General features: G+C 40.8%; 5 protein-coding genes across 18 annotated transcripts in view; 2 read left to right on the forward strand and 3 right to left on the reverse strand.

Annotated features, from left to right (window-relative positions):
• The first annotated feature begins 2,536 nt into the window (after positions 1-2,536).
• gosr2 (golgi SNAP receptor complex member 2) lies at positions 2,537-14,422 on the forward strand. The gene is made up of 6 exons (XM_034189529.1): positions 2,537-2,706; positions 3,044-3,108; positions 10,625-10,733; positions 11,272-11,404; positions 13,055-13,195; positions 14,196-14,422. The coding sequence occupies exons 1-6, from the start codon at positions 2,678-2,680 to the stop codon at positions 14,355-14,357; spliced, it is 639 nt and encodes a 212-aa protein (XP_034045420.1). The 5' UTR covers positions 2,537-2,677; the 3' UTR covers positions 14,358-14,422.
• Positions 14,423-16,252: 1,830 nt separating this feature from the next.
• gpatch8 (G patch domain containing 8) lies at positions 16,253-67,325 on the reverse strand. Of its 10 annotated transcripts, XM_034189524.1 has the most exons (12): positions 67,281-67,308; positions 60,264-60,341; positions 58,344-58,379; positions 44,126-44,144; positions 41,101-41,173; positions 30,514-30,897; positions 29,208-29,249; positions 24,649-24,716; positions 23,148-23,234; positions 20,766-20,909; positions 20,512-20,642; positions 16,253-20,384 (listed from the first exon to the last, which is right to left on the reverse strand). In XM_034189524.1, exons 8-12 carry the CDS (start codon positions 24,673-24,675, stop codon positions 16,541-16,543), a joined length of 4,233 nt encoding a protein of 1,410 aa, XP_034045415.1. In that variant the 5' UTR covers positions 24,676-24,716; positions 29,208-29,249; positions 30,514-30,897; positions 41,101-41,173; positions 44,126-44,144; positions 58,344-58,379; positions 60,264-60,341; positions 67,281-67,308; the 3' UTR covers positions 16,253-16,540. The 10 variants fall into 10 exon arrangements, with proteins under 10 accessions (XP_034045415.1, XP_034045413.1, XP_034045411.1 ...); XM_034189522.1 differs by lacking the exon at positions 30,514-30,897; XM_034189520.1 differs by lacking the exons at positions 29,208-29,249; positions 30,514-30,897.
• Positions 67,326-89,280: 21,955 nt separating this feature from the next.
• map3k14a (mitogen-activated protein kinase kinase kinase 14a) lies at positions 89,281-133,365 on the forward strand. Of its 4 annotated transcripts, none has more exons than XM_034189868.1 (16): positions 89,281-89,326; positions 101,058-101,328; positions 101,413-101,494; positions 101,597-101,813; positions 103,133-103,519; positions 103,613-103,747; positions 103,838-103,967; positions 104,408-104,536; positions 107,841-107,945; positions 108,038-108,195; positions 108,273-108,423; positions 108,512-108,832; positions 108,916-109,025; positions 110,672-110,810; positions 110,931-111,031; positions 133,003-133,365. In XM_034189868.1, exons 2-16 carry the CDS (start codon positions 101,073-101,075, stop codon positions 133,162-133,164), a joined length of 2,583 nt encoding a protein of 860 aa, XP_034045759.1. In that variant the 5' UTR covers positions 89,281-89,326; positions 101,058-101,072; the 3' UTR covers positions 133,165-133,365. The 4 variants fall into 4 exon arrangements, with proteins under 4 accessions (XP_034045759.1, XP_034045760.1, XP_034045757.1 ...); XM_034189869.1 differs by having other exon boundaries at positions 89,315-89,335; XM_034189866.1 differs by lacking the exon at positions 89,281-89,326 and adding an exon at positions 98,446-98,641.
• LOC117527494 (apoptosis regulator BAX-like) lies at positions 115,258-122,737 on the reverse strand. 2 transcript variants are annotated; one of them, XM_034189870.1, is made up of 6 exons: positions 122,675-122,737; positions 121,966-122,014; positions 117,594-117,752; positions 117,383-117,518; positions 117,152-117,256; positions 115,258-117,072 (listed from the first exon to the last, which is right to left on the reverse strand). In XM_034189870.1, exons 1-6 carry the CDS (start codon positions 122,703-122,705, stop codon positions 116,974-116,976), a joined length of 579 nt encoding a protein of 192 aa, XP_034045761.1. In that variant the 5' UTR covers positions 122,706-122,737; the 3' UTR covers positions 115,258-116,973. The 2 variants fall into 2 exon arrangements, with proteins under 2 accessions (XP_034045761.1, XP_034045762.1); XM_034189871.1 differs by having other exon boundaries at positions 122,684-122,720.
• A 4,855-nt stretch (positions 133,366-138,220) lies between the features above and the next one.
• LOC117527968 (apoptosis regulator BAX-like) overlaps positions 138,221-144,179 on the reverse strand; it is a 7,812-nt gene continuing 1,853 nt past the window's right edge. Inside the window, 7 exon segments of the mRNA XM_034190485.1 lie at positions 138,221-138,899; positions 138,901-138,947; positions 139,025-139,129; positions 139,253-139,283; positions 139,285-139,386; positions 139,462-139,620; positions 143,834-143,881. Of these exon segments, the coding sequence (XP_034046376.1) occupies positions 138,851-138,899; positions 138,901-138,947; positions 139,025-139,129; positions 139,253-139,283; positions 139,285-139,386; positions 139,462-139,620; positions 143,834-143,881 (541 nt within the window). The 3' untranslated portion in view covers positions 138,221-138,850.

The following is a 144,179-nucleotide window of genomic DNA, read 5'->3' on the forward strand; positions in this document are numbered from 1 at the left end:
TAAATCACCAAAGAACTATTGTGAAATTTTTACAGCTTGTTCTGGGAAATCCAATCATGACTTTTTCACACATTGAACTCTGGTTGATGGGCGACTTCACAAACAAGCACTCTTTTTTCCTCAGACGTCAACGGTGATTGGCGACTTGTAGTCTCACCTCAGCGTGAAGAGTTTGATATCATTAGTTTTGGTGCCTCCGGCTGCAGCGAAGAAGGAAGCATCTGGATGAGCAGTTGGGAATATTCTGACACCTATCTGTGGAAAAAGAAGATGGTCTAATTAGACCGAGTCAGGACGAGCTGACAAAACCCAGCCCCGGGACATGTTTCCGAAAGACTTTCCTGTCACATGTCTACATGTCAACATACCGCTCTCAAAGCTTGCCTCAGTTGAAGAAAAGGATTTATTGTCTTACAATTGTCAGGGTGTTTTTAACTTAAAAAAACCCATTGGGTATTATAGTATAGTTACACAAATGCAGCCCAATAAAATGAAAATTTAAGTATTTGCGTTAAGGACATGATTTGGATCCAAGTTGTGTACCCAGGTTGCATCTTTCATTGATTCAGTGATTGCCAGTTTTCAGCAGTTAAGTTTTTGCATGATGATGGAACTTCATAAGTTCGCAGTCCCTTATTTATAATTCAACAACTTTGAAATAGCACACACCAACAGCGCTCGGTAAAATTTTAATTCTCCAGACTAAATAAAACTATCACGTACAAGTTTAGTGAAAGTCATCACTCTGTACACTCAGAAATAGATTTATACTATTAACTAGTCTGTTGTTCCTTGGGGATCCATGGGCTCCAGATTGGGTAGTGTTTATAAAAAAGGTAGCTGACATTTTTCAAGGGTGGTAATAAATTATGCAGAGTTTCTATAATGATTTGCAATGGCACAGAAGTGGGAGTAAGTCACCATCAAGTCACTCTCAAGTCATGAATCAGCAAGTCCCAAGTCAAGTCTCAAGTTAGCTGTCAAACACTTGGTGGTCATTATGACTTCAGACTTGAATTGGGACTTACAGATTGATGACTTGAGAATGACTTGACAGTGACTTACTCCCACCTCTGGAATGGCGTGAGTCCAGAATGTAATTATAAATGTCCATTGTTCAGTGCTGTTACATAATAGCCATAATTTCTCCAAAAATATTAGTCCTATCACCTTTCCGTTTTCGCGAACTTCATCGTGTTAGGGGACTTTTTACTAGTGAGACCTATGAAGCCATGCTTAAAACCCCTCCTGTGTTCCGCTGGTGGAGGTATGCATGCTCTGAGTGCACGTTCTCATAATTATTAATTATTATTAAAATGCTTGAGTGCACGTACTGTGTGCTATTGTTTCACTACTTTAAATTTACAGTGCTTGTTCAAAGACAAGTGTATGGAAGCTCATGTCTGCTGAGACTGTTACCCAATGAGCAGCAACAGTCAGCTATAAAACAGTGACAGGTCACCAGCCCTCTTAGAACACATGTACCCTCTGGCACGTGCACATGTGAGAGGGAAGAGAAGAAGGAAGTATTTCATTTTTACAGCCTGTGATATCTGTAAATTATTACCTATAGTGGGAATTCTACAACTCACTTTTTGACCCACCCTGCCTGAACCTGCAATTTTTTTCTGACCAAGATTACCTGTACCAACCTACCTTGGGGGTAAACCTGTGGAAAGCTGCAAATTACAGGTTAACTTGTGCATCACTATTTTCTGAATTATGCCAAACAAAGAAGCCAATCTCAGAAACCCAAAAAGAAACATTTGCTATGAGACATACAGTTATGAAATTATATAAAATCAAATTTTTACAGAATGTCAACATTATAAGAAAACCGACATAATTTTGATTTTCAATCACAGTAGTGTAAGCTACGAAGTCAAAATGACAACTTTCTAAGTCATAATAATGAGGTTTCTTGATTTATTTTGTTCTTTTTTATATTATACATCATAACTGTAAAACAGCCTGAAATTTCAACTTTCATACTTTATTGTAAATTATTAGGTCAAAATTTCAGTTTTCCAAATCAAAATTAGTTGAAAAAAAAATTAAAATTCAAGTCTGTAAGCCATGATTATTATTAATGAGTAGCATTCTGACATAAAAGTCCATTTGACTTTCATCATATTTAATCTTGCTGTCAAATTGTTTATATATTTATTTATAAAAGCAGCTTTTTTTTCAGGGTGGAAATAGTGTTCCACAAAATTCAGACAAAATTTAGAATTTTATCTCCATTATTATTATTATTCCAAATTTATTATTCCATTGATTTGTTTTGGTATGAACGAGCTTCCATATTGAAATAAGTACACATTCATGCAAAGTAAACACATATTTCCTGTGCATTCGTTAATATTTAAACGCAGAAAATGATAATAGCACAAGGTTGTCTTCTTTTCATAGCAAGTTTGTGTAATGTGAAAATCTCACACTCTAGCTGGATCACTTAGTCGTTTCCTTAAAACAGCGGCAGAGTGAGCGCTCTTCCCCTCTTTTCTCCACCCTCCGGTGACGTCGCAGAACTTCCTCTTCGCTGTTTCCGTACACAATGCCTCAGCTGATGACGTGTACCCACGACAGTTAGCTAGTTTAGCTATTTATCGAAATAATAGCGGCATAAATTAAATTAATATCACATTGTAGTTAAACTAACGGTAAAATACAGAAGATGGAGGTGATTTACCATCAGACAAACAAGTGAGTTGTTCTTTTTTGTTTGAAAACTACACACTCTTAGCCTGCTAGCTACTTACCTGTTAACCTTAGCTGTTAACAAACGTTTCGAGTCCCAAATATGTCCACGTGTATTTATTAACGTTTAACACAAAATGAGCAGTTGTGTTTTGGTGCCGTTTTTGTTTTTTTAATTTATTTTATCCTTAATTGTGAAAGCATGTGGAGGCATTTGCTTTTCTTGGAGCTTTTTTTTTTTTAAATAAGAGAGGATTAATTTCCATTATGATCATAATTACCTATTTGATTTGATCATTTATTGTTTTTCCACTCATTACACTGTCTTTTTTGGGGGGATTAGGCAAATCCAGGAGGTGCAGTCGTTTATGGGACATCTGGAGAAGACAGACCGCCAGTCAGTACACTGTGAGTCTAAATCACTTTTAGTTCATCTGGGCCATTTTTAATTCTGCGTCCTTTGTTGTGGCTGCTCAGCTCTGCTAATGACGTGAGAGGGGCTGGTGTCTCCCTGGTTGATTGTTGTCTGTCCCTCTTTTATTCTGGGCCGGCTGGTGCCAGAACAGGAAGCTGCTGGGAGGGCGTCTTCTCGATAATGGTGGGAGCCAGGCGGTAGACACCCCCTTTTCCTAAATGATGATGACATCAAGTTACATTTTACCGCAGGAAAGGGTGTAAAAGATACTTTAGAAAGATACTCCTGTGGCGACACAGCACTATAATGAATCAAAGAACAAACACCCACAGACTCAACAAGCTGAAAGTTTAATGCTGTCATAGAGTCTAACTTAAATCATGTCATGTTTCTTCCCATAACCTACAATTGGTGACTGTAAATTACTTCCAGGCGGTGTGTGATTGGTCACCAGTCTTCTTCTTCTTTGTCTTTCAGCTGTTCCCGTTAGGGGTCGCCACAGCAGATCAATCGTTTCCATCTCACCCTGTCCTCTGTATCTTCCTCTGTCACACCAACCACCTGCATGTCCTCTCTCAGCACATCCATGAACCTCCTCTTTGGTCTCCCTCTTCTACTCCTGCCTGGTGGCTCCATCCTCAGCATCCTTCTCCCTATATACCCTGGGTCCCTCCTCTGCACATGTCCAAACCATCTCAATCTCGCCTCTCTGACTTTGTCTCCAAACCGTCCCACCTGAGCTGTCCCTCTGATATGTTCATTCCTAATCTTGTCCATTCTTGTCACTCCCAAAGAGAATCTCAACATTTTCAGCTCTGCCACCTCCAGCTCTGCCTCCTGTCTTTTTGTTAGAGCCACTGTCTCTAAACCATACAACATAGCTGGTCTCACTACTGTTTTGTAAATTTTCTCCTTCACTCTTGCTGATATTCTTCGGTCACAAATCACTCCTGCCACCTTTCTCCACCCACTGCACCCTGCCTGCACTCTCTTCTTCACCTCTCTACCACACTCTCCATTACTTTGAACAGTTGACCCCAAATATTTAAACTCATCTACTTTCACCACTTCTACTCCTTGTAACTGCACTATTCCACTGGGCTCCCTCTCATTCACACACATGTACTCAGTCTTGCTTCTACTGACTTTCATTCCCCTTCTCTCCAAAGCATATCTCCACTTCTCCAGACTAGACTCAACTTGCTCTCTACTCTCACTACAGATCACAATGTCATCTGCAAACATCATAGTCCATGGGGACTCCTGTCTGATCTCATCTGTCAACCTGTCCATCACCACTGCAAACAAGAAAGGACTCAGAGCTGATCCTTGGTGTAATCCCACCTCCACCTTGAATGAGTCTGTCATTCCGACTGCGCATCTCACCGCTGTCACACTATTCTTGTACGTGTCCTGCACTACCCTAACATACTTCTCTGCCACTCCAGACTTCCTCAAAGTCCACAAACACACAATGTAACTCTTTCTGTCCTTCTCTGTACTTTTCCAACAGTATTCTCAGAGCAAACATTGCATCTGTAGTGCTCTTTCTCGGCATGAAGCCATATTGCTGCTCACAGGTCTTCACCTGTTTTCTAAGCCTAGCTTCTACTACTCTTTCCCATAACTTCATGCTGTGGCTGATCAGCTTTATGCCTCTGTAGTTACTGCAGCTCTGCACATCACCCTTGTTCTTGAAAATAGGAACCAGCACACTTCGTCTCCACTCCTCAGGCATCCTCTCACTTTCCAAGATTTTATTAAACAATCTGGTTAGAAACTCTACTGCCATCTCTCCTAGACATTTCCATGCCTCCATTGGAATGTCATCTGGACCAACTGCCTTTCCACTCTTCATCCTCTTCATAGCAGCCCTCACTTCTTCCTTGCTAATCTCTTTTACTTCCTGATTTACTCTCACCACATCATCCAGCCTTTTCTCTCGCTCATTTTCTTTATTCAACTCTTCAAAATATTCCCTCCACCTTCTCAGCACACACTCCTCACTTGTCAGCACATTACCATGTGCATTTTTTACCACCCTAACCTGCTGCACATCCTTTCCAGCTCTGTCCCTTTGTCTGGCCAATCGGTACAAGTCCTTTTCTCCTTCCTTACTATTCAACTTCTTGTACAGCTCGCAATATGCCTTTTCCTTTGCTTTTGCCACTTCTCTTCTCGCCTTACGCCGCATCTCCTTGTACTCCTGTCTACTTTCTTCATCTCTCCGACTATCCCAAAACTTTTTCGCCAACCTCTCTCCTTATGCTTTCCTGGACCTCTTCATTCCACCACCAAGTCTCCTTGTCTTCCTTCCACTGTCCAGATGTCATACCCAGTACTGCCCTAGCTGTCTCCCTCACCACATCTGCAGTACTTTTCCAGTTGTCTAAAATTACTTCCCCTCCAACTAGTGCTTCTCTCACCTGCTCGCTAAATTTCACACAACATTCTTCCTCCTTCAGCTTCCACCATCTGATCCTTTGTTGAGCTCTCACTCTCTTCTTCTTCTTTACCTCTAAAGTCATCCTACAAACAACCATCCTATGCTGTCTAGTGACACTCTCTCCTGCTACCACCTTACAGTCTGTGATTTCTTTTAGCTTGCATCTCCTATAAAGAATGTAGTCCACCTGTGTGCACCTTCCTCCACTCTTATATGTTACCCTGTGCTCCTCCCTTTTCTTAAAGTAGGTATTCACCACAGCCATTTCCATCCTTTTTGCAAAATCAACTACCATCTGTCCTTCCCCATTCCTATCCTTGATACCATATCTACCCATTACTTCCTCATCACCTCTGTTCCCTTCACCAACATGCCCATTGAAGTCTGCTCCTATCACCAGTCTTTCATGCTTGGGCACACTCTCCACCACCTCATCTAACACACTCCAGGAATCTTCTTTCTCCTTCATCTCACAACCTACCTGTGGGGCATATGCACTGATGATATTCATCATCACCCCTTCAATTTCCAACTTCACACTCATCACCCTGTCAGACACTCGCTTAACCTCCAACACACTTTTAACATACTCTTCCTTTAAAATGACCCCAACACCATTTCTCTTCCTGTCCTCACCATGGTACAACTTGTACCCACCGCCGATGATCCTGCTCTTGCTTCCCTTCCACTTGGTCTCTTGCACACACAATATGTCTACCTTTCTCCTCTCCATCATATCAGCCAGCTCTCTCCCTTTACCAGTCATACTACCAACATTCAAAGTCCCCACTCTCATTTCCACCCTTCTAGTTTTCTTCTTCTCCCGCTGTTCGTGGCAACGTTTTCCTCCTCTTCTTTGTCGTCTTCGCCCAGCAGTAGCCCAATTTCCACCGGCACCCTGTTGGGCAATAGCACCGGTGGCGGACGTTGTTAACCCGGGCCGCGACTGATCCGGTATGGGAATTCGATTCTGAGTCTGCATAGTTGGGTTGGCTTGTTTTACGCCGGATGCCCTTCCTGACGCAACCCTCCTCATTTATCTGGGCTTGGGACCGGCACTCAGAATGTACTGGCTGCACACCCCATATGGCTGAGTTTGGTCACCAGTCTGTATATGTTAATATTTCTGGCAGCCTGTCCACGGTGTGGCCTCTTACCCTGTTTGCCCCACCATCATATCAAAATCAGTAGGGGCCATTCCAGGCCAAATCAGTCAGAGACTCCCAGGTTGCGACTTTGAATTTGAAGAAAACTTAGCAGCGCCTTAAGGGATATCGAGATTTCAAAGTCATAACTCTATTAATTTGAGGAGCCATACTCCTTTTACATGGTTGCAAAGTTTGTTTGGTTCTGTGAAAGGTCAAAGCCTAATTTCTGAATGAGAATGCTGAAAATCGCTATTGAGGTCAATTGTTACCTGGAACTGAGTTCTGATGAAGCATTAAAAAGTTATAAGCATCTCAACATCACATTTTTATTTGGCAGAAAACTTGTCCTGACCTTTTGCTGTGATTTTCTGATCAACCCAAATGTGATATTGAGATTCTTGTAAATACTGAATGGTTGACCACAGCCTGGTTAATATGAGTACAAATTAGCCAGCATAGCAATTTTCAGGTTTCTATTTAATTTGTAAATTATGATCTTTCAGAATTTCTCAAACTGTTTCAGCAATTAGTGTGGAAAAGGGGTGTGACACCCAAAATTAAATTGGGTGTAATGCGAACCTCTTGGATTTTTCAGATTTTCCTTATGCCCGTGTGTGTGTGTGTGTGTGTGTGTGTGTGTGTGTGTGTGTGTGTGTGTATATATATATATATATATATATATATATATATACACACACACACACACACAGTGGTCCCTCATTTATCGTGGGAGTTACGTTCTTAAAAATAACCCGCGATAAGCAAAATCCGCGAAGTAGTCAGCGCTATTTTTTGCAATTATTATAGACGTTTTAAGGCTGTAAAATCCCTCACTACACACTTTATACACTTTTCTCAAACAGGCATTAACATTTTCTCACTTTTCTCTCCTGTGTAAACACTCTCTTTTTTCTTCTGGGTGAGAAGATTATAAACAGACACACGCATAACACAATGTGTGTGCTCTCCCTTCGCTTACTGCCTCCGGAGGTACGGATGCAGGACCTGCAAAGAATCCAAGTCCTCTCTCGGTGGCCACGGAGCTCTGAGGCTGCAGTCAACATCCGCATCAAAACAGCGAGCGTAGTCTCTGGACCTGTTGCCAGATTTGGCGCAGCTCCGCACAGCAGACAGGAGGGCGGTGTGAGTGGCCCACTTCTGCGTTTACCGAGCCCACATACTCCGTAAGCGCATCGGAGGCAGTGAGAGCAATCGCGGTGATGCCGACCGGTGCCGCGACCAGCCCACCTGATAAGGACGCAGAACACAATGCGCTGTTTAAAAAAAAAAAAAAAAGCATGCAAAATTGCACAAAAAAAAAAAATCCGCGAAACTGCAAGGCCGCGTAAGGTGAACCGCGTTATAGAGAGGGACCACATATATATATATATATATATATATATATATATATATATATATATAAAATTTCTAAAGGTACAAATCGTTAACCTTGTCCTTTGTTTTGTGTTTTTTTATTATTTATTATTGCATTTTAACCTGTGAAGCGCTTTGTGACCTATGTCTGTGAAAGGCGCTATATAAATAAAATTTACTTACTTACTTACTGACAAGAAATTTTTACCAGATGTTGGTAACAACCCAAGTAAAACTCACATGCGAAGAAAGCAAGAATAAGTACAGATATTAAGTTATGTGTAATAATGTGAAATAACACAGGGAAAAAGTATTGAACAGGCTTACTGATAATATATTTAAAGCTCTAGGGCCACCCAAATTTAACCAAACTGGCAAACTTTAGTTTCTACTGAAATCCAAGCATTGTAGTGTTGGTTTATTTTAGAAACGTCTTGTAAAGTACAGCTTGTTTTAATGAAGGGAACATTTTTCTGTGGGAATGCCAGAGCAAATATTTTCTTTTCTTTTTAACACCATCTTCAGGAGGACGTGCATCTGTGCACGCATGCATGAGCTTTTGACCAGACCAGAAATGACCTTTGACTGCAGGTGATGCGCGCACGCATATAGCGTGCACGCTGACGTCCCTTAGATGTCTTGAAAATCACTTCAGAGGTGTTACCTGCTTACAAGAACAGCATTTTTAGTTTTAGTAGTGTTTATTTCTCGCTAACTTTTACATAATATATGAGAAACATGTTCGATGTATACAGAAACGCCATGGTTTCAGAGCGTTTTCTGTCATGTGGGATTAGCAGCCAGAGAGAGATCAGCCAGTGATGTCACATTGCCCCTCTTCTCTGATTGGCTGTCACTGTGTCATTCCCATAATGCCTCGCGCAAGTCTGGTGAAGCCCCCACATGATCTATGATGTCGCTGTCATAGACTTTATGGGTCTCAACAGTTCAAGATCGTTTGTTCTTTTGATAATTTACTCATCAGGGGAACTTTTTATTAATTATTTTCTAGACAACATGAATATTTCTCATATGGGCAATGTCATATTATGAATCCCGTTTAAAGGCTCATAAATTAAATTGTAGTGGTACCAAACAAAACTTTATGCCTTAAATCTTAAAAAGCGTAGTGGCCCCTTATCTTTAATACTTCATACAAAAGCCTTTGTTGGTAATGAAGCTTCAAGTCACAGGCATTGCTAAAGTGTGATTTTGGCCCATTCTTCGACATAGTCTTCAAATCTTGAAGATTCTGTGGACCTCGTCTATGAACTCTGATCTTTTAGTTATTTCCACAGATTTTCTATTGGATTCAACTTAGGTGATTGGCTGGGCCATTCTGGCAGCTTCATTTTCATTCTCTGAAACCAATTGCGTTTCCTTGGCTGCGTGTTTGGGATCAATTCTTGCTGAAATGTCCAGCCTCATTTCATCTTCATTGTCCTGGTAGATGGCAGCACATTTTTATCAAGAATGTCTTGGTATATTTGTCCATTCATCCTTCCATCAATTATATGAAGTTTGCCAGTGCAGTATGCTGAAAAACAGCCCCACACCATCATGTTCCCACCTCCAAATGTCACTCTTGGTACAGTGTTTTTGGGGTGATGTGCAGTGCCATTTGACCTTTGAACATGGTGTGTATTGTGGCATCCAAAGAGTTTAATTTTGGTCTCATCTGACCAAACTGTACCTCGCAGTATTTCACAGGTTTGTCCAAATGTTGTGCATCAAACTTTAAACACGTTCCAAAATGCTTTTTCTTGTGTGGTGAGCGCGCATACAGGCCATGGTGATTGAGTGCATTCCTTATCCTTTTCTTTGAAACAATTGTACCTGCTAATTCCGGGTCTTTCTGAAGCACTTCACAAGTGGTCTTTGGCTCTTGGACAGCTCTTCTGATAATTCTTTTCTCTCTTCTGGCAGAAATTTTGCAAGGAGCACCTAGTCATGGTCAGTTTATGGTGAAATGTTTAAAGTTGCCAGGATCTTGAGAGAGCTCTGTACCTCTATCTGTCATGTTTCTTGTGTGACACCTTTTTTTTTAGGCCATCAGTTGGGACTAAACCAGCTGATATTAATTTGCACCGACAAGGGGCAGGGCTGCTTTCTCATTACTGACAAATTTGAGAAATTTCAGCTGGTGTCTTAGTTTTCCATGCCTTTTTGCACCTCCCTTTCTTCAGGTGTTCAATACCTCTGCCTGTCATTTCACATTATTAGACATAATGTAATTTCTGGATTATCTACAGTTTGATTTCTTTGTATGTATGGATTACTTGATTTGTTATAGACATGTGGTAAAACTTTTATGTCAATAGTATCATTATAAATAAGTTGTTTTTTGTTTGTTGTTTTTTTTTTTACTTTTTTTTTTTTTTTTTTTTTTACAAGTTTTAATCCAAAAATGAGGCTACCTGAGAACTTGTCTGGAAACTGGTTGATTTGTAATCAAATGACCCAAAAGGTTAAGATAATGGATTTATGCATGGATTGTCGTCTTTTTTTCCATTGTGCTCTGTTTTTGTTTCTTTATACAAGTGTTGGAGAACGAGCTGCAAGACAGAATCGACCGTATCTTCAATCACTTAGAACGTCTTGAAATCCTAGCTGGCAAAGAACCACCGAATCGCCGACAGAATGCCAAATTGTGAGTTTGCAGTGACTCAGTTGATGGTGACCCTGCAGTCCAGGTACTGTCAGAGTGAGCTGTATCTCATGAAGTCATAGTGTGTGTGTGTGTGGGGAAGATGAAACAGGCTGCCCTGTGGCAGCATGGTGATATGGAAACATTTCTTGAGATGTCCCGTCATCACCGACATTCCTGCTGCATTGGGCAAACAACTGTTTCTGAGCTGGGTAAACAGGCCCCAGGGGACACGTCGCACCACGTCATACAGCACATCTATGATCGTAATAGATCACGTGTAGGGCTGCAAGGTGCAGAGGAGCCTGGATGAAGCTGTAGAGATGACTACAAAAGTCTTGGCCATTTTGTTGTAACAGTTTAAAGAGAGAATGCACCCATTCATAGCTACACTGAGTTTGAGATGCTGTCCATCATGCAGTGTTATGAAGTGCATGAGAGCGGTGGGAGCATCAAACCAAACTTAAGCTGTTTTTGTAGGGAAAGAAATTTTGTCAGTGGCACAAAAAGGTAAAGACATGTATCCTCTGTCCACCCTCAGGCGAGTGGACCAGCTTAAATATGACGTTCAGCACCTCCAAACAGCGTTACGGAATTTTCAGCACCGGCGCCACACCAGAGAGGCCCAGGAGAGAGAGCGTGAGGAACTCATGAGCCATACCTTCACCACCAATGCAAGTCAACTTGATTAAAAACTACCAGTCATCTATGCGAAAATACACCTGCCACTTAACGTTAGGTTTTTAACACACAGTATCAAAGTATAACATTAAAACATGACAATTTATAAGGAATTGTGTATTGTACTATAGTCCTGGTAAAAATTATTGGCAGTCCTGATTTTCAGTCAAAGGTCTGGGTAATTTTCAGTTGTTTACATGACCTAAGTTAACTGATGAATTGTAGTTTTACTGCATGAATCACTAATTGTTGCCAGTTTCTTATTTAAAGAACTATGAGAGTATCAGAAATGGTTACAAATGAATATATTATTCCATAGACTACAAGGCAGTTCCCAAAGATCTGAATCTGTTTCAACAGCAATATTATCAAGAAGTTTCGACTTTTAAGACACTTGCAGGACTTGGTGGAAAGAAGAAAGTCAGTAATGGACATCTGTGTGGGTTGGTGAAGACTGTAGACAAACCATCTAAATAGTTTCAATGTGACCTGGACCAATCTGGTATGTTGGTTTCAGCCAGTACCATACACTGCATCCTGAATCAAATAGGGTTCCACCATGTGCAAAGGACGAAGACGCTACTACCGAAAGAGGCACAAAAAGATAAGAATGTTTACAGAAACTTGGATAAACTACGGTCTTGCTGGGATCATATCATATATGGACAGATAAAACCACAGCTCTTTAGGAATGCTGTCTAAGGGGGGTGTTTGTTTTTTTTGTAGAACAGAGGATAAGGAGCTGAAATGCCAATATGTAGACATGTTTGAATCCCACCCATGCTGTGTCCTTGGACAAGACAATCTGCATTGTCGACCAAACTGTAAATGAATACTGGGTACTTAGCTGGGGACGTAATCTGTCAAACTGGTGGGTTATCCAGGGGGAGTCAAATACTTTGATCTACTTTACACTATGAAATCTGGAGATAAGCACAAGCACTGCTGGGCCTTAAGCCCCTTTCACACCGGACCTGCGTAGAGTCGCAGTGTTTTGTATCGAGTACACAGGAATGGCTGCATACGCTGCACGCACGGGGGGGGGGGGGGGGGGGGGGGGGGTTACAATGACCTAAGCACATGTCCAACACCACCAAAAAAAAAATTGATAGTACAGGTGGCAAGTGTCCCAAATCCCAATGATAACCTCTGGAGAGACCCATAATCTGCCATTGCAGAAAGGACTTCTGCAAACTTGAAAGAGCTTGAAGGCAATGGAAATGTGCCAGAAACTACCAGCAGTCGGCTGCACGAAGCTTCTAGGATAGCTACGAAAACATTTAGAGGCAGCCATTGTTAACTGAAAGTTCTGCAACCAAATTATTGAAACATGGCAGTAATTTCTTTAAAATACTTCCATATTACAATATTTGTGCATTTTAAATTTATTTCTGAACAGATTCTGAAGGTTGACCAGGACTCTAGTTTCTCTTCGTTTCCTGACAGCTCAGAACTCAGCGGACGATACTTAACATAAATCAAAAAGGTGTTTCAGGCTTAAAATTAGCTTATAGCAGGACAGATTCTGCATGCAGATAAAGAATTATGGCACTTCAAAATTAACATGAAAAGCTGACTAGATTTAACCATAAAAAGTTGGACACATTTGCACTACCTTTTTAAAGAATGTTGTTTTTCAGCAGGATGCAGATACCTCAATCCCCATAGACGAGACCCTACAGCTCAACTCCAGCTTGCACAACGCACACAGAGGCATGGATGACCTCCTGGGCAGCGGCAGCAGCATCCTGAACGGCCTCAGAGATCAGAGGGCAACACTGAAGGTGAGCACATGACTAATCATGATCAAACAGAGAAACCCCACAGTTGCAGCAGAACACGGGACTCTTAGATCGAGCGTATAGGCTGTTCTGCTGTTTTTAAATGTTACATTACTTGCCCGATTAGTCAATACGATAATTAAGATTTGGGACATTTGCCAGTGGTGGTGTTGCAATATTTTTACAATAATTGCATAATAGTCACAAAATTATGTTAGTTATTTTAACTGTTGTGTCAGAAGGTTCAGTAAAACAACTCCCTGGATCTGATGAAATTTCCATAAGGAAATGTTTGCCTGTGAAGCATCACCAAAGATTTTTTTTTTTTTTACACGAGTAAAATACATCTTTGTCTTAATTCCTCAATATAATTTTCTTTTTTAAATTTCTGTGCTGTTTAATATGTTTATATGTTACCCAAAGTTAATGTGTCAGGTTTGTCGTCACATTTGGTTTATTGTCGCTTGACTTATCTTGATGCATATTTTGTTGGTAAGATATTAAGCGCATCACTCGAATATGTATGCATGGTGTAAAAGGAGCAGACAACCAACCCCCCTTTGTTTTTTTTGTTTTTGTTTTTTTAAAGACCTCAAGGTTAAAGGAGCTCCACCAGATGACGTCTGGCCTCAGGCTGTGTAATGTCCAGAAACATCTCTGTGCTTCCAGATTTTGTAGTGAAAACAAAACCTTCTTGCCGATGGTTACGTTTTTTTTTTTTTTTTTCTTCCCATTGACCAGACTGGTGATAATAGTCTTATTGTTAACATGTTCTTGCTCAGCTGGCGAGTGAGTCCTTGTTTCCAGGGTGGGGATGGTCTTGCATCAGGCTTCTTATCAGGGAGTCTGTTGATGAAGACTGTTAGCTTGGTTGTCTAGCCAAGAGAAACGACTGACTAAGCATGGCGTCATACAAATCAGGAGAATCAGCCTTGTGAATCCCCCCCACCCCACTTTTTTTTTTTTGAATTTAGCACGACTAACAGTGTCTGTCTGTGTACAGGGGACACATAAGAAGATATTGGATGTGGCCAATATGTTGGGGCTGTCCAATACAGTGATGAGATTTATTGAAAGGCGAGCCACTCAGGATAAATTCATCATGATTGGAGGGATGCTGCTGACCTGTCTCTTCATGTTCCTGGTTATCAGATACCTTGGCTGACCACGATCCATCTGCAAATATCAGTATTGAATGGTCCTGGAAATTCCTACATCTGACCCTTCAGACTAGAAATGTGAAAGTAGAAACATCTGACAGTTTATTTAATAAAATAACAAAAATGTGCTATTTGTTTTTGGGCACTTATCTAATTGTAAAGTTGATGAAATTTAAACAGTATTTTATTATGCTTGACGCTCCAACAGGGACAGAATTTTCCAATATGCTCAATTTACTGCCACAAATCTGTAATCTAGTCTTTCACCAAAAGCACTCTGAAACTGTAAACCAATGACGTGACACAGTGGTTGATGTCCTGGGGGGTGGGGGTTCCCTTATTCTGCCCGTAGTTATTCTGCCACGCTGTATGTTGTTGCCGTGCATTGTGCTTACTGTACTTAACAGCAACAAACTTTTAAAGAAAACAATAGAAACAATTATTCTCTAATTGTCATACTGTTTCTCTTTGAATGAATGCTTTGTCTCACTATGTGAGTTATTTCTCTGAATAAAACATGTTTTTGCTTTCTTGTTACATCCACGTGGTGACTGTCCCAGACTACTGACACGTTGCTCTTTCAACTGGATTCTAGGTAACTAGGGTGCCATCTAATGTTTCATGTTTAACATCAACCCTTTCTGACATGAGATTCATGGGGGAAAAAAAAAAATATATATATATATATATAATCCCACAGATGGTAGCTCTTCGCACCATTGGCTCCTCAGCCAACCACATATACCAAATGTCGGAATCTGCGATATACATATATACTCATATATATACATACACGCATACAGACACACGCATATACACACACACACACACATATACACACATATATACAAAATCTCCAGGGTGAACAACACTTTTTGGTTTCAAGTATTTATAATATCAAGTGTCACATGAATAATTTTTACAATTTTGATATCAGTAGCAGAAAAGTTTTTTTTCTTTTCTTTATATTCTTCAAAATTTTAAAGTTATTCATGTGACTTGAGATATCTATCTATATATATATAGATAGATATAGATAGATATAATGCTTGCTTCATAATTTCTCCAACTGGGAAACAACAGAAAAAACTTTAACTCTGGATTTATTTGCCTCAAGTTGTATTTTTAAAAAATACAGTTACCACTTGACAGGTCAGTCTCATTTTGAGCATGATAAACCTCCAAATAAACTTGATACATCATGTACATTTCCTACCCAATTTGTCATTCTGCTTTTCCAATAGCAGCATCAAGCCTATAGAGTGTTAATAGGTTAATCTACTGTAGTTCTATTTACAAAATTACACAAAAGTAAAATAACGTCTTTTCAAAGAGCTTTGTGGAAAATAACTTAAACAAAAAAAAAAAACAATTATTGCAGTACTCCACAATCTCATGAAGTGATGCAAAAGCACCAGCTTGTACAGATTTCAGTGCACTTTGAGTCAGGTGTAGCCTGACCACAGGGAATTTGAGCTTTGCTTAATGCAGTATTTTTCGTCGCTCAGGTTAAGAGGTTCTGCAACTGCCGCACTGATTTGAACGGTGGCGGTAATTCCATATGGTCATCAATGGTGGGATTCTTCATACGATACAATTACACTGTATGAAAAAGTTGCAGCATGAACATTATTTTTGACAGTCTAAAGACAAAGTAGTCATAGGAGCAAGTAGTCAAACAGAGCATCAGTAATTATTTGTAGGTTACATAAAGTTACGGTACTCTCTAAGGGGAAAAAAAATACTATCATATGATGTGGTAAAATACTATCATATGATGTGGTATAACATCAGGCACCACATTTCTCAGCTAGGAATGGGCAAAAAAAAAGTGGGGTGGGTCTGAAAAATTTATCTCATTTGTTCAAAACAAATGGTGCTGATGAGCTTTACAATTTTCCTACTGATAAAGTTTCAAAGTCTTGAAAGTTTGTAAATATTAACCACATATTAGAAAAAATAAGGGCAAATTGTAGGAAAGAAAACAATATCCAGAATAAAACTGTCATTTAAATTTAGTACAGGCAGTACCACTTTGTGGCTACAACTTGCACTGTGTAGGCCAGTCAAATGCTTCACACTTCTGCACAAAACCAGTATCTAAAATCCTAAACTAAAGACAGTTCAATTTGGGTCTCTTCTCCAGTGGAGGGTTGCTGTGCGTATACACCTTCACCTGCATCATTCCTCAGGAGCCATGGTTCGGCGGGTGCTGAAGGTCCTGTCCTGAGAAAATTGGGTGTAGAAGGGGATGGAGTTGCAGAGCTGCTGCAGCAGCGGCCTGCGAGGGCCGGGGTGCAAAAAGTGTTGGGTAAAGGGCAGCGTGTGGGACGTGGTGGAGAGCCAAGGGTGTATGGTGAAGTGCAGAAGCTGGGATAATGTGTATGGGCTGACCGGAGAGAAAGGCTGTAGGGTGCGCAGGAATCAACCCTGCATGCCCCAGTGAGTGTCCTAGAGAATGTCCAAGTGAAGGGCCGAGGGGAGACAAGGAGATGGGAGTAAGGTGGTGTTGGGGAATGTGATGTACCTGGGCCAACTGGGCATGGGCAGGGTGTGGGTGGTGGGGATGTGCTGGGTGAAGGCCCATGGCTGCAGCGGTGGCAGCGTGGTGCTGCAGAATAGCATGCTGCACTGTAGTGATTGAAGTCCCAGAGGCCATGGAGACAGTGGGCTGCTGGATGTGGATCTGCTGCAGTGTTGGGGGAGGGGGGGCCGGGGCCAGACTGGCCGCAGCTGCAGCCGCTGCTGCCGCGGCAGCTGCCGAGGGGAATGTCTTGACCTGTTTGGCCAAGAGCTGCTGCTGGATGTGCTGTTGAGCAGCCTGTTGCAGTTTGCTGTATTTCTCCATCTCCTCTGGTGTGAATGTAATGGGCTGACTTTCCAAAGGGGCCAGTCCATCCTCCTCAGCCTCAATGCCATCTTCCTCCAAAGTGGGTGGTGGGTACGCGGGATACGCATGCATCTGAGGCTGCTGCTGTTGTTGCATTTCAGGCATAAGTGACTCCATCACAGGATTCTGAGAAGGAACATGTCCCGTCTCTCCTTGATACTGGGCAGCCATCACTGAAGGCTCTTGCTCAAACAGCACACGGGATTCCTGGTGCACCTCCGTGATGGGGTGCTGTGTTTCTTCCTGTACCACTGTGCTCTGTGGGATCTCTTCAACCTTCTGAACTGGAGGAGCTGGAGGTGGGGGAGGAGGTGGGAACTCCCTTATTGGCTCTACCAAGATAACCTCTCTTTCAGCCTCAGTGCCCTTTCCTCCTGATTTCTCACCATCATCAGGTCTGGTCAGGGGAATTATTGGTGTTTTCTTACCTGTTTGCAGTTTACCAAAAAGTGGCAGCATAGATTTGTTTCCAAGGGTAGGGGGTAGTTTGGGACCAAAGTAGCCCTGTGGTGGGTCCTTAATCTTAATCCCAGATTTTGCCCCTGTGGAAGTGTCATCTGATCCTTTTTTAGACTGAACCTTCTCCAGAAGTTGGCGAGCAGTGAGGATGTTTTTTTGTTCCCCAGGATCCCGAATGCCCCCTGGCCTTTGAGCCTGTGAGCTAGTTGAATGTGAGGTTCTGTTCAGGCCGCGTAATGCATTAGAGCGTGGAGACTGTGAGCGGTAGATGCGTGAGCGGTTAAAGTCTCGGCCTTGTGCGTCACCATCCCCTCGACTCCTGAGACTTCGTCGGTGAGCTGAGCCTTTGGTCGAACTGGAGGAATAGCTCGCAGAGCTATGGCTACGACTGTAGCTGCGTCTCCATGATCTTGCACTGGTGCTGCGGCTCCAGCTACTTGAACTTCTGGAGCTACTCCGATGGTGGCGTCTGTGTTTCTTCCTGCGGCTGTAGCTACGGGAGCGTGAACGGGAGTCTTCTGAGGAGGAAGTGGAGTATCGATGTCTTCTGGGTCGTCTATGTCCTCGGCTATCCCTCCGCTCATACTCAGAGTCTGATGAATGTTTGGAGTGCCTCCGTCTGCGACCCTCTGGACTGTAGTCGCTGTAGCTATCAGAGTAGCTGTGGCTACGGTGGCTGTAAGCACTGCTACCTGCTGAGGAACGTTCAGAGCTACTGGAGTAAGAATGGCTTCGGGACGTTTGGCCACGGCGGTGGTGGCGGCGACTACTCTCTCGCCTTTCTCCCCTCCTTGATGAATTGCTGCACGATCGCCCTGAGTCCTCACTGTGGTGTCGCCGCTCTTCCCGTGGGCTTGACCTGTGGTGGCGCGAACGTTGAGTATTGGAGCCCCCTTCTTCTTCACTTTCACTGCTGGGAGGTCTACCAGGACCACTACTCTTTTGGGCTGAGGTGGAGCATGAGGCACTCTGAGGTGCACTGGAGTCAGTCTTTTGTCTCTTAGTGCTAATGTGCTCCTCTGAAGAGTTGGCTTTGTCACAAGTTTTACCAACACCACCTCCATCTACTCCAGTTTTAAAAGGCACTTCCTTGGCACGTTTTCTCTTCCCTGGTTCAACTCCTATAGTTCCTGTATCTGCTGACACAGCAGTTACCATCTGCACAGAGGAAGCAACCGATTTTTCTTCAGACTTTCGTTTGGCCTTTTCTTTTTCCTCACGCGTTACCTCGTTTTGGTCTGGGACCTTGTTTTTGCTTTTCTTTCGTTTGTGTTTTTTCTTCTTCTTGGTTTTCTCTTGGGTTGCTTCTTTCTCTCCCTCCACATCTTGTAGTGCCCCTTTTTCTTTTCCTTTGCGTTTTGAGCGCTTTGCAGACTTCTTATGCTTCTTTTTTTTCTTCTTTTTCTTGGTACTACTGTTGCCAGCTACAGGCTTTTGCTCATCACCTTCTGCTTGTCCAACCGCTCCCTTCATCACTGGTTTATCTTTCCCAGCACTGGTTTCAGGTTGAGGAGTTTTAGCTCCTTCAGTTACTGGAGCAAGCATTTCTTGTCCCTTGCCATCAGATTCTTTACAAGCCTTGGGGGACTTTGCCGTTTTCCCTCCACGGACTCCTTTGTTGCGGGACAGCTTGAAGTCAAAGTAGAGCGGATTACAGCTGTAAGACAGTGAGGGCTGAGCTTTTGTAAATTCAAGGAGCTCGGAGGGCCACTGCAGGGTAGTACTCTCATCTTTGCTGAGAACAGGGAAAAAGGGACCTGTGGGGATTTTAGGACCCAAGGTGGAATCCGGCATATCTTGCGTGTTCTCTGTCTTTTGTGTGGGTGAAGAAGGTCCTGTCGAAGTTTTGTCTACTGCGCATGCAGACTTCTCCTCTGATTTTTCTTTAGGTGATGGAGATGGCAGCTCAGGGACGGGAGCTGAAGGAGGATTTACTTCTTCGTTGTTGCTATTACAATCTGTATTGTTAGACTCTGTTTGTTCAGCGATGTCCTCACTGTTCTTCTCCTCTGGGCAGTCATCCTCGTCTTCCTCATCTTTGCTTGGACACTGATCGGTTGCCTTCATGAACAATAAGAACTGAAAATGAGGCTTCACACGGCAGTGTGCTGGTGGTATATAGTGATAATACTGAGGTTCCTGTCCAGCATAGCCTTCCTCCTTTTTCATCATCATCTTTAGTTTGTTGAGTGTGGAGACAAGAGAGCCTCCATCATCTTGCTGCTGTGTCTCTTCTCTCCCTGTCATACCACCACTCTCTCCTACTTCACCCTCTCCTGATGCTCCCTTTGGGCTGTCTGTACCAGAGGCAGTTACATCCTCCTGAACACCAGCCTTCTCTCCTTCTTGCCCCTCCTCTTCTTCCATAGCCTCCTCCCCATGGTCAGCAAAAACAGCAGCTGCTGTCTCCAACTTTACTGGGGTTTTCTTAGCAAATGAAAAGGACACACTGACCTTGGAGGCACCTGAAGGGGTTGGGGAGGACGAACTGTTCTTTCCCAGACAGAAGCTTATGGCTGGTCCTGGCCTTGGGGAGGTTTGCCCAGTTTTATCTTCCAGTGATGCTTCCGGAGTGCTGTCCATCAGAGCTATGTTCTCAGTCATCATGATATCACCATCTTCAACCTTCTCTCCATCAATGGCCACTGTTGTAGTTTTGAACATGGGCCCACTTCCTGGAGTACTGAAATATAATAATGATCACAACATGACATGAGCTACATTTTTCAAACATTGTAGAAGAAAAATAGGCTGTAACAACCAGCAGAGGGCACTACAGGAATGCTTTTTCTTTTCTTTTCTTTTTTTACCTGTCCTGCTGTTTCCTTTGCTCAGCCAGCTCATGCAACCGGCGCAACATCTTCTCTTGTTTTTTCCCATCTTTCCTGGAACGGGATGACACATTTCGTGCAAACTCTCTCTGTTTTAGCTCCTTAAGCCTCTGGATAAAACAAAATCAAGACAGTGAGATGATAAAGAAAAAAAAAAAAAACATCAGAAGCTGGAGTTTGACTTACAAAATGGAAAAAGCGGGAAATGGTCAATTATAAGCAGTCATCCTCACCTGCTTATGAGCATGGTCATAAGAGTTGATGTGGTTGTCAAACTCCTGGTGTTTGGTGTACTGCTTGTCACATAGCTCACAGTAGAAATTGGCTCTCAGGTCTTCCAGAGCCTTCGCAATGGCTTTCTCCTTTTCCACCTGGTCCTATTGGTGGCAAATGCAAGAGCAGACTCGATGAAAAGTGCTCGGAGAGCGGAGCCACATTTCAAAGTATCACACATGTAGAGAAAACATTACGTGAGCTTTTAAAGAGTCATGCTCACCAACAATAAAATATATGAAGTATACCTTGCCTCACACACTATGATAGGCCCCATCACCCCTGTGATCCTTGAATGGAGTAAGTGGGTAGAGAAAATAAATGAATGGGCATTTTCTTATATGTCAGCATTGAGTTAGAAAGTTAACCGTGACTTCTGACTTTGATCACTAACTGTTCCTGAACAAAAATCTAATAACTTCTTCCCATGGGTCTACTGTCAAATTTGACCAAAAATGAATTTGGCATTCTTAAGATATTTTGCTGTCATAAATAGAGACAGAGACTAAGGTGGTCATGAAAGCAGATAATCTTGGCAGGTGAATTAGTCAACTCAAACGGGTCGTCTATGCCTAGTAAATGAATGCAGGTGTCTTCATTCTAATGCTGTTTTTTGTATTTGTAATTTTGTTCTTATATTTGTTAAAATAAATGCAACATTTGAGTTTCACCATGAAGATTCGAAATTGGCTTAATGCATTCAATGTCGAACTGAATTGCTGACTAGTCGATGACTAATGGTACCCAACTAGTCGACTAATGATTTTCATTAGTAGTCCCAACCCTAATGTCCATACTTCCACCAGAGGGAGTGGTACGCCCTCTGGCAGTACGCCGAGTCAACTGAACAAACTAATTTCTTTATGTTGTAATTAAGTCAGCTGTTTCATTTCAAATCATGTTAATGTTAACTCAACAACTTTTCATTGAATCAATACAAACAAACAGAGCAGACTATTCACAGTGAAGGATTTAACAGCTTTGACACTTAAACAAAACCAATCTGACTGCTCTCTGAAAGTGATGCGAAATGAAGCAATGCTTTATAAGAGTCGGAATCAGATTTGCAAACGAAGCAAAATAAAGCAATGCTTCATAAGAGTCAGGTTTGACCCACAGAGTTATAGAAAAATAAAAGCGTTACATCTATAAAATAATACAGTAACAGCAGTATGTACAACCCCTGGCAAAAATTATGGAATCACAGGCCTCAGAGGATGTTCATTCAGTTGTTTAATTTTGTAGAAAAAAAAGCAGATCACAGACATGACACAAAACTAAAGTCATTTCAAATGGCAACTTTCTGGCTTTAAGAAACACTATGAGAAATCAGGAAAAAAAATTGTGGCAGTCAGTAACGGTTACATTTTCAGACCAAGCAGAGGAAAAAAAAATGGAATCACTCAATTCATCACTGAATATGACTTTCATCCAGACATCCACAGTCCATGATTGCTTTTCCTTAGCCCATTGTAACCTTGTTTTTTTTGTTTAGGTGTTAATGATGGCTTTCGTTTAGCTTTTCTGTATGTAAATCCCATTTCCTTTAGGCGGTTTCTTACAGTTCGGTCACAGACGTTGACTCCAGTTTCCTCCCATTCGTTCCTCATTTGTTTTGTTGTGCATTTTCGATTTTTGAGACATATTGCTTTAAGTTGTCTGTCTTGACGCTTTGATGTCTTCCTTGGTCTACCAGTATGTTTGCCTTTAACAACCTTCCCATGTTTGCATTTGGTCCAGAGTTTAGACACAGCTGACTGTGAACAACCAACATCTTTTGCAACATTGAGTGATGATTTACTCTCTTTTAAGAGTTTGATAATCCTCTCCTTTGTTTCAATTGACATCTCTCGTGTTGGAGCCATGATTCATGTCAGTCCACTTGGTGCAACAGCTCTCCAAGGTGTGATCACTCCTTTTTAGATGCAGACTAACGAGCAGATCTGATCTGATGCAGGTGTTAGTTTTGGGGATGAAAATTTACAGGGTGATTCTATAATTTATTCCTCAGAATTGAGTGAGTCCATATTTTTTTCACTCTGCTTGGTCTAAAAAAGTAACCGTTACTGACTGCCACAATTTTTTTTCCTGATTTCTTATAGTGTTTCTTAAAGCCAGAAACTTGCCATTTGAAATGACTTTAGTTTTGTGTCATGTCTGTGATCTGCTTTTTTTCTACAAAATTAAACAACTGAATGAACATCCTCCGAGGCCGGTGATTCAATAATTATTGCCAGGGGTTGTATAATCAGTTACACTTCACTTCCAGATGGGTTCATGCAGCAGACATAGCAATTCATGTGCGAAAGCTCAACCCTGTCTGTAAAAATGAAGAGTCTCACCTTGTATTTTTGGCGCAGTTCTTCTGTATCTTCTTTCTCAACTTCAAGCACTCTTCTCTTCTCTGTGGCATCCTCTGCATAGTCCAGCTGTTAAGGCCAAACACAGCAATTGCATCCATGTTGTCATACCTTTTTAAACTCATCACAATGTAAGTAAGTCCCTTCGGCTGTTCCCTTGTTTTCACTTGCTGATTTGGCACAAGTTTTACGCTGGATGCCCTTCCTGACGTAACTCCATATTACATGGATAAATGTGGCAGGCCACTTAGCCACCACCTCTGCGAACTCATGACAATGTCATATCTACAAATTAGACTAATGACATCAGAAGTGACAAGAGACACCACAAAGCAACAAATACTGCAGGTGGCAACAGGAATGACCACAGCCTTGAGAAGACTGTCGAAGCCAATTCATGAACTTGGGGGAGCTCCAAAAGGAGTAGACAGAGGCTGGAGTCAGTGCATCAAGAGCCATCACGGACATACCATCACGGACATACGTGTCCAGGAAATGGACGACAAGTGTCTCAGTTGCACTGTGAAGGCACTCCTGAAACAGAGACAATATCAAGCATTTTACCTGAGCTGAGGAGAAAAAGAACTAGACTGATTCTCAATGGTCACAAGTCCTCTTTTCAGGTGAAAGTAAATTTTGCTTTTCATTTGGAGAGCAAGGTCCCAAAGCCTGGAGGAAGAAGAAGAGCCACAGAAACCAAGTTGCTTGAAGTGCAGCATGAGGTTTCCACAATCAGTGATGATTTGAAGTGTCATGTCATCTGCTGGTGTTGGTCCACTGTGTCTTATCAAGTCCAAAGTTAACAAGAAATTTCAGAGCACTTCATGCTTACGTCTGCTGACAGGTTTTTTTTTTTTTTTTTTGGAGATGCCGATTTCCTTTTCCAGTAGGACTTGGCTCCTGTCTATACTGCCAAAACCACTTGTAACTGGTTTGCTGACCATGGTCTTACTCTACTTGATTGGCCAGCCAACCTGCCTGACCTGAACCCTACAGAGAAGTTACAGACATTGTCAAGAAGAAAATAAGACACACCAGACCCAACAATACACACGAGTTAAAGGCCACTATCAAAGTAACCTGGGTTTCCATAACACCATTCCACGTTAATGCAGTAATTCATAAAAAAAAATAAAAATTCTTGAAACATTTTAGTATATATATAATGAGCATAGAATATATAAAATGATCACCTTCTGAAATAACTGTCAAAAAAGTTATTCAAGATATTCTTATTTTTGAGGTGCACTTATAGAAGTTACTCTTGACTACGCACTCCTGCAGGGACTGCAATTTGTGCACACGATCACTGTCATACAAGAATATAAAAAATACCGTCTCAAAGTGATGTCACAATTTAACTGTAGAACCACTTCACCGTGTTGGATGAATGAAAAAAAAATGCAACATCTCTATCTTATTTCTTGATTAAATATTATGCACAAGTACAGGACATTAGTAGAGACACAATATGGCATCTTACCTCCATTTCCATTCGTCCCATCCCCATGACATCATACTTGAGGATAATGGGCACGGGATCAGTGCGTCCTGAGGAAAAAGAGACAGAGAGGACGAGGTCAAATTTTTAGAACTGAGATTGAGGTCCAGCTCGGAGACAGCCTGCTTTTAGAGCATAGGATGCAGGGGTTAGAGAATTTTGCTTTGAAGTGCATAGAGACCAGAAAGCTACAGTGAACCAAACACTAGCTATTCTCACAGCTTACCACAGTCACTCAGTACAAATCAACTTACAGAGCTTTCCTGTTACAACGGGCTTTGCTGCTGCCGTTAAATTTGTTCTATATACATATTTTGAATGAGTCACAGTTGCACCTACTGAAGTCCTGGTGGATAAAATAAAAGGTAATGAGGCTGATGAGTATATTCAACTAGATGAGAGGAAGATAAATGTGACAAGAATCAAAACTGTCAAGTCTGAAACTGTTTGCATGTTTAGTGTTTTCACTCATCCACATTTAGGGCTGCAGTCCTGTCACACCAGAGTGAGAACTTTACCAAACACATGACCATAAGGGATAAAATGTGAGAATTATATATATGTCCTGTGAAGCTGCTCACAACACTGATGGGCTCATGGAGCTCCAACTCCTATCCAAGACTATTCCAACATCTCCTTGTCCGAACCATCTGGAGATTGACTGACTAAGCCAAAGTTGTGTCCATGTCCTCAGCTCTTTAACTGTTCAGACTACTTACATTACGTAAGCTGTGAAAAGAGCTAGAGAAGAAAAAAAAAATCAAATCAAACAAAAATAAAGACAACCAAAGAAATCAAATGAACATAAAAAATAAAACTAAATACTACCTTGGAGATTGACACAGAATTGCTTAATCCACTCATAATCAGCCAAACAAAGCAGAGAGAAAGATAGTAAAATGAAAAAGGACAAGCACTGAACTACAGCAGAAAGACGTCACAGGCCAGGATTCGCTGTGGTGACAGTGCAAGGTTTTGGTATACTTACCTGGTAAAATATGGGGTATGGGTAGGAGGGAAAGAAAGGGAAGACAGACAGACAGACGCAAATCTCAAAAACGTGTGGACAAAAATTTGGGGTACTAGGCTGCTGCTCCTTTTGCCAGCCAGATTATTAATTTTAGAGATCGTGATTATCATTCAGTTTGGTTTCAGTTTTTTTTCCTCCTACATATTCAAGCTTGTGTTTCTACTGATCAATTTTTCCACATATGCCATTGGACATAAGCCATTCTTTAAAAGGAGCACTCCACAATCATTCATGTGCAAAACTTGTGTTCATAAATTTGTCACTTCAAGTTCATTCAGATGAAGTTAAGACAGACAGTTTTTGGCTCTAACTTAATGTGTATATTATTTGGGACCAAAAATTGAGGGGGAAAAATTTTTGGGAATTTTGCTGGGAAGTTTTCGATTTTCATTTTAACTTTACTCAACAAAAATATAAACGCAACACTTTTGGTTTTGCTCCCATTTTGTATGAGATGAACTCAAAGATCTAAAACTTTTTCCACATACACAATATCACCATTTCCCTCAAATATTGTTCACAAACCAGTCTAAATCTGTGATAGTGAGCACTTCTCCTTTGCTGAGATAATCCATCCCACCTCACAGGTGTGCCATATCAAGATGCTGATTAGACACCATGATTAGTGCACAGGTGTGCCTTAGACTGCCCACAATAAAAGGCCACTCTGAAAGGTGCAGTTTTGTTTTATTGGGGGGGGGGGATACCAGTCAGTATCTGATGTGACCACCATTTGTCTCATGCAGTGCAACACATCTCCTTCGCATAAAGTTGATCAGGTTGTCAATTGTGGCCTGTGGAATGTTGGTCCACTCCTCTTCAGTGGCTGTGCGAAGTTGCTGGATATTGGCAGGAACTGGTACACGCTGTCGTATACGCTGGTCCAGAGCACCCCAAAAATGCTCAATGGGTGACATGTCCAGTGAGTATGCCGGCCATGCAAGAACTGGGACATTTTCAACTTCCAAGAATTGTGTACAGATCCTTGCAACATGGGGCCGTGCATTATCCTGCTGCAACATGAGGTGATGTTCTTGGATGTTGGCACAACAATGGGCCTCAGGATCTCGTCACGGTATCTCTGTGCATTCAAAATGCCATCAATAAAATGCACCTGTGTTCTTCGTCCATAACAGACGCCTGCCCATACCATAACCCCACCGCCACCATGGGCCACTCGATTCACAACATTGACATCAGAAAACCGCTCACCCACACGACGCCCCACACGCTGTCTGCCATCTGCCCTGGACAGTGTGAACCGGGATTCATCCGTGAAGAGAACACCTCTCCAAAGTGTCAAACGCCAGCGAATGTGAGCATTTGCCCACTCAAGTCGGTTACGACGACGAACTGGAGTCAGGTCGAGACCCCGATGAGGACGACGAGCATGCAGATGAGCTTCCCTGAGACGGTTTCTGACAGTTTGTGCAGAAATTCTTTGGTTATGCAAACCGATTGTTTCAGCAGCTGTCCGAGTGGCTGGTCTCAGACGATCTTGGAGGTGAACATGCTGGATGTGGAGGTCCTGGGCTGGTGTGGTTACACGTGGTCTGCGGTTGTGAGGCTGGTTGGATGTACTGCCAAATTCTCTGAAATGCCTTTGGAGACGGCTTATGGTAGAGAAATGAACATTCAATACATGAGCAACAGCTCTGGTTGACATTCCTGCTGTCAGCATGCCAATTGCACGCTCCCTCAAATCTTGCGACATCTGTGGCATTGTGCTGTGTGATAAAACTGCACCTTTCAGAGTGGCCTTTTATTGTGGGCAGTCTAAGGCACACCTGTGCACTAATCATGGTGTCTAATCAGCATCTTGATATGGCACACCTGTGAGGTGGGATGGATTATCTCAGCAAAGGAGAAGTGCTCACTATCACAGATTTAGACTGGTTGTGAACAATATTTGAGGGAAATGGTGATATTGTGTATGTGGAAAAAGTTTTAGATCTTTGAGTTCATCTCATACAAAATGGGAGCAAAACCAAAAGTGTTGCGTTTATATTTTTGTTGAGTATATGACGAGACTTTATATACACTTCATATATCTCCAGAAATACAACTACTATAACCATGACATTTAGGCAGAATACAGTCACAGTGGTTCCCAGCAGATCTGACTGATTATAACACTCCAGTATAGACCAGGTGTTTTCAATTACTGGCCCTTATGGGGGGGGGGAGATACAAGCTGCTCAAAAGACCACTCCCATACAGAAGCACCCACATCTTGAATTCATTTTGTATCACATGTTAAAGTCTTAATTATTGGTCCCAATCACAATAAACAAAGTTTGAACATAAATTCAAATCCTACTTTAAAATCCCAAGGCACTGTCGATATTTTCAAACTGTTAAGTTGTGCAAGCAGCACTGTCTGAAAGCAAAAACAAAGCCAAGAGGTTTAAAGTAGAACTTGGGCATGCTGTTTTTCCACTTGAATGATTATGAAGATGTCATGTTTTACCATAATTACAGTGTGAAATTGCACACTTCCAGTTTAATCTGTGTTCCTGGTAAGCAATATCTAAGCAATGTGGCTCTAAATTAATGGTTTTCTCAACCAAACATTAAGCATTCCAAAATAATACACCTATAGACTAGTCTAACTGACTGAGTCAAAGGGGCCAATGGATATATGTCATCTACAAATGTTTTTGAAAACTTTTGACTTACCTTTAACTATAAATTTACTTTCAAAAATAGCTGTACATCTATTTTAGGCTGATTCTTACCTTCTTGATAGAAGGAAAGAACACTGACTGATGCACGTGTGTCCTCCTTGTGTTATACTTGTGTTATTTAAACTTCACAGCCCAATGACATAATATTTCTGCCAACACAGATGTTTATAGGGGTATTGTAACAGATAACGGCCTGCCTGGATTCAGCCCTACTGCAGTGATTGTCAGCTGAGAGGCTTTCATCTGAAAAGTAATCATTTCAATCCATTACTGGAGAATGCCTTTTCCACTGAGAACCAGAGAGGAGAGGAATAACTGTGTGACACCTAGACCATAAGGCTGTCTCAATGGATGTGTGTCTGCAGAGGTAGAAAGTCAATCTATTATGAAGTTTGATCTGTAGCCAGCCCGCAGACAGACCACTGCAGTTGAGTTCCCTGGTGGACCCACTGAGAACACCAGTCAGGCACCGAATTAAAAATCAATGAACAATTCACAGTCATCCCAAACTATCACCAATCTTTAAACACAGTGACGATACTTCCACATTACCCATTCCAGTGGAAAAAAGGGGACCAGACAAAAAAAAAGTGTGCATCTAAATCACAGGGTGTGAATCACAAGGTATAAAAAACTGAAAACAAAATGACAATGTTCTAAGAGTAATACATATACATGATAATATACAAGCAGCAGAATGAGGACTAATACAGATAGAATCAAAAGCCTATTTAGCATTGGTGCTCTGATGACAGGAAAATAAAAATGAGAGAAATTAAAATAAAATAAAAAAATAATTAATTGGTGGATAAAGTAACATTTACCACTAAGTTTACCATCAGCACAACATGGGCAGGATCAAATCGCTGTAAAAAAGAAACACCAATTGGTTAAGCAGGAAGATTTAGGCACATAGAGAAGGGAGGGTGGGGTTAGACATGTGGTATTGAGGCTTTGGGGTTCATTAACAGAGGGGCTTCAGTGTGTCGGCCCCCCCACCCCCCTCATCCCTTCACTTAGGGCTAAGTGCTTACAGGGATTTCTTCTCACCACTCACTCCCAGCTGCTCATCCCTGTCCCCATGCTTCTGGTCTGGCTTCTTGTCCTTTCAACCAGAATATGCCCCATGGGTACCACTTACCACCCCTCATACAGTAGGCCCAAAGGTTCTTCATGCCATGACCCTGCAGTCTATCTTTTTTTTTTTAACCATAGCCAAGGCACTGACTGGTTGGGGGTAGCAGGGATTTATTTTGTGATCCATTCAGAAATGTACTTTTAGAGGAGCTGTACTGGGTGGAAGAGTGATTTAATAACAATAAATAACAAAAAGCAAAGAGTCTGGCAGCATATCAACTTGACCAGGAGCAGGAAGCGTGTGTCATCATAATATCTACATGTGGACTGTGTGAACAGGAAATTTTTGTTTTGTTTTTTTTTTTTTGTTTTTTTTGGGGGGGGGGGGGGGGGGTAAAAACACATGGTATAATGTGACACGATGGATGCCCCTGTGAATGACCACCATTTTCCCCCTTTTAGCTTTTTGCCTCGCAGACGCTTGCCAGCCCAGTTAGCAAATCACCCTGAGATTCTTCCATTTCCTTACTAGCGTACAACCAGCAAGCTCACTTTGCTATATGCTAAACCCCAGAACTGTGAACATGAACATACATAAAATGTAACTGAGGAAAAGGCCATCCGGGCTTTGAGCATTGTTTAGAGTGGGATTTTACAGTCCGGCTTGACAGCAAATATATGTATTTTTAACAAGTTTACACTTTAAAAAGTGAATTTCAAACCTGTCACGTGAAACCTTCAGATTATTACTCCAACACTGCTTAAAGCCCCAGATGAGTGAGACAGTTTGAGGCAGGCAGGAGTGCACCTCTGGGACAAACATGCTGCGCAGGAGGGGCAAAGAAATAGGGGGAGTATGGGAGCGCATAACCATGGGGACAGAGACGTTTTGGGTGTGGAAGAGTGGTGAGGTTTTTTTCCCTGTAAGTTGACTCTATGGCCCGGTCAGTAAACAGACACGTACATCTCAGTCCCACAACACACACATAATACACAGGTTTCACAGAATTGGAGGTAGAAACAGGCAAACAAGCAGGAAGGGGGCGTGTTTACTCTGCAAGCCATTCAGTCTGAGGTGTGGTCACAGCCAATCAGATACCCGACAGCAGCCACGGAAACTCAAAGAAGGACAAAATAATAATAATAATAATAATTATAAAATAAGTAGAAACGATTATTCTAAAGGATGCAATGGAATCATGACTTTCGATCTACACTGATTGAAATGGATTTTTCTCTGTTTGAATTCAAGGGTTTTACTCTTCAGCAGATTGAATAAAGGTTTAGTGATTATGAAGCAAAAAAGAGGAAGCTGACAAAGGCTATTACAGTACACTGTAAAAGGGATGTTACATTAAGGTGAACTGCAGAGTGGAGAAAGAAAACACACCCACTCACACACATACTGACATACAGAGGGGATCCAACAAACCTTACCTAAAAGGGGCAAAAAGGACAAAAGAAGAATAAGAACAACGTCAATACAGTGACAAACTTAAAAGGGACAAAAATGATTTCACTTCAAAATTTAAAAAATAAATAAATAAATCTTCCTTTGCCAACAAGGATAGAGAAGGATAGGAAGGCAATAACGACTATCAAGCAGAATTCAATGTAATGATATGGTGCAAATGTGCTGTGAGCTTATGCCCGAAAGCATTAAATTTCAGCAAAGATCACCTCAGGTTTGGGTCAATATTTCCAACGACAACTGCACATACTCTGCTGCAGTCTCATGTCCCTATAAAACCGGGTACTTACGTAACCACATGCTAGCAATGCCAGCGGCAAAAGCAAAAGCACAGACTGTCCCTGCAACTAGTTTTCTTCTCCACACAAAGCACACATCATTATCACGTCAAATGCATCACTATTCACTGCTAACAAAGCAAGATGAGAGAGAGAAGATGGATGCAAAATGTCAAGTGATTACTGCATTGTTTAGTTTCCCCACATTTTTCAACCTTCCAAACAAAATAAAACACAATTAGAGCTTAATTGCCAACTCTGTAACCGATTACAGCCACGTCAAGAAGTCCTCATAAAAAAAAAATACTGGGAATGAAGGCAACAGACAAGTTGTTAACCAGCCAACAGATTCATGTATCTGTGGAAACTTACCCGTATACATGTTTTATGTCTACTAAATGTCATTCCAAAATGTGCCACAGGACTGCAAATCAACACAGTGATGTCAACAGCACAGCTGAGTAAAGACTAGGGATGGGTATCGAGAACCGGTTCCTTTCAGGTATCATTAAGAAATGATTCGATCCACCGGCATAAATAACCTTTTTACTTAACGATTCCTTATCCGTCCTTCAGAGTGGCCGTTGTTTTTGGGGGTGTTTGTCAAGAAAATTATAATTTCTCTACATTGATTACAGACCCGCTGCAGGGTCTGTAATCAACTTTTCTGCAGCGCCGCTTTGCTTTGAACCTTGAACCAATCGATGCAGTGATTCGCAGATCGAAGCAGTGCTTCGATCATTGCTTCATTGATTAATTTTTTCTTTCGCTTTCCCCCGCTAAAACCCTAAAGAGCATATGGCTGAGTATTATTTACTTTTTTTTTGTTAAACTGACCTGTTATGGTCTTCTGAAACAGTTGATAGATGTATTTTATAACTTAAAAAACAGGACCAATGCTAACACGTTAGCATGTCTATGGCATTTTCAATGTTCAAAGCAGTTGCAGCTGTCAAACGTTTGTTGTCGTAAAAGAGTCAAATGTATTACAAATTGTAATATTTTTACATTTATTTTTGTTTATATATTAATAATAATAGCAAGCACAACAATAATAGTAATAATAACTAATCTAATGACTATATACAATTTTAGAGAAAGAGACAAAAACAACCTGAATAAAAACAACAGAAAATCTAAAACCAACAATGAACATGCATAAATAAATAAATACATACATACATACATACAGAAATAAATAAGTGTTTCCTGTGAACACCTAGTGACTCTTATACCTTCATTTCATCCCTGTCTTATTTAAGTTTAATGACAGTTTGTTTTGGTCAAACCATATTTTCAATGTGTTAATTTCTTCAGCAATTTCCTCCAGAACTATCTGCCAAGCCAGAAAACTGCTGCATCCTAGTAAGAGCAGAATACTACTGGAATGAATTTGAATAAGGAAAGTTGGGTTTTTTCTCACCTAAATGGATGCTGCACTCACTGCAGTTTTCTGTCTGGAGTAGTCCCAGATTGCATTTCAGAGCTTCTAGAATTCAAATATGTTCATGCACGTGGCGTTGGGGGGTAATTTGGGGTTTCAGCTTTTTTTTGTTTTTCACCACTTTCATCCCTGAATATGTGAAATCGTGAGTCACTTTTGTGCGGATTAAAGTTACTAACTGGGACTCCTGTCTTGTTGCGAGAAAGCAACGAGAATCATCCTCCGTTCTGTTCACACAGCTCCAAAGGCTGCGCGGCTCTCTGCCGAGTCAAGTTAGAATGATAGAGTCCAGTAGGAATTAATAACTTCAAAGCGAAACGCTATTTTGTTTATTTTTATGTCCAGAGATCAAGGATACAGTGACCAATTTCATATTTATTTACTTTAAGACTCAAAGAAATACATAGAAAACCTGTAAATCCTACTTTTAGTACAAAATTCACAAGAGGTATCGATAAGGGAATCGATAAGGAATCGGATTGATAAGCAGAATCGATAATGGCATCGATAGATAAAATCTTATCAATACCCATCCCTAGTAAAGACATCAGGCTGCACTGACTGTGTGCACCAGAATCAGAATCCTGATTCCCCAACCCCACCCACCTGAATCAGATTCACATTTTACACATTTGTTGACGGAAGACAAAGGTCTTGATTGCGATGTTTACTGGCATTAACGAGAGAAGAATTACAGAGCTTATCTAGAACAAGAGAAAGGGATGACAGAGTGGTTTAATACTGCTATAAAATCATTTTAAAAGGTAAAGACAGCATTTAAGGGTCATAGAAATATGGTCCAATCACGTTTTTTTTTGTTGTGTGGAGATGGCCACACTTATTAGGTACTTTTAAGTCATTTTGGAGCTATTTTATTGTGACACCAGTACCACTTTTCACTTCCTGCCACGCTGTACATGTGCATAGTTTCCACATGGCATTTAACAGTATGGATGCAAAAAGCAAGAATTATGACTGGAACGACCACGAAGCCAGGGAAAAGGCTTAAATCAGTTTTACAGAAGATAAGCAGATAGCTGTTCACCAGCATCACATGCTTCAGGCACTGGATACCAGACAGTGACCCGCTTTTTCAGTGCAGGAAACAGCACACGGACATCAAAACAGTTACTGAGATGGTCACCCCCCTGCCACCGCACCCCGTTCTGCAAAACACCAGCAAGTGCGCAAAACACTTAAGCAAAAGCCATAATCTGTAAGAACAGCTAAATACAACCCCTGGCAAAAATTATGGAATCACCGGCCTCGGAGGATGTTCATTCAGTTGTTTAATTTTGTAGAAAAAGAAGCAGATCACAGACATGACACAAAACTAAAGTCATTTCAAATGGCAACTTTCTGGCTTTAAGAAACACTATAAGAAATCAGGAAAAAAAAATTGTGGCAGTCAGTAACAGTTACTTTTTTAGACCAAGCAGAGGGAAAAAAATATGGAATCACTCAATTCTGAGGAAAAAAATTATGGAATCATGAAAAACAAAAGAACGCTCCAACACATCACTAGTATTTTGTTGCACCACCTCTGGCTTTTATAACAGCTTGCATTCTCTGAGGCATGGACTTAATGAGTGACAAACAGTACTCTTCATCAATCTGGGTCCAACTTTCTCTGATTGCTGTTGCCAGATCAGCTTTGCAGGTTGGAGCCTTGTCATGGACCATTTTCTTCTACTTCCACCAAAGATTTTCAATTGGATTAAGATCCGGACTATTTGCAGGCCATGACATTGACCCTATGTGTCTTTTTGCAAGGAATGTTTTCACAGTTTTTGCTCTATGGCAAGATGCATTATCACCTTGAAAAATGATTTCATCATCCCCAAACATCCTTTCAATTGATGGGATAAGAAAAGTGTCCAAAATATCAACGTAAACTTGTGCATTTATTGATGATGTAATGACAGCCATCTCCCCAGTGCCTTTACCTGACATGCAGCCCCATATCATCAATGACTGTGGAAATTTACATGTTCTCTTCAGGCAGTCATCTTTATAAATCTCATTGGAACGGCACCAAACAAAAGTTCCAGCATCATCACCTTGCCCAATGCAGATTCGAGATTCATCACTGAATATGACTTTCATCCAGTCATCCACAGTCCATGATTGCTTTTCCTTAGCCCATTGTAACCTTGTTTTTTTCTGTTTAGGTGTTAATGATGGCTTTCGTTTAGCTTTTCTGTATGTAAATCCCATTTCCTTTAGGCGGTTTCTTACAGTTCGGTCACAGACGTTGACTCCAGTTTCCTCCCATTCGTTCCTCATTTGTTTTGTTGTGCATTTTCGATTTTTGAGACATATTGCTTTAAGTTTTCTGTCTTGACGCTTTGATGTCTTCCTTGGTCTACCAGTATGTTTGCCTTTAACAACCTCCCCATGTTTGTATTTGGTCCAGAGTTTAGAGACAGCTGACTGAACAACCAACATCTTTTGCAACATTGTGTGATGATTTACCCTCTTTTAAGAGTTTGATAATCCTCTCCTTTGTTTCAATTGACATCTCTCATGTTGGAGCCATGATTCATGTCAGTCCACTTGGTGCAACAGCTCTCCAAGGTGTGATCACTCCTTTTTAGATGCAGACTAATGAGCAAATCTGATTTGATGCAGGTGTTAGTTTTGGGGATGAAAATTTACAGGGTGATTCCATAATTTATTCCTCAGAATTGAGTGAGTCCATATTTTTTTCCCTCTGCTTGGTCTAAAAAGTAACCGTTACTGACTGCCACAATTATTTTTCCTGATTTCTTATAGTGTTTCTTAAAGCCAGAAAGTTGCCATTTGAAATGACTTTAGTTTTGTGTCATGTCTGTGATCTGCTTTTTTCTACAAAATTAAACAACTGAATGAACATCCTCCGAGGCCGGTGATTCCATAATTATTGCCAGGGGTTGAAGATTAGAAATAACAAGCGTTCTATAAATTAAAATTGTCGATCTGGAGGCTTAAAGACAAAACAGACTGAAAAAACATGGGAGGTAAAACTGCAGAAACTATGAGAAAAGAAAACAAGTTCATAACAGAAAGTAAGGAATCGTTAGCCTGTCAGTGCTGACGTCAATGATGAACAGTGCGTCACATCATCCACTTTAGAGAGATTATGGGGGAGGGTCACTTCAGGAGACCTTGAGAGTCAGAATGATCAAGAGAATGAAGTAGAGATGAGGCGATGAAAAGCCTGAAGAGACAGGAAGGGGTTCCATGGAAACAAGTCACAGCTATGCACCACTGTTATTCAGCCAATGGGCAAGAGAAGGGTGAGCTAACACGCTGGTGACATTAGCCAAGAGCAACCCACACAAGGTCCGCTTTGTTCCGCCTGCTCCCACTGCTGAGCATGAATCAATAACAAGCAGACCATCCAGTTATGGTTTCAGAATGAAGAGAATGTTACATGCACCATGACTATTCTCCAAAAACAATCCTCAGTCCTCCAAATGAAATTCAACCACTAAAAAGAATAAAGTACATTTTATCATGTCCAAGCAACCCAAGTAATTCTAATTACAAACCAAATAGTCTCATAAAGCACTGTGCAAAACTTCTGAACACTTCATCTTCTTCTTCCATAATATTCGATGATGACCTTGACGTCTTAGTTTGCAGTTGATAGTAGATAATGAGTTCTAAAGTAACTTGCTAGGCTGCATTTATATGGAGACAGATAATCTGTTTTTAATTAGAATGATTGATAATCTCAAAGGAAATGTCCGTTCAGATCAACAATGGTAATTTTATCCTTTCATAATCCGGCAAATCAGAAAATATGAGCAATGTAAACACCCGATCAGATAGTTGTCCACAGACAGAACGTTTTGGGCATGCTCATCATTTGCATAGCAACGTAAGACCAATAAAGTACTCAGAGAACTTTTTTGATGAATAAACACCCGTAAAAGCCCTCAAGAGATTTCCTCATAAAAGGGATGAGGACACCAACTATGGAGCTAGTAAAAATTTTTTTTTGTTTAACCGGTTTTGCTGTTCTCTTTCTCAAGGTCAGATTTCACTGGTGCCCAATATTGTATTTCCCAGAGTATAACTTTTTGTTGCTGTTGTTTTAAACTAGCTTAGGAGGCCTTGCAACTTGCACTCTGGTGCGACTTACATACCAAAAAGTGACAAATTTGCTATTAATAATAGAAATTATAATACGTATTAATATAGGAATCAAGGCACTAAACAAAATGAAGTCCAATAATAAAAGAATAAATGCCAATAATAGGAAGTGCACTGCAAGAATACACACAAAAAAAGATAATACAGAAACGGGTGCAACTTGTACTCTCGGGGAAAAAAAAAAAATTTATATATACATATATATATATATATATATATATATATATATATATATACACACACACACACACACACACACACACACACTCAACAAAAATATAAACGCAACACTTTTGGTTTTGCTCCCATTTTGTATGAGATGAACTCAAAGAAAACGTTTTCCACATACATAATATCACCATTTCCCTCATATATTGTTCACAAGCCAGTCTAAATCTGTGATAGTGAGCACTTCTCCTTTGCTGAGATAATCCATCCCACCTCACAGGTGTGCCATACCAAGATGCTGATTAGACACCATGATTAGTACACAGGTGTGCCTTAGACTGTCCACAATAAAAGGCCACTCTGAAAGGTGCAGTTTTGTTTTATTGGGGGGGGGATACCAGTCAGTATCTGGTGTGACCACCATTTGCCTCATGCAGTGCAACACATCTCCTTCGCATAGAGTTGATCAGGTTGTCAATTGTGGCCTGTGGAATGTTGGTCCACTCCTCTTCAATGGCTGTGCGAAGTTGCTGGATATTGGCAGGAACTGGTACACGTTGTCGTATACGCCGGTCCAGAGCATCCCAAACATGCTCAATGGGTGATGTGTCCGGTGAGTATGCCGGCCATGCAAGAACTGGGACATTTTCAGCTTCCAAGAATTGTGTACAGATCCTTGCAACATGGGGCCGTGCATTATCCTGCTGCAACATGAGGTGATGTTCTTGGATGTATGGCACAACAATGGGCCTCAGGATCTCGTCACGATATCTCTGTGCATTCAAAATGCCATCAATAAAATGCACCTGTGTTCTTCGTCCATAACAGACGCCTGCCCATATCATAACCCCACCGCCACCATGGGCCACTCGATCCACAACATTGACATCAGAAAACCGCTCACCCACACGACGCCACACACGCTGTCTGCCATCTGCCCTGAACAGTGTGAACCGGGATTCATCCGTGAAGAGAACACCTCTCCAACGTGCCAAACGCCAGAGAATGTGAGCATTTGCCCACTCAAGTCGGTTACGATGACGAACTGGAGTCAGGTCGAGACCCCGATGAGGACGACGCTCATGCAGATGAGCTTCCCTGAGACGGTTTCTGACAGTTTGTGCAGAAATTCTTTGGTTATGCAAACCGATTGTTTCACCAGCTGTCCGAGTGGCTGGTCTCAGATGATCTTGGAGGTGAACATGCTGGATGTGGAGGTCCTGGGCTGGTGTGGTTACACGTGGTCTGCAGTTGTGAGGCTGGTTGGATGTACTGCCAAATTCTCTGAAACGCCTTTGGAGACGGCTTATGGTAGAGAAATGAACATTCAATACACGAGCAACAGCTCTGGTTGACATTCCTGCTGTCAGCATGCCAACTGCACGCTCCCTCAAATCTTGCGACATCTGTGGCATTGTGCTGTGTGATAAAACTGCACCTTTCAGAGTGGCCTTTTATTGTGGGCAGTCTAAGGCACACCTGTGCACTAATCATGGTGTGTAATCAGCATCTTGATATGGCACACCTGTGAGGTGGGATGGATTATCTCAGCAAAGGAGAAGTGCTCACTATCACAGATTTAGACTGGTTTGTGAACAATATTTGAGGGAAATGGTGATACTGTGTATGTGGAAAACGTTTTAGATCTTTGAGTTCATCTCATACAAAATGGGAGCAAAACCACAAGTGTTGCGTTTATATTTTTGTTGAGAGTGTGTATGTATATATATATATATATATATATATATATATATATATATATATATATATATATATATATAGCTCACAATATGCTAACTGTTATGAAAATGTAACACAAAGGTCAATTTTTCAAGTTACATGTTTTTAATGCAAACCCGTTTGAAATTGTAGTACACATATATTTCTTTCATAAACCACAAAGCTCAAGATGACTCATTAACTATTAACTTTAAAAATTTCACTTTTCCATAATGGAAAAAAGTGAGTATGGAGTGAGTATAAGAGTATGGACCCTTGTGGGTGTTATTTTTGACGGACAATTCTCAGGTTGTTTTCATCTTGTTATAATTTCTTAATACACATATCTTTTATACAAATTGACGATGTATATCGGAGAATACATATTTCAAAGTAGAATGCCCATCTAAGTATAAATGTTAGCTATAGTTTATGCGACTTTTAACCATCTATATCTCCCACTTGGTTTTGACAGACGGCGTAACATCCGCAAGGGTCATTTTTAATTAATTTTTTTTTGTACTTAAAATTGACTCAAGGGCCTTTTATTTACTTTTAATGTTTCATTTCATGGGTTTTCTATTGACTAACGCACAATGCAATTGCCTTGAGGTTGGTTTGAAAAAAATATGACCTGGTTGAAAAAGTGAGGTCCAATCGTGTTATAATATGCGATGAAAAAAAGTGGATTTTCCAAACTTCTTTTCAATTTTTCTTTATTTTATGAACAACGAAATACACTCAAATTATGCATATTATATATACGTTAGTTACATTAGTGTTAACAATAACAAACATTTCTATTCAACAATCCATATTTAATAAACACATTCATGGAGTGTGTGTATACATATATATATATATATATATATATATATATATATATACACATACATACGAGGTCTGTCCAAAAAGTATCAGACCTTTTTATTTTTTTCAAAAACCATATGGATTTGAATCATGTGTGCTTGCATGAGCCAACCTTGAACCTTCATGCGCATGCGTGATTTTTTTCACGCCCGTCGGTTGCATCATTCGCCTGTGAGCAGGCTTTTTGTGAGCACTGGTCCTCCCCTCTCGTTGGATTTTCATTGCGAGGTGGAACGATTTGGAGCTTTGCTGCAGCAAATTTTTCCAGAAACTGTGAGAGACAGCCAGGTGGAAACCATTCGGAAGATTCAGACGGCTTTCGGTGACGATCCTATGGGCATCACACAGATTAAGGAGTGTTACAACCGGTTTAAAGACGGCGCACAATGGCGGAGGGTGCGCCGTGCTCCGAGCGGCCATCGACAGGCTGAAACGACCAGATCATTTCCAAAGTGAACGCTGTGTTGATCCAGGACGTCTTCTGACTACCAGAGAAATTGCAGAAGAGGTGGACATCAGCACTTTTTGGCACATTCCACTGTTACAGGAGATTTTGTAATGAAAGACGTGCGGAAGGTGGAAGTCTCACAGGACATGTTGTGACATGTCCAGCTCTTACACAATTCCTCGGATACTCACTCGACTGAAAAGCCACCGAAAGCCGTTTGAATCTTCCGAATGGTTTCTACCTGGCTGTTTCTCACAGTTTCTGGAAAAATTTGATTCAGCGCTGCTCCAATCGTTCAGACATTTTCCTCGCAATGAAAATCCAACGAGGGGGGAGGACCAGTGCTCACTCAAAGCCTACTCACAGGCGAATGACGCAACCGACAGGCGTGAAAAAACTCACGCATGCACACGAAGGTTCAAGGTTGGCTCATGCAAGCACAAGTTATTCAAATCCATAAGGTTTTTGAAAAAAATTAAAAGGTCTGACACTTTTTGGACAGACCTCGTATATATACACACACACACAAATTTGTGTGTCTCTTTGTATCTCAATGTCAACCATGTCTTAACAAATGCACACTTTGTCTGTTAAAACTATGTAAGAGTAACTGCACCTTTCTGTACATCCCACCTTCAAACACAGCCTCATACGACCATCCATGAAAAATCTACTTAAGCTCCCAATTTGCTTTTGGAATACAAACGTCCTACGGCACTGCACTAGTAATCACAGATTGATTAAAAACTACAGTACAGTGTGTGAGAAAAAGCAATCAAATTAATCAGACTTGCTGTAAAGCCAAAGACATCAAGTGAGTTCTGATTCACTGTACCTTTGGGAACATTTCCATCCCTCCATGTTTGAGGTACCAGAAGCAAAAAAAAAAACAGCTATCATGATGTTTAACACATTTTAACCACAGAGAGAGAGGGAGAGAGAGAGCAGAGAAACAATGTTGGGAGGAAGGAAACAAAAAAAATGGGTGGGGGGGAGGGCCATACACACACACAAGATAGTGACCAAATGGCACCAGCATGTAATGATTTTGTATGTGTTGTGAGAGAGAGAGTGTATGTGTGTGTGTTGAGTGTTTCCTTACCCTGCATAGTTTTGCCAAGGCCTTGCCCCGTCTTCCAGCCATGTTTCTGAAGCAGTCGATGCCCAATGTTATCCTAGCAGAGAGAACAGAAGACAGAAAAAAAACCAAAAATATTCCAATAATAAGAGGAGCTTTTCCCGATGTGCATGAGTCAAAAACAAACACAGAAACCAAATTATAAATTACTTAGATCACACGGTCATCATCAGCACAACCACCACCACCATCACCATCATCACTGTCATCATCCACATCACCTACAGCGTGTCACACATCAGTGTATTCAACAAAAGTTGTGGTAAAAGCGTGGTTGCGGAATTGACTGAGGGAGATAGAGGATGGGAGATTGGGGGAATGCTAGGCTGTCTGCTTACATCAATACATGAGGTTAAATCTAGCCTGTGAGCTATAAGAGACACTGCCAAGAGAGTGCAGTTTAAAAACATCTTTAGGCAAAGAAACTGGGCATGAGCATTTATAATTTAAAGGAATTTCGGCACATCGACTAACCTGACATGTAAAAAGGAAGAGGAGGGCAAAGGAGAGGGCAATATATGTATCACACGCATACATATATGAACCAGTACAAAGGAAGAGCTTAGTATTCAAAGAAAATGACACAGTATGACAAGTATGGATATCTTGCATTGACAAAATGAAGACCGGAAACTCCAAGCTTGCTGTGATTCCGCAACCATGAAATGGGGAGCACCATGAAACATATGCAGCTGTCACAAAAAAGTAAAGACAAACAAAAAATAAATAATAATAACAGCAAGAGGAAAAGACAGACGTGGAGCTAGTTGGCCTTGGATTACCATTAGAAGGCCCAGGATGGACAGAATAGGCTTGTGAGGGAACACATGGGTGTGCAAGTGGAGAGAGGGAGCTGTGTGTAGGTCGCCCTCTTAGATATACTAGGGATTGCTACTGTGCATATTCTCAAACTCCAGCTTCTCTGATCCAACATCTAGAGTCTGGTCTCCACCATTTTATATTTGCAAACTGCTACTGGAGAGCATTAATTATGATAAGACTGCTCTTCTTTTTATGGTTCTCACTCAGATATCACTACTATTCATAAAAAGATATTTAGCAACCTATCTGAGCTAGCAAAAATGTATATTAAACAGCTTTAGTATGACCTCAGCTGAGGCACATTTTTCACCAATAACTGCTATGAAAGCTAATATAACGGGAAGCAAAATACAACAAGACCCCTGCAATGTGGACACAATCAGGGGACTGATGACAAATCAGAAAGGCTTGAAAATTTTGAGAACATGCACAAGTAGAATTCCCAGGGCACCGTGGGAATAACTGTGCAGGTCAAATTGTTATATCAATAGTGTGTTCAGCAAGGAAAAAAAATAAATAAGTGAAATGCAAGACTGTCCCACCACTACACACTACGATACATCCTCAAGCACAAATAAACAGGAAGCAATGACAAGTCTTAATAAGCAGTGTTTTGCTGCTGTGAGTACACCTATCCCAAGCTTGTCTAACATTCACCAGAGTGCTGCATTCTACCACAAAAAAGTAAATAAAATTTATTTTTGTAAACAAACCAAACAAAGGATATATTAAAAAAAAAAAAAAAAAAAAATCACAAAGAGACTGACAGCAAGTTTCACAAACAGAAGGTGAAGGGTTTGAAACAAAACAGAAAAGAAAGAGCATGCAGCTTTTTGTTAAAGAATTTTAACAAAAAGAAACGTCGGTGTTAGTAAAGCACTGTGAATGCCACACATACAGAAGAGTGGGTCGAGCTGGGGGGAGTGGGGAGGTGGAAGGTGGGGGTAACACAACTCCAACTGTGTTATTAATGTCGGGTGGATCAGGCACAGAAGTAGGTGATGGCTCAACGGGGCTCGATCAGTTCTTTTTGATAAAAGAGGTCAGAACGGGGAGCAGAGCAGGCTGAGCCATGGTGTGGGTGAGTTTATAAGGGTGGTGGAGGTGAGCTTGGCGTGTATGGGTTAGTGCATGTGAAGGGGGAGTAGTAGGCTCACACACAGAACACACAACATCTCCACCCACTGGGTCTCAACTCAAACAGGATCGGCTTTATCCTTTTACTCTCCATTAACAGTTGAAGTAAAATGAACAAACTGTTGCCTTCTTCTGCCCGATTTAATGAAAATCAATACATCTTTAAGATCTTTCTAATATTTGCTTTTAATTAAGACTAAAATAAACCCCTTCCTTCCATTGTAAAGGCTTGTTTTTGTTCCTCTATTTCATGTGCTTAAGAGCTGTATTTGCTTTAAGCAAATATCAGATCTTTTCTGCTGCGTGATAAGACAGGAATCTTTGCTGGCAGTGACACCGTCTACAGCCTGACCATGTGGACTCACAAGGACATGAAAAGTGGGCACTGACATGGTACTATCATGTATACTATGTCTGTGTCTGACATTTCTAGTACGCAAGATACAGAATTACGATTACAGAACTGTTCTTCCTGCAAGCCAAAATATCCCCTGGTAACATACAGACACACTGCAGAATTTGCTGCAGTGAACTCCTCCCCTCCCAACGACTTTTGAGCATGCTTCTGTCCCTTACTGCAGTACGGTGGTGTGACTACACACTGCATGTGAACGTCAAATCAAAAGATACAGTTATACGTGAGGGTTGGAGCGATGCATTCTAAAAAGCAACCACATTTGCATCACTGAAGTCAGAAAATTAAATCTACTCAATAAAAAAAAAAAAAATCTTAATTCTGCAGACTGAGGGGAAAGTAGACCTAGCTTTAACTAAATGTGTTTACAAACCGATTCATCACAATTAAAAACAGTTAGGGCAGGTTGGATGAGGCATCAGTAGCAACAGTTGACACCACTAATAAAGAGATGAGATCAAAATGGTCTCAGCAAAGGTTAGGGGGTGGAGATGAGGAGCAGACTGTGTGCAGAACAACAGATGAGTGCACCAAAAGAATAGACAGAGACAGATGAAAGCAACGACGGCGAGTCCAACAGCAGTGCAAGTGGAGTGAAGGCATTTCCATACGAACCTGGCTTTAAAATACTGGGCTGTCAAAAAAACAGTCACACGTGACACAACGTAAGAAACCGGCCAAATGCTTTCAACTGCAATTGTGCTACCTTCTCTAGTTCTTACAAGTGCAAATCTCTCTGCTTTTAAATAAACACAAGACTGTGTACAAACAGAAAGATAGGCATGTCAATAAATCCACTAACTGACTGTTAATATACAGGAGAAATGGGGGGCAAAAAGAAAATGTTCCCCAAACAAAGAGAGATCTACAAGAGGGGTGTTTTGAAAGTGTGCATTGTGCCATTGTGACACAGTGCATGGCAAAAGACGGGGGGTATGGGAAGTGATATGCAGGAGACCCCACCAGAGAGACCACAGAGTATTAAGAAAGGTTAGTGTGTGCATCCATTTGTATGTGTGCGAGCCCCAGTGCAATCATAAGCAATCACTGGTTCAGATTAGTCAACTGTTCCAGAGCAACTATAATTTCAAAACTGAAACACAGAACAAGGATATTCATTCGTTTATGTAACTGATGTTCTTCTGAAAATAACCAACACCACTTTTTTGTTCCATGAATAATCACTGACTAATAAACGTGATTTTGAACTTAGTGAAAAGCCAAGCAAGACAGAGCCTTTAGGGATCTGTCCTGCAAAATGGTCTGCAGTTAATCATCACTCCTCTTGAGAACCTACAAACTGTCCTTTAGCAGTTACAGATGGAGGATTTGGCCTACTTTTGCTTCTCATAAACTTTTGCAGTATGTTTTTGTTTGGTGCTCTAAATTTCTGGTCTATCTCAGCTAGTGCAGCTGTGACTAAATGGAAATAAGTATAGTGTGAACATGAAGAGATGCAAGATTTCATTCACAAAATAATGAAGGAAAACATACAAAAAATACATACTTACCTTATAAATTCAGAAGAAACCAATTCAACAAATGGAAGTTTAGCAAAATACAGTTAAGACAAAACGATCCCCTGCTTGACACAGAAAGACGAGGAATAGTATTGTGGAATGCAGGAGGGAATTCGGTTGGTGAACAGAACTCTTTAAGTGTAAACTGGTTACTTCAGTTCCAACAACTGACCACTGTTGTCAAAGTGAGCAGAAAGCAGTAGAAAGTGACAGACTTAATGGCATTATGGTCTTCTGCCTCAACACCAGTGTAGCCCAGCAATGATCATGATGCTAACAATAGCTCCTTTCACACATGTACCATCATAATGAGTAAATATTCCTGTACACAAATGGTACCGTAGATCTCACAAACACTAAATCTGACTCATTTTCCCCACACAGAAACCAGTAAAAATCGTAGATAATTGATTCCACCTTCAATACCAAAGAGTAAATATTAAAGCTTAGACAGTGATATAGAAGAATTTTACAGTGTGTAATAGTGGTGTAATAGACTATAGTTGATCTGTACCCCTTCCCCCTCCAACTACAGTTTCACATGCATATGAACCATGGAGTAATTGTAAAGTTAGAGTGAAATACAAACTTAATGCCATTGTTTTTAAAGTATTAACTGTGTAAGTCTCGAGGGTTGCAGTGAAACCTAAAAGTGAGCAGAGTAAAGCAGCTGTGCATTCACCTGAATGGAGTATGTTAAAACCAAACAACATCTGCATAGAGCAGTGATTCTCAACCGGGGTGCCGCGGCACCCTAGGGTGCCGTGATCGATCGTCAGGGGTGCCATGGGCAATTATCAAATATCACCGTTATCGGGTGTATGTACTGTAAGTGTGGCAGATGATGTAATGCTCTTTTATTCCAGTAGATGGCAGCAAAGCGCTGTACTATAGTATAATAGACATACTTGCGCACATAGCTTTGTGCATCTCCATGGTTACGGGTTGCTGACTACAGTGTGAATCTCAGCTGCTCACGGAGCATGGCTCCTCTGGGGAAGGAGAAACCGCGTTGGCTGTGGAGGTGTGCGGGGAAGGCGGCCTGACCTCCGTTGATGTCACCGTGGTCAGACTTGGGCCTTCTCGCTCACAACTGGGTTCGCTGAAGGCAGCCTCTGCGCTCCGTGAATATTAGAGTGGCAGATTATTGTGAATAAAAGTGTCGACACGTCTAAAAAAAAAACACTTGAGATTAGGGCTGTCACAATTATTACAATATTCGTAAATCGCGATTATTTTTCATATTCGCGATTACCGTGAATTATTTATTTTATCCACAAAGCATAAAACAACTCAGAATCTGACGTCATTGTGCTGCAGCCTCCGTTTGGATAAGACGGCCGATTAAAACAGTGGCCGTCTTCTTCAAAAGCCGTCTAAAATGCGGAGCTGTGTGTGTGTGTGTGTGTGTGTAGTCAAGAGGCTGCAGACTGGGAAGGAGGGGGTGCGTGAGGGAGATTCCTGAATGCAGGTGTGACACGTTACAGTCTGAGAACCATCAGTGCACAGCGAGCGCGGAGCAGAGAGAGGATTTTAACCCGAGTGAACAAGTTTAAAAACAAAACAAAAAACAAAACATGAAGCTGCCTTTACTTCTCTCTGAACTTTCTCTAAAGGTGTGATTCTGCCGTTACCATCCTGTTCACACCATGTGCGCGTCGTATGCTGAATTTATGAGATCATGAGATGAAATAAACGGTCAAATATCTTTAAAAACATATTTAAAAAATGAGAATATATGAATGAACTGAGCCACAAAAAAAAAACAAAAAAAAAAAAAAACCCTGACATGGAGAAGCTGTGGTGATGTTCAGATGCACAAATCACAAAAAGCAGGTGAGAACTCTGAACTTTAACAGCTGTTACTTTCCAAAGGTATTTATTTGTTCAATATGGGCTTAATGCAGTGTTTAAGCACAAAACGTGACTGATGAGGAGACACAATTTCAGAAATGCAACAGAAACAACCACAATTCAGAAAAAGTTGGGACTGTATGTAAAATGAAGATAAAATAAAAATGTTGCACTATTCCCAGTTTCTCCACTCACAGAAGCCAAACGTTCTTCCAGAGTTGTGTAATTATACTACAATAGTAGAATATAAAGAAGGGGGAAAAAAAGAAAAAAAATAGACAATATATTCGTCAATCGCAATTATTTGTCTGACAATTAATCGTCTCCAGAAACTCCTAATCGTGACAGCCCTACTTGAGATCAGAGCGCAAAATGCTTGAGGATTTTCGAAATGCGGTGTTTTCTGTATCAATTTTCTATTGCGATAATTGGGTTTTATGCAAAACCAGAGGTAATAGAATTATAATATTATTTTGGTTGGTGGTGTGCCGCAGGATTTTGTAAATATAAAAAGGGTGCTGCGGCTCAAAAAAGGTTGAAAATCACTGGCATAGAGCATAGTCCATAGACCATATATATATATATATATATATATATATATATATATATATATATATATATATATATAGACCATATATATATATATATATATATATATGACAGACACACACACACACACACACTGGCAACCTATGCTCTGCTAGCAGGTTCCATTCAAGCATGGAAAGAACCACGCTGATCAATCAAGAACTGAGAACACTGCGTGCATGAGTAGCGTTTACCTGTTTTCTCTATTGATCACATCAGTGGTTTTCTCTATGAGCCAAGTGAGAGTGAAACTCTGGAGGGGAAAAACACTTCTGCCAAGTGAGTCTGCCTGCTTGGTAGGACGCAAGATGTCCAGGCTACAGCAAACAGATGAGGTGCGGTGGCACAAACTACACCAGGGATGTCAGTACACAAGAGTAGCTTTAAAATAATATTAAAACATTAACCACCTTACTTTTATTCAGGGCATGGGCAAAGGTTCTTTGTTTTCACTGTTCTTCAAGTTATTTTTAAAAGTAGAAATCAAAGTGATTCTTTATGTAGCAAGAAAGACCATTTAGAAATTTTGGATTTCCAGTGACTGCCCTACAATTGAAGATTGGTACACAGAGGTTCTGTAGATAATCCCGCTTAAGAAACACACACATATTCTTCACGACAACATTGATGGATTTTTGGACATTTGGCAACCGGTTTTAAGCAAAACAAATCTCACATAAACTGAAATGCCCTCTGACTCGTTTGTATTCCTGTGATTTTGGACTGTGGACCTAGCTGTGATAGTACTATACAATGTATATGATATTCATTTTTATTTTATGTTATTATTATTATTATTCCGTCTCTGCTGAGTATTGGTTTGTTTATAAGTGTGTTCTTGTAAAAAAAAAAGGGGGGGGGGGGATTTAACATATGTATGTGAATATAATATACATTAGAGCCCCAAATAAAAAGATAAAAAAAAAAGAAATCAAAGTGATACTCCGTTTTTTCTTTGCCAATCTGAAAAAATGATCCAATCTGTGGTTAAAAATCATAATCCAATCCAAACTGTGGGGTTTGTGATCCGTGACACCCCGAGTATTTAACAACAGATAAATGAAACAACTTATAATGAACAACACTCAACTTTTGAAAATGCATTGAAGAAATAATACCCTTTCAGCATAATGGTTATATACTTTATAGTCTATATTTTTACCTTTTACCTTTATCTTTTTCCTTAGACTTTGGGAAAGTCTGAGGAATGCGTAGCAGTCTGAGATGTTTGAGAGAAGGAGAGAGAGAATTTAGCTAACATAACTGGTTCTGATATGATCAACAGCTTAACAGACCTCAAATATTCTCATGAGAAAACTTGTGACAGACTGAACAGCAACAATATAAGAGGAAAAAAGGTCTGTCTGACAGAGACTTTCAGTGTTGTGTAGATTTGATCAGTGTCCTACATTTTGTAAATGTCTGAACTGGGTACTGAGAGAATTTACCAACAGTGGGCAATCCTAATTTGTTTCTATACATGTGTGAAAGTAGCTGAGGTCTGGGTCAGTGTTTAATTGGAAAAACTGGGGTTTTGTGAAAACGGAGTCATAAATTTTCAAAGTGTTGATTCAGCAACAACTTTTAACCTGTTTAAATCTTCTTCCCATCTAAAAGGTGAAAATAGTCATGATCAAACAACTCTATAAACCAATGTCTGGCTGTAATGCAAAAGGCATCAAATAAGTTGGCTCTAATGTTTGCTAATAGCAGGAAAATAATGTGTAATGCTTCTTTGCTGGGTTGTCCAACATAATGGTGGAACTCAACAGAGGAGTCTCTATGTTTCACCAACATTTTAAATGAATACAAGAAGAAGAAAAAAAAGAGGGGGGTGCACGCACTATAACCTTCCAGTAGCTTGCACACATAGATGTGTATGTGAGGTTTCTGTGGCTCTGAGGCAGCCTGCTGCATATCGCTCTGGGACAAGATCAGGAACGGAAAGGAAGGCAGATTGAAAGGGGTAGGAGACATGAGAGGAATGAATCTGGGAGGAAAATTATATCTGTGAGTAGGACAGAGAGTTGAGAGGACATATTACTGAATGCTACCAAGGTAACACATGCAATGCAAAAACAATGTTAGAGAGAAACAGCAGAGACCAAAGGGAAAAGACAGAAAGAGAAGACAAAAAAAAAAAAGATCCCAATAAAGTACCACAGACCTCTAGCTGCCTATAAATCACACACAATAAATGGCATGAGGCAGGGCACCGAGAAGCTGGGTGATGCATTCACTAATAGTTCCAAAATGTGTTTTCAAACTTAATGTCATGTGTTTGGAATTTAGTTAAATGTAGATCATGCCTTGAAAGTCTATTTTCAAGAAAAGAAGTAAATTACCTCTTATTTGGTCGTCGACTGCTGGTCAGTGTACTGTTGGGAAATACCAGCATCTTTTAAAGCAGTAAAAAAAAAAAAAAATATATATATATATATATATATATATATATATATATATATATATATATATATACACACACACACACACACACACACACACACAACCCCTGGCAATAATTATGGAATCACCGGCCTCAGAGGATGTTCATTCAGTTGTTTAATTTTGTAGAAAAAAAAACAGATCACAGACATGACACAAAACTAAAGTCATTTCAAATGGCAACTTTCTGGCTTTAAGAAACACTATAAGAAATCAGGAAAAAAAAATTGTGGCAGTCAGTAACGGTTACTTTTTTAGACCAAGCAGAAGGAAAAAAATATGGTATCACTCAATTCTGAGGAAAAAATTATGGAATCACCCTGTAAATTTTCATCCCCAAAACTAACACCTGCATCAAATCAGATCTGCTCATTAGTCTGCATCTAAAAAGGAGTGATCACACTTTGGAAAGCTGTTGCACCAAGTGGACTGACATGAATCATGGCTCCAACATGAGAGATGTCAATTGAAACAAAGGAGAGGATTATCAAACTCTTAAAAGAGGGTAAATCATCACGCAATGTTGCAAAAGATGTTGGTTGTTCACAGTCAGCTGTGTCTAAATTCTGGACCAAATACAAACAACATGGGAAGGTTGTTAAAGGTAAACATACTGGTAGACCAAGGAAGACATCAAAGTGTCAAGACAGAAAACTTAAAGCAATATGTCTCAAAAATCAAAAATGCACAACAAAACAAATGAGGAATGAATGGGAGGAAACTGGAGTCAACATCTGTGACCGAACTGTAAGAAACTGCCTAAAGGAAATGGGATTTACATACAGAAAAGCTAAACAAAAGCCATCATTAACACCTAAACAGAAAAAACAAGGTTACAATGGGCTAAGGAAAAGCAATCGTGGACTGTGGATGACTGGATGAAAGTCATATTCAGTGATGAATCTGGAATCTGCACTGGGCAAGGTGATGATGCTGGAACTTTTGTTTGGTGCCGTTCCAATGAGATTTATAAAGATGACTGCCTGAAGAGAACATGTAAATTTCCACAGTCATTGATGATATGGGGCTGCATGTCAGGTAAAGGCACTGGGGAGATGGCTGTCATTACATCATCAATAAATGCACAAGTTTACGTTGATATTTTGGACACTTTTCTTATCCCATCAATTGAAAGGATGTTTGGGGATGATGAAATCATTTTTCAAGATGATAATGCATCTTGCCATAGAGCAAAAACTGTGAAAACATTCCTTGCAAAAAGACACATAGGGTCAATGTCATGGCCTGCAAATAGTCCGGATCTTAATCCAATTGAAAATCTTTGGTGGAAGTTGAAGAAAATGGTCCATGACAAGGCTCCAACCTGCAAAGCTGATCTGGCAACAGCAATCAGAGAAAGTTGGAGCCAGACTGATGAAGAGTACTGTTTATCACTCATTAAGTCCATGCCTCAGAGACTGCAAGCTGTTAAAGCCAGAGGTGGTGCAACAAAATACTAGTGATGTGTTGGAGCGTTCTTTTGTTTTTCATGATTCCATAATTTTTTCCTCAGAATTGAGTGATTCCATATTTTTTTCCCTCTGCTTGGTCTAAAAAAGTAACCGTTACTGACTGCCACAATTTTTTTTCCTGATTTCTTATAGTGTTTCTTAAAGCCAGAAAGTTGCCATTTGAAATGACTTTAGTTTTGTGTCATGTCTGTGATCTGCTTTTTTTCTACAAAATTAAACAACTGAATGAACATCCTCCAAGGCCGGTGATTCCATAATTTTTGCCAGGGGTTATATATATATATATATATATATATATATATATACATACACACACACACACACACACACACATACGAGGTCTGTTAGAAAAGTATCAGACCTTTTTATTTTTTTCAAAAACTATATGGATTTGAATCATGCGCTATTACATCAGACAAGCGTGAACCCTCGTGGGCATGCAAGAGTTTTTTCACGCCTGTCGGTTACGTCATTCACCTCTGGGCAGGCTTTGAGTGAGGAGTGGTCCACCCCTCCCGTCGGAATCTCTGTCTGAGAACTTCCTGAGAGACTGACGCTTTGCTTGATCAAAATTTTTTTTTAAACTGTGAGGCACATCGAAGTGGACACCATTCGAGAAATTCAGCTGGTTTTCTGTGAAAATTTTAACGGCTGATGAGAGATTATGGACTGTTGCTGTCGCTTTAAGGACTGCCCACGGAGCGGGACGTCGCGACGCACCCTGAGCCACCGCTGTCTGCCTGTTTCGTGCTGAAAGCTGCCAAATTTAAGCCTCTGTTGACCCAGGACGTCGTGAGAGAACAGAGAACTTTCAGAAGAGGTCGGGATCAGCAGTTTATCCGGACATTCCACTGTTAAAGGAGATTTTGTAATGAAAGAAAGTGCGGACGGGTCTGCACGTCGGCAGGCAGCCGGCGCCGCCACAGGAAAAACACTTCCGTTGGAAGCCTTAAGGACAAGTTGGAACATGTCCAGCTGTTAAACAATTTCTCAGATACTCACTCAACTGAAAGCCATCAAAAGCCACCTGGTTTTTACAAATGGTTATCAACACGGAGGTGTTTTTCCGCCGGCTGCGCCCCGAAGCGCGGACCCGTCCGTACGTCTTTCATTAATAAAATCTCCTTTAACAGTGGAATGTCCGGATAAACTGCTGATCCCGACCTCTCCTGAAAGTTCTCTGTTCTCTCACGACGTCCTGGGTCAACAGAGGCTTAAATTTGGAAGCTTTCAGCTCGAAACAGGCAGACAGCAGCGGCTCAGGGCGCGTCGCGACGTCCCGCTCCGTGGGCAGTCCTTAAAGCGACAGCAACAGTCCATAATCTCTCATCAGCCGTTAACATTTTCACAGAAAACCACATGAATTTCTCGAATGGTGTTCTGAAAAAATTTTGATCAAGCAAAGCGCCAGTCTCTCAGGAAGAAGTCAGACAAAGGAATTCTGACGGGAGGGGTGGACCACTCCTCACTCAAAGCCAGCCCACAGGCGAATGACGTAACCGACAGGCGTGAAAAAACTCACGCATGCGCATGAGGGTTCAAGGTTGTCTGATGTAATCGCACGTGATTCAAATCCATATACACTCAACAAAAATATAAACGCAACACTTTTGGTTTTGCTCCCATTTTGTATGAGATAAACTCAAAGATCTAAAACTTTTTCCACATACACAATATCACCATTTCCCTCAAATATTGGTCACAAACAAGTCTAAATCTGTGATAGTGAGCACTTCTTTGCTGAGATAATCCATCCCACCTCACAGGTGTGCCATACCAAGATGCTGATTAGACACCGTGATTAGTGCACAGGTGTGCCTTAGACTGTCCACAATAAAAGGCCACTCTGAAAGGTGCAGTTTTGTTTTATTGGGGGGGGGGGGGGGGATACCAGTCAGTATCTGGTGTGACCACCATCTGCCTCATGCAGTGCAACACATCTCCTTCGCATAGAGTTGATCAAGTTGTCAATTGTGGCCTGTGGAATGTTGGTCCACTCCTCTTCAATGGCTGTGCGAAGTTGCGACGACGAACTGGAGTCAGGTCGAGACCCCGATGAGGACGACGAGCATGCAGATGAGCTTCCCTGAGATGGTTTCTGACAGTTTGTGCAGAAATTCTTTGGTTATGCAAACCGATTGATTCAGCAGCTATCCGAGTGGCTGGTCTCAGACGATCTTGGATGTGAACATGCTAGATGTGGAGGACCTGGGCTGGTGTGGTTACACGTGGTCTGCAGTTGTGAGGCTGGTTGGATGTACTGTCAAATTCTCTGAAACGCCTTTGGAGATGGCTTATGGTAGAGAAATGAACATCCAATACACGAGCAACAGCTCTGGTTGACATTCCTGCTGTCAGCATGCCAATTGCACGCTCCCTCAAATCTTGCGACATCTGTGGCATTGTGCTGTGTGATAAAACTGCACCTTTCAGAGTGGCCTTTTATTGTGGGCAGTCTAAGGCACACCTGTGCACTAATCATGGTGTCTAATCAGCATCTTGATATGGCACACCTGTGAGGTGGGATGGATTATCTCAGCAAAGGAGAAGTGCTCACTATCTCAGATTTAGAGTGGTTTGTGAACAATATTTGAGGGAAATGGTGATATTGTGTATGTGGAGAAGGTTTTCGGTCTTTGAGTTCATCTCATACAAAATGGGAGCAAAACCAAAAGTGTTGCGTTTATATTTTTGTTGAGTATAGTTTTTGAAAAATATAAAAGGTATGTTAGTTTTATCACAGACCTCGTATATATATATATGTTTTCTTACCTGTCAATTTCAGTACTCCAACAGATGTAGTTACATGTAGTTGGATCCTGGATTTCTTGGTAAAGCCTACTACAAGAGCACTGTAACTATCAAATAGTGGTCCTGGGGATAGACTTGGTGGTGTCTTGGAGAGTCAGTGAGTCCTGGACATTTAACAGTTTCTTTAAAACTGTGAATTCTCATGGAACTTTTAAAAATCCTCTTGTCATCTGCCATCTTGAAGGCAATCCTGGCCATTCATTTTTAGTCTGGGTTTGACTACTACAGACTTGATGGTGTCTTACACAATTTTACTGTAGTCTTGATAACATTATGGTGTTCTGCCAAATCATGCTTCAATCCTGACGAATCACCTTCTATGTCCGAGTAAGCTTACGGTTTTGTCACCGCGATTTCTAACAAGATGACGGGATGTGGTCAAGATTCAACATCACAACTTTGGCATGCTGTATTCATAGACAGTCATGATCAAAATCATGTATGTGGGAACGGGGGCTTGAATGAAAAGACCAAGCAAAGAATGATGGCAAAAAAAAAAAAAACTAATGTTGCATTTCCAGTGCCAAAGAAAGCTGGTTAGCTGTTAATAATACAGGCTAATAGATCAATGTGTTTAAGTGTAGTTGCTAGGGTTAAGCCTGGTTCACACGACAGGATTTTAAAATTATCTTTAGGTTTCCAAAACCTGAGACAACACATGTGAAGATAAAAAATCATAGCTCTAACAGGTTTGGTCGTACAGTGTGTGGTGTTCAGCCACACGGTAAGGACAACAACACCACACACGAACAGATTTCACGCACGAACATTCACAGCTCATACAGGAAATCTTGCAAAATCTCTCAAGATTAAACGTGACCTCAGAGTAAACAAACGGAGGTACTTTGTGGACTATTTAAAACAGAGGGAAAAAATGATCCAAAAAGAAAAGGCGTTCTTTAAAGGAGTGGAGACAGCGCGACCATCGGACTTTCTGGTAAGTCAGAACAGCTGTTTTGATTTTATTTTCCGCTCCATGCGTCTGTCACCTCGCTTTCTGATTGGCTGAACGTCACATTCAGCAGGCTGCGTGCTTGTTTTGGTCGGAGGACACAACACACACAGCGATATCGGGCCAAAAAAATCCAACATGTTGAATATCCTCGATTTGCGATCGGAGCGCTCCTGACGCCCTTCCGAGCAGATGAGAGCGCTCTTAACACACCACAGACAGCAGGAATATCTGATAAGATTATCTTTAGTGTCATCACGATTGTCGGGGCGTCCTTAAGATTGTCGGAAGGGGAAGATCGGGTCCGATATCGGCCTAATAATCCTGCCGTGTGAACCCGGCCTTAGTGTTAGGGTCAACACTGATTTATACTCTGCAGAAAAATATCAGGCAAACTTTTTGTAAAACTTCACCCTTTGTTCACCACTTCAGTTTTATTTCTGGAATTTCACCGTAGGTTTTGTGTGGCCAGGTAAAATTTGTTTTTGCTACCCAAAATTAAACCTGAATGAGGACGCCTTCAGCAGTCTGTCACGTCTGACGTTCATCCAGCCAGGTAGATAAATGTTCCATCAGTGGAACTGACCATGAGAGTTCAATACTTGCCAGGTACAACTTCAAGAAGGAGGTGCAATCGCATGTTAACACTGCAAGCCTGACCTGCGGTGTTAGGACCAGTCACGCTTGCTTATTTCTACCCAGAGCAGTGCCATTTCACAAGAATTGATGCAACTATCCAAATGCCAAGGAGTTACACACATATTAGGTGGAAATGGTTCACAGTTATAAACGCCTACATTCACTTATTTTCCAGCATTGTCTCAATGGTCAGACAAACCACTGAGCAATATGGAAGTGTAGACGAGCTTCTCCACTTCTGTACACAAGTTGCAAAGCACTTGGACTCTGCTATGCTTCAGTTTCAAACAAGGATTCCGATGTTTGTATTGTGAAAATGGACTTGATCGCACCAGTCATAACAAGCTGCAAAAATCAACTTAGGAATTCACTTTAGAATTAATACTTGCTGACATGTTGCAATGGCTGTGGAGTTGTGAAACCATCTTACCCATTTTAAGTGTGCACTTTCCAAGGAGGATTTGCAAGACATGAATGAGTGTTGTATTGGTAATTAAGTGATCATCAATAGAGCATCTGATGTAGTTTCTTCCACAACAGGTGTGTAAAGAACTGTTGCTGCAGCACAGCCCTCAGTGCCCGTCTAAAAATAATAGCGCAGCAGCAGAAGAGCCACTTAAGCAAGGTGAGCAGGCCACAATTCAACTTGCCTTTTGTCCCTCTCCACTACTAGCTTACCAAAGTAAGCACATTTAAATGCTTACATACCCCTGTGAATGTGTGACAAATTAAAACTTGTCTCATATTCCTGATTTGCTGGACTGGCAATGGCAAAATGAGACATGTAACTTGCACCTGCCACTGTCAAAACAATCAACAAGTTTACTGACATTAAATTTCTAAAGTTGGACCACTTGGATCATCTTTCTTTCATGAGCAAAGTCTATGTATTTTTTTTTGTGTTTGTGTGCTGATTTTCTGTCCATTTGGGTTTTTGAGTTTGTAGATATATGCAATATTGTAATAAAATGTGGTTTAACTGCCAAGGTTTGCAGACATACCTGACTGGTAATTTTAAAAAGAATAAAACAACTACTAATGAAATAATCAACCAAACAAATACTTTAATGATTGAATAGTTTTTTTCTGCTGTATTAACTATACACAGCGCACATTGTCAACTCAAGTCTGGGAACATGTGCCAGTGCTGTTCTTAGCCACATCCACAACCACCCCCCTGGAAAGTAACCAACTGTCTGCCACAGCCTGGTATGCTGTGATTTAACTAGCATAGGGGGGCTTTTCTGTTAAAGGACATGTTGCATGTTATTTAATGTCCCATTTAACAACACAAAGTGGCACTCAAAATGCAGGAAATAGTGTTTAAAAGGGCTATAAATCTCTAACTTTTCCCAGGGGGATGCCCCCGGACCCTCCTACAACATTCGCGCCTGCAACACTCGTAGCACGGCTATGCCCCACTAAGTTCCCCCTTATGCTGTGAAAAAATCCTGGTGAGAACCCTGTCATCATTCCAACTTTGGTCCCTTCAGTGGAATCATGCACAGATGTGGTACTAGAGCCATATAAAATAGTTTGCAGCTAATTTATAAATATATCTCACATAAAGGCTACAGGTGTGCCACTGTCAACTGGTATAGTGGGCATCTGATAGGGTAAGCAGCATTTCAGATGATGACTTCTGTGACACACAGCAGAAGTCTAAAACGAGAAGTTCAAAACTTAAAGGTCACTTATTAATAAACTCCAGTCATGGTAGCCTGTGAAAGATAGATAGACATTTAAGCACCACATAATTATTCAATTTAATTTAGCTTTGGGAGAGCGGAGTTTGTTTGTTTTTATAATTCTCCAAACCACAGGAAGCAAAAATGTAACAGCAGTATTTAAGGTTATAAAAACACATGTGATCAATACTGATTCAAATATCTAATGTAATTTACTTGCAGTTGTACAAAGTGTTCTACAATTATAATGTTTTGAGGAATAGAAAAATTCCATTTCAATTTTAAAAGCTTTATAATAATGTATCATTAAATAATAACCATTAATTAAATTAGATTTGATTAAACCATTGATCCGTTACACTGCTAGCAATGAACATGAAAGTGTTTATAATTTGTATTTTAAAAGTATTGATGTCAGACAGGCATATCTCACTGTAACAACTACATTCTTCTGAATTATACGCAGGTGATCTAATCCAATCTGCTCATAAAGCACACCCATAAACTTCAGGAGAGGCAGACTGACAATATAGGAATAAGTGGAGATTGGGCCTGCTCACCTCACTGATTTAGAGAGAAAAGAGACAATGGAGAGAGTTGGAATGACAGAAAGACAGCTTCCTGCGCTATTATCTATATGCCTCTTCATCAAAAAATGCAGTCCCAGTTGCACAAGCACCATGCCAGCACAGAATGACAGAGGGTACTGTACACCGAATCACTGTGTCGTAAGAGAGAGAGAGAGAGAGAGAGAGAGAGAGAGAGAGAGAGAGAACAGAGTAAAAGTAGTACAACAGAAAGAGACAGAAGCGTTACAAGGACCCTAAAGATAGGATTAAGAAAGCAGAGCGTGCAAATACAAACCCGGTCATTGCTGCTTAGCTAATAGGGGCCAATTCGCTGCAGGAGAGAAATGTCGAACACCCCAAGTTGTGTACAATAAGATAACTGTCCTACAGACACAAACACTATTACACACTAACACAAAAATTCTAAGCTACACAGAAACACACACACTTAAACACAAATGTAGCCAGTCACACCATCTAATGTGTGCGCAGTCTGGGTGGCTAAATGGAGTGGAGTAAGCACTGTCCCCTTTTCCACAAATTATAATGCATTATAATATACTGTTCATTCATAAACTCTCCCCAATATGGCTAGCTTAACACCTAATCAGATGTTAAGTATTTTTAAAGCTGCCTGCCTGACATTTATGATCATATCCCACTGAATAATTGCATCAAAGATAGGTTGAATAGGTTGATTGCTAAAACCTTAAAAGGGTTGACTGATTATCAGATCCAATATTCAGTATATTTTCAACTATCAAAATTTATTATTATTCAAATAATTTAGAAATGCACAACACTGGTTCCGAGGTTGCCACTTCTCTCTGTCTATAGTCACCACTTCGGTCTCGAGAAAGGTCTAGCCCACAGCACAAACTGATTGATTACACTTCACAAGTAAAACATCACCGCTGAAGCCTACTGTACTACTGATACAGAGTTAACTATAACAAGCTAATAAAGGATTATTAACTGAGCAAGAGGACTGTACAGGGAAATATCAGAATGAGGTGTTTAGTACGGACCGAGCGCAGCGATATCCCCGTACAGACAGAGCAAGCAAGGTTAATAATTTGTTTCTATGGATTTTTTGCAGAATTTCTATGGCTCATTTTGCAGAAGGTAATAAGCACAGGAGCACTGGCATGGATGCATGCAGCCTGTAAAAGTGACTGAAATGTCACATTTGAACACAACCAAAACCTGAGGAAATCTTGTATAATTACTTCAAAACAACTTCCGAATATAAAACCTGTCCCACATAAATAAATTATTCAATAACGGATTCATCAATTAATCATACTGCACGTAACAAGATTTTTATGGAGGCAGATGAGGAAATTGTAGCTTTGCTCACTGACCACAACTTGCATTCACCAAGAAGGTAGGAAACTAGAAAATTTTTTAATCCAAATGTTGCTGAATGAACTGAAGACTCAATTATCCAAGTAGAAATAGTAATATTAGTCATAACTATTGAAAACTGAACAGCCACAGCAGTGACGTGACATCAGAGTTCCATGCGCCAGTGATGTTTGTACTCGCACTACTTGTGGCCACAACAGAGTTCAGCTTGGCCCCTCTTGAGACCACTTCTGCAAATCCGGCCACACTTGTCAGTGGGCTGGCCCAAGCCACGGCCCAGAGCACTCACACTAGCCAAACAAACTCGACTTTAGTGGCGTAATGTGCCTGGGTGCGGTCCCCGGTGCATAGTGTAAGTATACCCCACTAGGCTCACAATTAAATTTGGCCAGTGGCAAATTATTTTTTTTCTTTTTTTAAGTGTTTAAAATGTATGAACAGCTAAATTAAGTAGGTAAATAGCAGTGCTTTATCCACTCCATGCTTTGTCATCACCTGTTATCATACGGGTAACTAATAATAACTGAGTAACTGATACAAAACTTAAATGTTAATCTGTATGCTTTATATAAAACACAAAGATCTACCATTTACATAATAATTTAACTGTCACACAAGTCATGGAATATGCAGAGGACTTTGGGAAGTGAGAGGGATTAAAAAGGGTATTAATGGACTTGACATGTCATTCTATACGTTAGGCGGTAGTGTGTTCAAAAACACTGGATGCATCTATGTACATGGACAAAATTAATGCAGTAAAAGGGTGTAGCTGGTATGCCTCCCTGGACAAATCATCCACTCTCACAGCTGGTCCAATGGAGCAGGATAATGTATGCAGCCTTACCGATTCGATGGGCTTGTCCAAGGACGCCTGTTCCAACTCCAACTGACCCTCTTCATACTGGTCAAAGTGATTTCCACCCTGGGTAACACAATCCAAAGATTATACTTAAGAAATGCATTAAAATGGGGCCACGCTATCACACTGTTTCATTCTGGATCAACTACAAAATGGATATGGCAGCATATCTATCGATGCTGATAAGGTTCAGTGTTTTTTAACACGACTGCTGTCTTGAGGTAGAATAAATGTATAGAATAGAGATAAACCAATCCACTTTCATTCAGTTCGGATTCCAATAGACAGCTGCTGATATCCATATAGATTCTGATACAAGAGCTCGTTCAACCTTAAGCATCTTCTCATGCCTTACGATCCACATGGTGTGTGAGCTTACTGTGTCCCCAGGGTTAAGAAGTCAGCAGGTTTTAGAAGATTTGTCTACCATTCTCCAACACTGTGAAACAGTTTGCTTACTGAAATGAATATTTCAGAAGCAATGAAGGTTGTTTACACCATTATAAATATACCCATATAAAGCCATTTTTTCAGGTTTTACATTATGCGTAATTGCTTTCATTACAAAATTACATATACCAAGCTAGAATCAGAAAAAACACTTCAAACAAACTAAGTGTAGAAAAAACAAATTGGTGATCTCTCTAGATCTTTCCTCCCTTCTTTTAATGACAATGAATTCAAGTGTTCCATCCCTTCGCCTTAGTAATTCTTCTTTGGAGCTTATTGGCAGCTTGCAAACCAACATGGCGCATTACTGCCACCAACTGCTTTGGGCATGGAAATGAATGGAACTGAACAAATGGATTCTGATGTATGCTATTAAAAATAACCTAGAAATGTTCACCACGCGAGTAAAAACACGGATTTCTGGTAATTTTTGGAAAATTTTCATAACTGGATTCAGGTTGTGGTAACAAAATACTCCTGCTTTTGCCTTCTGACAAGCATGCTAATGTTGGATCAAATAAGTTAAATTTTTTTTTTATGTTGCATTGAAGCAAATGTTAAGGTTAAAGTTTGTTTACCAGCTATCACTAGCATTAGATGCTTGCTGTCACTGCAAGCCTGGTGGCTCTTCATCACAACAGAGAAGCTGTGGCTGAGAAGGGAATTCCTGTACCCCATTCCTGAAATGTGGGGAGTAGGTTGAGTTGTCGTGGTGAAAATGGGTTTAATGTCCGTGTTCTCTAGTGTCTTGTTCAGACTGGCAGTAAAAATGCATTTTGGTCTGACCACTCAAATTGGATTCTGAGTATGCTTAGGTCTGTCTCTAACACCTCTGGAAAAAAATTCTTCTCTATGATGGCCTGTCATGTCTGAACTTATACCATGTCATGGTCCTGCAAATTTCCATTAACTCTGCAGTAGGCAAAAAAAAAGATCTGTCAATAATTATTCCCCTCCAGACTGCCAAGTTAGCCAGCCAAATAGCCTAGAACCTCAACCAGAACACTGCCTGCCCTGGGAGCTCATTGAGAGCCCTGGCAGCCCCCAAACCTCCAGCCTGGCTTAGCATCCTTATGCTGTCATAAAATTATGGTCAGAATCCTGAATTGATATGAATTTCACTTCATATCCCCCAGCGCTTTATGTATGACTCGGATAATGAGTATCACTTGCATTGCAAGGAAACGCCAGCTACAACATTTCGGCCATGTGGTGCGTTTCTCTGAGCGTAATCCTGCATGTGGGTGCCTCAGTGTTGAGGACCCCGGCAACTAGGAAAGGCCAAATGGGCATCCATGTTTCAGCTGCCTGCTACACATTGAAGGCTATTTTTGAGAGGTGGGCCTGGTCTTGGTTGTCTGACTGGGTAGTTGCCATCAATGGCAAAGGCACTTCCGTAGTGTGATGTCGCAGTCAAGCATATCAACAGCACACACTGCCTGACTAGACCCTAGTATAGAAGCCCCACAGGGACAACAGTAGCAAAGAAGATGGTCATTTCCAACGTTAAAATTTTGCATGGTGGCCAAGTGGTTAATGCGCTTGGTTTCAGTGCAGAAAGGTCCGGGTTCAAATCCCACCCCTGCCACATTTCTCCATGTAATGTGGAGTTGCGTCAGGAAGGGCATCCGGCGTAAAACCTGTGCCAATTCAACATGCAGATCCACCTTGGATGTGCTGTGGCGACCCCGAGTGCAAACAAGGGAGCAGCCGAAGGGACTTACATTTAATTTTTGAAATTTCACCAAACAAATATATGTGAAAATGGTCAACAAATCAAATTTAAGACTGTATTTAGTGTCACTGCTTCATCTCTTCTTGAGGACTACAACATTAGCAAAACAAAAATGCCATCATAGGAAGTAACCCCAAAATATTCTAGTCTACAGCAGTTGTAGATTTTTCCATAATTTGGGCAAGGTGATTGTCTTTTGGTTAAAGCATTGAACCTGAGACCACAGGATCCTCAGTTACAATCCCAGCCTGACCAGAAAATCACTAAGGGCCCTGGGGCAAGGTCCTTAATCCCTGAGTTGCTGTCGGTGTGTAGTCAGTACCTTGTATGGCAGCACCCTCACATCAGGGTGAATGTGAGGCATTATTTGTGAAGCGCTTTGAGCGTCTGATGCAGATGGAAAAGCGCTATATAAATGCAGTCCATTTACCATTTATTTAACTGCAGCAGTCTGTAAAAGGTTCATTAACTGTGAGGTCATGCAAGAGATTTTACAAGCTGCTTACTCTGGAGACTCTGGTTTTATATAAACAAGCACATCAAACCATAAAAAGGAGACGACTTAATGCCACAGAAACAGTTATTTATTAATTCAGATGAAATCTATGCCTGCATCAAGACAAGTGAGGCTGAGGACTATGAGAAAGAAAGAACCTGTGCTAGAGTAGATGATTAATGAACAAATCAATGGCTCCCTGCTTTTTCCGCAGTCTCTCCTCATCCTGACTTTCAGCTCAGATCGCTTAATGCACCATCGGCAAAGCCTCCCATCCCACAACGGCTTTTTATTTTACTCTTATGGTTTTAATGTTCATGCAACAAAACACACCACACCATACAGAAATTACCTTCACTTTGTCCTCCGACACACATTGTAAACAGATAAAAAGAATTTCCCATGGATTCTCACGCCATACTACTACATACTATTAAGGAAATAGATGTTGGGTAACTCCATGGAGCCTCATAAGTTACCATATGCGTGTGTGAAACTCGGAGGCAGCCTGCTGCGAGTATGATATAAACTATCAGATGCAGAGTTGTTAGGCTAGTTATATATTTTGGGTAGGTGGATGTTCACAGCTAGCAGGTTTTAGTCTGCGCTGAGAAAATTTCTGAATACTGCATAGTGCTAGATGATATGATTTCAAATTAATATCATGATTATTTCTAACTTTAACATCAACTATGATGAATTACTTAAAAAAAAAAAAAAACAGGCTTTTCGTGCACTGCTCTCTGATTATTAAAGCTGATTATTAAAGCTGAGCTATTTTTTCAAATAGGGTGCATACCTTAACACTACCACTTATGGTTATTTATTGAACATGTCAAAGCAACTACGAAATTTTCAATTTATATCAAACTCTAACATGATCAATTTAACTGAAAATGATACACCAGGAGCATGGTTTAATGCTGAAGAGGATGAGGGATTGTCAACTATCAATTTCAATACATTTTTTATTAACTGCCCAACCCAACTACTGGGCACAGGAATGCCTTCCCAGTAGATCTCCAAAGCAGACCAGAAGTAAACAGACTCATTCAAACCACATGGTTATATTCCCCATCACTGGCAAAGTAGTCCTTGTCAGAATTATAGGCACACCTGTATTTTAAGCACAAATTTTTAAATATGTTGAAAACAGAAATGCAAATGACCCAGTTTTCTATAATTAGAATATTGAACTTTGGACATTTCACTACCACACCATATGACGGCAATGGGGCCTAGACACATGGCTCTGTGGGACAGGAATTGGACAACCAATATATAGACTAGAGCTGAGTATTAACAAGGACCTCACAATTTGAAACAATATACATGGACCACAATACGACTGTAGTACAATATGAAATATACTGTAATAAAACGCAATGCCCCACAGAATTTACTGCAAGTTTTAAAACATAGCAGAAAATACACCTTTTTGTGTCCCACCTGGGTAATCTAATATTCATGATACGATACCAATAACTCAAACTGATTCAATATAATCATTTTAAAATTTCCAGAAATAAACAAAAATATAAGCAGGCTAATCTTGCCACCTTGTTTGGTTATCCAGGTGCCTGTCTTTTAAATTACTCCACTGATTCAACAAGTATTTACTATTCATTCTGAAAATGTTTACTTTTGTCTTCTTGAACTAAATAGCTGAAATTGTAACAATTATGCCCATTTATTTAAAAGAGGTGATTTTACAAATTCTTGTTTTAAGTATATCATACATTATGTTTTTGTAATACTTTTAATTTGTGTATGACATGTTTATTTCTTCTTCTGTAACTGCACCAAATAAATTCAAGTAAATCAAATTCCAATCTATTGGAAATTTTTTCAGTGTCAATGAACACACTGAAGTGAAAGAAACCACACAATTATATGAAGACAAAGTGCAAATACTTTTACTGTAAGACTGAAGTACAATGCAGATGCCATAACATCACATGAAAATGAAGTGCAGACTTTTTCCTTTACCTCTTCATAAATTCTAGGCACTCCCATGTATTGGCAACTCTGGATCTCATAACGTGACACAGCTTTTCAAGATTTTATTAAAAAAATACTTTATTATAAAAACACAATGTGGCTCTATAATGTGTACCATATGCTTGAAGTTATGCTTTTCAGTACACTAAAGGTTGCAAGCAGTATTTGTGTTCCCCAAACCATTACTCTCCGTTTAGGTTTTAAAACCAAAGTGCACCCACACGGTGGCTTTGTAACCGCTAAGTGCTCCATTTATACTTTTCACCATACTACCCTTTGAACTACCACCAGAACTAATGGCTGCCTACCAGCCCGACACAGACAACGACAGGAGCGGAGGTCACAGCAAACACAGGGATTTGAGGGGAATTTAAGGAGATTATAAATCCATCGACAGTACTGATATGAGGGGTAGCGCAATTAATAGAGTATAGTGGAAATAAGGCCAGGTTCACAAGGCAGGATAATTAGGCCGATATTGGACCCAATCTTCCCCTTCCGACAATCTTAAGGATGCCCCGACAATTGTGACGACGATAAAGATAATCGTATCAGATATTCCTGCCGTGTGTGGTGTGTTAAGAGCGCTCTGATCTACTCGGAAGGACGTCAGGAGGGCTCCGATCGCAAACCGGGGATATTCAACATGTTGGATTTTTTTGGCCCGATATCGCAGCGTGTTGTATCCTCCAACCAAAACAAGCACACAGCCTGCTGAATGTGATGTGCAGCCAATCAGAAAGCGAGGTGACGGATGTAAGGAGTGGAAAATAAAATCAAAACAGCTGTTCTGACTTACCATAAAGTCCGCTGGTTGCGCTGTCTCCACTCCTTTAAAGAACGCCTTTTATTTTTCTTTTTGTATTGTTTTTTTCCCTCTGTTTTAAATAGTCCACAAAGTATCTCCGTTTGTTTACTCTGAAGTCACGTTTAATCTCGAGAGATTTTGCGAGATTTCCTGTCTGAGCTGGGAATGTTCGTGTGTGAAATATGTTCGTGTATGGTGGTGTTGTCCTTACCGTGTGGCTGAACACCACACACTGTACGACGAAACCTGTTAGAGCTATGATTTTTTTTATCTTCACGTGTGTGGTCTCAGGTTTTGGAAACCTAAAGATAATTTTAAAATCCTGTCGTGTGAACCAGGCTTAAGACTGCTATACTCAGCTCTGACGATGTTTTTGTACAGTGCTAGTACAGATCAGTCCAGGTGCGCATCCCACCAGCCAGAGTCCCTGAACAAGATGCTTTTTGTGCATTGTCGCAGCCCACTCAGCTGTCAATTTGTGCCAGCCTGAGATGTCATGAAGGAAGTAACCTGTGATGATTGACATCCCATTCATTGAGAGCCTTTGACTCATCTGAGCGCCAAATCACAACTGTTGTTGTGATTTGGCGTTATATAAATAAAATCGATTTGATTTGATCTGCTTCATGCTACTATATCCAGGAAGAAGCACCGGATCTAAATGGGACTTGCGTCTCACTGAACAATGTTTTTGTGAAGTGAAACAAAAAAATTATACAAAATGGACACCACAGTTACTGGCACCATTTGAGGAATTTACAGAAAATCATTTTTTACTGGCCCCAACTGATGGCTTACATTTATTGGTTAACACACATGGGAATTGAAAATGGAGAGACTGTAATTGCTGAAAGGTTGACTCGACGTTTTTGTCCATCTCATTTAAATTAAACCTAAAGTTTAAACTAAATCACATCTTGATTGTTGAATGTTCAACTTAAATGTCGCAGTGTACAGAGACAAAATTAAAAAAAAAAATGCGTACCACTTATAGACCTGACTGGGGATTAACGGGAGGCTTCTGAGTCCATCACATTCAAACAATAACACTAAAGAAAACCACCTTACAAACAGATCGGGAAACAATCAGCAGATGAATAACCAACAGCGGCAAACAAGTGGCGTCGTTAATTAATTTAACTGTCAAAACAATAGCGCCGGGGAGAAAGATAGCATCTAGCTAACATATGTCGACAAATAATCAGCTCTGCCCAAGGTCGTTAAAGTTGTTGCTGCCGCTAATACCATTCGCTACTACAAGATAGGTAAACTTATTTATAGTGTACACACGTTACTGTTACTATTAATCTGCTGCGATATGAGTCACGTAATTAAACACTAAAAGTCAAAAGCCGCAGTGTGCTAACTACTTAGCTTGCAATGCTAGTAACCAACGCTAGAGAAAAATGCACGACGATAACGCGTCTCAACTGTCCAGGACATTTTACATATTATTACTCTAATAATATATATCCGGAGGTGCACAAATACTCAAAGTGTAGCACGCATTACCTGGAAATCACGTTCTTCGTTAAACCGAGAAAATCTGTCGGCCATTTTCTCAGCACAGCAGCAGATCCTCTGCTGTTCCGCCCGCAACCGGAAGGAGGCGCTGCTGCAGCGATCCGTGTTTTGCTTTGTTCTGTTTGTTTTTTTTGTTTGTTTTTTTCCTCTGTCAGCTGACATTTAAGTTTTGTCACTAAACACGGGAAAATATCTTTTAGGCAGATCAACGCTGTGTTCAGTTTCCACTGCCACCCAATTCAGCTACAAAAGTTGACATGTACATGCACACCACACATGGGGCATGCTAGCATATACTTCAAAAGTAAACTACAAGGGCTCAAAAGCAAAGCAGTCCTCATAGACTCCCATGTTAAAATGTACAATTTGCAGTAGAAATAAGCATGTTCACAGTCTGGTCAAAAAAAATGGTGGCTCTATTCGCCCTATTGAGATATCCCATAATCCCTTGCGCACCAGAAGTCGCCGTGTCATCTAAATAACATGGAGAAACCACATGACAAAATTGCAAATGACCATTATACTACCAAAATGTAATTTTTATGCTTTTCATCATGTTAATAAGAGACCACTGCCTGAGATCCTGAAAACTTGCTAAATCAAATATTCCATGTCTGCTACATTTAACCTGCGTGGAATTTAATAAACGCAAACCGAATTTCAGACATTTTATATATATTACTCTGAGACAAACAGGACAAACAGTGTTGTCAATGACAATAAGCAGGGCATTAAAGAGCAAACTTCACTTTCTCCCAAAATGACATAAACAGGAAGTGATCGCGACTCACGGCAATTCCCATGGAAAACGGAGAAACAACCTGAGCTTCTCGCAGGTTTACATTACCCTTACCAAAAAGTAGTACATGCAAGTATGTTTCAAGTATACTTCCAGTTTACTTTTTATATACTTATCAGTACTATTTTTTGGTAAGGGTAAACAAACACAATAACAACATCTAAAAACCTGATAATATATTCACAAGAGTTTTAGGCACAATATGCAAAGAGTTTTACGTTCCGATGTTAATGCTGTTGTCCATGTGCAGCGGTTAAATTGCAGAGTTATCAGAGCGTCTCAATGCAGTTCTCAATGTTAATGACATCTCGCAGAGTGACGAACTCTGTGAGATTTTGCGAGTGTAGCAAGGTGAAGTCCGGATTGAAAAGATGTTCCTGCTAGCTTGGCTAATGGGGAATTCCCTTTTGGCTGACCTGGTAGAGTTTTGGTCTTTGATTCGAGCAGCCCGGGGTTCGATCCCAACACCGTTCCGGCCACAGGGGTCCTACGGTCACAATTTGGCATTGTCGGCAGGATGTGGGTAGTCACAGAACATGTATAAATGCACCTGTGACTTCGGGACAAAGTCAAAAATGGTGGGGAGACATGTAGCAAGGTGAAGCCCGGATTGAAAAGATGTTCCCGCTAGCTTGGTTAACGGGGAATTCCCCTGGTAGTGTTCTGGTCTTTGGTTCGAGCAGTCCGGGGTTCGATCCCACCGCCATCCCGGCCACAGGGGTCCTACAATCACACAAGATTTGAAACCTCAATAGGATGAATACTTCCTTTCACCCTTCATGACAACTGTACATGGGAATTTTTCTCTAACTCATCTGTTTAAGGTATTTTAACCGTAAGTTATGAATAATTAGGACAGATTGAGAGACAACTCGTGCTGGTGAGAGGAGTCCAGATTGCACGACCCCGCTAGCAGCCACTGCTTGCTACTATGGACTCAAACATATTTACCTCCGCCAATGAAGTTGGGAGGAGGTTATGTTTTCACCCTTGTTTGTTTGTCTGTTTGTGAACAATCTGTAATCCACAATTTTTTATATATCATTATGAAATTTTTACAGAGGATTCATATCTTGATAGACAAGAACTGATTCAATTTTCAAGGTCATAGGTCCAAGGTCAAAGTCAGGAAAAAGCTTGGAAAATTGGAAAAATCCCTATCCTTTAACACTAAACAAATTTACAAAAGAATTCATAACTCTGTCAAAAAAAGATTGAATTTCTTTCATATTTGAGAACATTATGGAGGATGGTATTCCTTATTGACTGACAAAATTTGATCCAGATGTGATCCAGATTACAGATTTTGTGGCTATTTAAATTTACTTTGTCTTTTGGCTGCTCCCGTTAGGGGGTGTGACAGCAGATCAGTCGTTTCCATCTCACCCTATCCCCTGCATCTTCCTCTGTCACACAAGCCACCTGCATGTCCTCCCTCAGCACATCCATAAACCTCCTCTTTGGCCTTCCTCTTTTCCTCCTGCCTGATGGCTCCATCCTCAGCATCCTTCTCCCTGTATACCTTGGGTCCCTCCTCTGCACACGTCCAAACCATTTCAATCTGACATCTCTGACTTTGTCTCCAAACCGTCCCACCTGAGCTGTCCCTCTGATATGTTCTTTCCTAATCCTGTCCATTCTTGTTACTTCCAAAGAGAATCACAACATCTTCAGCTCTGCCACCTCCAGCTCTGTCTCCTGTCTTTTTGTTAGTGTCACCGACTCTAAGCTGTACAACATAGCTGGTCTCACTACTGTCTTGTACACTTTCCCCTTCACTCTTGCAGATATTCATCAGTCACAAATCACTCCTGCCACCTTTCTTCACCCATTCCACCCTGCCTGCACTGTCTTCTTCACCTCTTTACCACACTCTCCATTACTTTGGACGGTTGACCCAAGTATTTAAACTCATCTACTTTCACCACTTCTATTCCTTGTAACTGCACTATCTCTATTTCACACACACAAGTACTCAGTTTTGCTCCTATTGACTTTCATTCTGCTCCTCTCCAGAGTACATCTCCACATTTCCAGGCTAGACTCAACTTGCTCTCTCACTACAGATCACAAAGTCATCTGCAAACATCATAGTCCATGGAGACTCCTGTATGATCTCATCTGTCAACCTGTCCATCACCATTGTAAACAAGAAAGGACTCAGAGCTGATCCTTGATGTGATCCCACCTCCACCTTGAATGAATCTGTCATTCTTACTGTGCATCTCATTGCTGTCACACCATCCTTGTACACTACCATCACATACTTCTCGGCCGCTCCAGGCTTCCTCGTGCAATACCACAACTCTTACCTTGGCACCCTGTCATAAGCTGTCTCTTAATCCACAAACACATAATGTAACTTATTCTGGCCTTCTCTATACTTCTGCATCAGTACTCTCAGAGCAAACATTGCATCTGTAGTGCTCTTTCTTGGCATGAAACCATATTACTGCTCAGAGATCTTCACCTGTTTTCTAAGCCTAGATTCTACTACTCTTTTCCATAGCTTCATGCTGTGGCTGATCAACTTTATGCCTCTGTAGTTAGTGCAGCTCTGCACATCACCCTTGTTCTTAAAAATAAGAATCAGCACACTTCACCTCCACCTTCTCAACACACTCTCCTCACTCGTCACCACATTACCGTCTGCATCTTTTACCACCCTAGCCTGCTGCACATCCTTTCCAGCTCTGTCCCTTTGTCTGGCCAATCGCTACAAGTCCTTTTCTCCTTTCTCACTGTTAAACTTCTTGTACAGCTCACTGTATGCCTTTTCTTTAGCTTTTGCCACTTCTCTTTTCGCCTTACGCCACATCTCCTTATACTCCTTGCTACTTTGTTCATCTCTCTGACTATCCCAGTTCTTTTTCCACAATAAATAAAAAAAAGCCCTCCGTAAAGCTAGGACATCTTACTACTCATCACTAATTGAAGAGAATAAGAACAACCCCAGGTTTCTTTTCAGCACTGTAGCCAGGCTGACAAAGAGTCAGAGCTCTATTGAGCCGAGTATTCTTTTAACTTTAACTAGTAATGAGTTCATGACTTTCTTTGCTAATAAAATTTTAACTATTAGAGAAAAAAATACTCATAACCATCCCAAAGACATATCGTTCTCTTTGGCTGCTTTCAGTGATGCCGGTATTTGGTTAGACTCTTTCTCTCCGATTGTTCTGTCTGAGTTATTTTCATTAGTTACTTCCTCCAAACCATCAACATGTCTATTAGACCCGATTCCTACCAGGCTGCTCAAGGAAGCCCTACCATTAATTAATGCTTCGATCTTAAATATGATCAGTCTATCTTTATTAGTTGGCTATGTACCACAGGCTTTTAAGGTCGCAGTAATTAAACCATTACTTAAAAAGCCATCACTTGACCCAGCTATCTTAGCTAATTTGTTGTGAAAGTGTAGTGACACGGACCCACAACAGGGGGCGCAAATGAACGGTCAATAGATGAGCCAAAAAGTAACAATTTAATGTTGTGAAGGTGCACAACGAATACACAGACAATCTCAGAATCTGATAACAGTCAATCCACAAAGGTGACGTGTGGGCAGGCTCGAGGATAGAAGACGTCTGTCCTGAGAAGAGGCGGAACCACACGATTTCCGCCGCCACCGAACCTGGTGAATACTGGAGCCGCCAAGTCCCGAATTCCCAGGTGATCACCGTCCCCGACTGTCGGATCTGGTACTGCTGGCGAAGAACAAAGACAGTCAAGTGTGGGTGTGTGTACACCCCGTAACAACAACGGTGGGAATGCCACCTCCACCTCTAACACACACTCGTGCAGCGTCTGTTTAACCACTTATCTGACGGACATAGGACGAAACAGTCGCGACCCACGCCGGTCCTCTGGTTGACAGCTGCAAAACAATAGCTCTTGGAATCAAATAATACAGGCAGAGAAAGTTACCTCCATAGAAGTACGATATCTCGGCGATGAGGTGGAGATGACGTCTGGGTTTTATGGAGTGAGATGATGAAGAATGAGTGACAGCTTTCAGGAATTAATGAGTGACAGCTGTCACTCCCGGCTGTGTCCGTGGCGGCAGCGCCCTCTCGTCCCTGAAGCCCGCACTTCAGGCAGGGCGCCCTCTGGTGGTGGGCCAGCAGTACCTCCTCTTCTGGCAGCCCACACAACATAATTATAGGCCAATCTCCAACCTTCCTTTTCTCTGAAAAATTCTTGAAAGGGTAGTTGTAAAATAGCTAACTGATCATCTGCAGAGGAATGGTCTATTTGAAGAGTTTCAGTCAGGGTTTAGAATTCATCATAGTACAGAAACAGCATTAGTGAAGGTTACAAATGATCTTCTTATGGCCTCAGACAGTGGACTCATCTCTGTGCTTGTTCTGTTAGACCTCAGTGCTGCTTTTAATACTGTTGACCATAAAATTTTATTACAGAGATTAGAGCATGCCATAGGTATTAAAGGCACTGCGCTGCTGTGGTTTGAATCATATTTATCTAATAGATTACAATTTGTTCATGTAAATGGGGAATCTTCTTCACAGACTAAGGTTAATTATGGAGTTCCACAAGGTTCTGTGCTAGGACCAATTTTATTCACTTTATACATGCTTCCCTTAGGCAGTATTATTAGACGGCATTGCTTAAATTTTCATTGTTACGCAGATGATACCCAGCTTTATCTATCCATGAAGCCAGAGGACACACACCAATTAGCTAAACTGCAGGATTGTCTTACAGACATAAAGACATGGATGACCTCTAATTTCCTGCTTTTAAACTCAGATAAAACTGAAGTTATTGTACTTGGCCCCACAAATCTTAGAAACATGGTGTCTAACCAGATCCTTACTCTGGATGGCATTACCCTGACCTCTAGTAATACTGTGAGAAATCTTGGAGTCATTTTTGATCAGGATATGTCATTCAATGCGCATATTAAACAAATATGTAGGACTGCTTTTTTGCATTTGCGCAATATCTCAAATTAGAAAGGTCTTGTCTCAGAGTGATGCTGAAAAACTAATTCATGCATTTATTTCCTCTAGGCTGGACTATTGTAATTCATTATTATCAGGTTGTCCTAAAAGTTCCCTGAAAAGCCTTCAGTTAATTCAAAATGCTGCAGCTAGAGTACTGACGGGGACTAGAAGGAGAGAGCATATTTCACCCATATTGGCTTCTCTTCGTTGGCTTCCTGTTAATTCTAGAATAGAATTTAAAATTCTTCTTCTTACTTATAAAGGTTTTGAATAATCAGGTCCCATCTTATCTTAGGGACCTCATAGTACCATATCACCCCAATAGAGCGCTTCGCTCTCAGACTGCAGGCTTACTTGTAGTTCCTAGGGTTTGTAAGAGTAGAATGGGAAGCAGAGCCTTCAGCTTTCAGGCTCCTCTCCTGTGGAACCAGCTCCCAATTCGGATCAGGGAGACAGACACCCTCTCTACTTTTAAGATTAGGCTTAAAACTTTCCTTTTTGCTAAAGCTTATAGTTAGGGCTGGATCAGGTGACCCTGAACCATCCCTTAGTTATGCTGCTATAGACTTAGACTGCTGGGGGGTTCCCATGATGCACTGAGTGTTTCTTTCTCTTTTTTGCTCTGTATGCACCACTCTGCATTTAATCATTAGTGATTGATCTCTGCTCTCTTCCACAGCATGTCTTTTTCCTGGTTCTCTCCCTCAACCCCAACCAGTCCCAGCTGAAGACTGCCCCTCCCTGAGCCTGGTTCTGCTGGAGGTTTCTTCCTGTTAAAAGGGAGTTTTTCCTTCCCACTGTCGCCAAGTGCTTGCTCACAGGGGGTCGTTTTGACCGTTGGGGTTTTTCCATAATTACTGTATGGCTTTGCCTTACAATATAAAGCGCCTTGGGGCAACTGTTTGTTGTGATTTGGCGCTATATAAATTAAATTGATTTGATTTGATTTGATTTTTCTCCAACCTCTTTCTCGTTATACTTTTCTTCGTTCCACCACCAAGTCTCCTTTTCTTCCTTCCACTGTCCTGATGTCACACCCAGTACCTTTCTAGCTGTCTCCACATCTGCAGTACTTTTCCAGTTGTCCAAAACTGCTCCCCCTCTATCCAGTGCCTTTCTCACCTGCTCCCTAAATTTCACACAACAGTCTTCCTCCTTCAGCTTCCTCCATCTGATACTTTGTTGAGCTCTGATTTTCTTCCTCTTCTTCACCTCTGTCCTATGCTGTCTAGCTACACTGTCTCCTGCCACCACCTTACAGTCTCCAATTTCTTTTTGCTTGCATCTCCTACACAGAATGTAATCAACCCGTGTGCACCTTCCTCCACTCTTATGTCACCCTGTGCTCCTCCCTTTTATTAAAGTACATATTCACAGCCATTTCCATCCTTTTTGCAAAATCAACTACCATTTACCCTTCCAGATTCCTGTCCTTGATACCATATCTACCCATTACTTCTTCATCCCCTCTGTTACTTCCCTTCACCAACATGCCCGTTGAAGTCCGCTCTTATCACCACTCTTTCATGTTTGGGCACACTCTCCACCACCTCATCCAACTCACTCCAGGAATCATCTTTCTCCTTTGTCTCACAACCTACTCGTGAGGCATATGCACTGATGGTATTCATCATCACCCCTTCAATTTCCAACTTCCACCGCCTATGCTCCTGGCCTTACATCCCTTCCACCTGGTCTCTTGCACACACAATATGTCTACCTTTCTCCTCTCCATCATATCAGTCAGCTCTCTCCCTTTACCAGTCATACTACCAACATTCAAAGTCCTGACTCTCACTTCCACCCTTCTAGTTTCATCTTCACCTGCTGTCTCTGGACACATTCTCCTCCTCTGCTTCTTTGTACCCATTTCCACCGGCACCCTGTTGGGCAATGGCACCGGTGGTGGTCCTTGTTAACACGGGCCTTGACCTATCCGGTATGGAAATTCAATTTGTACTCTGCATCTTTGTTTTTGGCTTGTTTTATGCCGTTCCTGACACAGCCCTACTCATTTATCTGGGCTTGGGACTGGCACTCAGAGTGTACTGGCTGCACACCCCATCTGGCTGAGATTTGACAAACTTTAAGTTTAACACCCTGCCTCCTTCTACCCTCCTCATTTATCTGGGCTTGGGACCAGCACTCAGAATGTACTGGCTGCACACCCCATGTGGCTGAGTTAAATCTGGACCTATGTTGTATACAAGTATTTGTCAGCAGTTTGTGGCTCCACCTTAAGGGCAATGTGTGTCAATACATATGTAGGGAGATAACCAAAATGTTATATTCCTAAAAGCTCTGAAATTTGTTCTGCCCAACTGTAATCATAGTAATAAATCCTTTTTATTACAGGAAAATGATACAAAGAGCAGAGCGGCACTGGAGAGAAAGACTCTTCGTGCAACAACAGTTTCTGCTTGAACCCAGCGGTGACCTTTTAGCTGTAGCTTCTCATGTGTTATGATCTTTGTGATGAAATTCATAGATGCTGGTCTGTGTTCTATCAAACAATGACTTTGTTTCAATTTTGGAAGACAAGCCACTTAGTGGCATAAATACTGTATAAGCAGAGTTTCAGTGAACAACTCCAAAATTTGAATCTAAGAAGAAGGTATTCTGAAAATAATTTTAAAATATGTTTGTCGTTTCTTGATTTGCTCTTAATACTAAATCCACAGTGACATAAAGCTGATACCTGAAAAATGTTTTATTATTATTATTATTATTATTATTATTAACAACAACAATAATAATTAGTCACACTTTCAAAACCAGCTGTTAAGTGCTTTGTGAATTCAGTAACACATACATAGACACAGTATGTAATTTAAAAATGAAATTAGAAACTTTATAACATTACAAAGATTAATTTTAGGAGCATGACTACAAATCTAAAATTTTAAAACATCCATTAATACACCAGTTTTACAAATAATTGTGGGTAACAGAGTAAATGTGCTTTAAGTCTAGTCTATTACTGCCAGGGTCTTCAAATTCACAGGGAGCATTCTTGGGACACAGATCTTGGACAAGTTCAAAGATGGCTAACCTTGACCTGTTTTAGGTGGTCAAAAGGTCACATTCTTTCTACACACACTTCATTGATAACATGCTCGTATGGCCGAGGGTACTTTAGCATTGCGTTCTATATTTTATTCTAACTGAACAACAAGAAGCTGTGAATTGTCAAATATACACCCTGCTCTGGGTAAAATTCAGCACTAGATGACCTCATGATATGGTATCTACACAGAAAAGTCACCATTGTTATATTAATGCTGACATTGTTAAAGTTAACACCAGAAAAGTGTGTATATGTGTCCAATCTTTCCTATGTTAAATTAATGGGTGTCAAACTCCAACCCTCATCCACATCGTGACACCTGGATAATTAAGGATCAAGTAAGGAATTGTCTGTTGGGGTAAAATATGGTGGGGATCTTGTGTGCTCCGTGGTTGCTACACCAACCATGAAGGCCCAACAGGAAACCTGAACACAAGACGGCTCTGGTGAAACAAGAAATCCTCAACGGTGGATCAGGTGGACGAGGTGATGACTTGTAACCCAACTTTCTGTGAAGGCGGATGAAGGCTGTAGCAGGTCCTCATACCCCAATCGTCCGGGATTTCCCATCAGACCAGGCTAAGGATCTGTCAAGGATCGTGTGTTTGTCAGTGTCCAACAACATTCCCATGTTTAAAAAACACACACACACACACTTGCATCTCTAGATCAGCCTAGGATGCAGATGTCCCGTCCAGGAATCAATCAAGAGATGATCTTCTTTGCCACCAAGGGATTGCCACGATAATATTAAATTAGCATTTTTGAATTTTTAAAAATTTCTTTACACTTACGAAAAGTTATTTCAATATCGTCAGCATTGAAAAATTGATACTGGCTGTTGGTGTTAACTATGAACTTTAATTTTGCTGTGTAGATGCAACTATACTGAGCAAAGAGTAAATGCATAATTTAACCAGTGATGGTATTTTGTAGAGTGGAATAGAATACAATAGAAATTTTATTGTCATTGCACATATATATACATACAACGAAACTTGTCCTCTGCAGTTAACCCATCCTAATCACAGTTAGACAGAATCCAATCACTAGAAGCATTGGACAGCCACAGTCCAACACCCGGGGACCAACTCCAGATGTAGAGGCGCTGCCTTGGTCAGGGGCAGAGAAGGAAGCAGACCCTAAATAAGCATGTTTTTGATTGTGGGAGGAAACCGGAGTGCCTGGAGGAAACCCCACGCAGACACAGGGAGAACATGCAAACTCCACACAGAAAGTCCAGGAATCGATCTCACAACCTTCTTGCTGTGAGGCACCAGTCCTAACCATTAATCCATCGTGCCGTCAGTGGTGAATTAAGACGGTTGAAAAATTTGGTTGAAAATAATACCAGAATTTTAACACTTTACACTGACATGCCTCAACACGTGAAATTTAGCAAACGCTAACAAATTTGCTGTGTAGCAAACGCGTTGGAGTCAGTTTTTGGTCATGTCAAAATTGTCTCTTGGAGCCAAATTAACCTAATTAATATGTAAATTGGGTCACTGTTGTTATGGTGATTGTTCCCCATATGAGACTACCAACAGGCCAAGTTTGGATAGTCTGGGTTTATGATATTGTGGCAAACACATGCACATACAACATTCTTGACTATATAGCCTGCCAGTACTTTTTCTGAGTGGCAAGAGCTAATATAAGAAAGCCCTACAGTTTGTAGCTTACAGAAAAATATACTGTATTTGCAAAACTGCCCGTTTGACCACCTACCAAATGCTTGCAGTCTGACACACTGAAGAGTCCTCATCCCATCAGATTTTCGAGGCCAAGATGGTTGTAAGTGACATTTGTGTGGATCTTCTGGCATTTCTGCTGTTTAAGGCACATGTCAGAGAAACAAAACATGGTCTGTATAAAATATTCAGCTATTCAGAGTTAAATTCAGATGAACAACTCTGATTCAAACATTGCTACTTGTGATTACTCAAACTGTGAAAAAGGGAACAACTATCTTGCTGATTTGGGCTTATACCACCTCCTGGCCAGTACATCGGTATTACTGTTTCATCCTGTTTTACTTCCCCATTTCAGACTACGGAGGACGCAGTGAAACTGCCAGTCAGCAGTTTCAAAGTAAATATGGGCCATGTTTGCAACAGTTTGCTGAAGAAAATTCCTCATCCGCAGCAAATTTAATGAAACTGGTACAGATATCAAAACTGAATCTGCAGCGGTATTAATGAGAATGTGTCAAAACACACAGCTTCTGTCTGTCTCGCTGATCTTGGCCATTGCTTCCTGATATCATGGACCATATCTGAGCCTCACTATTTTTCGCATATCTGTCCGTCCGTCCGCCCGTTTTCGCTTGTTAGAGCCATATCACAAGAACCAGTTGACCAATTTCATTCATATTTAGCATGATAAGGGTGTACTTGGGCAATCCCCCGACACTTTGTATTACTGATTTGTGGGCATTGGGGGGACATGTCATCTCCTGATGACTCTTGTTACTATCTTTGTTCCTCTTTGGAAAACACACATGGCAAAGGAGTACAGAAAACAAATTTCTGTATTTTACTCATATTATGCTGTTGTTCTAAATTTTCTGTTAATGATTGTCTGTTTCTCTTGTTTGTGGCACTGTGGGGTCTAAAGGCTCATTTCTACTCCACTTATCAGAATCAGAATAGCCTTTATTTGCCAAGTATCCACAAGTATACAAGGAATCTGACTTTGGATTGAGCTGTACATAGGGAGGTGGCGGTGTAACGGTTTGCAAGTTGGACTGGGATGCCACCAATCCAGGTTTGGTTCCCATTTGCAGCCAAGCTCCCAACTGTCACCGTGAACAGACGTGCTGGGGAGGAATGTGAGACACATGCCGTGGGCCCTTCTGGAAATTAGCTGCTGATAAAGTGCTTTCGTTGGCTACCCACGTTAAATAATGAACCTCTCTCTTCACTCTCTCTGTACGGCATGTATAAATATACACTAAAAATTGAATAATTCACAGTAAAAATGTGCCAATAAAATCTGCAAGTAAAATAAAATACACAATAAGAAAAAAAATGTGTGAAACAGACAAACAGATTGAAGTTGTACATGAGGAATATGAGTTAATGAGTTTTTTGGCAGATTAAATTGTTCATCAGTGTGATGGCCTGCGGAAAGAAACTGTTCCTGTGTCTGGTTGTTTTGATGTACACAACTCTAATGTCGACCAGAGGGGAGGAGTTTAAACAGTGTGTGTGCAGGGTGTGAGGGGTCTGCAGACATGTTACCAACTCGCTTCCTGGTCCTGGATTGGAATAAGTCCTGGATGGAGCAGGGCAGGCTGGCTCCACTGATTTTTTTCTGTAGACCTGACAGTTGGTTGAAGTCTGCGCTTGTCATGTTTGGAGGCAGAGTTTCTGTGAAGGCTCGCAGTTGTCCAGGTGGTTTCCATCATAGAAAAGCTTGAATCTTCGACTGGACTGGGTTGCTTGACGCGAGGACGTTTTGCTTCAAATCGCAGAAGCTTCCTCAGCTAAAATTCTTGCTCTGGTAGTCTGATTTCTGTCTTGACTCTTGTAGAGAAGAACAAACAGAAGCCACAAAAGCTGGAGTTTTAAACCTAACCAGACCCCTCCTACCGAGAGGCAGACTGCTATTGGCTAGTGACTAAACAATTGCTTTAATTCGCACCTATTGTGCTCTAGTTAGCACCTACCTAATGACAGGGTAGCTGTCCCTCCTAACTGAGAGCCTTCACCGGATCCGGCGCCGCGAGGGGGCTTTTGGGGGCGATGCCCCCTCACGTCATCAACCTCACCCCCTCGGATGTTAGAGTTATCAAAAAATAAAAATAAGAAAGAAAAAGAAATACTGGAAAATATAGCAAAATATTAGTTTTTCAATAATATCACATATTTAACAAATAAACCAAATTAACTAAAGTAATTAATTTTAAAACAAACTGATATGGTGTGTGTCTGTGTTCAAACGATTTGATAGGTTGAGGGTTGCGCTTGTCAGTGCGGCAGAGGGCAAGCTCGATTTATTCAAGCAGTGTCAAGGGCCTTTCACACTGCAAGCTTCAGCGCGACGCGTAACACCAGGCCAGTGCGTTTCCAACGCGTTGTGACGTCAGACTCGTTGCTTTGGAAGCGTCAAGGGGTCAGAGATTGCGGCCAAGTCACACTCTGGCTGTTTCCACATCCTGAAAAAAGTTCATTGATCGCCATCTTGAATTTGGGTCGCCTGAACCACTAAAAAACCTTTAAAAAAAACAGCAGTAGAACGATTCTCCCATCACCCTGCTGGGAGAAGCTTTTTTCAGCTACTTTTCGGAGTGACGCCGACCGAGGGAGGACTGACGACTTGGTGGGATATCGATTGAACCGCGACAGCGGGCCGACCCGCACGAAGAAGCCGGCCTTCAGGCATCATTCCTGGGCAGACCGAGGCAGGCAGCCGGGGTGATGGAGCAGACCCACTCAGTCCGAAATCTCCCACTTTTTGGATATATGCGAAGTCCCAGTTTGCCCAACAGAGGTTAGTTCTGCAGCTTTATCGAGGTGAGGATAAAATAAAAGTAAAATGTGACATTTCTGCACTGCTGTGAAGGTTTATTGATTGGCTAACGTTAGCTTAGCTTTTTAGCACAGTTGATCTGAGTGAACGCTTTCATTTGTAGATCCAATCCATTTTTCTCTACAAAATGGATTGGTCCAATCCATTGGGAAAATTGGGTAAAGAATCTCTCCAACAGGCTTCTAACACAGACAGAAAAGGATGTGCTCGCTAAAGGACTAAATTTCTCAGTGACCCCTAAACATATATCGACAGTAGATTACATCACTGCAGTAGAGTCAGCCATTAAACATAACAGTTTGTCAGAGTCAGAAGGTGGGGACCTCCGACTAAGAGTCACAGCAGTGCTGAACAGTGCTAAGCCTCCTCCGTCCAACATCACAGGAGAAGAACGGAAAGCTTTGTCAGCACTGCAGAAGGACCAAAGTATCCTTATCCTGCCAGCGGATAAAGGCAGATGCACGGTGGTCCTGAACACATTGGACTACGAGGCCAAGATCAACAACCTGCTCAGTGACTGCAATACATACAAGCATCTGAAGAGAGACCCCACAAGTGGCTATAAGAAGAAAATCATTAACTACCTCCAAAACCTGGAGAAAGAGGGACTCATCGACAGGCAGGCATACTACAGACTGTACCCTGGGGATGTCACTCCATGCATCTATGGACTGCCCAAAATCCACAAACAGGACTGCCACTCAGGCCTATTGTATGTAGCACAGATTCCATCATGTACAATTTGGCCAAGCACCTCAAGTGGGTTTTGGCTCCTCTCATGGGTAACTCAGACCACCATGTAGAGAACACACAAGATTTTGTGAACAAGATCAAGGACCTTCAGCTGGAGGTAGATGAATTTATGGTGTCATTTGATGTGACATCATTGTTCACCTGCATCCCCACCGCTGAGGCCGTCTAAGCTGTGAGGCAGAGACTGCTGGAGGATGTGTCTCTACTTGAAGGACCAAACTCACACCAGACCACATCTGCCAACTCTTGGAGATCTGTCTTAACACCACATATTTCCTGTTTAGGGGGAATTACTACAGGCAGATCCATGGTTGTGTGATGGGGTCTCCGGTATCCCCCATTGTTGCCAATCTGTACATGGAGCTAGTGGAGAAGAGAGCCTTGACGTCATTCATGGGCATCTCTCTCAGTCACTGGTTCAGATATGTCGATGACACATGGGTTAAAATCAAGCAACAGGAAGTTGAGGACTTTACAGAGCACATCAACTCTGTGGACTCCAATATCAAGTTCACATGTGAGGATGCCAGAAACAACCATTGAGCCTTCTTGGACTGTGATGTTACGATTGGAGAGAACAGGCAGCTCCAGACAGGGGTTTACAGAAAACCCACTCACACTGACCAATATCTGCTCTTTGGCTCAAACCACGCCCTTGAACACAAGCTCAGGCTGATCAGGACTCTTCAACACAGAGCCCTACAGGTGCCCACAACTACAGAGGGAAGGGCTAAAGAACAACAACTTGTCCTGAAAGCCCTCACAATATGTGGGTACCCATGATGGTCCCTGGATAAAGTGCAGAAGTCCCAGAGAACAAAGAGACCAGACGGACAGGAGACGGAAACAAGAAGAAGAGGAGTGTCTCTCCCTTATTTAGCAGAAGTAGGGGAAAAACTACAGAGGATCTTCAGACAGCACAAAATCCCAGTTTACTTTAAACCTGTTAACACCTTGAGACACAAATTAGTCCACCCTAAGGACAGGATCCCTAGTTACAAACAGAGCAATGTAGTGTATTCTATCAGATGTCAGGAAAACTGTAACGACCACTACATAGGTGAGACTAAGCAGCCGTTACACAAAAGGCTATACCAGCACTGCAGAGAGGGCGCCGGTGGACCTCAGTCTGCAGTTTATCTCCACCTTAAAGACACTAACCACACATTGGAGGACAAGGAAGTTAAAATCTTAGCAGAGAGAAGAAATGGTTTGAGAGAGGGGTGAAGGAGGTATTGTATGTGAAACAGTTGAAACCCAGCCTTAACCGGGGAGGGGGTCTGAGCCATGCTTTGTCCCCTGTTTACAATGGGGTACTCAGGTCAAAGTAGTTTCAGTCTTTTGTTCATGGTAATGAGTCATTCACGTCATCAGGAGAGATGTCAGGAGAGGCCTCAGTCCCATCGTTAGGAGGGACAGCTACCCTGTCATTAGTAGGGTGCTAACTAGAGCACAATAGGTGCGAATTAAAGCAATTGTTTAGTCACTAGCCAATAGCAGTCTGCCTCTCAGTAGGAGGGGTCTGGTTAGGTTTAAAACTCCAACTTTTGTGGCTTCTGTTTGTTCTTCTCTACAAAGGTCAAGACAGAAGTCAGACTACCAGAGCAAGAATTTTAGCTGAGGAAGCTTCTGCAATTTGAAGCGAAACGTCCTTGTGTCAAGCAACTCAGTCCAGTTGAAGATTCAAGCTTTTATACTTTGGAGGCAGAGGAAAACCAAACAGATATGGTGATGCACAGGGCAGACTGGATGATGGATGTGTAGAAGATGAGATGAGAGCAGTTTCTGGAGCAGGTTTAACTTCCTGAGCTGTCTGAGGAAGTACATCCTCTCCTGTGCCATTTTCCTGATGGAGTCTATGTGGGAGGTCCACTTCAGATCTTGGGAGATGGTGGATCCCAGGAACCGGAAAGTGCCACATTAGGCACAGTGTTGTTGAGGATGGAGGGAGGGGGGAGAGTGTGATGGGGGAACTTCTCGTGAAGTCCACTATCATCTCCACAGTCTTGAGCAGGCATGATGGTGGTGTCGTCCACAAACTTCAGGGAGTTTAACAGCGGGATTTCCTGAGGTGCAGTGATTTGTACAGAGGGAGAAGAACAGGGGGAAGAGCACACACCCCTGAGGGGTGCCAGTGATGATTGTCTGTGTGCTGGATGTGATGCTCCCCAGCCTCACCTGCTGTGTCCTGCCCGTAAGGAAGTTGGAGATCCACTGACAGGTGGGAGCTGGCACAGAGAGCTTGGAGAGTTTTTTGTTGAGAATGTTGGGGATGACATGTTGAACGCTGAGCTGACGTCCATGAACGGGATCCTCACATACATCCCTGCAGAGTCCAGGTGTTGCAGGATGTAATGCAGTCCCATATTGACTGCATCCTTAACTGAGTTGTTTGCCCGGTACCCTTCCAGAAACAGTAGTAAGATTCAGGAGTGCAGAAATGAATGAATGAATGAATGAATGAATTTTAATAAAATTAGTTTGTCCCGGGTGAAAATTGCATGGAACCCATCACATATGCCTAGATTGTCGCTGACATCCACTTCTATTCCTGTTTGTTTTAAATCTGCAGTGATCAAACATTCTTAAGAAATTCACCCTAGATCCGGGTTCATATCAGATCTATCCTTCTGCTCAAAAATGATTGAAAAACTGGTTTCACAGCAGCTTCTGGCACATCTTGCTGATAATGATCTCTTCAATCCAATATTAGAATGCACCCACCCATTGACACAGCATTTACTACAGTGGTGAATGATTTTTGGTGGCAAAGGATTCAGATACTAACACAGCGCTGTCACTGCTGGATCTTAGTGCAGTGTTTGATATGGTTGGTCTTGAATTGTATTGGGTAAACTCGAGTTATTTTGGGATCAGATTCTCTCATGGTTGATGTCATAATTATCTAATCACTCTCATTGGGGAGAGGTGATGGTCAAGTGGTTAAAGTAGTGGGCTTGTTACCAGAGAATCCCCATCAGACAAGAAAATCACTCAAGGCCACTGAGCAAGGTGCTTAATTCAAGTTGCTTCAGGTGTGTAGTGAGGACCTTACATGTCAGCACCCTGATATCAGTGTCTGAATGAGTGAATGTGAGGCATCACTGTAAAGTGCTTTTACTGTAAAAGTGGAATAATTAATGCAGTCCATTTATTTATAATAATGTTACTTCAAAACTTGATCTGGTTAAATATAAAGTAATGCAGGATTCCATATTCTACCCTCTTCTATTCTATCTAGTGCATCTTGGATAGATACTGTAATGCTATGGAGTTACTTTTCATGGCTATGCTGATGACACTCCGCGTTACATGGCGATAAATGCAGATATGTCGCCCACAGTCAGACTTTAGAGGATTGTCTGATTTCATTGAAAAATTTGACGTCAAGCAATTAAACTACTGGTTACTACACAGCAAATTAAGCAGAAGAAAGATCTGAAGTTGATTTCAAGTGTTGCATTTGCATTTGGTATTGTTGGTATCAGTGGCGGATGCTGGTCTTTCAAGGAGGGGAAGCTCAATTTCGGCCTACATCATAAAATGTGTCGGTTTAATAGGTAAATTCTACCCTCTGTTCCTCTTCAAGAAAATGATCTGTGACCCTGTCGTACCAACAAGGCATCTTTTCCAGGGACTTGACTAGTGTCCTCTCAATGGCCAGCAGAGCTAGGCTGCTTAAACAGCCTTGGCCCATGGTGTTGCGGGTGTAAGACTTGAGCCGCTTTAAACAGGAGAAGCTCCTCTCTACACCTGCAGATGTAGCTCCAATTGTTGCCACTAATGACAATAGTTTGTACACCTGAGGCATTGCACTGTCCAACTCCATGTCTTTCAGAAACAGCAAGAAATCACATAGCTTTCCCCTGTTGCCCTGCAAGTCCTGGTTTGAATATAGGACTTGAAGTTCAGACCTCAGTCTCCCTGAATCAAAGAACTGGCCAAAACTTTTCAAGACACTCTGAAATGCCTCCTCTGGAAACACTTGTCTCAACTCATCAAATTTCCCTGGATTGACCAATTCCAAGAAGCGCAGACTTTCCAAATTTGCAAAACGCCGAGATAGCTGCTCTGTGAGATTGTCTAGGATGGCCATGTACAGATATCTGTAGTGCTCCTTGGGATCCTGTAGTTGTGACAGACAGCATTTTCTCATGGGCTCAGTTTGTGGGTCTGATGTGAGATCTGCTGCTTTGGCATAAACAGCTTGGAAAGCCCCCTCTGACCTCTTCTCTTTGACAAAAGCAAGAAGAGACTCAATTCTTTTCTTGCAGTACAGAACATCCATAGCTCTCTGCTGGACAATGTCAAACACCACATCAGTCTCAGAGAAGATTTGTTCATATGTGTACAACATGAACACAAACTCAAAATCCTCCAGTTTCATCAGAAGGCCTTTGGCACAGTCTAATGTGTCATCATGCATGGACTTATCTGCAATGATCACCTCAAAAGTTAGCAGGAGGGCATCATAATTGTTTGCCACAGTGCTCACTATCTGTGATGTGAAATTCCATCGAGTAGGAGCATTTCTGGGCAACCTTGAGCAGCCTGCAGACTCAAGAAAAGACATCCTCTTTGTGGATTTTGAGAAAAATGTGGCAAACCCAGAGAGTGATACAAAAAATATTCTGCACTCAGATTAGCATTTAGCCCCCTGAGACAGAACCAGATTCAGTCTGTGTGCATAACAATGCACAAACATTGGACTGGGGGCTATTGCTTTAACTTTGGCCTGCAAACCATTGAGAGCTGAAGCCATGACAGCAGCCCCATCATAGGTTTGCGCCACAAGTTTCTCCCTGAAACTGTAGCCCTGCATGTTCTCATTCAAGACTTCAAAAACAGACTGACAGACTGAGCATCTCTTCCCCCAGAAACATCAAAAAATCCAATAAAGTGCTCCTGAATTTTACCTGCCCTATCCATAGCGAACCATGACAGAGAGTTGAGCATGGCAAGCTATATCAGTTGTTTCATCCACCTGCCAAGCAAAAAAGGGAGCAGCCTGGATTTCATCCTTGATCTCATCAGAAACAGTGGCTGAAAAGAACAGAGATCAGTCATTCTGGATTGCATGGACATACAGTCACTTGCCCAGTTCCGGATCATTGCCAGTTCCGGATCATGCTGTGGTTTTGTTTCTCGTAATCAGCACGAATAAGCTAATACTTGGTACCATGCAAAGATTGATGTGTTGTCTACAAACGACCACAAGCTCGACGGATCCAGCCGTCCTTGTGATCAGCAGAGAATCAAACATCCCGGTGGTCTGTGTCTGTGTGCTTTTTCTGACTCGCTCATTCCTGCAAGTTTTAAAGTAACGATCTCTAAAAAGTAGCAAAGGTGAGTTAGCCGTTCTGTGTTTTTGGTTCTAGAGTGGGAAAATACTTACTTACTAGGGTAGAAAATGTCAGTGTGTTATGTCTTGTTGTTTAATTGCTGCGCGCATTTATCTCCGACGTGAAAATTTGCCAGTTGCGGATCACTGAAGCAGTAGCCTCGTGTCTGTAGTTGTGAGCCTTGTGGACTTTGGGGGTCATCTCGACATCACGAATGGATATGAATGTGGGGGCTTTTATTTTTTAATTCGGGAGAAATCTCACCTCCACACTTCATTTTTTTTGCTCGGAAAAATGTATAACGGCACTTTTCGAAACGAAGTAAATTCTCATGTAATAAGTATTATTTCTATCATTTTGTGTTCAAAACACATTCTCGGGCACAGTGTGTATCATTCTGCATTAGAAGGGCTCCAGCCAGATGCCAAGAATGACCCAAAGTGAGGCAGAGTGTTGTGATCCGGAACTGGCAAAAGTGATCCGTTTTCTGGCAATGTTTGCACCCACACTAATGTGGCTTCACACTTTAAGTAGAAGCGCTGCTCCACCCAGACTTTTTCAGCTAAATAACATCCAAATACCCAATACAACAATACACAATTAAAGGACATTCAGTTGCATTATGGCTCCGTATAGCGGGACTTTAAAAAAGGTGATCCGGAACTGGGCAACCGTCTGTACCAGAAAACACAGCTGATGACTGGAATTGTGTAGCCAGGACAAAGTTATATTTAGCTAATGTTCATTAAACTCCCAGTAATTCCCCTTGTTGGATGATTCAGCACTCTCATCATGCCCCCTAAATGACAGCTCCTGATGGCCAAGCAAGGAAGTCACATCAATAAGGCGGTGTAGGAAAGCTCTGTTTTGTTTAACTGCTTCATTATGTTTTGCCACTTGAATGCCAGCGCCTTCATTGATTGCATGCTCAACCCCGACTCTGCCCAGGCAACTTAACCTTGCACATGCACTCACATGTTCATTGCTTTTTTTCATGCCTTTTGTATGCCCTGTCAAAGTTGGACAGATCCCCAAAACCCACTTTTGACCAGACAACACATCCCTGAGATGGTTTCATCAAGAGGCATTTTCCAGTCAGTCAGCTCACTTTGTCATACCAGGACAAACTGAAAAGACCTGTTACTTTTCGAAACCTTTTGCACCAAATTAATCTGAGGAGTTGATCTGCCCTGCTGTTTAACTCTAAGTTTTTCTTCGTAAGGAAGACTATCAAATGGCTTCGCCAAAATCCGGTCCACAACATTCAAATTGTCTGCCATTATGTGGCTGGGACTGGCGCGAGGCTAGTGTGACGTGTGTCCGCCTGTGAGTGCTTTGTGACGGTGGAGGAGCTCAACAGCACCCGCTGCTCGGTAGGGACAGAAACTGCGATAGAAGTCTGTCTCCAAACACAAGCAGCTACAAAAAAAAACCCCCACCAGAAATAGAAGCTCGATTTGTCGCTAGTCGTTTTTAACAAAGAAAATGCCGCTAAGAAGATTAGGAAAGTCTCCGGTTCAACTCAGAACAGAATGAAAATTAAAAAAAATGCTTCCACGGATGTTTACACCAAAAGATCGCTGATTCGCTCATTTCGCTGTCAATCAAAAAGGGATTCAGCCTCAGACAGATCATCCAATCATCATGCAGAAGCTGAGCGTCCGGGCCAGCCGAGGCCAGCCCACTGACACGCTGAGCGTCCGATGGGCGGGACAAAGCCCAGCATTTATCCATTGACTCGTCTAGTTTCGCTGCACTCTTTGCTTCGCTATTGAAATTAAAGCACTGTGAAGCTGCGGGAATGAGTGAGAGGAAAGCCGCGTTGTTACCAGTGAAAAGAAGCTGATTCTGAACAAAAGTTGAGCGCGTTGTAGCGCGTATTTAGTCAATGACGTATACACAACAGTATATATTTGATCACTTATTTTTTTGACATTTTAGGGGAAGCTGAACTTCCCTTGTAGTCTTAGAGCAATCACCTGTGGTTGGTATGTCCAGAATGCACATAGAAACAGATTTAATTTAATTTAATTTAACCTTTATTTAAATTAAAGTTAAATAAAGATGAAATTAAATTTTAAAATATGGAAATGCGATTATGACCTTTCCATTGTTCATGTGTTTTATATATATATATATATATATATATATATATATATATATATATATATATATATATATATAAGTGGATAAGAAAGAAAAAAGAAAGAAAGAAAGAAGCATTTTATCACAATCACAATCATTTCACTGTTGCCTTTTTTTTAACCTGACCACTTCCTTTATTGTACCTAATTTGATTGCGTTGAGTTGCCATTTTATCTTCAAAATAAAAACATGACGTCTTAAAAAAATGCAAAAATAAATGAATGGGGTGCAGAAACAACTAAATGTATATCACAATACTTAATTTATAATCGTAATAGTGCAAAACACGTTTCACAAAATAATACATATCATGTCTCATAACGGTAATCTATTATTATTTTGAAAATTCGAACCAGAAATTTTGCGTGTTTTGACTAACTTCACACTTGCCTGCCCGCTATCGGCCGACGCCTACAGAAAGAGGCTTGGTGAGTGAAGTACGTAGAGAAAAGTTATTTTTTCAACCGTGATCAACTCTCTTTTGGTGTTCGTTTTGTCTTGTATTATCACTCTGTTAGTTTGGTCTTTTTACAGAAAATTACTTTGAATTTAACCATTTCAATTTTACAGTTTAAAGACAAAGCTCGTCGCTCGACGTTTTGGTGTGAAATGGCGCTGTGTGCGCGCGCTCACAAAATGCTGTGAAGGTGCTATTTCCGTGTGTAAAAACAGTAAAATAAAGTCCACTCCAGTAAAGGGAAAGCAGGAATATAATGTATTTAAGAACTACCGAACAAAACACAAATTACAGCGGTAGAGTCTGGATTGGTCTGTCAGCTTTACACGTCTGGACACTACAATCCCAGCACTCAGGTTCCGTCAGATCTATGAATTTGGACGGAACAAGGATTTCAAAAGGCTGTTGTTGTTCTTGTGTTTTGTTCAGGGTCACCACAGCGGATCCAGTACAGATCCACATTCAGATTTGGCACAGGTTTTACGCTGGATGACAAAACTCCAGTGTTACTTGGAGAAACGGACACAGCCTCTGGTCTTCCTAAGAGGTCTCCTGTCCACGTACTAACCAGGATCCACTCTGCTTAGCTCCTGAGATCTGCTGGGCTCAGGTGTGCTGTGCACAGAGCAGACTGGCACGGTACAGGATGCAAACCATGAATTGCTATTATTGTGGCACCCACTAAGACCAAGTTTATTAATGCACAATTACAAGTAATGTACAACCGTATGCCAAGCAATACATTTTGAGCTGAAAATCCATCAGTTGCCTTCTGTACAGCTTTGGCACCATGATTATCTTGCAAAAATTATGGCTCTTTGATGCTGGGTGTCGCATGAAGTGATGGAATACCAGCCACAAAAAAAGAGCAGCAAATTTTCAGTCAAACCGAGATCTGGACTCTGACCACCGTAGGGCATTAATATGGCTTTCGCTGTTTTGCTTTTGTGACTCTTGTGCCATCTCGCAGTCTGTGACTCACGCGAGAGGTCAGTTTCAGCAGAGTTCCGGTGTCACAGACTGAACAGTCTGCCTCTAAAAATTGGTCCGCCCTGCCTCCACTGCGCATGCGTCATTTCAGACCTCAGCAGCTCATCCGAGACAGAGTCTCTTCATCCAAAGCAATCAAATGGATTAATGGGATTAATAACCATCAGATGACAAGGTAAAAACTCTTAAATCATTCTAAAGTTAGTTTTAAGAAGAAACAAGGCCGTTTTAAGCAGAAACAAGGCTTTGAAATGACCGATGCACAGTGAACACACCAGCTAGCAGCTCGTGTAGCCACAGCGCTCTGATCACTTCCTCCGCCTTTTATGATGAAATAATGCTGAATTTATGTGGAAATGATTGTTGTACAAAAGCTTCAGATATCTGTTGCTGAGATAACTGATGACTGGAGTGCAGTTTTAAACAGAAACAAGGTGATAATCCGTGACCCGTGGCTAATGACGCATGCACAGTGAAGGCAGGGCGGGAACTATTCGGTCTGCGACACCAGTTCAGGACACAATGTAAACAAACCTTGTGAGGTATGGACAACAAGACAACATCGGGGCACGGCAATAGTCCGTCACAGGTGCTACACCTCTAGGTAACCCTCTCAACTTGGGAGAATGTGTCAAAATAATAATCGCCCATGAACTTGCTGGATCAGTGCCATCCACATCCTAGCTAGCCATTGTTTACATGCGCTGTGAGACGCCAGAATTCTGCTGGCGCCGCGGTGCATTCTGGGAAGCGCAGGGGGCCGCCAGGGGAATTATGGGAAATGTTAAAGTACTGAATTCCGGTGTAGATCTTCTTGTATGGCTTTAATGACTTCTGCATCAGGTTTTCCTGTCACCACCTTGTTTCAAAATCAAGATTAGGTATGTGTCAGTTCCATGTTGTAATTGTTAATTACACCATGTTAATTTTGTAATTAAATTAAATTAATTGTTGCTGGCAAAGATATCACGGAAATTCAGCAAACCCTAAGCTTAGAACTCGGGTCTGTCATGGTTAATCGATAATAAACTGTCTCTACACTTGGGGAAGACGGAATCAATCCTGTTTGGAACTAAAAGAAGACTCGCTTTTAAGAACACCATCAAGATAACCTGTGATGGGGAAACCATTAATAATAAATCCTGTGAAATACAGTGGTCTGGCCCTTCATCAGGCGGTTAGTGGAGATCAGATAGCTGATAGAATGATCACTAAATCTAATGTAAAATTGAAATTCTTGTACAGACAGACCAAAAAATTTGACATTGAAACAAAACAGCTAATGGTGTCAACACTTATACAGTGTTATATGGACTATGCTAGTTTATATTGGTACTCTGGCCTAACCAAGAAAGATCAGGGGAAGCTTACAACACAGAAGTACCTTGGGTCCTAGACCACGACTCCATCCACATCTCCCTAAAGCAGCCATTTATCGGTGGCAGCCTGGTGATGCACAGGAATCCCTTTGGCATTTCCTGTTGCTCACGCTCCAACTTGAAAGGAGAATTGTGCCACATGGTAAATATGTTGTACCTGATGTTGCCTCAAAGTACAAGTAATACACCTCATTTGAGTCTTCCTGAGTATATGCATCAGCTATATGAACTGTTGGTATTTTTTACTTAACCATTTTTAACCCTCTGGGGTCGGCGCCGTCGTATACAACGGCACCGTGCAAGTTTTATTAAATGATACACCGTTTTTTACAACCTGGTCTCATGGCAGGTCGTGCTTCAGCAGCACAAAATATACATTAATCTGTTGGTTCGTGATATTGTGACGAAAAGCCCCTCATTTTCGTCACGGCAGCACAAATTCATTCTCATCATTCCGTGATGGCTGCACGAAATTAAAAGTGAAGCAGGGGGGTCGGGGGTGGTCATGGTTAGGGTAGGGGGAAGGAGTAAGATTAGGTTATGGTTAAGGTTAGGGTTGGGGGTGGGAGTAGGGTTAGGAATAGTGAGTTAAAAAAAAGCTCTGTCATGAAAATTTTACTCATTTCGTCACGGGAGCATAAAAAAAAAAACGTGAGACTGGGCTGGTTTTTTAATGACTTTAGACAGAAACTTACTTTTTTTGCTGAAAAGTACACTTCTCGGACTTTTGTTTCAGCCATCCACTATGCTTGTTTTCCTAATAGAAGCTGTGTGATGACGTGCGCAATGTGAGTGTCCAATCTGAATTGGTTCACCGTCACATGGTTTTCCAATATCCAATCATAGGGCAGAGCAGTCTCACATGGTAGGCCAAAGATTGTTAGGAGCAGCGATGTGTTACTCTTTGGCATGTGAATGCTGTTTGAACAGCCCTCTGGCTGCTGGCTCCATGCGTAAAAGCGCAGCGTTGCGCATATGAATGGAAGTGATATGCGTAAGAGGGCCTCATACAACCTCACGTGGTCCACCAAAGAGTGTCAGTAGGAGAGATGATTCACTACTTGGCCAGTGCATATTGTTGAATAAGTCTCTCTCATTCTCACTCGTCAAGTGCCGTTTACGCATATAAATGAAGGGGGGGGGGGTGTTAACAGGGCCTCAAACTGTGAAGATAGGTTGTTTACAGTGCAGGAACACATTCCATGAGGGAGTCAAACTCCATGGAAGTAAAAAGTTTGTGTTGTAAGCCTTTGTGTAATAGCAAACAGAAATTGTTTTGAGATGTGGCATAAAGACAAACAAAACGCATAGACCATTTTGTATATATCGTTCAAATGTGCATTTGTGTTTATTGTTAGAACCTTTATGTTGTACATTCTTTTGTACAACATCCCAAACTACCTTTATAAAGTGTCAAAATAGTTTTGTTATAGTTTGCTGTGTGTTTTGATTAAATGTGTGTGAAAATTATTTTCTGCTTTATTTTTTTCCTTACTTATTTCTGATTGTAAACCTTTATTACGCTTATAAAACACCACTATAGCATATATATTCTGAAAGTACAGGTTGTCCTGAAAAAAAGAGGCATACTACTTGATTGTGGGTGAGCGTTTAACAGCAATAATAACACATTTATGCTAGGCGAGTGAACTGTCCAAAAAATGCCCTTGGACCCCAAAGGGTTAAACAAATAAAATGTACACATTTTATTAATAATAAGTGTTGCATTTAATGTTGTCCCTCTACACACACACACACAAAAGAATGTAAAAATGGCACTGATTTTTGCATACATGTAGCATCTTTGGGACACACTATGAACGGTCAACCGATTCTGTTTCAGTCAGAGTGAGGGTGCTGACACAGATCGTGGTTGTTAGTGAATGTGATTGTACTTATTTAAAAAAATGTTAGACTGTCAGACTAATAATGTTATTTTGTGATTGTCCCACAGTGGTTAAGCTGTAAAACAAACACCCCGCAGCAAACTTTTCTTCTGTCTTTGTATGACTAGCTGTGTGAGCCAAATACATGTGCAGAACAGCCCAACCAAAATCGATTATTTGGGGGGCGGGTTGGGGGGATACTGATATTAGGGAGTAAAAAAATGCACAATACAGACTTTTTTAAAGTTTTCAGTAAAATGTATCATTCAAGCTACTTCCCTTTTTCATTTTTAATGTATTATGCAAAAATAATATTTAGGGGACGACAGATGAGGCTTTTTCAGAGCTGATACTGATTATTATTATTGTCACTTTACCGAGGCGTTGCTAGGCCGGTAGCGTAGATTTACGTTGATGCTATCTGGCTATACCCGCCCGCTGTGCGTAAACAAATGACGTCATAGCGCACGCGCAGCCCAAGAACTGTCCGCAGAGGAAAACATAAAAAGGCGAGAAGTGTGTGTGTTGGTCCCACTATGGATATTCCGGATGATTTTCTCATGGATAGTATGACAATGAACAGCGCAGCCAAAGCAGCCAGCTTGATGAGGACGCACTGCCGAATTCGGAGAGCAGCGCGTGCCAGCTGACACGACAAAAGTTAAAGTGAGCCAACTTGTTATGTACGCGTTACGTGTTGTGTATCTCAGTAAAGTGATAATAATGCAAATAACATGCTGTTGTCGTGCGGTATGCATTTTCTGAGTCCCTCCGTTCATGGCCAGTCGCCCAAAATGACAGATATTTGTCCGAGTTAGACGAGGGCGAATATCTTTCATTTTGGGTGACTGGCCATGAACGTCGGGCCTCTGAAAATGCATACCGCACAACAACAGCATGTTATTGTATTATTATTCCTGTATGAAACAGATTACCAATATTTGAAACTGATATTTGCCTGCAGTATTAATGTGTCAAAATTTAACATAATACAAGACTTTTTTGCAGACAGCATCAATCTGTACTCTGCTACATTCTTCTATGCCACTCTTTTAGTGCAGCAGATAAGAAAATATTTAGAGTGGAATCCTGCAAATGGTGATACAAGCATCAAATTCGGCACAAATACTCCTTAGACATTACTGTTTTGAAATAAGCGATTAGCCACCTGAATTTTCAATAGGTAGCCAGGTAGGGGTCCAAAAAGGTATAGTAAGCAAATCCAAGATTGAGCTGCATGTAGATTTGGCATTGGCTAGCCAGCCTACCTGGCTGCCTATTGAAAATTCAGGTGGCTAATCGGTTATTTCAAAACAGTAATGTCTAAGGAGTATTTGTGCCGAATTTGATGCTTCTATCACCATTTGCAGGATTGTTTCAGTTATCTGCTGCACCATGTGGGACAATAGCTTCATCTTCAAGTCAGATAGTGCTGTTCCGTGCCTGTAGTTTAATCATGACAATCTTAAAAGGAAACAATGCAAATGTATCCCAAATGTTAGATTTGTTTAGTCCAACACTTCTTGAGAAGCAGTTGTGTTCCTTTCTGGAATGCTGTGTTTAGTGCATTCTGTGACCAACATCAGGTTGAGTCCCTGTTAACTGTCCTTACTAAGACCTCTGGAATTTCATTAATCTGTGTGGGTGTACAGAATAAGTCTGTTGCAGCTTTTAAGCCACTGTTTTATTTTTAGTTTAGTTTATGATTTACAGTCTAATGTAATCTGTTACAGCAGAAATCCTGTCTCTGTGAACCTTTTATACTCAAGTTATATTATGTAGTTCAATGGTAATATCATGTTAGAATTCACTTTCGAACTTTTATCCCCGTTGGGCATAAGGCTAGATGGTTGATATAGAATTGTACTCCGTCAGTGTCTGTGTGTGTGTTTCTCACTCACTTGTGATAAGGTGTAAAAAAATAAATAAACAAAAATCAGATTTTGATGATATTTAAACTTTGCAGCCTAAGTGAGTACTTGTTGGACAAATCTGAATTCCAGCATGGTCAGGTTCACGACCCTCATGAACTGCAGTACTTTAATGAATAGCCTATTGATCATTGTAATTTATTACACACACACACAGAGTCAGTATTTGGTCTACATTGCAAGCCTTCCAGCTATAAATTTTGAAAGCACATTTGCCCATATTTTATTGACCCCAACCTAATGTGGTAATTTGTTGAAGTCGAGAACACAGCTGTTTTGTGTTTTTATTTATTTATTTATTTATTTATTTTTATTTATTTCCCAAGTACAGTATCGGAAACACACAAACAACCACATTTCAGTGACTCTGTCCTAATTTATTATCAAAGTGATAGAGGAAGCGGCAACAGGACCAAAAAAGTTTAAAAAATAAATAAAAAAATTGGTGTAGAAAAGTTTACATAAAGTCACCCCACCCCCCAGTAATGACTAACTTAACTTCTTCAACACCAGCACTGATAATCAAGTTGCTTTTTGTGTTTTGTTCATAGTTTGAGAGGAAGCCTCTCAAGTGGTATTCTGAAGTTCCTGAGTACTGTTGCGGTTCATATGAGTAAGTTGTTTTGCAGCTAACAAGGAAAGCAACTGAGAAAATTCTTACAGAAACTGAAGAGCAACCAGCCTTTCCCACTGTGACACCTCACAATTCAGCTGATGGCTCATGTTCTTGCTCTAATTTTTCATGGTTGCAAATACTTTCCAAAACAGAATCTGCAAATTGAATGTCAGTTTCATAAATTTTATAGTAACAGAGTGGGAAGTTTGCAAGAAAAACGTGTAAGCAAATGTTTCTTTTTAGCTTCTGATAAGTGGATCATGAAATAATAAGATAACGGCTGGTTAATATGGGTTTCTCTCCACATGCTATAAACTACCTCACAGACTCTGGATACTCAGTTTGAGTGTCTTTCATGTAGATTTGTAACTGTTTGTTCGGGGTACCTCAGGGTTTTGTTCTGGGTCAGCTTTTATTTACTGTTTACATAAATTGCCTGGTAGATAATTTACAAAAGTAATCTTTCTGTTGTCATGTAGATACTAGTTATATAATGTTGTCCAGCTACCTTCAAGCTCTTGGGTATCTGCAAACTGCTTTTGATAGTGCAAAGTTCAGCTTTACCAACTGAAGCTTATCCTCAATGCTGTGTGTGTGTGTGTGTGTGTGTGTGTGTGTGTGTGTGTGTGTGTGTGTGTGTGTGTGTGTGTATAATATATATATATATATATATATATATATATATATATATATATATATATATATATATATAATGGTCTTTTCAAATTCTAAAAAGGAGGAGTTTAAAAATAAAGTTATGTCAGTACTAAAAATAAGTCCCTTCGGCTTCTCTCTTTTTCCTCTTGGGTTTGGCACAGCAAATCCAAAATTGATCTATGTGTTGATTTGGCATTGGTTTTGTGCCAGATCCCCTTTCTGACATAACTCCACATTATATGGAGAGTGGGCAGGGGTGGCCTTGGACTGGGAACCTTCCACTCTGGAAATAAGCACACCAACTGCTTGGCCACCATCCTTTTCTCAAAGTAGTCACCACCAACAAATGTGTGTGTTTTTCTTTTTTGTTTTGTTTTGTTTTTACTTGATTGCCACTCGTTCAAGCCTCATATACATAGTTTGGTGAAAAGCTGAAATTGAAGTTAGGCTTTTATTTCAGCAAGTCTTTAATTAATTAATTAATTAATTAATTTAATTTCATTGCTTGATAAAGACTGGTTGTTGGCACATTTCTGCTTTGAATATGATGATCTGTTATACATGATTGCATCAAATTGTTGTCTTCTTATACTAATGACAAACTGTAGATCCCTCACTCACCATTGTATACAGTGCACTCTGAACCAACCAGTATTCTTCCGGTAGATTTTCTTTTATTTTTATGTTAATTTATGCATTAGTACATGTATTTATACATTAATAGAGTTATTTATACATTTATTTTTACTTTGATACATGTATTTATAAACTATAAATAAAAGATAAAAGTAAAATAAAAGTCCAAGAAGCCTGACTCTATTGAAATTTCTAAATGTTTTGATTGATAATACTAAGTTTTGCCTTTATTTTGGTTGTATTGCATTTTGAGGTGTCTACTGTTTGATGTGATACTTACATATGTTAGTCTGAAACTGTCTGTATTACTATTCTTGTCCAGGTCTCTCTAGAAAAACAGATTTGACATTACATATAATCATGTATTGTGGGTGTACAAAAAAGGTCAAACATTCATCAATACAGGCAGTTGTACAACATTTAAACTAGATGTAATGGTAAACCATGTTTACCCATAATTTTATGTTCAGCTTCTGTAATTCATAATGATTTGTTCTGAAATTATTCAGTCAGCAGAAGCAAACTGACCATTTTATTCAACTGTCAAGTAAGAATTCCAGTCGCTAGCTTGTTCCTGCTTGTTAACGTTGAAGATGTGCAGCTGTTTCACATCTTTGTAAATTCTATTGCTCTGGGACTCTTTCTCTCTCTCTTTTTTTTAAGACATTATCCTTTAATCTCGTTAGAGGGAAGAGAGTGTACGCCAGCCCTGTTGGAGGAACTGGAGGGAGGGGAATATGAGGAAGTGGAGATGCATTTCCCATAAGTCATTGTCAGCCAGCTCCTCCCCCCCCAGGTTTGGCTGACAGCCAGCATCAAGCAGCAGAGCGACTGTTGCATGGAGGAGGCGGACAAACTGAACTCGTTTTCTTATTGTAGGTGACTTTTTTGTTTTTTAACTCCAGATCAGACACGGGAGAGAAGTTGCAGATCAGACTGTGATCTGTCGATATGTCATGTGCTTCTGCCACATATGCACGCGTTTGACTTTGAAATTGTGTTTATCGTAATGGGTGTTTTTCTGTTTCCCCTCCTCTTGAATTAATTTGGGGTGTGGTGTTGAGCTGTGTTTTTTTTTTTTTTTTTTTTTTTTTTGGCGCATTTGTGCATGCTCTGCATCTACAGGAGGAAGTGACAGTTGAGCTGCTTTGTTCTTGAAATGTCTTGCAGCACATGAAGCCGTCACGTGAGGTAATAATACTGAAGCATAAATTGTTAACAGCTGTCTGTGATAGGGCTCTATTATTTCAGTATTGCGTTGTGTTTAAATTTGGTTTTAAATGGCTTTACTTTTTACAGATATTGAGTAAGACTTGGCAGAAATATTCAGTCTGGTTTTCCAACAGCTATGCACTCGTTAGTCCTGTTATAGAGATTATATCAAAAACAGAAATCTTCAAAAGATGAGTGGCATGAAGGAGTTCTGGTGAAGTGTATCAGACGCATGCAGCTGGCCGAAACCATAGTCCCAAAGCTCGGTTTTTGGGTTTCATAATTTTTGTCCGATTAACTGCATTTGATGAAGATAACGTCTGTCAGAGGGTGCTGATTTCATAGTTAAAACTGCAAAGCCATTTACAGTACATGGCTAACCCAGCCTGACCCTGCCTAATTCACTGTTCTTCATAAGGCTCTTGGTTTTTTTCCTCCAAAATTGAATGCTTGCTTCTTACTGCACAGTTGCAACTGTCAAAACAAGCCAGGAGTTGTGTTTCCTGTCACATTCTTACCGCAAACCAAGGTTCAGTGTATTTCTGATGATCTGTTTTTGTGTGTATCGCTGCAATCCTGTTTGACATGGCACAATGCATATGTCAGCCATTAAACAAAGTTCAAAGAACCAAATTGAAGTGGATTTAGATACAGCAAGAAGGTTTGGGTGGTTGCAGAAATTTCTGTTTAGTAAAGGTACATAGCAGAACCCAAGTTAAAGAAAGTAACTGAAACCCATTATTAAATTAAATTAATAGGTTGTTACTGCTTTTTGGCAAAACTTCCACCATGTGTCACCAATATTGTGTCAAAGCTTAGGTATAACAAATCAACAAATGAACCAGGGCAAAAAAATAAAAAATACAGCAATCAATTGGTATCATTCTCACTAGGACTGTAATTAATGATTATTGTCATTGGCAATTTGTTGATAATTATTGGACTAATTAATTAACTGTTTAGTTTCAAAATGTGAGAATACGTTTTAAAAGGCCATATTTCCATGATGGCCAACTTTCATTGACCAACAGTCTAAATTTGAAAGATAATTAGTTTACACTGATACCAGATTGAAAAAAAGATGTTTGATCACCTGTAACAAATCAAATATTGAAATTTTTCTTTGATAAAAGATGATTGTTGATTCTGTTGATTATTGCTCTCTGTTAATTAACCAGTTGCTTATTCTTTCAACAATAATACTCACATTAGCTGATAGTAACAAAATAAAAGTTGTAACATTTTGGGGAAATATCATTCACAAGCACAAACACTCTAATTTGGTGTTTCTCATTTTTTTAGACCAAGGACCACTTAACCAATAATAATAATATTAATAATAATAATAATAATAATAGAAACCTCACGGATCACCTAACTCCCAAAATATCTAAAATAACGAAAGTAATACATATGTCCTTCTATATATCTCTTAGATTTTGGAGTCATTTTAAAATAATTTTGAGAAACACTTTTCAGTTAGAATATCATATTAATTTAATTTGTGATATTTTACCAATCTACTAACAGACCACCAGTGATCTGCAGACCATTGTTTGAGAAAGGCTGCTGTAACTGATTCATCACAGTGTTTATAACTACATGATTGTATGAGATGGTCCTTGATCATCACTGACGAACATGTGGCCATAATAACTGATTGAAAGTGACACATAAATGGATGATAAGTTTCATTATTATCACTTTGCCGATGCGTTGCTAGGCCGGTAGCGTAGATTTACGTCGACGCTACCTGGCTATACCCGCCCGTTGTGTGTAAACAAATGACATCATAGCGTGCACGTAGCCCAAGAACTGTCCGCAGAGGAAAACATAAAAAAGTGAGAAGTGTGTGTTGGTCCCAATATGGATATTCCGGATGATTTTCTTATGGATAGTACGACAATGAACAGCAGCCAAAGCAGCCGGCTTGATGAGGACGCACTGCCGAATTTGGAGAGCATCGCGCGCCAGCCGACATGACAAAAGTTAAAGTGAGCCAACTTTTTATGTACGCGTTACATGTTGTGTATCTCAGTAGTGATAATAATGCAATAACATGCATTTGTCTTGCGGTATGCATTTTCTAACTCAGGCAAATATCTGTCATTTTGGGCAACTGGGCGTGAACGTCGGGCCTCTGAAAATGCATACCGCCCTCCAAAAGCATGTTATTGTATTATTGCCAGATAATTGTCTGAGCTGTCAGAAGTGAACCACTCTAGCCAGCTAGCTTGCTTGAGGTCCCTCAGCGTCAAGGGTTTCACACCTCAAAAAAGAGAAAGAGGCTGATATAGATTTGTTTCAGGGTGAACCTGGACACTTTTGATGGTCTGGTTTTCTTTCCTGTGTAATGGTTCGATATGTAGATTGATTGAGGTTTTCCATCTTTCAGGGTCCAGCAGAGAAAATGGCGGTGAGGCAGAGGATTTTCAACTCAACTTCGCCATTTTCGGGATCTTCCCAAGCTGAGCTGAAAGGATCACATAAATGCAGCTCCGCTTCGGATCAGGAGGCCGAGGAAGAGGGGGAGGAAGCCAAGGACAGAAAAATGGACTTCATGGCTTGTCTTAACCCTTTAATAAATAAACTGCTAACTCATGGAACTGCAGAGCAAGTTGGAGAAAGGCCACTGAAGACCTCAACCTTCATTGCCCAGGCTGAATGTAATTATGGCCTTTTCATTAAAAAATAAATCATGTAACAGTACCTGGCCACACAATTTAACATGAACACTGTGCTTTCCTCAGGTGAAACCCAGGACTCCCAAGAGTTTAGCCCATCCTGTTCTGAACGCTCCTATGTTCCCACCCCTAATTGCTTCATCAGCAGGTGCAACCATACCTAAAAATACTTCCTTTGTCCTTCACATTACACTGAAATTCTCTGTTTTACTGCTGAAGCAGATGCCATTACCATACTTTTCTCCTGCAGTCTTTCCTCAGAGCACAACAATGTGGCAAGCCCAACCACAGCCTCTGTCCAGCAGCCAATCTGTTCATCAGCACAGCTCATCCCCAGGAAGAAGACCCGTAAGAGACAGAAACGCAAGGAAAAGAAAAAAGTGGATAAAACCAAAGAGAAGCAGCAACATCCATTGTCCTCTGGGGTGCCTGAACAGGAGAGCGGAAGCTCTCTGGATCAGTTTCAGGTAAGAAATCTGGTCATTAACTATTATTAGGGAGTATCTGTTATGAGTAAGTGTTATCTGATATTTTCTTAACATTTTGTGTAATAATGTTGCACAGAACGCTTGTTTATTTAATAGTAATAATAATATAGCCTTTATTGTCATTGTACATACATACAAGGAAATGTGTCCTCTGCATTTAACCCACCCTGATTACAGTTAGACACAATCCAACCACTAGGAGCAGTGGACAGCCACAGTCTGGCACCCCACTCCAGATGTAGAGAAGCTGCCTTGGTCAGAACAGAGAAAGGAGCAGACCCAAATAAGCATTTTGTTTGTTTGTTTTTTTGATAGTGTGAGGAAACCCACACAGACAGGGGAAGAGCATGCAAACTCCATACAGAAAGGGCGGGAAGCAATCCCATGACCTTGCTGCAAGGCATCAGTGCTAACCGCTAAGCTGCCGTGCCACACAAATGCCACAGAGTATTTGTGTATTTTCCAGCTCAGTATTTACCGTATGTAGGAGCTTTATAGCTCTTAATGGTATTCGATACCAGTGACAGTTTTTACTAAATGGTACAAAAGAATCCCCTTGAAAACTCAGTTGAGTTTTGAAAGGGTATTTATTACCTTTTACTTAGTGAAAAATAGCCTTATTGGCTACTGTCCGTGGTTCTGCTATATATTACAGCCAGGGCCGTTATTATCAATTCAGTTCAAGATAAGTTGCCCTAAAGTGCTTCACATGAGTAAGGTCTAAACTCGCCTACCTGCTGAGCAAGAATATTGGCAACAGTGGTCAGGAAAAAACTCCCCAAGTTATTTTATTAATTATAGGAAGACACCTTAAACAGACCTGACTCAGTGGAGTGACCATCTGCTTTAGCTGTACCAACAGTAACAAAGTAAAACAAAGAGAAGTTACGTATGCATCAGAAATGGACTACAATTGACGACTCATCTCCAGAATTTGTCCATATGATGCTTTCAGAAATCCTCAGCATACTCTGGAATTCCACAGTTTTCAGTACATCTTGCATGTCTGTGTCCTGTAAGGATCCTCTATGAAGACCTAAACTGCCCCAGTAGCAGCAATACAGATATACACACTGCGGTTTTCAGTCACAGCAACAGTGTAGAGATGGAATATAACTGAGGAATGAAGGTGGACTAGACTCTAAATGTGAACACTGGCAGCATTGCTCTGCTGCTTCCTGTGATTTTATTCTGTTAACTGAAATGTGTGCAGCGAGTTTATTCAGCATGTCAAGAAATTCACCTCAGAATACACACATCAGACCCTGATCTATCTTCCTGTTTCCCTTCCTCTACAGGAGTCTTCTCTTGGTGGGAGAAGCGAACTGACTACTTCTTGTTGTAGCAGCATTGAAAGCCCAAAGGTTCAGGACCGGGGGCCTCCACTCTACGGCAGACAGATCTACAGCAGAGCTTCCAGCTGCTCTCCTTTGGGCTGGAGGAACCAAGTCTGTGTACCCCTCTTCTGTCCTCAGTCCTATGAGCAGGACAGTGATACAGACTCCCTTAGCAATGTGGGAGACTGTGAGCTGGCTCTAGCCGGTCTGAGGGGCAGCGTCAGTCAAGGGGACCTGTGTTATGTGGGACCGTTTTTCAAAGCTGTGGAGCAAGATGCAAGGGAGGAGGAAGATCAGCCATCAGCAGCTGATTCTCTCAGCAATGAGGGAATAATCTTTTACAATGACGTATGTTCTGCTCTTTGTCCGCCCATGTGTTTCTGGTGAAAATATTTAATTTTAAAGTTGGCTAACTGTCCTGTTTTCCTTTCTTCATATCAGAAAATTAATCCTGTGGATTCTGAATATAAGGAAGGGGCAGAGTATGTCCTCTCAGAGTTTATCAAACCAGGCGCCTATGGTGAAGTATACAGTGCTCAAGATGTCAGCACATGCTTCAGATTTGCTGTCAAAAAGGTAACGTAGCTACTATCTACCTTTCTGCTTTAATGTGTCTGCTGAGGAAAGACTGACTTTGTTTTTTATCGCATTATTATTCCCATACAGATTCCCCTCAAGAGGTTCAACAGTGAGGAGGTGGGTGCGTGGAGTGCCCTCAGATCTCCTCGTGTGGTGGAACTCTTTGGAGTGGTCAGAGAGGGACCTACTGTTGTCCTGTTGATGGACCACAAATCTGGTAAACATGCCTCACTTCTGCCTTTTCCTGGCTGATGTTGTGATGAAGGGTGTGGCTCAAAATGGTTGAGTGGATTAAGTAGAAACACATGCACAGAAGGTACATTGACAGAATGATACATTGTGGTGTTCAGCTGCATGGTTGTGATTAGTGTGTAGGTGTGGAAATGGGTGTTTCTGGATGAGAGATGTTACTGTTGAAGATCCTTGATGTGCTATGATCCAAATTCAACCAAACATCTGGGATGAGACATGACCACCTGATAAACACAATGACCTAACCTTGTTCAACACCTCCTCCTGGCAACAGTCTGGTTTCCTCACAGGCCCAAATACCAATGTGGGGTAGATGAATCAGATAGTGTGCATTGATGAGTCTTAACAGTTCATAATCCTTGTCCTAGAAGAAGTATTAGTAGTAGACTGTATCTGTGTTTCTAGGCTCCTTGGGCCAACTGATAGCAGAGCGAGGTCGGCTGCCAGAAGACCTGAGTCTCCACTACCACTGGCAAATTTCAACGGCCCTGGAACATTTGGTGAAGAAGAAGGTGGTGCATCTAGATATTAAAGGTATGTGATTCTCAAGATGACTGGTGCAACATCTCAGGTTATTCTTTAAGAAAATTTCACAGCAAAATGGATGAAAAGTAATTCACAAAAAGTTGTTCATATCCTACGTATTTGTGAGCTGTAATAATGTAAGATGGTAGACTTCACATGCCCCCAACAAAGTAAAAAATTTTTTTACATAAAACTGTTTTTATATATATATATATATATATATATATATATATATATATATATATATATATATATCAATCAGAGTTTCTCCAATCACAGAAGCCTATAACTTCAGAGTTGTCTGAATGTCTTGGTGGCTTCCCTCACTAGTCAAGCAGTTTTTGAGAACTGCCTACTTGACACAGATTTACCCAGCTGTTTGTGTTCTTTCCTCACAGCAGTGGATGGAAAAGAAATTATAGACATTGTGAATAATTGTAAATATAAAACATCTACCGATTTAAATGAAATTGATATGGTGGTGGTAAAACAGGTCATTGAATGGATTGTAGAACCATTAACATACATCTGTAACTTATCATTTCAAACCGGTAAATTTCCCAATCAAATGAAAATAGCTAAGGTTGTGCCGCTGTATAAGACTGGGGATAGACACCACTTCACAAATTATAGACCTGTTTCTTTGCTTCCACAATTTTCCAAATTATTAGAAGAGTTATTCAATAATAGACAAATTCATAAATAAACATAAATTACTTACTGATAGTCAATATGGATTCAGAGCACATAGTTCAACATCACTTGCATTAATAGACTCAGTTGAGGAGATTACAAACGCCATAGACCACAATTACATTCAGTTGGAATATTTATAGACCTTAAAAAGGCTTTTGATACAATCAATCATGACATATTAATCAATAAACTTGAACAGTATGGGATTAGGGGGTTGGTGTTGCACTCGGTGAGAAGCTACTTAAGTAGCAGAAAACAGTTTGTGAAGTTGGAATATACATCATCATGCTTGGACAATGCTTGTGGCGTCCCACAGGGGTCAGTATTGGGTCCAAAACTGTTTCTAATTTATATAAATGATATTGTCAATGTTTCCAAAATATTAAAATTAGTATTATTTGCAGATGACACAAGCATTTTTTGTTCAGGGGGGGATTTGCAGGAGTTACTGAGGAGGATCAGTATAGAAATGGGAAAATTGAAAATATGGTTTGACAAACAAATTATCATTAAACTTAAGTAAAACAAATACATGTAATTTGGCTATTGTAATACAGACATACAGGTTCAGTTACAAGTCGAGGGGGTAGATATTGAAAGGGTACATGAAAATAAGTTTCTGGGGGTGATAATAGATGATAAGCTAAACTGAAGACTCATATAAAACATATACAAAGTAAACTGTCAAGAAGCATTTCAGTTCTAAACAAAGCGAAACATATTCTGGACCACAACTCACTCTGCATTCTTTACTGCTCACTGGTTTTACCATATTACAGTACTGTGCAGAGGGTATGGGGTAATACTTACAAAGGTACAACACAATCACTATCAGTAATGCAAGAAAAGAGCTATAAGAATTATTCATAATACTGGCTTGTAGAGATCATACAAATCCACGATTTTACAATACAATTCTTAAAATTCACAGACTTGGTTCATTTTCAAACAGTACAATCGTGTATAAAGCAATAAACAATTACTTCCAGCAAATATTAAAAATATGTTTTTACAGATCAGGGGATTGCAGTCTGAGGGGGAAATTTAATTTAAAGCATCAGTGGGCACGAACAACATTAAAAGGTTTCTGTATTTCTGTCTGTGGGGTGAGGATGTGGAACAGATTGGAGTGGGCTCAAGCATGTCCAAGCATGAACAGTTCAAACAGCGTACAAAATATGGTTTTTTCTAGGTATAGGGAGGAGGAAGGGTAATGAGGGTTAGGGTGTTTTTGTTTTTTGCTTCGGCTTGTAAATATATAGTATTTTGTATGTAAGTAGGTATGTGTAGGTGTATATTTATGTTTGTGTGTGTGTATATATATATATATATTGATATCGGTTTAAGGTGTGTAGGAATCTATGTATATATGTGGGCAAAGGGTATCACTGGTTGTGGGGAAGAAGGGGTAGGGAAAAATATGCTGATGCTTCACCCTACCCCTTATCGGACATGTTGGGTACACAGTAGGAACTTTTTTGTTGTTGTCTTCACTGATCTATCTTGTAATTGTTGTATCAAATGTTCGAAATAAACAGTTTTCATTCATTCATTCAAGAAATGAAGTCCCAGACATATTCACTGACTTGGAAATGGTAAATGAACTGCGGTTATGTCGCACTTTTCCTTTACAGTGATGTCTCACATTCACACACTGACCGATGTCAGCATGCTGACACACAAGGTGTTCAACTACACCCTCAGAGCAACTTAGGGATTAAGGACCTTGTCCAATTTGAATTGAGGATCATCTGGTCTCAAGATCACCACTTTAACCACTCGACCATCTCTAGTTGCAACAGGCTATATACACTTCCACGGTTATTTTTGTGTATTGATTTAATGTGTGAGGCTATAGAAAAGGTACCATAAAACTAAATGTTATACATGCCGGTGGACTTTAACTTGTTTTGGGAACTTAAAAACAAAAATATACTGAGAGAGATCATCAGATTTCCAATTAGTTCTCGTCAGAGAATTTCTTTCTTCTTTTTTTGTGCAGCTGTTGTGTGGAACACAAGTGTCATAGATGTCGTCTATATTTGATCTCCAGCACCTGTGCTGTGAAACCAGACAGGCACGGAGGAGACGATAGGCTGGGAATTTCCCACAGCGTGACTCACCGCTGCACTTTAGAAACAGCGCATGTGCACACGATCAGGAGAGCGAGAAGGAAAAGGAGAGTGAGACCAAGAGGGGGGATGGGAGGAGGAGTTGGAAATGTGTGTGGTGGGGGAATAGTACAAGTCAAGACATAAAACAAATGATACAAATAAAATGGAAAAACGGGAAGAGAGAAAAAGGAGACAAACTGTGTTTGAGGAACAACTAAAGAGAAACTGGAACACAGACAAAAACATGATTGCACTGTTGACGCTCAGGCGCCACCTGGTGTCTGCTGTGCTTTGGGTGAAATAAGGTGGTGGTGCCAAAAGTCTTCATCTGTTGCCTGTTTTCACTCCATATGAAAGCACTTTCTGCAGCATCTGTTCCTCAGTGACTTCATAGTTCCCTTCAGTTTTATTCCTTTGTTTGGTGACCATTTTCTACCATATATAAACTGCACTGAATGTCGGCATCAATACAGAGGACTTTTATATCTGCTTGTTAACCACAGCTGACAACGTGTTGCTGTCGGAGGATGGTAAAGACACCTTCCTGTGCGACTTTGGTCATGCTGAGAGACTCGACAATCATGGACAGAGCCTCAGTCGGTGCAAAGGTAAGCAGTGTACTTGTTTTATTGCCTGTGTAATATAGTTTTTGCCTTCTACGGTTCAATTCCATGTATTCTCCATGACTCATGGATTATAGATCTGAAAGGTTCAGAGACTCACATGGCACCAGAGATTGTAAAAGGCGAACCCCGTGGAGCCAAAGCAGATGTGTGGAGCAGCTGCTGTATGTTACTGCACATGCTAAACGGGTGTCAACCGTGGACGCGATACTACACCTGCAGACTTTACCTGAAGGTATCTTCGCACTACCTGTTGTGTGGTGACAAGATGTTTACTCTCTGGTGACCTCGTGTCCTCTGTGATGGTTACAGATTGCGAATGAGCCGCCGCCTCTGAGAGAAATCCCATCCGGTTGCGGCAAGGCCACAGCCGAAGTTATCAAGGCAGGACTTCAGAAGGATCCAGTCAAGAGAGCGTCAGCTTTTGAGCTGAAGGAAAAAACAGCCAGAGCTCTCAAAGAGGGTAGGTGATGCTGGTCTTTTTTTTTAATTATCAACACAGAAGTATCGGGCTCTAGATGTAACATGCTACTGTGCTCGTGTGGTTGCAGTGGGAGGATTCACCAGCCCGGTGAGAGGACCCTACGCAGAGCCTCTCTATACTGTCAAGAAACCTTTTGATGCCTTCAAACACGCCAACAGCAAAGGTGGCTACAAAGATCAAGAACTCAGAGCATCAGGTGAAGAGATCACCGCAGGGAAGAAGCTCAAGGAGCTGGTTGATGGCTATAGAAAGGAGAGCGATGGTGCTGATAAAGAGTCGGAATCAGGCTCAACTTTCTGTCCACAAGCACCAACCTCTGAATCAAACCACAAGATGGGCAACACCGTCAGCACCATGCCTGAGACAGAGCTACGTAAACTAGAGCGAGGTGAGGGTTCTTTTACTGTTCTACTGAGGTTCTCTCTTCAGATGAGTGATTGAACTTGCTGGTGTTTCTGTGTGTGTGCGCAGACTTCTACCTGAGCAGTCTGTCCCAGCTTCATTCCCCCGAGATGCAGGAGCAGCTTCTGTCTTGTCTCAGCAGTGACTGTTGCTCCACTCGGGAACTGTGGGAGAAAAAGGTAACCCAACGCTCAAAATATGTAGGTACTTTACTTTGATAGTAGGGGTGGAAGCCATAGTTTGGACTAGATACCTTTTTTCCTTTCCAGTTTTAAAATATTGCTTGTGGTCCGGAATAAAAACAAGGTGTCCAATGTTTTACATAATATTTGAAAATAAAATAATTACATTAAATTGCAGTATAAATATTATCAGTGCCAAAATCTTGAAAAGTAAAAAAATAAATAAATAAATCGACAGACGGCACAAAGCTGATCTATGTTTGTAACTCAAATTCTTTTAAATAAAAATGAGGATGTCTTGATGAGAAGGTAACAATAATTATTTTTAAAACCCTTTTTGGAAAACAGAATAAATGCATTAGTTTTACCCAGTGATCCCAGTTCTTTCAGATGAGTCATCCTGTCAAGCAAACGCTCGAAAAAGGCTGTCGATATCCATTTTCCAGAGCTTTGGATGTTCAGCGACCACTGGTGCTTCAGTGGTGCTCAGTTCAGTGGTCTCAAGACTGTATGGAGAGGAAACGATGGACATTTCATGTTCAACTCGTTTCATTTTTGAGAGATTCTTTCTATTAAGATTCAGAGGTGCTGGAAGCTGTCTCTAGCAGAGCGTGAGGGTATTCTTACAGACTACATGAGCAGCATTGGTTCCCTCACTGATTTTTACCACAACTGCATCATAATTAATGCAGTTATCTCTTTAGAAACAAGTCACCGTGATGCAAAATCACACTCATGTAAACATTACAATTAATGCATGGGGTGGGGTTCCATACGAATCACAGATCAACTATCATCTATGACACCACCCACCGCTTGATGTTATGCAAAGGATAGGAAGGTGAGAGCAACGATGGCTAAATGGGAATTTTGACTATATTTTCAGAGCTAATTTGTTACCTTGTTTAAATACTCTCATCCTCCTGTGTATCCAAAATAAAGGAATTGTTCTTAAAGAAAAAATAAAAAAATACACACTTGTCACATATGTCTCAGATGGTTGAGATGTGAGCTTGATAAGTCACACTCACTAATCCAAGCTGTTATAGGAAGAAGATCCAGGGTTCAAACCCCATGCATACTCCAATGTTCTTGTATATCTAGACTTATGTCAAGAAAAGCGCCCACCTTAAAACTATCCTAACTGCAAATGTGGATCCATACTGTAGTATTCATAAGGCGTGAGGCGGGGTACACCCTGGACAGTATGCCAGGGAGATGATGCACTAGTGGTTAAAGCGTTGAGCTTGAGACCAGAGGATCCAGAAGCAGGCAAAAGAATGACAAAAGTACTTCTTTTTCTGAAATGAATCCCGATTATTGTGACACCTGCTGTTGTGAAGTGGACCTTACAGCAGATCCAACCAAATAAACAGACATTTTTTTTCTGACAGCCACGGAAGCTATAAATCAGTCACATTACTGCAACATACTGTGGCAGTTGTAGAGTTTGGAGCCACTGCAGCCAGAATTTTCCAATAAAATGTGAACATTGATAAGTTGCAGAAATGTTACATATGACCAAATATTTTAAATATCCTGAAATCATGTTTGTGTACACAAAGAACTCTTGCTGCTTTAGATTTTGCTATTTTGAACACACTGTAAAGTTCTCTTGTTCTTTTGTGTTCCTGTTGTTGTAGGACTCTGGACGCTGGTCCATGAGCCCAGCAGAGGAATTAAGTTCCGGCGTCTTCTCCTACAACAGCCAGCCAGATGGACAGGTCTTCAGTATGGATTTGCTGGGACACATCCAATTACGGCCACCCTGTTGTTTTGAAGGCAAGATGGAAAAACATTCTCATCTTACTTATTTCATAACGTTTCTGTATTCTTCCCACCTGTCAGTGGTCGTGTGCTCCTCTGTTTCCCTTCATGCTGATTGTACTCTGATTGGCTTAGGGGTGGACATCTGCATCAGAGACTTCAACAGGAAAAGCATCCGGATTCGAGAGAAGCGTCGTGTGAAGGTGGGCCACATCGCCACTGGAATCAGTGATCAGGTGAGGCACAGAAGCCCAACGTGTTACCGTCAGTCCATTTTAGTCATGATGAAGTTAACACTGCTTCATGTCTCTGGCTGGTAGATCTCTGAGAGGGTTTTCACGTTGGTGACCCGGAGGGCCACTGTGTTGCTTATGATGAGGAGGTTCAGGAGTCTGGGCTGCAGCTCTCCTGTGTTCCTGCTCCAGATTTCAGCCCTGCATGGACATGGAGGATCAGAGACAGAGTCCTGGAGATGAGATAGATCCTTGATCTGCCAGTGCCATCATTATACAAAACAATTCCAAGTCTTTGAGATTTCAGTGTCTGTGCTTTTTAATATTTGCTTAAGAAATGCCTTTTTAAACATATCTGTATTACCACTTGCTGCTTTTTTATATTAGTGTTAAGTTTACTTATGTTTCCTTTGACATGTTTACAAGTCATTAAATACTGTTAACTCATATTTCAGTGTGAGGTTCATTTTATATATATATATATATACTCAACAAAAATATAAACGCAACACTTTTGGTTTTGCTCCCATTTTGTATGAGATGAACTCAAAGATCTAAAACTTTTTCCACATACACAATATCACCATTTCCCTCAAATATTGTTCACAAACCAGTCTAAATCTGTGATAGTGAGCACTTCTCCTTTGCTGAGATAATCCATCCCACCTCACAGGTGTGCCATACCAAGATGCTGATTAGACATCATGATTAGTGCACAGGTGTGCCTTAGACTGTCCACAATAAAGGCAACTCTGAAAGGTGCAGTTTTGTTTTATTGGGGGGGGGGGGGGGATACCAGTCAGTATCTGGTGTGACCACCATTTGCCTCATGCAGTGCAACACATCTCCTTCGCATAGAGTTGATCAGGTTGTCAATTGTGGCCTGTGGAATGTTGGTCCACTCCTCTTCAATGGCTGTGCGAAGTTGCTGGATATTGGCAGGAACTGGTACACGCTGTCGTATACGCCGGTCCAGAGCATCTCAAACATGCTCAATGGGTGACATGTCCGGGGACATTTTCAGCTCCCAAGAATTGTGTACAGATCCTTGCAACATGGGGCCGTACATTATCCTGCTGCAACATGAGGTGATGTTCTTGGATGTATGGCACAACAATGGGCCTCAGGATCTCGTCACGGTATCTCTGTGCATTCAAAATGCCATCAATAAAATGCACCTGTGTTCTTCGTCCATAACATGCCTGCCCATACCATAACCCCACCGCCACCATGGGCCACTCGATCCACAACATTGACATCAGAAAACCGCTCACCCACACGACGCCACACGCTGTCTGCCATCTGCCCTGAACAGTGAACCGGGATTCATCCGTGAAGAGAACACCTCTCCAACGTGCCAAACGCCAGCAAATGTGAGCATTTGCCCACTCAAGTCGGTTACGATGACGAACTGGAGTCAGGTTGAGACCCCGATGAGGACGACGAGCATGCAGATGAGCTTCCCTGAGACGGTTTATGACAGTTTGTACAGAAATTCTTTGGTTATGCAAACCGATTGTTTCAGCAGCTGTCCGAGTGGCTGGTCTCAGACGATCTTGGAGGTGAACATGCTGGATGTGGAGGTCCTGGGCTGGTGTGGTTACACGTGGTCTGCTGTTGTGAGGCTGGTTGGATGTACTGCCAAATCTCTGAAACACCTTTGGAGACGGCTTATGGTAGAGAAATGAACATTCAATACACGAGCAACAGCTCTGGTTGACATTCCTGCTGTCAGCATGCCAATTGCACGCTCCCTCAAATCTCACGACATCTGTGGTATTGTGCTGTGTGATAAAACTGCACCTTTCAGAGTGGCCTTTTATTGTGGACAGTCTAAGGCACACCTGTGCACTAATCATGGTGTCTAATCAGCATCTTGATATGGCACACCTGTGAGGTGGGATGGATTATCTCAGCAAAGGAGAAGTGCTCACTATCACAGATTTAGACTGGTTTGTGAACAATATTTGAGGGAAATGGTGATATTGTGTATGTGGAAAAAGTTTTAGATCTTTGAATTCATCTCATACAAAATGGGAGCAAAACCAAAAGTGTTGCGTTTATATTTTTGTTGAGTGTGTATATATATATATCACTATTTATAGTTTACATGTTACATTGATCAGATTGTGATGAAATTCGGATCACATTTTCTGGTGCAAAGACAAAGGTCAAGTCTGGGAGCGTGTGCCGCTGCATCACCCAGGGTCCCAGGCAGACAACTGGTTGATCTCCACCTCTTGAAAGTAGCCATCTATCTGCCAAACCCAGGTGGTACGTGGGCATCTTGCTCAGCTGCAACAGTCACAGGGACCCTCAACAGTGAGGCACCTGCATGTCGGGAAATGCACCAGATTTACGAAATGTAGTGGATCTTTTTCTCATGAGTTTCCCAAAGCCACACATCCTCTGACAGTCATTCCAGCATACCAGGAATCCTTCAAAAAAAAACAAAAAAAAAAACAACAGAGCACCAAAGTCTCACAGCCATACAGTAAAACAGGAAATAGCGTTGGACCTCCCTTCCTTTGCATAGGTATCGGCATTGCCAAAAGACCTGTCCAGGGACCTCATGATTCCATAAGATGTTCCCAAGCATCTCACCATCTCAAAGGCCAACAAACCCAGACATGAATGTCACTGCTGAGATCATCTTAAATTTCTGTTTCCCCAGTCGTACTTGGGACACACCTGATGGAGATGATCGGCTATTAATTTAAGAACAAATACTAGGGGAACTACGACCACTACCTTTGCACCCCCCCCCCCCCCCCCCCCCCCCAAGACTAAACAAAACCAACTTTTTTAGATTCCTTAGATGACCCCAAAATACAATCAGGATGTTCCCAAAAATAAAAACTGGTTTCAAGCCATTTATCCAAGATGGTTGCCAAAATAAGGTTTTTCACTAAAACACCCTTCAATAACATAGACAACTTAAATATCAGAGATTCAATGGGAAGAAACATCGCAGGTCGCAGCAAACTCATTTCTGCCTAAATTTATTCATGGGTTTAAGATTCAAAATGGCTGCCAATAGACCCTTATCATTGAATCACTGTGATATTTAAGTTTATACGTTGTTTAAAGGTGTTTAAGTGAACAACCCTATTTTGGTGGCCATCTTGGATAACCTAGTATCATGCAAATATACATGATTGCTGGGTCCAGAAAGTCATTGAAAGCCTAGATCCAAGTCTTGATCCAGGATGATGGCAAACCAAGATGGATTCCTCACGCAGCTTCACAAGTGCTGCAATTAGGGTATTCATTGATGCCACAGTAATCACAGCATCATACGTGAAACCAAGGCCAGTACACCAGTGAACCTTTCCTCACTGGCAATGGCACCCAAGCAGCTGATATCTAAGCCTGACCCAACATCTAGGCCATGCAGGAGCCAGAACACATCCCTGACAAATGCCAGAAATCAGATACTATATCCTGTTTTCTTAATTTTAACAAATTTACTTTATGAAGTACTTAAGCAGAAAAACTCAGTGTGCCATGATAAAAAAAAAAAAAAAAAATCTATTTAAAAAAATAAAATGCTAAGTCATCACATTGAATAAACTCATATGTTGACCATTTTCAGACACCTCAGGCCATAAGTCCTGCACAACGTACAGCGCATCCGGAAAGTATTGACAGTGCTTTGCTTTTTACACATTTTTTTAATGTTACAAGCTTAGTCCATTCAGTTTTTATAATGATGTGAAAAAGTTTTGGTTTTTTTTGCAAATTTATTAAAGATAAAAATCACATGTACATACGTATTCACAGCCTTTGCCATGAAGCTCAAAATTGAATTCAGGTGCATCTTGTTTCCACTGATCATCCTTGAGATGCTACACCTTAATTGGAGTCCACCTGGGGTAAATTCAGCAAAGGGTGTGAATACTTATGTACAAATATTTTTTTTTTATAAATTTGCTAAAAAAAAATAATAAAATAAAAATTGTGAGAATTTTTATGGAAAAATGAATTTACTCAATTTTGTAACAAGGCTGTAACAACAAAATGTGGGGAAAAAAAAAAAGCAAAGCACTGAATATTTTCTGGATGAACTGTGATGCATATTAACACTGGTCAGTTGCCGTATTTACAAAAAAAATTTTAAACTTGCATGAAAAGGGTAATGTGCATGAATGTTTTAGTAGGTCTTGGTGGCCTTATAAAAAAAATAAAAAAACCCTAATTTCTTACATCAATGCACACCCGCATTCATGGAAAGTCATAAAAGATTTATTCTTTTTTTCCCTCAGATTACAACAGTCACTGAAAAAACAGTTCTGAAACAAGTTACAGCTTTACAATTGTGATAGAAAAGGTGAACATTTCAGTTTATCAAAGTGATTTCAGTTTTTTTTTTTTTTAAAAGGCACTGACAAACAAAAAAGTATAAAAAGGACTTGACTGGATACGATTATAGTTGGACAAATGGATTTCAAAAATATAGTACTGTGTGTGACATGAGGTAAGCATGTGTGCAGTCCGGTGCTTTCTGCAGAGCAATGAATTTGAAACACACACACACACACAAAAAAACAGTTCACAATAAAGTACTAATCAAATCCAGTAAGTGTAATTACAGTAGCAATAAGTCAACTGCACCCCAATTCAATAAACCAATATTACTTTCAGTTTTAGTCACATCCACATTAAGACAGTTTTGGTTAAATTCTAAATGGTAGCAAATGATGCACAGAATGGGAAATGGGATTAGCTTTAGGATTTTAAATGTATAATTTCGACTGAATCTATTTATGTAGTATTTATTTTTATTATATTAATATTTATTATTTATGACTTAAATGTAGTAACATTTTACAATTAGAGTGCTCTGAGATCACAGTACCAGTCAAAAGTTTGGAAGCATTTTTACAGAACAGAAAAAAAATGCATCCATACTTTTGACTGTTAGTAAACCTCCATTAACTCTTCAGACATCTCTCTTTAGCTATGAGGGAATAATTCCCAGTATTATGCAAAAAGGACTATGCTTTTTTTCTTGAAACCTAGTGAAAGAGAAGGGCATGGTCCAATGAAATTAAACTTTTTAGGTGTCTTCCAATTAAGGAGTGGATCCATGAATTTATGTGGACATAATGCACAGATCTTTACAAATTTCTTATTCACCCACACACTTCCACTGCATTTCAAGAAAATCAGTTTCTGCATAATCCCACAAACAGACACATAGCACCGAAAGCATTACCTCCTTGGTAAGTAAGCACTACTTTTATGCTATGACATTATGCCTCATTATACTGCCGACATTATGACCACCAACAGCTTAATTTGAGGAATAATAAAAATATATACATATACTGGCAAAGGTCTCATCTTCATGTCATCTTAGTTTCCTGATTGTTTTAAAAACGGTTTATCCTTGAACACTTATGATGACAACAGCAGATTATCACAGATTTGCACAAGAGAACACGCAGATGTATGAAGATGGATTCTAAAGTTCACACACATCAAGTGGACAGAGGGTGAGAAGTTGGGGAAAGAGTTGAGCAAAAAGCAAGTGTGTGATTAAAAATAAAAGAAAGAAAGAACAAGAAAAAAAAAAAACTCTGGGCCAAAAATTAATCAGCAATTAGGCCAGGATAAACAGAATGCAGTGACTTGTCTAAGTAAAAAATAAATTAAAAGTTTTCTTGGTCACCTCTGACCTCTGAACCCCCATGGTGTGCACGTATTCATGCACTGCTCACAATTCCACTGGTACAAGGAGTGTAGCCCAACTATTCAGTCCAACTCCCAGTTCTGAAACACAACGGAGTAGCAGAAGTGAAGCTCCTTGTGTCCAAATGCAAGTTCTTCCAGTTAGACTTGTTCACCAAAACCTCTTGATGTTCGGGTGTTCCTTGATTCCTTCTTCCCATTTCTCTCCCTTACAGTTCTTCTTTTCAATCACCTGACAGCTCCTTGAATCCTCACATCTTGCGAATGACAATAACAGTGGTGAGAACACCAGCTAAGAAAACCCCCACCGTCTGCCACGTGGGCGTCCCAAAGTAGGCGCGAATGCCTTCCTAAAAAAAGAGACAAATATTAGCATGTGCCTCGAGCAAGTGTGAGCAGCACAATATATGACATCGTGCATGTTATTACCCAGCCACCCTGCTCCCTGATCCAGTTGACCACATGTTCACGGAGGTAGTCCATCGTCCACCGGATAATCATGGTGATGATATCAGGAACTTTGGTTACAAGAGCCTGAAAAGACGGTAAATCAAAGAAGCAGACTGTGTTTATTATTATTAAGAATTTGACAACACAGCAGCTGTTTTCATGTGAATTTTTTCTAATGTGGTGGGGTACTAACAGAACTAGTTAACTCACTTTGATGACCAGTCGGCAAGCAAAGTAGAAGAGTGCAACCACCCTTCCCCAGCTGAACTTTCCATCTGAGAAGATCTGAATGGCCACTTTCATAAACACGTCTTGTGTGGGACAGAGCGAAGAATCATTTATCATCCTGGAGAAGACAAAATGTTGTGAACCTTCCAAAACTCTGGAGTCCTGCTGGTGAACAAAGGTGATACATGCCCACCTTTGGAGATCTGCATTGTTATCCAGCTCATCTCCAATCCTTTGTAAGCACAGGGCAAGCTTCTTGTGGTTTGGATCACATAACTCTCGTCCACCCAGCTGTTCTCTGGTCACGACAGCATTGCACTCTCCATGGCGCTGAACTTGCTCATAGATGAAACTACACAAGCAGACAGACAGGTGGCATTTAGCCAGATATGAACTGTAACTTAATTTAATCATAAAGATGCTCAAGTCCATAATTTGGTCACAACTAACAAATCACCTTTTTTTTTTTAAACTTATCCAATGACTAATTTACAGTAAAAGAAAACAGTGAAAAGTACCAACTCATATCGCCCAGTTTCCACAGTGACATTTTAAATATGTGCTGGTTTGTATTATTTACCCAAAAACCAGTGATATCCAATTTATAACAGATAAGCAGAGGTGGTCTTGGTGGCCCCCAGACAGACTTCAGGAATAACAATATTCAATTTTAAAAAACTGACACAAAGCTCATTTCAACCGATATGTACAGTAACTTTAAAACCACAGAGAAGAAAGACACTTCAGCTACATTCATATAAAATACTAAACTCAGGGTTGTTTAGACGTAACCACAGTGAAACAATCAAAATAAGTTTGTGATTTCGTAAATTTATGTGGAAACAGTCGCATTCTCTCTCACACACACACAAGCCATTTACTTCATATTTTGCTCAACTATGTCCTTGTTGTTTCTTTTGCAACTAAATTCATACAAAATCACTTCCATGACCAAGTTATTTGAGTCAACAATTTACTTATGTCTCTTTGATAACCACACCTGCTCCAAATCCATCATCAATCCAGTATTCACTAACCACCCAGGCAGGTGCAAACACATCTATCGGAAATTGTACAACCAAAGCAACTTCACTTTTTGGCTTGATCTGGTGACAGTTGTTCAAAATGTTTAATCTGGATAAAAGTAACCTGGATTTGGGAATGCCATTTTTCTCCCATTCCAGGATCACATAATCTGTCTTAATTTTAGACAGGTTTTTCAGAACATTGAATTGCATTACTCCAATCCAGATACAGACCTTTCAGGATCACCAAATCCAGAAAAAAAGCGCTCTAAATGGTACAAAATATTAGCTATGAATACTAACAGCTAGAATACACACCGGAGCCATGGTTCAATGCGTAGTTTTGGTTTCACACAACTGAAACAAAATAATGTTGAAATCTTGAGTTGTTGCTACTCTGTACTAAATATCATTGCTAATCTTCCCACCATTATAAACATTTCTTTTAACCCATGCCATGGTTCCTTAGTCATACACCACTCCTGATGTAGAAGGACGGCCATCAAGGAACTTTTCCAAGTTTCTTTGGGGGAAAACTTCATGTACTCCTCCATAGGAGTTTATATCGTCCTTGCAGTAGATCCCGAATTTTTAAGTTCTTGGTGCTCATACAAAACAGTTCAAAGCTGTTGTGCAGTATGATGTACACAAAACAAGCCATAATCAGCCTCATCTGGCATTTTACTTAATTCTTAGTGAGACAACAGAGCTTAAAAGGAAGGAGAGATGAATGATCGTAGTAAACTAATCTCACAGCAGGAACACACTGCTGTGGCCACGTTTGGATTACCACTACATGTGGTAGTCCGTAATCACAATGCAAAATTACAGCATTTTCTACTGTTTACCCTTGTTTTAATATAGCACCCAATTGTGACAATGTTCTCCTTAACTGCACTCTGTGGGCTATTACCGTAGTTATCGTATTTCCTTGATTAAATGCCTGACCTCAAATACAGACCTGCCTCATTTAAGTGCCAGGTAAAAACTGTTGGAAAAAAATTAATGGCTGCCTTAAATATGCACCAGTCTTGTTTAAAGGCCCGGGTCACATATGCTAGCTGCCAGACATCGCTGCCTGGTTGATTGTCTGTGTGAGCAGTCATGGGTCCAAATGGCAGCCCACTCACACGCATGCCTTCCACGCGTGTAGAAATCCCGGCCCAATGTGTACCAACAGTAAGGCTCAAAAGAGTCACATCCAAAAACTCTGAATTATCAGGAATCATCCGCACTGACAAAGCCCTCATCGCTGACCTGCAGCAACCATAGGAGGAAGAAAGAGATCCCAAACCCACTCCAGAAGAAATCGTCACCATCAAGGAAGGAATCAGACTTCAAATGGACAAAACTATTCTAATATGGCAAGCTGAGCTGATTAAGAACGTCAAGCTAGACACTACATGACAGATGTAAAGCGGTTGTTTTTCGTTCGCCCTGCCCAGGGATAAGTGTGAAAATTATAAATTACAGAGCAGGCGGCAAGCAGCTTGTTAATAATCTCCTGTCCTGAATACGAGCCTGCCTCGTTTAGGCGCCAGATCTGCACACGATTTGGAAAAAAATAAAGGAAATACAGTAATTTTATTTAATTAAATCTTATTTATGATCAACTACTGCTGAGTATTTAATTAAAAACCTATCAAGTCAATTCAACTTTGTCAATTCTGCAATACATACACAGACATATTGAGAATTGAAATCCCGTTACTCTGACTCCCAGCACTCTTTTCCAAACCGCTCCCGACACTTAAACATCTCAATTCAATAACAGGTTATGAAAATAATGTAAAATTAATTATCTGTCAATCAAAGGATTCAACTCTAATCTACATAATAATAAAAAGTAAGTCCTTTTGGCTGCTCCCTGGTTTTTCACTTGGGGTCGCCACAGCAGATCCAAGGTGGATCTACATGTTGATTTTGAAACAAGTTTTTACCCCAGATGCCCTTCCTGATGCAACTCCACATTACATGGAGAAATGTGGCAGAGGTGTGTTGATGGAATATGCTATTCCTTTTACTGCCTTCAGTTTGTATGAGTCACTCAATAAAGCAAATCGGGTTTTTGAGTCAGATGAGTCAGTTACCCAGAGTGTGCGCCGCTGAATGTACAAACAAGTTTCAAACCACTCCTGTTCCCAAATCATGATGTGTGGTAGGAGGGAGCAGTTCTCTGAGTGCACGGGAGCAGAGAGGGAAGAAGAGCGAGGGAGCTGTGAATTACAAATTGCAGCGACAGGAGTGGTGAACGGTGTGTGGAGCAGCAAGTTTCTCGGGTCATGGAGGGGCTGTATGAGCTGGGAAGGAGAGCGAGTGATCTGTGAGCTAGTGGGTCAGTTAATTGTACAGTCACTTGCCCAGGTCTGGATCATTGCCAGTTCCGGATCACTGCTGTAGTTTTTGCGCGGCCATTTCACGTAATCAGCACGAATAAGCTAATACTTGGTACCAATGGAAAGACTGATGTTTTGTCTACAAACGACCACAAGCTTGACCAGATCCAGCCATCCTTGTGCCTTGTGATCAGCAGAGGAATCAAAACATTCGGTGTCTGCGGTGTGCGTGCTTTTTCTCACTCACTCATTCCTGCAAGTTTTAAAGTAACGATCTCTAAAATGTAGCAAAGGTGAGTTAACCATTCGGTGTTTTTGGTTCTAGAGTGGGAAAATACTTACTTACTTGGGTAGAAAATGTCAGTGTGTTATGTCTTGCTGTTTAATTGCTGCACATATTTATCTCCGACGCAAAAATTTGCCGGTTGCGGATCACTGAAGCAGCAGCCTCGTGTCTGTAGTTGTGAGCCTTGTGGACTTTGGGGTTCATGTCAAAATCACGAATGGGCATGAATGTGGGGGCTTTTACTTTTTAAATCGGGAGAAATCTCACCCCCACACTTCATTTTTTGCTCGTAAAAACGTATAACGGTGCCTTTCGAAACTAAGTAAATTCTCATTTAATAAGTATAATTTCTATCATTTTGTGTTCAAAACACATTCTCGGGCACAGTGCGTATCATTCTGCATTAGAAGGGCTCCAGCCAGATGCCAGGAATGCCCCCAAAGTGACGCAGAGTGTCGTGATCCGGAACTGGCAAAAGTGATCCATTTCTGGCAAATGTTTGCACCACACAATGTGGCTTCACACTAAGTAGAAGCGCTACCCCATCCAGACTTTTTTCAGCTAAATAACACCGAAATACCCAATACACAATTAAAGGACATTCAGTTGCATTATGGCTCCGTACAGCGGGACTTTAAAAAAGGTGATCCGGAACTGGGCAACCGTCTGTACTTTTCTGTATCATTCTGTGATACAGCTCAGCTCGGCACAGTCAGGAGAGGAGACGGGAGCTGAGTTGAAATAATGATCAGAGCCATTGCTTCAGCCACAGAGCTAATACAGCAATTCACATGATAGAATAACAGTTGCGTGCCATGTCTCCTCTTTGCACTTAGCTGCCGGAAAGCTTCAGAACTGAAACCAAACACACTAACCACTTGGCCACCACCCCTGCTTTCTAACGTACATAATACTTACTCTTTTAACAGAAGAGCTCCGACTTCTATGATCTGATCACTACTATTTCCTGAAAGACAAACACCATACCATTAATGGAAAATAATCCGCAAGACAACGAAAAAACAAAAAACATATAACCACATTTTTGATAGAAAAGCAGAACTTGCTTAATATATCCAAGACGTTACAGTGATTTCAATCTGAAACTAAATTCACACTATAAATTGAATTTAAAAGAAATGCTTGAATTAATGTGTAATAATATTTCTGTTGACTATTTGTACGTTTGATTTTCCCGATTTCCTCAAGGTGTCATTTGTTTGGTGCCGAAAACCACCAAGTGAAAAACAATTTGTCTAAACAAAGGCGGGATGGCGGTATGTTAGCCAATTAGCCAAAGTTATTTAGCCGAACTTAAACAACAATGTGGCTCTATTTTGGAACTGGACAGCTACTGAGTCCGTCAAATTTACAGCCTTAGATTATTTTCTGGCGTTCTCGTGGTTTCGCTTCGTCACGAACATGTTTGTTAGCTGCGGCTGTACGAAACCCAAAGTGCTAGCTAACGTTAGCCTCCTCGCTAATAATAGCGTTAGCAAGTGAATAAGCTACAATCATAAATTAAGAATCAATAACTAAAGCGTCCGACTGTCTTTGCCTGAGAGAGTGTTAACAACAATGTCACAAGTAGTTTTATAGTTATAACGCTCATACAGCTATGAACTACCTGTATCACCTGCTCCCGGCAGCGATGCCATCTTGTCTGTGTTGTTTATTCCTGCTACTTCCGGATCATCATGTGGTCTCGTTTATTCAGCTCCGCCCGCTAGTCCCGCCCACTCTCGCTCCAAATATGTTTATCGACTGTGAGGAGGCGGAGACTGAGAGCCGTGGATTTCTAAATTTGAACATTGACCACTGATTGGCTGAAAGCTTGGCGGCCTTCACATGAACAGGAAGTGAATGAAGTGAAGACAAAACTGGAATTAGACTGGGATTACGAGGAAGAAGATGATTGGGATTAGATTGATACGGAAGATGGCGGCAAGTCTGCACGGTTTTTAAGACGTCTCCGAAAAAATAAGACTCCAAACTGGTTTGCTATGATATTTATGACACCAAAACAAGACTCTTTAGTTAATTAATGAAGACACATATGAGGTCTGTCATGGGAAGGAGTGGTCCCGCCCCCTCGACGGATTTTCATTGTCTGGAAATGGCAGAATGAAAAGGACTTTTTTTTCCATCAGAATTTTTTCAGAAGCTGTTAGAGACTGGCACCTGGAAACCATTCGAAAATTTTACAGGCTTCACAGAGAATAAGGTCTGTTAGTACAGCTTTAAGGACCCCTTTAAGGACGCTCGGCGCGTCGTGCTCCGAGCTGTGACGAGCTGTGCCCAGCTCTCCACAATTTCACTGATACTTACTGGATTGGTAAGCATTGAAAGCCGAGATAGACATGTCCAAACTTGTCCTCTGACACGCCGAAACGGAGGTGTTCCTTTGTCTCGCTTCCAAAGCGAATCGGTCGTGACGCGCGAAGCCTCCGCGCGGCTTTCCATGACAAAATCTCTTGTTAAAAGTGAAATCTGCCGGAAAATTGCTGATGTCCAGCTCTTGTGATAACCAGAGAAAGAGCACACGACGGTCTCGTATCCACAGAGCCATCCGTTTAGAAATGGTCCGGTGGTTTGTGCCTCGTCGTGTGATGACAGGGTGGAGGAAGTGAAAATACTCATCCACCAAAACTCAGAGGACATTAAAGAGTTGAAGAAATCTGTTGAGTATTTGCACACAGAGGTTGAGGATATAAAAGAAGAAAATAAAATGCTGAAAACAAAGTGCGAAAAGTTTGAAACAGGTTGAAAATCTACAAGAGCGTGTGGCAGATGCAGAGCGCTACAAGCGCAGGTGGTGTCGTCTTTCTGGATTACCTGAACATGACCAGGAAAATGTCAAAGAAAAGGTGACGAACATCTGCCAGAAAGTGGCTCCTGCACTGGAATCGAAAGTCGCTGATGGTATTGACGTGGTCCATCAGCTGGGGAGACGTGATGGCAACAAGGCCAGGGGAATCGTCATTCTTTTCGCTTATCGCACTCTGAGAGATGAGATATGGAGAAATGCGAAAAAACAACTCTTTTCTGCGAGACAACAAGCTGCGCTTTGGAGAAGATCTCACAAAGGATGACAAGGATGCCAGAGCTGCGTTGTGGCCCATCATTGAAAAGGCTCGAAAAGATGGAAAAAAGGCATACTTCGTGGGACGCAAAGGCTATGTAGATGGAAAAGAAGTTCTTGACTGTTGTTAATGAAGAAGAAAAATCCGCTAGTGATTTGAAGGTGGTTTATTTTCACTATATAATTTTTGTTCTCACTATGTGAAGTTGAATACATCCAGTTCATGAGGAAGATAAGTGCTTTCTTTATTACCAAGCTACTATATAATACTAGTAATATAAAAAAAAAAAAAGACTACAGTTTTGGTTTTGACAGGACCAATGTTAGGAGTCATACCATACCTAAGTTAAAGTTTACATTCAGGGATTTGCCACTTCTAATCGCCGTTGAACTTCAGAACTTATTAATTTTTGTTTGTTCATTGTTTTATGTTTAACTGAAAAGTTCAATTTCACTTTTATCAGTCAATGCAAGGGGTTTACGTGATCTGACCAAACGAAAAAGTCTATTTTTGTTTTGCAAAGGGAAAAAAAGCACAATTATTTTTCTTACAAGAAACACACTCGAAAGACGATGACGTTTCTTTTTGGACTCAACAATGGGGTGACAAAATTTATTTCAGTCATGGTTCATCTAGTTCAGCAGGCACAGCAATCCTTCTTAAAAACGTCTCAGGCCAAATTCTACTTAATAAGGCAGATGATCACGGCCATTGGTTAATTTTATTAGCAAATATTGACAACTTGAAATTCATTCTTGTAAATGTGTATGGTTATAATAACACTAAGGACAATAAACGTTTATTAGAAGAACTAACTTTACACCTGAATGATCTCAAACTAGCGTACTCTGTTGAGAATATAATAATAGGCGGTGACCTCAATTTGGTAATGATGATTCCTGGATAAATATCATCCTAATGTGATATTTAATAGCTTTTGTAATGATTTATGTCTCACTGATGCTGGAGATACCTCAGTCCTGGAGTAACTCAATTTTCATGGTTTAGTTCTAGCTATAATTCAAATCTAGAATCGACCATTGGTTAATATCAAATAATTTACTATGTTATGATATAAATTCAAGTATTTCTGCGGCTCCTTTAACTGATCATTGCACAATTTTCTTACAGGTTGGCTCAAAAAACAGAAACCCTTCGAATAAATATTGGAAATTTAATTCAAGTCTGCTCAAAAATTAGGAATATTGTAAAATGATAATAGCACTTATAAATGACATTAAATGTAATGAAGAACTTGTAACACCGATCAGAAAATTGGAGTTTCTCAAGTTTAAAATACATGAAGCTTCTATTATTTTTAGCAAAAATTGAAAAAAAGATCTTGAAAAAAAGGGAAACACATAATAAACCAGTTAAACATTCACTGTAACAAACCCACTCTTGATGAAGATGACAAACAAATGATTTTAAAGTTACAGTCCAGTCTAGATGAAATCTACCGTCATAAAGCCCAAGGGGCTTTCATTAGATCTTGTGCAAAGTGGATAGAAGAAGGAGAGAAAAATTCATCTTATTTTTGTGGGTTGGAAAAAAGTAGACAAGAGAAAAATAACCTGAAATCATTGTTAATTAGTAATAAAGAAATTACAGATGATAATCTAATCGCCAATGAAATATACAAATATTATAGTAGCCTTAGAATCAGAATCAGAAGAAGTTTTATTGCCATTGTCAGTGAACAGGATTCACAGACTAGGAATTTGCTTCGGTACAATGGTGCAACATTAAGAAGAGATAAAATGCCAGGATAAATATAACATATGTGTCAAAATAAGATAAAATATAAGATAAAAAAAATAAATATGAAATATGAAAGGCTGTGTGCAACAGAAAAACAGAGAAACAGAAAAAACAGTGCAGTGGGAGGAGTGCAATTAAAAACCAAAGTACATTGTCTAAAGTGACCCGTGATAAAATGATAAAGTGACAGAGTTAAGCTTAAGGTGACTGAGTTATGAGGTGTTTCATGAGTCTAACGACAGAGGGGAAGAAACTGTTCTTATGGTGGGAGGTTCTGGTCCGGATGACCGTAGCCTCCTGCCCGAGGGGAGTGGTTTGAATAGACCGTGTGCAGGGTGAGAAGGGTCAGCTGTGATCCGACCTGCTCGGACCAGAGTCCTGGAGACGTGCAGGTCGTGGGAGAGATGGAAGTCTACAGCCGATCACCTTCTCAGCAGAGGCCACAATGCGCTGCAGTCTGTGTCTGTCCCTGGCTGTGGCCCCGGCGTACCACACCGTGATGGAGGAGCAGAGGATGGACTCGATGATGGCCGTGTAGAACTGCACCATCAGCTGGACAGGCAACTTGGCCTTCTTCAGCCTGCCGCAGGAAGTACATCCTCTGCTGGGCCTTCTTGATGAGGGAGCTGATGGTTGACTCCCACTTGAGGTCCTGGGTGATGGTGGTGCCGAGGAAGCGGGTGACAGACCACAGTGGTGATGGGGCGTTGGTGAGGGCGAGGGAGGACGGGGGGTGCTGTGGCTTTCCTGAGTCCACGATCATCTCCACTGTTTTCTGGGCGTTGAGCTCCAAGTTGTTGCTGCTGCACCAGGTCACCAGCCAGTCCACCTCCCTTCTGTAGCAGACTCATCCCCATCCGAAATGAGTCCGATGAGGGTGTGTCGTCCGCAAACTTGATGAGCTTTACAGAGTCGTGGCTGGAGGTGCAGCAGTTAGTGTAGAGGGAGAAGAGCAGAGGGGAAAGGACACAGCCCTGTGGAGATCCTGTGCTGAGAGCCCGAGTGTTCGAGACATTTTGGACTCCGGTCCGTCAGGAAGTCTGTGATCCACCTGCAGGTGGAGTTGGGCACGTGGAGCAGAGAAAGCTTGTCCTGGAGCAAAGCTGGAAGGCTGGTGTTGAATGCAGAGCTGAAGTCCACAAACAGGATCCTAGCGTAGGTTCCTGGGGGGGTCCAGGTGCTGCAGGATGGAGTGCAGGGCCAGGTTTATGGCGTCATCTACAGACCTGTTGGCTCTGTAGGCAAACTGCAGGGGGGTCCAGGAGGGGGGTCGGTGATGGACTTCAGGTGGGATAAAACCAGGCGTTCGAAGGTCTTCATGACTACAGACGTGAGAGCCACAGGACAGTAGTCATTAAGTCCAGTGACCCGTGGTTTCTTGGAGACTGGAACTATGATTGAGGACTTGAAACAGACTGGAACATGGCATGACTCCAGGGAGGTGTTGAAGATCCCCGTGAAGACTGGGGCCAGCTCATCAGCGCAGTGTCTCAGGGTGGCAGGAGAGGACACAGTCTGGGCCCGGGGCCTTACGTGGATTCAGCCTTTTGAAATGTCTCACTGTCATCCTCTTGGACCGAGAGGGCAACAGGGGGAGTGGGGAGGGCAGCAGTGAGAGGGGGGAGGTCCAGAGTGTTTGAATATCCAGTTGTGGGGGGGTGGGGAGGTGTGAGTCCTTGTCTTCAAAGCGTGAATAGAAGACGTTCAGGGTCGTTGGCCAGCATCAGGTCGTCAATAGAACAAGGTGCTTTGGGCTTGTAGTTGGTGATCTCTTTCAACCCCCTCCACACAGAGGCTGAGTCGTTGGCAGAGAACCTTGGCTGCAGATGTGAACTGTACATGGATTAGCCTTTGCCACCTCCTTGCTAAATCTGTACTTTGCACCTCTATAGCTGTCCTCTGTCTCCTTCTCTGAAAGCCACCTCTTTCTGCTGACAGAGCTGCTGGAGTTTAGGTGTGAACCAGGGCTTGTCCATTGTTATATCTCACCCTGGTACACTGTGGGATGATGCTGTCTTCACAGAAATGAATATATGATGTCACAGTGTCCGTGTAGTCATCTAGACTGTCTGTTGAAGCCTCAAACATATCCCAATCCGTGGTGGCCAGCACGCGCGTAGCTCTCTACAGCTTCAGTGCTCCACACTTTAGACGTCCTCACAACAGATTTAGAGAGTTTAAGTCTCTGTCTGTACGTGGGGATCAAGTGGCCCATCACGTGATCTGAGAGTCCCAAAGCTGCACGGCCACCGCGCAGAAGGGCGCCGCTCACTGTGCGTGTAACAATGATCTAACAATAATGATCTTATTGCTCAAAATTTTCAAAAACAGACTGTGAGGCTTTTCTAAAAGATATTGGTCAGTATATTCAAAAATTGATGACATGTATAAAGAAACCTTGTGATAGCCCACTTTCAATAGATGAACTTGATGCTGTGATTGGCCGTTTGTCCCCAAACAAAGCTCCTGGATCAGATGGTCTTACAGGAAATTTCTATAAACATTTTTGGATCATATTAAGGAATTACTTTATAATGTATTTTTAGAAATAGTTTGATACCTGTTCACTCCCCAATTCACATGAGACATGGTGTAATTATCTCTATTCCAAAACCAAACAAGATCCTAGAATTATAGCGAATCGTTGACCTATCACTCTTAGAATCTCTGACTACAAACTTTTAACTTACATTTTTGCCACTCGGCTGCAGTCAGGGCTTTCAAATATAATTGCAGTCACACAATCTGGTTTCTTGAAGGGTAGGTCCTATACATAACAATATAAGAGTGGTCATGGACTTAATTGAATACCGTGATTTAATTCAGGATGGTTTTATTTTCTTTCTGGACTTTTTAAAGCCTTTGATTCAGTAGAACACCCATTTATCTTGCTGCACTTGAACATTTTGGTTTTTGGTCCTAAATTAAAAATCTAATTTTGTGGTTTATATAAAAACATAAATAGCTGTGTTCTCCTCTCTAAGGGTTCCACTCCAAGTTTTAATGTAATGTTGGTATTCCTCAGGGGTGCCCAATTTCGCCGTACTTATTCATCTTAGTCGCAGAATTGTTATCCATTCATATTAAAAATTGTAACAATATCAAAGACTTAATATCCATGGAACAGAAATTGTAATAAGCCAACTAGCTGACGATACAACCTTATTCTTAAAAGATGAAAAACAAATCCAATTGCTATCCAGGAAATTGAAAAATTCTCCAAAGCTTCAGGTCTACATTTAAATCTTAAAAAATGTGAAATTTTGCCTCTTCACAATACTTCACTAAAAGAAATATGTAATATACGTATTAAGTCAGAGATCAAATACCTAGGTGTTCAACTTAGTAAGACAAAAACATATGCCAAACAGTTAATATAGAGCGCAAAATAAAAGAATGTAAAAACACAACTGACCACATGGCTCCAAGAGACCTTAACGATTTTAGGTCGAATATATTTAACAAAAATGGAAAAGCTTCTCTAGATGCATATCCTCTTTATTCAAATCCCATTCTTCTAATTTAACCAAATCAATAAATCAATTTAATTTAAATTTCATATGGCGAAACAGACCACACTATATGAAGAACAATCATATGGTCCAAAGATGCTGAGAAGTGGTCTAAAAGCAATTGACTTAGAATGTCTGAATGTAACACTAAAATAAATTGGCTTAAAATCTTGGATCAAAAATTATAACTCCTATGGTACTGTATCCCTAATTAATTTTAAAAAATTAGGGGTTCTAAACTTCTTATGGCCTCAGACAGTGGACTCATCTCTGTGCTTGTTCTGTTAGACCTCAGTGCTGCTTTTGATACTGTTGACCATAAAATTTTATTACAGAGATTAGAGCATGCCATAGGTATTAAAGGCACTGCGCTGCGGTGGTTTGAATCATATTTATCTAATAGATTACAATTTGTTCATGTAAATGGGGAATCTTCTTCACAGACTAAGGTTAATTATGGAGTTCCACAAGGTTCTGTGCTAGGACCAATTTTATTCACTTTATACATGTTTCCCTTAGGCAGTATTATTAGACAGCATTGCTTAAATTTTCATTGTTACGCAGATGATACCCAGCTTTATCTATCCATGAAGCCAGAGGACACACACCAATTAGCTAAACTGCAGGATTGTCTTACAGACATAAAGACATGGATGACCTCTATTTCCTGCTTTTAAACTCAGATAAAACTGAAGTTATTGTACTTGGCCCCACAAATCTTAGAAACATGGTGTCTAACCAGATCCTTACTCTGGATGGCATTACCCTGACCTCTAGTAATACTGTGAGAAATCTTGGAGTCATTTTTGATCAGGATATGTCATTCATGCTCATATTAAACAAATATGTAGGACTGCTTTTTTGCATTTGCACAATATCTCTAAAATTAGAAAGGTCTTGTCTCAGAGTGATGCTGAAAAACTAATTAATGCATTTATTTCCTCTAGGCTGGACTATTGTAATTCATTATTATCAGGTTGTCCTAAAAGTTCCCTGAAAAGCCTTCAGTTAATTCAAAATGCTGCAGCTAGAGTGCTAACAGGGACTAGAAGGAGAGAGCATATCTCACCCATAGTTGGCCTCTCTTCATTGGCTTCCTGTTAATTCTAGAATAGAATTTAAAATTATTCTTCTTACTTATAAGGTTTTGAATAATCAGGTCCCATCTTATCTTAGGGACCTCATAGTACCATATCACCCCAATAGAGCACTTCGCTCTCAGACTGCAGGCTTACTTGTAGTTCCCAGGGTTTGTAAGAGTAGAATGGGAGGCAGAGCCTTCAGCTTTCAGGCTCCTCTCCTGTGGAACCAGCTCCCAATTCAGATCAGGGAGACAGACACCCTCTCTACTTTTAAGATTAGGCTTAAAACTTTCCTTTTTGCTAAAGCTTATAGTTAGGGCTGGATGAAGTGACCCTGAACCATCCCTTAGTTATGCTGCTATAGACTTAGACTGCTGGGGGGTTCCCATGATGCACTGAGTGTTTCTCTTTTTGCTCTGTATGCACCACTCTGCATTTAATCATTAGTGATTGATCTCTGCTCCCCTCCACAGCATGTCTTTTTCCTGGTTCTCTCCCTCAGCCCCAACCAGTCCAGCAGAAGACTGCCCTTCCTGAGCCTGGTTCTGCTGGAGGTTTCTTCCTGTTAAAAGGGAGTTTTTCCTTCCCACTGTCGCCAAGTGCTTGCTCACAGGGGTCGTTTTGACTGTTGGGGTTTTTCCGTAATTATTGTATGGCCTTGCCTTACAATATAAGTGCCTTGGGGCAACTGTTGTGATTTGGCGCTATATAAATAAAATTTATTTGATTTAAACCTTCTGCTTGTTTGTGACTTTGACTTTAATAAGCTTCCTTCCTTTAATAGCTACCTTGTCAGAGTTCCACAGACAAATTTTGCACTAGTGGAAAATGCTATATGTCCATAACTTTTCTCCACATCTGATAGTAATTTGGAATAACAGATCAGATATCGCAACAAATCTTTATTTTACAAAGACTGGTTCAAAAAAAAAAATTGGTCAATTTATCATCTCATGGATGATGAGGAAACCTCTTAGATTATGAACAATTCTGCATAAAATACAACTTTAGTCCATCTTTATTAGACTTCATGCGATTACGTAATGCCCTCACCAATGAATTCATTTTTATATTTAAAAGTTCTCTAGCCTCAAATCAAATAATACAAGCACACTTGCCTTCTATGATATGTGGTGTGTCAATTTTAGATAAAAAAAAAAAATAATCGTTTTATTAGAAAATGTCTAATGAACTATTCCCTGGACTGCAATGTAGAAATGATATTCTATCAAATTTGATAAAAAAGACTATTTCCAAACTTAGAACAATGTATTTGTCCTTTCCTATAGCTCCAAAAATTAAGAAACACACTTCAAATTATGAACAATATTTACCCATCTAAAGAATTACTAAGGTTTCGTTTTAACATTCAAGAAAATAACTGTTCATTTTGCCTTACAAATGTTGAAACTACGGACCATTTGTTTTTCTACTGTGTTGTGGTGCAATCCTTTTGGACAGAATTACTTAATTGGGTCAAAACATTATTTCCATCAACAATTAATTTTACAAGAGATAATATTACTTTTGGTTTTCTGAGTAAGAATAAGAAAGAAGAACTCTGTATTAATGTCATTTTATGTCTTGCCAAATTTTGTATCCACAAAAGCAAATGTAAAAAATGTCCCTCTACATTTTCCTACTTCAAGAATGACTTTGACTTCTACATGAAATCTTTGGAAGATATGATGCAACCGAAAGCCATGAAATTCTTCTCTTATTTTTTTGCAGTTGTCGAGCAATGATCTTTGAACCAAAAACTTCATGACCTTATCTGTGAGCTATTTCTAAAGTCTACGAACTCTTCTCCGTGAACTTTGAACTTTCTCTAAAGACTATGAACTTTCAAAACTATGAACTTTTCCCTGTGAACTTTGAGCTTTTTTCTAAAGAAAAAAAAAAAAAAAGAAAGAAAACACGCTGACGCCTTCTTTTTTTTATTTTTCTTGTATATCTTGTATATCTCTTTCAATTTATAACGGTGATACTGTGACTTTTTTGTGGCCTTGTACTTGTTCGTTATTTGTTGAAATAAAGTTTTGGAAAAAAAAAAAAAAAAACTGGGATTAGTGGTGCAAATAATGGAATGTTTCATAAGAATAGGTCAGATTGTGATGCGCGCACGAAATTTGGGCACAGACACCTCAAGGTTCACTCTGTTGAAAAAGTACAGTGGCCACTCAAAATTCTAAATAGGCGCCATTTTTTAAGCCTTCCAATGGGTTGCCGCGGACTTTACACCGAGCGCCCTCTGGTGGACATTTTGGCCGATGAAAACATCACCGACCTCAATACAATTACATGGAATTTGGTCACTTTTCACAGAGGTCATACTCGTCAATAAATCAGTTTAATGTACAATGGTTCATTTCAGGTCAGCTTGGTGTATAAATCTCATCGTTCCAGGCAATGAGAGCTATCAGATGGCTGTTAGAAGCAGTTAGAGACAAAACAAAACCAGCTGATTTCAATAGTCTGAGCTTGTTTTCATCGGCGGCCTCTGTCTCTGGCTGGTAGATCTCTGAGAGGGTTTTCACGTTGGTGACCCCGGAGGGCCACTGTGTTGCTTATGATGAGGAGGTTCAGGAGTCTGGGCTGCAGCTCTCCTGTGTTCCTGCTCCAGATTTCAGCCCTGCATGGACATGGAGGATCAGAGACAGAGTCCTGGAGATGAGATAGATCCTTGATCTGCCAGTGCCATCATTATACAAAACAATTCCAAGTCTTTGAGATTTCAGTGTCTGTGCTTTTTAATATTTGCTTAAGAAATGCCTTTTTAAACATATCTGTATTACCACTTGCTGCTTTTTTATATTAGTGTTAAGTTTACTTATGTTTCCTTTGACATGTTTACAAGTCATTAAATACTGTTAACTCATATTTCAGTGTGAGGTTCATTTTATATATATATTATATACTCAACAAAAATAAAACGCAACACTTTTGGTTTTGCTCCCATTTTGTATGAGATGAACTCAAAGATCTAAAACTTTTTCCACATACACAATATCACCATTTCCCTCAAATATTGTTCACAAACCAGTCTAAATCTGTGATAGTGAGCACTTCTCCTTTGCTGAGATAATCCATCCCACCTCACAGGTGTGCCATACCAAGATGCTGATTAGACATCATGATTAGTGCACAGGTGTGCCTTAGACTGTCCACAATAAAAGGCAACTCTGAAAGGTGCAGTTTTGTTTTATTGGGGGGGGGGGGGGGGGATACCAGTCAGTATCTGGTGTGACCACCATTTGCCTCATGCAGTGCAACACATCTCCTTCGCATAGAGTTGATCAGGTTGTCAATTGTGGCCTGTGGAATGTTGGTCCACTCCTCTTCAATGGCTGTGCGAAGTTGCTGGATATTGGCAGGAACTGGTACACGCTGTCGTATACGCCGGTCCAGAGCATCTCAAACATGCTCAATGGGTGACATGTCCGGGGACATTTTCAGCTCCCAAGAATTGTGTACAGATCCTTGCAACATGGGGCCGTACATTATCCTGCTGCAACATGAGGTGATGTTCTTGGATGTATGGCACAACAATGGGCCTCAGGATCTCGTCACGGTATCTCTGTGCATTCAAAATGCCATCAATAAAATGCACCTGTGTTCTTCGTCCATAACATGCCTGCCCATACCATAACCCCACCGCCACCATGGGCCACTCGATCCACAACATTGACATCAGAAAACCGCTCACCCACACGACGCCACACGCTGTCTGCCATCTGCCCTGAACAGTGTGAACCGGGATTCATCCGTGAAGAGAACACCTCTCCAACGTGCCAAACGCCAGCAAATGTGAGCATTTGCCCACTCAAGTCGGTTACGATGACGAACTGGAGTCAGGTTGAGACCCCGATGAGGACGACGAGCATGCAGATGAGCTTCCCTGAGACGGTTTATGACAGTTTGTACAGAAATTCTTTGGTTATGCAAACCGATTGTTTCAGCAGCTGTCCGAGTGGCTGGTCTCAGACGATCTTGGAGGTGAACATGCTGGATGTGGAGGTCCTGGGCTGGTGTGGTTACACGTGGTCTGCTGTTGTGAGGCTGGTTGGATGTACTGCCAAATTCTCTGAAACACCTTTGGAGACGGCTTATGGTAGAGAAATGAACATTCAATACACGAGCAACAGCTCTGGTTGACATTCCTGCTGTCAGCATGCCAATTGCACGCTCCCTCAAATCTCACGACATCTGTGGTATTGTGCTGTGTGATAAAACTGCACCTTTCAGAGTGGCCTTTTATTGTGGGCAGTCTAAGGCACACCTGTGCACTAATCATGGTGTCTAATCAGCATCTTGATATGGCACACCTGTGAGGTGGGATGGATTATCTCAGCAAAGGAGAAGTGCTCACTATCACAGATTTAGACTGGTTTGTGAACAATATTTGAGGGAAATGGTGATATTGTGTATGTGGAAAAAGTTTTAGATCTTTGAATTCATCTCATACAAAATGGGAGCAAAACCAAAAGTGTTGCGTTTATATTTTTGTTGAGTGTGTATATATATATCACTATTTATAGTTTACATGTTACATTGATCAGATTGTGATGAAATTCGGATCACATTTTCTGGTGCAAAGACAAAGGTCAAGTCTGGGAGCGTGTGCCGCTGCATCACCCAGGGTCCCAGGCAGACAACTGGTTGATCTCCACCTCTTGAAAGTAGCCATCTATCTGCCAAACCCAGGTGGTACGTGGGCATCTTGCTCAGCTGCAACAGTCACAGGGACCCTCAACAGTGAGGCACCTGCATGTCGGGAAATGCACCAGATTTACGAAATGTAGTGGATCTTTTTCTCATGAGTTTCCCAAAGCCACACATCCTCTGACAGTCATTCCAGCATACCAGGAATCCTTCAAAAAAAAACAAAAAAAAAAACAACAGAGCACCAAAGTCTCACAGCCATACAGTAAAACAGGAAATAGCGTTGGACCTCCCTTCCTTTGCATAGGTATCGGCATTGCCAAAAGACCTGTCCAGGGACCTCATGATTCCATAAGATGTTCCCAAGCATCTCACCATCTCAAAGGCCAACAAACCCAGACATGAATGTCACTGCTGAGATCATCTTAAATTTCTGTTTCCCCAGTCGTACTTGGGACACACCTGATGGAGATGATCGGCTATTAATTTAAGAACAAATACTAGGGGAACTACGACCACTACCTTTGCACCCCCCCCCCCCCCCCCCCAAGACTAAACAAAACCAACTTTTTTAGATTCCTTAGATGACCCCAAAATACAATCAGGATGTTCCCAAAAATAAAAACTGGTTTCAAGCCATTTATCCAAGATGGTTGCCAAAATAAGGTTTTTCACTAAAACACCCTTCAATAACATAGACAACTTAAATATCAGAGATTCAATGGGAAGAAACATCGCAGGTCGCAGCAAACTCATTTCTGCCTAAATTTATTCATGGGTTTAAGATTCAAAATGGCTGCCAATAGACCCTTATCATTGAATCACTGTGATATTTAAGTTTATACGTTGTTTAAAGGTGTTTAAGTGAACAACCCTATTTTGGTGGCCATCTTGGATAACCTAGTATCATGCAAATATACATGATTGCTGGGTCCAGAAAGTCATTGAAAGCCTAGATCCAAGTCTTGATCCAGGATGATGGCAAACCAAGATGGATTCCTCACGCAGCTTCACAAGTGCTGCAATTAGGGTATTCATTGATGCCACAGTAATCACAGCATCATACGTGAAACCAAGGCCAGTACACCAGTGAACCTTTCCTCACTGGCAATGGCACCCAAGCAGCTGATATCTAAGCCTGACCCAACATCTAGGCCATGCAGGAGCCAGAACACATCCCTGACAAATGCCAGAAATCAGATACTATATCCTGTTTTCTTAATTTTAACAAATTTACTTTATGAAGTACTTAAGCAGAAAAACTCAGTGTGCCATGATAAAAAAAAAAAAAAAAAATCTATTTAAAAAAATAAAATGCTAAGTCATCACATTGAAAAACTCATATGTTGACCATTTTCAGACACCTCAGGCCATAAGTCCTGCACAACGTACAGCGCATCCGGAAAGTATTGACAGTGCTTTGCTTTTTACACATTTTTTTAATGTTACAAGCTTAGTCCATTCAGTTTTTATAATGATGTGAAAAAGTTTTGGTTTTTTTTGCAAATTTATTAAAGATAAAAATCACATGTACATACGTATTCACAGCCTTTGCCATGAAGCTCAAAATTGAATTCAGGTGCATCTTGTTTCCACTGATCATCCTTGAGATGCTACACCTTAATTGGAGTCCACCTGGGGTAAATTCAGCAAAGGGTGTGAATACTTATGTACAAATATTTTTTTTTATAAATTTGCTAAAAAAAAAAATAATAAAATAAAAATTGTGAGAATTTTTATGGAAAAATGAATTTACTCAATTTTGTAACAAGGCTGTAACAACAAAATGTGGGGAAAAAAAAAAGCAAAGCACTGAATATTTTCTGGATGAACTGTGATGCATATTAACACTGGTCAGTTGCCGTATTTACAAAAAAAATTTTAAACTTGCATGAAAAGGGTAATGTGCATGAATGTTTTAGTAGGTCTTGGTGGCCTTATAAAAAAAATAAAAAAACCCTAATTTCTTACATCAATGCACACCCGCATTCATGGAAAGTCATAAAAGATTTATTCTTTTTTTCCCTCAGATTACAACAGTCACTGAAAAAACAGTTCTGAAACAAGTTACAGCTTTACAATTGTGATAGAAAAGGTGAACATTTCAGTTTATCAAAGTGATTTCAGTTTTTTTTTTTTTAAAAGGCACTGACAAACAAAAAAGTATAAAAAGGACTTGACTGGATACGATTATAGTTGGACAAATGGATTTCAAAAATATAGTACTGTGTGTGACATGAGGTAAGCATGTGTGCAGTCCGGTGCTTTCTGCAGAGCAATGAATTTGAAACACACACACACACACAAAAAAACAGTTCACAATAAAGTACTAATCAAATCCAGTAAGTGTAATTACAGTAGCAATAAGTCAACTGCACCCCAATTCAATAAACCAATATTACTTTCAGTTTTAGTCACATCCACATTAAGACAGTTTTGGTTAAATTCTAAATGGTAGCAAATGATGCACAGAATGGGAAATGGGATTATCTTTAGGATTTTAAATGTATAATTTCGACTGAATCTATTTATGTAGTATTTATTTTTATTATTAATATTTATTATTTATGACTTAAATGTAGTAACATTTTACAATTAGAGTGCTCTGAGATCACAGTACCAGTCAAAAGTTTGGAAGCATTTTTACAGAACAGAAAAAAAATGCATCCATACTTTTGACTGTTAGTAAACCTCCATTAACTCTTCAGACATCTCTCTTTAGCTATGAGGGAATAATTCCCAGTATTATGCAAAAAGGACTATTTTTTTTCTTGAAACCTAGTGAAAGAGAAGGGCATGGTCCAATGAAATTAAACTTTTTAGGTGTCTTCCAATTAAGGAGTGGATCCATGAATTTATGTGGACATAATGCACAGATCTTTACAAATTTCTTATTCACCCACACACTTCCACTGCATTTCAAGAAAATCAGTTTCTGCATAATCCCACAAACAGACACATAGCACCGAAAGCATTACCTCCTTGGTAAGTAAGCACTACTTTTATGCTATGACATTATGCCTCATTATACTGCCGACATTATGACCACCAACAGCTTAATTTGAGGAATAATAAAAATATACATATACTGGCAAAGGTCTCATCTTCATGTCATCTTAGTTTCCTGATTGTTTTAAAAACGGTTTATCCTTGAACACTTATGATGACAACAGCAGATTATCACAGATTTGCACAAGAGAACACGCAGATGTATGAAGATGGATTCTAAAGTTCACACACATCAAGTGGACAGAGGGTGAGAAGTTGGGGAAAGAGTTGAGCAAAAAGCAAGTGTGTAATTAAAAATAAAGAAAGAAAGAAAGAAAAAAAAAAAAAAACTCTGGGCCAAAAATTAATCAGCAATTAGGCCAGGATAAACAGAATGCAGTGACTTGTCTAAGTAAAAAATAAATTAAAAGTTTTCTTGGTCACCTCTGACCTCTGAACCCCCATGGTGTGCACGTATTCATGCACTGCTCACAATTCCACTGGTACAAGGAGTGTAGCCCAACTATTCAGTCCAACTCCCAGTTCTGAAACACAACGGAGTAGCAGAAGTGAAGCTCCTTGTGTCCAAATGCAAGTTCTTCCAGTTAGACTTGTTCACCAAAACCTCTTGATGTTCGGGTGTTCCTTGATTCCTTCTTCCCATTTCTCTCCCTTACAGTTCTTCTTTTCAATCACCTGACAGCTCCTTGAATCCTCACATCTTGCGAATGACAATAACAGTGGTGAGAACACCAGCTAAAAACCCCCACCGTCTGCCACGTGGGCGTCCCAAAGTAGGCGCGAATGCCTTCCTAAAAAAAGACAAATATTAGCATGTGCCTCGAGCAAGTGTGAGCAGCACAATATATGACATCGTGCATGTTATTACCCAGCCACCCTGCTCCCTGATCCAGTTGACCACATGTTCACGGAGGTAGTCCATCGTCCACCGGATAATCATGGTGATGATATCAGGAACTTTGGTTACAAGAGCCTGAAAAGGTAAATCAAAGAAGCAGACTGTGTTTATTATTATTAAGAATTTGACAACACAGCAGCTGTTTTCATGTGAATTTTTTCTAATGTGGTGGGGTACTAACAGAACTAGTTAACTCACTTTGATGACCAGTCGGCAAGCAAAGTAGAAGTGCAACCACCCTTCCCCAGCTGAACTTTCCATCTGAGAAGATCTGAATGGCCACTTTCATAAACACGTCTTGTGTGGGACAGAGCGAAGAATCATTTATCATCCTGGAGAAGACAAAATGTTGTGAACCTTCCAAAACTCTGGAGTCCTGCTGGTGAACAAAGGTGATACATGCCCACCTTTGGAGATCTGCATTGTTATCCAGCTCATCTCCAATCCTTTGTAAGCACAGGGCAAGCTTCTTGTGGTTTGGATCACATAACTCTCGTCCACCCAGCTGTTCTCTGGTCACGACAGCATTGCACTCTCCATGGCGCTGAACTTGCTCATAGATGAAACTACACAAGCAGACAGACAGGTGGCATTTAGCCAGATATGAACTGTAACTTAATTTAATCATAAAGATGCTCAAGTCCATAATTTGGTCACAACTAACAAATCACCTTTTTTTTTTAAACTTATCCAATGACTAATTTACAGTAAAAGAAAACAGTGAAAAGTACCAACTCATATCGCCCAGTTTCCACAGTGACATTTTAAATATGTGCTGGTTTGTATTATTTACCCAAAAACCAGTGATATCCAATTTATAACAGATAAGCAGAGGTGGTCTTGGTGGCCCCCAGACAGACTTCAGGAATAACAATATTCAATTTTAAAAAACTGACACAAAGCTCATTTCAACCGATATGTACAGTAACTTTAAAACCACAGAGAAGAAAGACACTTCAGCTACATTCATATAAAATACTAAACTCAGGGTTGTTTAGACGTAACCACAGTGAAACAATCAAAATAAGTTTGTGATTTCGTAAATTTATGTGGAAACAGTCGCATTCTCTCTCACACACACACAAGCCATTTACTTCATATTTTGCTCAACTATGTCCTTGTTGTTTCTTTTGCAACTAAATTCATACAAAATCACTTCCATGACCAAGTTATTTGAGTCAACAATTTACTTATGTCTCTTTGATAACCACACCTGCTCCAAATCCATCATCAATCCAGTATTCACTAACCACCCAGGCAGGTGCAAACATCTATCGGAAATTGTACAACCAAAGCAACTTCACTTTTTGGCTTGATCTGGTGACAGTTGTTCAAAATGTTTAATCTGGATAAAAGTAACCTGGATTTGGGAATGCCATTTTTCTCCCATTCCAGGATCACATAATCTGTCTTAATTTTAGACAGGTTTTTCAGAACATTGAATTGCATTACTCCAATCCAGATACAGACCTTTCAGGATCACCAAATCCAGAAAAAAAGCGCTCTAAATGGTACAAAATATTAGCTATGAATACTAACAGCTAGAATACACACCGGAGCCATGGTTCAATGCGTAGTTTTGGTTTCACACAACTGAAACAAAATAATGTTGAAATCTTGAGTTGTTGCTACTCTGTACTAAATATCATTGCTAATCTTCCCACCATTATAAACATTTCTTTTAACCCATGCCATGGTTCCTTAGTCATACACCACTCCTGATGTAGAAGGACGGCCATCAAGGAACTTTTCCAAGTTTCTTTGGGGGAAAACTTCATGTACTCCTCCATAGGAGTTTATATCGTCCTTGCAGTAGATCCCGAATTTTTAAGTTCTTGGTGCTCATACAAAACAGTTCAAAGCTGTTGTGCAGTATGATGTACACAAAACAAGCCATAATCAGCCTCATCTGGCATTTTACTTAATTCTTAGTGAGACAACAGAGCTTAAAAGGAAGGAGAGATGAATGATCGTAGTAAACTAATCTCACAGCAGGAACACACTGCTGTGGCCACGTTTGGATTACCACTACATGTGGTAGTCCGTAATCACAATGCAAAATTACAGCATTTTCTACTGTTTACCCTTGTTTTAATATAGCACCCAATTGTGACAATGTTCTCCTTAACTGCACTCTGTGGGCTATTACCGTAGTTATCGTATTTCCTTGATTAAATGCCTGACCTCAAATACAGACCTGCCTCATTTAAGTGCCAGGTAAAAACTGTTGGAAAAAAATTAATGGCTGCCTTAAATATGCACCAGTCTTGTTTAAAGGCCCGGGTCACATATGCTAGCTGCCAGACATCGCTGCCTGGTTGATTGTCTGTGTGAGCAGTCATGGGTCCAAATGGCAGCCCACTCACACGCATGCCTTCCACGCGTGTAGAAATCCCGGCCCAATGTGTACCAACAGTAAGGCTCAAAAGAGTCACATCCAAAAAACTCTGAATTATCAGGAATCATCCGCACTGACAAAGCCCTCATCGCTGACCTGCAGCAACCATAGGAGGAAGAAAGAGATCCCAAACCCACTCCAGAAGAAATCGTCACCATCAAGGAAGGAATCAGACTTCAAATGGACAAAACTATTCTAATATGGCAAGCTGAGCTGATTAAGAACGTCAAGCTAGACACTACATGACAGATGTAAAGCGGTTGTTTTTCGTTCGCCCTGCCCAGGGATAAGTGTGAAAATTATAAATTACAGAGCAGGCGGCAAGCAGCTTGTTAATAATCTCCTGTCCTGAATACGAGCCTGCCTCGTTTAGGCGCCAGATCTGCACACGATTTGGAAAAAATAAAGGAAATACAGTAATTTTATTTAATTAAATCTTATTTATGATCAACTACTGCTGAGTATTTAATTAAAAACCTATCAAGTCAATTCAACTTTGTCAATTCTGCAATACATACACAGACATATTGAGAATTGAAATCCCGTTACTCTGACTCCCAGCACTCTTTTCCAAACCGCTCCCGACACTTAAACATCTCAATTCAATAACAGGTTATGAAAATAATGTAAAATTAATTATCTGTCAATCAAAGGATTCAACTCTAATCTACATAATAATAAAACAGTAAGTCCTTTTGCTGCTCCCTGGTTTTTCACTTGGGGTCGCCACAGCAGATCCAAGGTGGATCTACATGTTGATGTTTGAAACAAGTTTTACCCCAGATGCCCTTCCTGATGCAACTCCACATTACATGGAGAAATGTGGCAGAGGTGTGTTGATGGAATATGCTAATTCCTTTTACTTCTGCCTTCAGTTTGTATGAGATCACTCAATAAAGCAAATCGGGTTTTGAGTCAGATGAGTCAGTTACCCAGAGTGTGCGCCGCTGAATGTACAAACAAGTTTCAAACCACTCCTGTTCCCAAATCATGAGTGTTGGTAGGAGGGAGCAGTTCTCTGAGTGCACGGGAGCAGAGAGGGAAGAAGAGCGAGGGAGCTGTGAATTACAAATTGCAGCGACAGGAGTGGTGAACGGTGTGTGAGCAGGCAAGTTTCTCGGGTCATGGAGGGGCTGTATGAGCTGGGAAGGAGAGCGAGTGATCTGTGAGCTAGTGGGTCAGTTAATTGTACAGTCACTTGGCCCAGGTCTGGATCATTGCCAGTTCCGGATCACTGCTGTAGTTTTTTGCGCGGGACCATTTCACGTAATCAGCACGAATAAGCTAATACTTGGTACCAATGGAAAGACTGATGTTTGTCTACAAACGACCACAAGCTTGACCAGATCCAGCCATCCTTGTGCCTTGTGATCAGCAGAGGAATCAAAACATTCGGTGTCTGCGGTGTGCGTTGCTTTTCTCACTCACTCATTCCTGCAAGTTTTAAGTAACGATCTCTAAAATGTAGCAAAGGTGAGTTAACCATTCGGTGTTTTGGTTCTAGAGTGGGAAAATACTTACTTACTTGGGTAGAAAATGTCAGTGTGTTATTCTTGCTGTTTAATTGCTGCACATATTTATCTCCGACGCAAAAATTTGCCGTTGCGGATCACTGAGCAGCAGCCTCGTGTCTGTAGTTGTGAGCCTTGTGGACTTTGGGGTTCATGTCAAAATCACGAATGGGCATGAATGTGGGGGGCTTTTACTTTTTAAAATCGGGAGAAATCTCACCCCCACACTTCATTTTTTGCTCGTAAAAACGTATAACGGTGCCTTTCGAAACTAAGTAAATTCTCATTTAATAAGTATAATTTCTATCATTTTGTGTTCAAAACACATTCTCGGGGCACAGTGCGTATCATTTCTGCATTAGAAGGGCTCCAGCCAGATGCCAGGAATGCCCCCAAAGTGACGCAGAGTGTCGTGATCCGGAACTGGCAAAAGTGATCCATTCTGGCAAATGTTTGCACCACACAATGTGGCTTCACACTAAGTAGAAGCGCTACCCCATCCAGACTTTTTTCAGCTAAATAACACCGAAATACCCAATACACAATTAAAGGACATTCAGTTGCATTATGGCTCCGTACAGCGGGACTTTAAAAAAGGTGATCCGGAACTGGGCAACCGTCTGTACTTTCTGTATCATTCTGTGATACAGCTCAGCTCGGCACAGTCAGGAGAGGAGACGGGAGCTGAGTGAAATAATGATCAGAGCCATTGCTTCAGCCACAGAGCTAATACAGCAATTCACATGATAGAATAACAGTTGCGTGCCATGTCTCCTCTTTGCACTTAGCTGCCGGAAAGCTTCAGAACTGAAACCAAACACACTAACCACTTGGCCACCACCCCTGCTTTCTAACGTACATAATACTTACTCTTTTAACAGAAGAGCTCCGACTTCTATGATCTGATCACTACTATTCCTGAAAGACAAACACCATACCATTAATGGAAAATAATCCGCAAGACAACGAAAAAACAAAAAACATATAACCACATTTTTGATAGAAAAGCAGAACTTGCTTAATATATCCAAGACGTTACAGTGATTTCAATCTGAAACTAAATTCACACTATAAATTGAATTTAAAAGAAATGCTTGAATTAATGTGTAATAATATTTCTGTTGACTATTTGTACGTTTGATTTTCCCGATTTCCTCAAGGTGTCATTTGTTTGGTGCCGAAAACCACCAAGTGAAAAACAATTTGTCTAAACAAA

Source organism: Thalassophryne amazonica, chromosome 16 (genome assembly GCF_902500255.1).
Source record: "Thalassophryne amazonica chromosome 16, fThaAma1.1, whole genome shotgun sequence".
NCBI classification, from domain to species: domain Eukaryota; kingdom Metazoa; phylum Chordata; class Actinopteri; order Batrachoidiformes; family Batrachoididae; genus Thalassophryne; species Thalassophryne amazonica.

Coding starts and splice junctions, on each gene's coding strand:
- gosr2 (XM_034189529.1), top strand. CDS start 2,678: ATGGAGGTGATTTACCATCAGACAAACAA. Junction 2,707..3,043: donor ATTTACCATCAGACAAACAA/GTGAGTTGTTCT, acceptor TGGGGGGATTAG/GCAAATCCAGGAGGTGCAGT. Junction 13,196..14,195: donor ATCAGAGGGCAACACTGAAG/GTGAGCACATGA, acceptor GTCTGTGTACAG/GGGACACATAAGAAGATATT.
- gpatch8 (XM_034189519.1), bottom strand. CDS start 67,325: ATGGCCGACAGATTTTCTCGGTTTAACGAAGAACGTGATTTCCAG. Junction 20,643..20,765: donor ATGACCATGCTCATAAGCAG/GTGAGGATGACT, acceptor TGTTTTATCCAG/AGGCTTAAGGAGCTAAAACA. Junction 20,385..20,511: donor CAAAGGAAACAGCAGGACAG/GTAAAAAAAGAA, acceptor ATTATATTTCAG/TACTCCAGGAAGTGGGCCCA.
- map3k14a (XM_034189866.1), top strand. Junction 103,968..104,407: donor GTTGATGGACCACAAATCTG/GTAAACATGCCT, acceptor CTGTGTTTCTAG/GCTCCTTGGGCCAACTGATA. Junction 111,032..133,002: donor CCACTGGAATCAGTGATCAG/GTGAGGCACAGA, acceptor TCTGGCTGGTAG/ATCTCTGAGAGGGTTTTCAC.
- LOC117527494 (XM_034189870.1), bottom strand. CDS start 122,705: ATGGCATCGCTGCCGGGAGCAGGTGATACAG. Junction 122,015..122,674: donor GCCGGGAGCAGGTGATACAG/GTAGTTCATAGC, acceptor TTTGTCTTTCAG/GAAATAGTAGTGATCAGATC. Junction 117,257..117,382: donor CTTGCCGACTGGTCATCAAA/GTGAGTTAACTA, acceptor CCGTCTTTTCAG/GCTCTTGTAACCAAAGTTCC.